The sequence below is a fragment of the Gymnoscopelus microlampas genome, assembly GCF_963454915.1.
Source record: "Gymnoscopelus microlampas genome assembly, chromosome: 15".
Classification (NCBI taxonomy): Eukaryota; Metazoa; Chordata; class Actinopteri; order Myctophiformes; family Myctophidae; genus Gymnoscopelus; species Gymnoscopelus microlampas.
Window position 1 is genome coordinate 45,633,207 of NC_139952.1, and position 125,000 is coordinate 45,758,206.

General features: G+C 42.2%; 3 protein-coding genes and 1 long non-coding RNA gene across 4 annotated transcripts; 3 read left to right on the top strand and 1 right to left on the bottom strand.

Moving 5' to 3' along the window:
• Positions 1–18,231: 18,231 nt before the first annotated feature.
• Positions 18,232–34,707, top strand: LOC311062477. Its single transcript, XR_014602502.1, has 4 exons — positions 18,232–18,442; positions 28,082–28,150; positions 34,161–34,218; positions 34,541–34,707. It is a non-coding gene; the product is annotated as an uncharacterized lncRNA (long non-coding RNA).
• Positions 34,708–44,287: 9,580 nt separating this feature from the next.
• LOC311061815 (uncharacterized protein) lies at positions 44,288–50,364 on the top strand (the record flags this gene model as incomplete). The annotated part of the gene is made up of 9 exons (XM_084080512.1): positions 44,288–44,378; positions 45,998–46,058; positions 46,187–46,332; positions 46,432–46,519; positions 46,874–47,004; positions 47,930–48,052; positions 48,388–49,150; positions 50,020–50,163; positions 50,333–50,364. The coding sequence occupies exons 1-9, from the start codon at positions 44,310–44,312 to the stop codon at positions 50,362–50,364; spliced, it is 1,557 nt and encodes a 518-aa protein (XP_083936638.1). The 5' UTR covers positions 44,288–44,309.
• A 49-nt stretch (positions 50,365–50,413) lies between these two features.
• Positions 50,414–76,133, top strand: LOC311062463 (uncharacterized protein). The gene is made up of 30 exons (XM_084081519.1): positions 50,414–50,966; positions 51,545–51,653; positions 51,744–51,830; positions 52,052–52,089; positions 52,218–52,286; positions 52,424–52,451; positions 52,558–52,581; positions 52,719–52,790; positions 53,532–53,671; positions 54,776–54,889; positions 55,480–55,534; positions 56,080–56,127; positions 56,811–56,867; positions 57,199–57,332; positions 58,097–58,207; positions 58,393–58,435; positions 58,999–59,079; positions 59,601–60,176; positions 61,662–62,375; positions 62,909–63,033; positions 63,131–63,229; positions 63,541–63,598; positions 63,984–64,076; positions 65,738–66,175; positions 66,462–66,536; positions 69,319–69,464; positions 71,896–72,015; positions 72,633–72,690; positions 72,844–72,909; positions 73,671–76,133. The coding sequence occupies exons 1-30, from the start codon at positions 50,421–50,423 to the stop codon at positions 75,026–75,028; spliced, it is 5,682 nt and encodes a 1,893-aa protein (XP_083937645.1). The 5' UTR covers positions 50,414–50,420; the 3' UTR covers positions 75,029–76,133.
• A 1,147-nt stretch (positions 76,134–77,280) lies between these two features.
• Positions 77,281–112,658, bottom strand: LOC311061816 (uncharacterized protein; the record flags this gene model as incomplete). Its single annotated transcript, XM_084080513.1, has 17 exons — positions 77,281–78,025; positions 78,120–78,173; positions 82,420–82,738; positions 83,185–84,114; positions 87,110–87,172; positions 88,680–88,808; positions 90,257–90,404; positions 91,161–91,387; positions 92,719–92,811; positions 93,008–93,068; positions 100,073–100,171; positions 100,261–100,382; positions 100,614–102,243; positions 103,428–103,550; positions 111,268–111,410; positions 112,097–112,486; positions 112,646–112,658. The coding sequence occupies 17 exons, from the start codon at positions 112,656–112,658 to the stop codon at positions 77,281–77,283; spliced, it is 5,289 nt and encodes a 1,762-aa protein (XP_083936639.1).
• Positions 112,659–125,000: the final 12,342 nt, after the last annotated feature.

Sequence of the window (125,000 nt, forward strand, 5' to 3'; positions counted from 1 at the left end):
GGGAACGCATCTGTGTGTCATTTTAAGATTTCTTTGGCTATTCAAAAAATATCAGATATACAAGCTCATAGCCCGGCAGCGAGTGAGCTTGTAGATCTGCTATTTATTTATTTTTAATCGTGGAAAATGGGTGCAAATCTTTGAATATATATATTTTAAAGCGAACATTTTTAACTCTGTTAACTCTGTTGTTCTGGGTCCCTGGAACAAATTGGATCAAACGATTAGTCACCCCATGGAGACTTGAATTCATGGATATATTTTAGTTTTTGTCTCATTCCTAGGCCAATAATTTGACGACCAGCGGACCAGTAGGCAGCGGTTCCGGTAGGAGCCACAAAGGAGATTCTTTGTGTCTCCTACCTTCCGGTATAGGAGCCGTAGAAAGTACTCATGATGCAGTTCCAAAAGTCGTTTTGGGGGTGAACTATACCTTTAACGCTTATCATCACAACCCCTATCATAACTCTATCCATAATTGAACAACCTGTGCTGTGTGTTAAGGGTGTGTGTAGAGACCTGGCCTCTCGTATACAGAGGGTTCATTCCACAAACACACAGTAGCTCTCCTGTTTAATAAGGAAAGGGACCAGAGAGTTCTAACCTGGCTGGGTGGCATCCAGAAGCAGCTCCAAGAACAACCTCTGTCCCCCCCCCCCCCCCCCCCCCGACCCTCTCTCTCTCTCTCTTAGATCTACTGTATACATACGACCTTATACCTGGAGAAGTGTGAGCACAGCTAATCAGTGGTGCAAAAGCATACTCAAATGTTTTTACTTAAGTAAAAACTGCAATATAGAAATATACTCTGTTACAAGTAAAAGTCCGGAATTTACTTGAGCAAAAGTACAAAAGTGTTGGTATCAAAATGCACTTACAGTACCAAAAGTAGAAAGTACTCATTATGCAGAATGTCCCGTTTCACAAGTTTTCAAATTTCTAAAATATTGTTTCAAATGCATTTTAAACAAATGCTATTTGAAAATAGCAGATCTACAGGCTCACAATGCGACGCATTGTGAGCCTGTAGATGGGCTGTACATTTTTAATTCTGGACTTTTATTTGTAACAGAGTATTTCTTTACTGCAGTATTGATACTTTTTACTTAAGTAAAACATGTGTGTTGTTTCTTCACTGCCTGATCGTCCATGCATTGTGTGATCCATATCTTTCAGCTCACGTCGTATCCTCTGTGCTTTTGTTGTTTTTTTTACAGACGTCCCGTGCGGTGACCCCCCGTCCTTCCCTAACACCCGCCTGCAGGGCCACTCGGGGTTCCAGATGGGGGACGAGCTGCTGTACGCGTGTGTGCCAGGCTACCTGATGCCCAGCGGGCACAGCGCCTTCAGCCTGCTGTGTGACAGCTGTGGAGAGTGGTACGGACTGGTGCAGCTCTGCGTCAGAGGTATACGAGGGGCATTAAAGGGTGTATGTGCGGGGGAGGAAGCATACAGAGTACATGTGTCCTCTCTTCAGAACTGGTGCGATAAAAGCTCCTTAGGGATCAATGTGACCAAAACAAAAGAACTTGTCCTTTATGAAAAGGAACCTGTGCAGTCCATTACAATTGGTGCACAAATAGTGGAGGTAGTAGACAATGTTAAATACTTAGGCACATATATTGACAGCAAACTCAATTTCAGTGAAAATACTGACCAGTTTTTTAAAACTTGTAACCAACGCCTCCACCTACTACGCAAGCTCAACTCCTTTAGAGTGAGCAAGCATATCATGGAAACAATCTATAAAAACCTGATAGAGGGAATCTTGACTTTTAACATGGCAATGTGGTATGGCAATCTTAATGTAAAAGGGAGAGGAAAGCTGCAGCGAATAGTGAACCTAGCCTCAAAAATCTTTGGGAAGAGACAGAAACATTTAAGCTGTATCTATAAGGAGGTACTTCGTAAAAAAGCTGTCAAGATAGCAAACAACCCCTCTCATCCACTCTGCAGGGAGTTCGAACTACTTCCCTCTGGTAGACGGTACAAAGTACCAAAAACTAACCGTAACATCTTTAAAAATTCCTTCATCCCTAATGCCATTAAGGCACTAAATGATAGATTTGTTGATTTGTTGTTGTTTTTTCCTGCCACTGTTGTACTGCACTTTATTTTTTTGCCATGAGAACATAATTGTGTGTTGTTGCTGTTGTTGTAACTGTTTGTTTTTTACTGTTGTTGAGACCGAAGACAAATTTCCACACGTGGACAATAAATGAACTAACTAACTAACTAACTAACTAACTAACTAACGTGTGTGCGTGTGTGTGTGTGTGTGTGTGCGTGTGTGTAGGTTATAATAGTTAATATAGTTAATATATAGAAAACAAAATAACAAAATAACTAAAACTAAGATTAAACGCCTATACCTGGGTCGGGTATAGGCATTCGCAGCGCGAGGCGTTGTATGCTTGTAGATCTGCTATTTTAGGCTAATGTTCCCCCATCACACAAAGATTTGGCGGACCCCCTGTGGTTACTCTGAGGATCCCCTAGGGGTCACGGACCCCCCGTCGAAGACCCCTGCTTATTAGGCAGGATGCCATAGTGAGGTCAGCCCCGAGGTCACTTCCTTGCTTGCTAAGCTGTCTGTGTAGTTTGGCCTTAATTCCTGGCTTTAGCAAAACAGTCTTTGGTTGTAAAGCTGGGATAAAAATGGCTGCCATGACACCTCCGTGCAACATGCCATGGTTGGCCCACTTCATGGGGGGGGGGGGGGGGTTGGGGTAACTTAAGCTCTTGTGGAACTCGTTTGTTTCTGCTACTGTGGCGGTCAGCGTATATTAATTCACATATTTCAAGTGTGGTCATTATCACAAAGTGACAAATCTTCCTGCGCAGACACAAACAACAAGATATCAAAGAGATTCCAGTCACAACAGAATGTGCATCGTCACGCTATGAGCTTGTAGATCTGCTATTTTTGGTGCGCGACACCGGCGTGCAACTACGTTCAGGGACGTCACGGGCTCTCAGAAGCTGGGGGGGATGGACTTTCGGTGGACTATACCCCTTACTTTACACTTTGGCTATTCAAAAATAGCAGATATACAAGCTCATGGCGCGGCACCGAGTGCCGCGCTATGAGCTTGTAGATCTGCTATTTTTGAAAAAGCGTGAAAAACATTTGTAACTGTCAAATGTAAACAAATTCTGTGTTTTCAAAATGTTGCGTTTTTTGGGCGGATTTTGTTCGTTTTTTTCGTGTTTTGGTTACTTTATTTTGGTTTTTAGGGTTAGGTTATTTAATTCTTATTTTTGCCTGATTTTACCGATTTATTATCAAAAAATATTTTATTTTTATTCATCATACGCACAGTAAATGGCCGTGACGCCCCTGACTACATTTAAGTCAGGTTTAACTATCAAGATATTATTATTAATATTATAACTGATCAAATGTCTTGCTGCGCCTCCACACAGATGAGACTGAGACTCACGTGGACTATGAGGACAAGTTCACCGACACATACGGCGAGGAGGAGGGGCCAGAGGAGGCTCAGGGCGAGGTGTACGAGGAGGCGCAAGGGGGAGCAGCCGACCCGGAGGAGCCCAGGGCTGAGGAGCAGCAGCAGGAGGAGGCCGTCTTCCACGTGGTGAAAGGAGAAGAGGAGGAGGAGGAGGATGCAGAGGAGTCACTGGCGGAGGAGGAGGAGGAGGGCATGGTGGCAGAAGGAGAGACGGCGGAGGGGGAGCAGGAGGTGGAGGAGGTGGCAGGGACTGCTCCTGCGGCGGTGACAGATCAGCCCGTCTCGCTGCTCTCCCAGAAACACCTCTTCTGGTTCCCCTCCGAAGCCTTCCAGGAGGAGGGGCATCCTGGCCCCACCCAGCCTCCGGCCACGCCCACCACCACCGCCACCACGCCCCCTGAGGGCGAGAACCGCGTCAGGGCGTCAGGCGGCCAATCGGAGGAGAGTAAAGAGTACGACCAAGACCACGGAGGCCAATACCAGCACCCCGCCGAGCTGGACGACCGCGATGCCGGGCGAGAGCGACACGACGACGACGACCGCGACGACAGCCGCCCCGACGACCTGGACGAGCACAACGACAACGACAGCCACTACGACGACCGGGACGTCTACGGCGACAGTCGCCGTGACGACGACGACCGCGCGGCCGGCGGCCGGGACAGCGAGCACGACGACACGAGTCGCCACGAGGACGACGAGCGGGACGACGATCACGACGTGAAACACTACGTCGTCCCGTCTCAGCGCGAAGAAGAGGAGGAGCCGCCTCGCCGACGCTACGAAGACGGCGACGAAGGCCACGACGACCACTACGACATGGGCGAGCACGAGGACGAGCGGCGGCGCGATCGCGAACGCGACGATCGAGACGGAGGTAGGCCTGTCACAATTATTACATAATCGTCTAATCCAGGGGTCTTCAACGTTTTCAGGCCAAGGACCCCCTAGCTGAGAGAGAGATGAAGCAGGGACCCCCTACTCTATATTGTATAAAATTGTGTTTCAGATAAAAGTTTTTTTTTTACATAGTCTGCTATTTTTTCCCTCTACACCTATAGCCTCTTTGCCAAAAATAGCAGATCTACAAGCTCTCAACGCCTCGCAGCGCGAGGCGTTGAGAGCTTGTAGATCTGCTATTTTCGGCTAATGTTCCCCTCAGAAAAGGAATTTTAGGGTTCAAGTGGTTAATGTAAAAAAAACGAAATCCTATCACACAAAGATTTGGCGGACCCCCTATAGTAGCTCTGAGGACCCCCTATGGGTCCCGGACCCCCTGTTGAAGACCCCTGGTCTAATCGATATTATTTGAGATAATCGCAATTATTTTTGCATAATTGTCACAATCGTTTCCATGTTGAAACATTTTCATACATTTTCGGCCTCATCGATTTATGCTATTTTCTGCTATTTTTACACAAAATTATTAAATATGTCGATAATTCATATTTGTATATTTAATTATTTGTCATATCTACCCTGTACATTTTTTGATTACGAGGCCTACAAGTTAATCGCAATTATTTGTTAGACAATTAATCATCAACTTGTAATGGTGACAGGCCTAGACGGAGGTCACGACGACCACGACCACGACAGCCACGACCACGACGATGCCGCCGAAGACCAGAGCGAGCAGGTGGTCCACGAGGAGCGTCCCGCCGGTCCAGAGGAGCGTCCAGACCACGACGGCGACCGCCACGGCGGCGAAGAGCATTACGACGAGGACGAACACCACGACGACCGACACAGCCACGACCACGACGACCACGACGACCACGATGACCACGATGACCGCGACGACGTGGACGACCACGATGACCGTCGCCACCGCGTGGTCCTCCCTACGGCCACCGACCAACCCCAGAACGTGACCCGTGACGCGGGGCAGACCGCGGCCACCACGGACGACACCTGGCTGGACGGTTACCCCGTCATCACGGACGAGGCCGAGAAAGGCGGCTCTACGGAGGAGGAGGAGGAGGAGGGGGAGGGGCCGACGGCGGAGGACCACCAGGAGGAAGGGGGCGTGCTCGTGGTCGTCAGGGGGACGACGGACAGCCCCAACGAGGTGGAGGTGAGCCGCCCCGCCCCCTACACCACCAGCCTCCCGGACATCGCCCCCGCATTATCGTCCACCCCGGGACCAATCACGGAACAGGAGGAGGCATGGCCCGGCCTTATTTTGCCCACCGCCGGCCCAGAGTCGACCTCCGAGTCGCCCTCGTACCCCGACGACACGGGCGACTACGACGTGTACCCCGCCGCACCCTCCACCCGCTCCTGGGAGGAGGACGACCCGACCGAGCGGCCCTTTATCCTGGACCGCCACGGCCACGCCCCCACCGCTGCCCCCACGGCCGAGTACGACCCCGCCGACGTCGTCATGACGTGGGGAGGCAGCGGCGCCGCCGCCGATGGTCAGCACAACCTGACCGGGCTGGCGGGGGAGAGGGGCGAGGTGGAGGGGGAGCAGGGGGAGGCTCCTCCCCCGCCCACCGCCTCGGGCCGCGGGCCCACGGTGGCGGCGGTCATCGTGGCGGTGTGCGCGGTGGCCGCAGCGGCCGCTGTGGGCGCCTGGTGCTACCGGCGGAGGCAGCAGAAGAGCTCCGTGTACGAGATGAACGGGAAGGGCGGCGGCCAGCAGAGTCAGAGTAGACATGGTGGCCAGCAGATAGAGATGCAGCAGAAAGTGTAAAGAGACGTCGGACGAGAGAGCATGAGAGAGAGTGAGAGAGAGTGAGAGAGAGTGAGAGAGAGAGAGAGAGAGAGAGAGAGAGAGAGAGAGAGAGAGAGATGGACAATGAAAGGCTGCAGAGACACTGGGGTTGACCACAGGATGGAGATGAGGGATGTGGATTTTGAAAGAACTTTGATGAACGGGGGGGCATAGCGAAGCCCCTCATGATCTCACCGGACACTTATACAGATCTGAAGACTTTGGATAGGTATGAACAGATGTGCCCGTGAAGACTTAGCATAGCATGTAGCATAGGTACGTACGTACATACACGTCTAACACCTTTGACAAGATGGCCGCCGGCCGCGGTTCCCCGCCCACTGAGGTTGCGTTTTGAGGCGATCTCGCCTGTTTTTTCTTCTACCTGTCCTATCCAAACAATTGTTTCATATCTCCAATACTATCTGGGTGGGAAGGTCATGTGATGTGATCATTTGGTGAACTATAGGCTCACATCCACGACGAGGGGGGGAAGGGGGGGGGCAGGGGGGGGGGGGGGGGGTTGGACATACTGTACGGGATAACCACAGCAGAAGATAATTTCTGCCTAAAAACAAGTGGAGACTTAAGCCTCTAAAAGCCCTAGCTGGGACATGGTGATATAGATTCTTTTGTTATTTCGTCTTTGTTTTTGTTACGATGTTGTCCAGTGCTCTGTTGGTTGAGTTATTCTGTGTTGTGGTTGCTGTTGTTGTGTTTTCGAGATTTATGTAGATTTTTTTTTTTCTTTTCTTTTTGTTTTAACTCCATGACAAAGAGTGCTGAAGTTTTCAGAACACTTCCGATTATTATCACAGTTACATTCCGGGCCTGTTGCCCAGGAAACCAACGACCCGGCTTCTTCTGTCAAACTAGCACGAGAGAGAGAGAGAGAGAGAGAGAGAGAGAGAGAGAGAGAGAGAGAGAGAGATGGGGGGGGGGAATAGGGAAAGATGCAAGCGAGAGAGAGAGGGGTGAGGGATGGCGAGGGAGCCATTTTAAGACTTCCTGACTGTAACCATGGGTTGTGTTGGTTTTGACAGTTGGCTGGTGAGATGAGGAGGGGGGGCTGGGTCCAGACTGCAGACTCAGCCCCTGTGTGCACGAGCATGTGTGTGTGTGTGTGTGTGTGTGTGTGTGTGTGTGTGTGTGTGTGTGTGTGTGTGTGTGTGTGTGTGTGTGTGCGCGCGTGCATGCGTAGGTGTGTGTGTGCATGTGTGTGTGTGTGTGTGTGTGTGTGTGTGTGTGTGTGTGCGTGCGTTTGTGTGTGTGTGTGTGTGTGTGTCTCATGCCAGTGTGAGCTGCCAGTCAGCGGTGGGACGTTGTTTGAAGGTTTGTGGTGAGGAGTCAGGAGTCTGCACTGAGCTGAGCGATGCCCATGGCACTCACACTCAGCACAGATCAAACCATCCAACGCTGCCTCGGCAACCCAGGGAAAGATAGCGTTAGATCTAGATGTTACGGACAGACACACGCCCACAGTTTGACTCATAATCTGAACAAGCGGTGTACATACTGTACAGTACAGTAGGAACTGCTGTCGCGTCAACTTGAGCCATATTGTGTTCAGGTCGTTTCCAATTCAGTTTTTAGTGATACTGATTTGGACTTTAACCCATTAATACTGGGAACGCATCTGTGTCATTTTAGATTTCTTTGGGCTATTCAAAAATAGCAGATCTACAAGCTCGTAGATCTGCTCTTTTTGAAAAATCGTTTTTTTGTTTTTGCAAATCTACGAATGTTTTCTAAATCTGTTTTTTTTCAAAAGATTTATGTTGCTATAATATCAGTGGTCCTCAAAACTTTTTTCAAGTCAAGGACCCCCAAAATTATATGTATTTGGCCGAGGACCCCCATCTCAAAACATATTGTTCCAGGGACTTCCCAGAAGCAAAGATTTGAGTTACAAATGTTCGCTTTAAAAAATATATGTATTCAAAGATTTGCACTCATTTTCACCATTTTTCAAAAGATTGCAGATCTACAAGCTCAAAGTGCCACGCTATGAGCTTGCTTGTAGATCTGCTATTTTTGAATAGCCAAAGAAATCTTAAAATGACACAGATGCGTTCCCGGTCTTAATGAGTTCAGCACATCAAAGGTTTAGTGGTTTAGCTTTGATTTGAATGAGAGATGCTGTGTGTATGTAGGTCTGTATTAATATCTGGTGGTGTTTCCATAGCATCCTCGACTGTTTTCATTCTAATGTACACAAACAGATATTTGACAAGTACGGTCACTTATCTAAACTGAGAATCAAATGCAATAACAGCATCTAGTGAAGGTAAGTATTTCCATATGGCCTGTTGTTCTCACAGGTTGAAGTTACAGTACTGTATAAAGATGACGTAATGCCAAAACTTTTGCAGATTCAACGGTTACTAACATTTCTTCCCTTAAAAGTGGGTGATGGCTGGAAGACAAGGACAAACTGTGCCAGACTGGTGTTTGTTTGCTTCTCTTATACATTTCCTACTGACACCATAGCATAAACATTGAGGTTTTTTTTCTGTGTTGTTTTGAAAATCCGTTTTAGCATTGTATATTTCATAGCATCACGTTTCAAGGTTTTAGTGGGATTTTTCTTTTCTTTTCTTGTTTTGTTGTTGAAGGGGTGGGAGCAGTAAGCTTCGGTCAATGCTGTTTCCAGCGTTATATTCAAAATAACAAAGCAATAGAAAACAATGATATCATGAACAAGAACAGAAAAACAATATCCACCAAACCAATTGCAGTTTTACTGTACATCCCTGTCTGTTCAAACTCATAGTAGTGAAGACTTTAATAATTGTTCATTTAATAATTGGTATAATTTAAACTTACATTTCTTTTTTTTGTTTTTGTCTCATTCCTAAGCCAATTATAATAATGACCACCGGACCGGAAGGCAGTGGTTTCCGGTAGGAGACACAAAGGAGACTCTTTGTGTCTCCTACCGGAACCGCTGCCGGTCATCAAATTATTGGCTTAGGAATGAGACAAAAAAATATCCATGAATTCAAGTCTCCATGGGGTGACTAATCGATAACAAAAAAAGGTTTTTTTGGGGGTGAATTATCCCTTTAAGTGCTTTGTGAAGTCACAGTGACATTGACTTTTGACCACCAGATTCTAATCAGTTCATCCTGGTGTCTAAGTGGACTGGTTTGTGCCAGATGCCATGACTTTGCCTCCAGGCGTTAATTTCACAAGATATGAGATATGAGACTACTGGGGGCAGATGTGAGGTCATATTGACCCTTGACCTTTTGACCACCAAAATCTGCATTTTATCATTTTATTTGGCAAAACCAAACAAAACAATGTGGTTTGTGAGGTCACAGACCGTCACACTGATCTTTCCTTCAAGGTGTTGGTGAGATCTCACCTTCACAAAGCACGAGAAGGACAGACGGACGGACAATTACCTTCTCTGAACTGAAACCGAATTGACCCGAACTCTGCACATGTATGTGGGGGGGGGGGGGGGGGGAATCGCTCAAATTTGGTTGAACTTTGTCTGTAAATATGAATCTCTGAGAATGTATTAACCAGTTGTAAATATCATAACCAGTGGATGAGCAACAGAACAAAACTCCATTTCTCTTTTAGCAGTCGGTCGCTCTTGGGACGATATCAGACGATATACCTCTCCAGGTATCACACAGGATCAGCAGATCTATTCGACATATATTTCCCCCCCATATCATGATTAACACACTTATAGCTTTCTGCTTGACTGGGATGAAGCCATGAAAGACGCTATTGTCGAGGAGTGAACGATTTTGGCCTCATGCACCACTATGCCAGCTTTGATGTAGCACTGCAGCGGTGTAGGGAAACATCTCAAACTAGGGCATGATGGTTGGAACTTGGAAAGACTTGGGTTTGGAAAAAAAAAAGAAAAACCCTTGCAGACACGTTGGTGTTTGCAGGTAAACTGGGCTGCTGCCACGCAAACACACTGGAATATCTCACTGTCTGGTTCACCACCGTCTCAAGCAACGTGCTGTGTGTGTGATGTTAGGATGAAAGTGTGTATTGTATGTGTTTCCTCCAGGTCATAATAAACTCCTAAAAATCTGTGCCGCCGTGTCGCTTATTGTGCCAGATCTTATCGATGCAGATCATGGACCGCTGTGGCTAGCGCTGTTGCTGCCTCACAGCAAGAGGTTCCTGGGTTTGACCCTGTCACTGTGTGGACTTTAGATGTTCTCACTGCATTCATGTGGGTTAGGGACAATCTGACCTTGTGTACCTACCAATGCATTGTCTGGTGACATCTAAAATGCAATCTAGAGGCTAGAACAGTGGAAAAAGCCTCTGTTGACAAGTCTATGCCTACTGCTTTGAAAACCAATACTGATACCTTCCCAAAATGAAAGATTGCTCTACATCTCTTGTTTCCAGCCGGTTCAAACCCTTACATTGAATTTAGATGTCACCAGACGTATTGGTAGGCAGAGATCTCCAATACTGTATGTCTGGCTACGCAAGACTAGGGACATTATGCCCTTTCCCCCAATTGTTATTACTCCACATGTTGCCCCATATAAGTAAACTACGGCCACCGTCACTGCTGTCAAACCCATTCTGCGTAATGACTACTTTCTACTTTAAGTACATTTTGATACCAATACTTTTGTACTTTTACTCAAGCAACTTTTGAATACTGGACTTTCGCTTGTAACAGAGTACTTCTACACTGCAGTATTGATACTTTTACTTAAGCAAAAAATGTGAGTACTTTTCCGTTTTCCCACCATTGCCTGTGTGAGAAAAAGACAGTATAGACAAAGAGAAAGTGACTGACTGACTTTTGTCACGTTGTGACTTTGACCTACGACCTCCACACTTCTGACAATCAGCACTTTACCCCAAAAAAACCTGGTGAACTTTGACCCCCTGAGGTCACCAGCCCTTTTGTCAATGAAGTTCTCAAACAAACAAACAATGTTCTGAAAGGTCAACCAGTTTCAGCCCGGCATCCCTATTTTGGGCATGGCATTATAGGGGAACACCCCCCCCCCCAAAAAAAAAAGTGAATAGCCGATCCACAAGCGCACAACGTGTAGCATTGTGAGCTTGTAGATCAGCTATATTACCTATTTGTTAGACAACAAAGTACTTAAGGACATTAAGACCTGGAACGCATCTGTGTCACTTTAGATTTCTTTGGCTATTTTAGAAAAATCGTGAAAATGAAATCTCAGTATTTCTTTCCGAAAAATTGTTAGGATTTAGAAAATGTTTAGAAGCGGCCTCAGGTCTTAATGGGTTAAGTGGCTAACTAACTAACTAACTAACTAACTAACTAACTAACTAACGAGAGATGGAAAAGAAAGGAAGGGAAGAACAGAAAAAAGTTTGAGGACAGACGAGAGAGGAACCAGGGCATCGGAGACGGAGAGAGAGAGAGAGAGAGCGCGCGTATGAGAGAGTGAGCATGCCTTTAGACAATGTTCCCCTGTGGGTTTTTGACACGGCGGTGTGACAAACTGCACAGACACTCAATGTTCAAACATTATTAAATGAGCCAGTGTTTTCTCTGGCTGCGCTCAGCACCGATCCAGGCCCGCTTCAGGTTTCACCAGACGGACCCACCAGGCCAAACCCCCCCGCCCCCCCCCCCCGCCCCCTCCCTCTCTAGGATAGATTTATAAACCACTGAAGGTTTTATAAATCAATAGCTGTGGACCGAAATGAATTCATTCCTGCTGAGTAGCTTTCACTGATACCATACATGCTAATAGACTGTAATGGACCGTACTGGAGAGACAGCCATCTCATCACAACATCCTCTTGTCTCTCCTACACCGTCTCACTCTCAGCTTTCTACCTGTCTGTCTCTCCTACACTGTCTCCCTCTCAGCTTTCTACCTGTCTGTCTGTCTCTCCTACACTGTCTCCCTCTCAGCTTTCTGTCTGTCTGTCTTTCCTACACTGTCTCCCTCTCAGCTTTCTGTCTGTCTGTCTCTCCTACACCGTCTCACTCTCAGCTTTCTGTCTGTCTGTCTCTCCTACACCGTCTCCCTCTCAGCTTTCTGTCTGTCTGTCTCTCCTACACTGTCTCCCTCTCAGCTTTCTGTCTGTCTGTCTCTCCTACACCGTCTCACTCTCAGCTTTCTGTCTGTCTGTCTCTCCTACACCGTCTCCCTCTCAGCTTTCTTTCTGTCTGTCTGTCTCTCCTACACTGTCTCCCTCTCAGCTTTCTTTCTGTCTGTCTGTCTCTCCTACACTGTCTCCCTCTCAGCTTTCTGTCTGTCTGTCTCTACTACACCGTCTCCCTCTCAGCTTTCTTTCTGTCTGTCTGTCTGTCTGTCTGTCTCTCCTACTGTAGGAGAGACAGACAGTAGGAAAGCTGTGAGCTGAGACAGACAGACAGACAGACAGACAGACAGACAGACAGACAGACAGACAGACAGACAGACAGACAGTAGGAAAGATGTGAGCTGAGACAGTGTAGGAGAGACAGACAGTGTAGGAGAGACAGACAGTAGGAAAGCTGAGAGGGAGACAGTGTAGGAGAGACAGACAGTGTAGGAGAGACAGACAGTAGGAAAGCTGAGAGGGAGACAGTGTAGGAGAGACAGACAGTGTAGGACAGACAGACAGTGTAGGAGAGACAGACAGTAGGAAAGCTGAGAGACAGACAGTGTAGGAGAGACAGACAGTAGGAAAGCTGAGAGGTAGACAGTGTAGGAGAGACAGACAGACAGAAAGCTGTGAGCTGAGACAGTGTAGGAGAGACAGACAGTGGGTAAAATCTTTAACAGTTATTTATTTATTGATGATGTCATGGCATACAGGTTATGGATTTGATGTGGTGGATTGATGGAAACAGTGATTTTAAGGTCAAATAATACATCAAGGGGAACTCAGGTATAACTAAACTAAACTAAACAGGGAAACAAATAGACTCTGTGTAACACAGAAGTCCTGCTTTTTAAAGGCCCCACTGGAATCAAGTGCGGGTGGGGCTGATCACTATAACATTCAGGTGTGTAGGGTAATTCAATCTTCAGCCCAGAGCAGAGCTCCTCTCACCTAGGACTGGGCAGGAGGGGATTTTTTACAAACAGCATGGGGTAAAACATTGATCTAAATCCATTGAACTATTACAGTGTTATAAATATTAGTGTGTTCATGTTTATATCACATTACAGTGTGATAAATGTAATAGTGTGTATTAGTGTATTAATGTGTATTAATAATGTAATAGTGTATTCAGTGGTGGAAAAAGTACTCAAATGTTTTACTTAAGTAAAAGTATCAATACTGCATTATAGAAATACTTTGTCACAAGTAAAAGTCCAGAATTCAAAATTTACTTGAGTAAAAGTACAAAAGTATTGGCATCAAAATGTACTTAAAGTACCAAAAGTAAAAGCACTCAAATATTTGAAAATGGCAGATCTACAAGCTTACAATGCGTGGCATCGCGACGCGTTGTGAGCTTGTTCCAAATAGCCTAGGTATAAAAGTTTTCAAATAGCCTAGGTATAAAATAGGGCTAAAGTGATAAAAGTATGTTTCATAACATAATAATTTATATATGAAAAGTAACTACTAACTAAAGTTCTCAAATAATTGTAGTGGAGTAAAAGTACAATATTTGTCTCTGAGATGTAGTGGAGTAGAAGTAAAAGTATTGGAAATTGGATATACTCAAATAAAGTACAAATACCTCATGTTACTTAAGTACAGAACTTAAGTAAATGTACTTAGTTACTTTCCACCACTCAGTGTGTTCATGTTTACATCACAGCAGCACTTGCAAAGACCTGACTTCGTGCGTCTGTTTTTATTCAACGGCCTTTGTCGCCCTCGTGTGGACAAAAGTGGAAGTCGTCAATAAATCCCAGTGTTCACTCAGTTAAATAAAACTAGACCATACCAGGTCGACGCATCCGTGGGGGGATATGCGCACATGATCTGGCAACCCGGGAGGAAGTTCGTCCCATAGCTGGACAGCCCCGTAATCATGACGACATTCTTTGACACAAAAGCGCTAATAAGAAGCTGAGATTTGATGAAATTGAAAAACGGGCTTCACAGTTAAGTTCAGATGGTAATGGTCAATGGCTGTGTGCAAAATCAGAGCAATTGGTCCAGCCACGGAGGAGAACCGGGTAGCTTCACCACTACAAACGCACAGAGGTTAGACAGCGCATGCGCAGTGCTTCTCAAACCTTTTCATCAAGGACCCCCCAACATGATATGTATTTGGCCGCGGACCCCCATATCAAAATATGCTGTTCCAGGGACCCCCCAGAGGCAAAGGTTTGAGTTACAAATGTTCGCTTTAGAAATATATATATATATATATTCAAAGATTTGCACAAATGTTCACGATTTAAAACAAATAGCAGATATACAAGCTCATAGTGCCGCGCTATGAGCTTGTATATCTGCTATTTTTCAAGTATAAAATGTGGTTAAAGTGATTGTGAAGCTAACTAATTTAGGGGACCCCCTGCATCCTCCCAAGGACCCCTGGTGGTGGTCCCCGGAGGCTCGGACCCCACTTTGAGAACCAGTGGTCTATACAATATAAGCTTTTACAATCTACAAGCTCACAATGAGATGCATTGCGAGCTTTTAGATCTGCTATTTTCGGCACACCGTCGAAAACGGAGCATAAAATAAACAATACAACCATTTATTTTGAAAAACAGCCGGAGCGCTCGCGCTGCGTTCAGTGTGAAGCGCGATACTATATTAACTTTTATTTTGAAGAGAAAGCGGAAGTGCTCACGTAATTGACCACGTGTCACTTGATGCCTCTATTTCTATTCTATGCTCTTTGTCGCCCTCAGGTGGACACAATCAGCAACAGGCCTACAACCACACAACTTCTAACTGGTGATAAAGTTGTTTTGTTTGTTTTGACTTACAATTACTTTCATTTGAGGGTTAAAGAAAGTTATATTTTAAAACAGGGTTAGCTTTAAAATATCTATAAAATGTAATGACAGCCCACTCAATGTACCCATTGAACTAACTTTAAAGGGCCAATATATAATCCATGAATGATTATTTAATTATTTCATTCCATAGGGTTATAGTTCATAGATTATAGCCCACCCAGTGCAATGTACCTGTTGAAATATCTTTAAAGCCACTATAACACATTTTTCCACCTTCCACCAGTTTCTGCCTCAAAATGACTTGATTTCATTCTTGAGGGTTATATTTGACAACATTATAAGCACCAAACATAGCTGTAAATCAATAGGGTTTAAGAAGTTAATACCTTTACTTACTTAACCTAAGTATTATTATTTTTTAAAGCAAATACTCCAGTGGCCTACTTTATCAGAAGTACAAATTTGACAGACCAACTTTCATATAGTTGAGTAATATTTGACCAGGAGTATCCATACTTTGACTCAAGTATACAGTAGGCCTACTGGGTTGAGTATAGCCTACTTTCCAGTTCCATCACTTTCTAAGCAAATGAAAATTAAAGTGTTTAATTGATTTGGGGTGAGATTTGGGAGGCAGGCACCCTGGCAGCGAGTGCTGCAGCTATGAGCTTGTAGATCTGCTATTTTTTTTTTAAATCATGAAAATGTGTGCAAATCTTTGAATATATATATTTTTTAAGCTTAAAATGTTTTCTAAATCCTAACAGTATGTTGCTATATCAGTGGTGCTCCAACTTTTTCATGTCAAGGACCCCCAAAATTATATGTATTTGTCCGTGGACCCCCTTTCTCAAAATATTTTGTTAAAGGGACCCCTAGAAGCAAATATTGGAATAAAAAAAAACAGATTTGTACAAATTGTCACGATTAAAAAAAAAATAGTAGATCTACATCTGCTATGTTTGAATAGCCAAAGAAATCTTAAATGGCACATATTGAATGGGTTAATGACCCTGGCAACTGTATTCTGGGTCATTTCTTGTACTGAACCATGAGGTCACACCTCTCTGCTCCTGTTATTAATTGTGATGATTATAAAGATACAGTATATAAACCAACACAAGGGTTTCTGCAACACAAACGGTGACATTTATACCGTATCCTACTGTATATTGGTATAAGTGAAATCGCTGTTGGTTCCACTTAAAGCCGGCATTTTAAGAGAAGTTAAGGCCTGGGCGCTTGTTGGTGGGTTGTCAAGTTCCCTCGCAACATGTAGGGCTTATTGGAACTCTCTGGGTGTTTGAACACTAGGACAACGCTCCGCTTCTCCAAGGTGCAGGCGGCACTGAAATGCCGTGTAGTGGCAGAAAACCTGTACAGAAGAGAAAGTGTGGGTGCAGATGAGCACAGGGAACCCCGGGCCCTACAGAAGATACTGAAAAGAATAATCTGTGTCGTTTCAAGGAAAGATGAAAAGTCTGAAAGATATCAGACCAATGAACCTTTATGTCACATATCATGTCAGAGCAAACTCTGAGATTCTCGAAAATGAAGCAATTCAGATGTTGTTGTCGGACTGGTAGGGTGAAGGGTGGCCAGACATGATCAGGAAGGAGGGAGCCGACCAAAGGGAATTAAAACACATTAACCAGGGTATAAATTGTTGGTGGGTTGTCAAGTTCCCTTGCAACAAAGGGCTTATTATTGGAACTCTCTGGGTGTGTGAGTGTTGTTCTTCAGGTATTAAATTATTTGTGTTTGAACACTAGGACAACACTCCGCTTCTACATGGTTCAGGCTGCACTGAAATGCTGCTAAACGGTAAGCAAATATAATTCCTTTTGGGCACACCTGCTTTAATACATCATGACAGTTGCAGACAGTTCGTTCTGTGGTTAAACCACACAGTCACATTGTGAACGAGTGAGTCTGGGTATTTTTTAGAACATTACATTTCTGTAACTGCAGCTGCCGAAATGAGAACTGTCTCTAAATGTGTTGTTCAGGTTCATTTTCAGGTCGGGATACTGTGGAAGCTGAGTGATTTAATGAGTAATTTAGCCATAAGATATATAACCAAGTGTGCCTTATATGTATTATTATTATTATGTATTATTTCTCTATATCTACATGTATGTAAGCATGCACTAGGCTTTGAAGCATTAGCTGAGCTGATTAATGTGGTTTGAGCACATGGTCTAGCATAGTTATGTGCATCCAAAGAGCAGACTTGTGGATCTATGTATTTGTCTGATGTTATCAGGTGTATGGGTTTTACACATCTAGACTTTTCCAAAAATAGGTAATTATTAGAATCTGCACTACACCCAATGACATGCTTTATGAGGGTGGGTCAGGAAACAATCTCTGCTCTAAGGGCAAGGCCTCCCTAAGGTGTTGGAGCCAGTGTTGAAAACCATGACGAAAAATATTCATCGACTACCTTTTTTCACTGACGAAAACTAAATACAACCTACGCTATGATGACTAAAACTATGACTAAATATATTGACAATTTCGTCAACACATAAAAACTAGACTAAAATGTCAGGGAGGGACGAGTGGAGAACAGATCCAGTAGAACTAAAAGACATTTTGTGCTTGGTTGCAGATCTACCAGTTCACCACGCGTTGTGAGCTTGTAGATCGGCTATTTTCAGCATGCAACCAGTGTAAAATAAGCCATTATGACGCCATCAAGGCACCGCCAAAATACATTTCAGTCGACTAAATCAACAGTAGATTTAGTCGACTAAAATCTTATGATATTTAGTCGACTAAAACTAGACAAAAACTAAAACATTTCAGGTGACATGGACAGGAAACATGACTAAAACTAAATAGAATTTTGTTCAAAAGACCATGACTAAAACGAAATCAGAATTTGCTGTCAAAATCAACACTGGCTGGAGGGAGGTACCATAGTTAGCAGGATGAGTACGAGACCTGTACCATCCTATTGTAATTTGTCCATTCTTCAGCTCCCCATAATTAGGAGGATGTGGAGTTCAATGGGTTACAGAGCATACTCTGTGCTGAATAGACAAGACGTGTTGACAAGTCTGTAATGTCAAGGCCCATTTCTTGTGTTTCAAATATGACGCAGTATGATGCTCAAAGGGCGTATTATAAAGGCATGTACTTCCTGATGTGGAACTCACTTTGATGCAACGTCTGTACCTTGAATCAACTCACTGCAGCCACTTTAATGAACCCATGCCTCAGCGAGGATCCTTGTCTCTGTACTGGTTTCCTGAAATCACTTCTCTTCAATATTTGGTGAACCCGATCTGCTCGCCTGTAACAGAAAGGATCATCTTTCCCATTGCTGCTTCTGGGGCATGTGAACCTGGCTGGACTGAATCAACCCAGTGGTACCCATAGCAGAGAGAGAGGTAAGCGAAGCCTTTTTCATTACGAATCTGCTGTGACTTAATGTGAATGATCTGTCTGTTTAGGTTTGTGGTGACGAGCAGACTGTGGTGGAAAGTGACTAAGTACATGTACTCAATACTGTACTTAAGTAAAATTTTGAGGTATTTGTAGTTTAATTGAGTATTTCCAATTTCCAGAACTTTTACTTCTACTCCACTACATCTCAGAGGCAAATATTGTACTTTTACTCCAATACAATTATTTGAAAACTTTAGTTACTAGTTACTTTGCAGATATAAATGATTATATTATAAAACATAACCACTTTAGCCCTGTTTAATATATAGGCTATTTGAAAATAGCAGATCTACAAGCTCACAACGCGTCGCATCCCGACGTGTTGTGAGCTTGTAGGTCAGCTATTTTCAAACATTTCAGTACTTTTACTTTTGGTACTTTAAGTACATGTCGTGTAATTTAGGTACCATGATGCGGCTCACCAGGCCTAGCTGCTTAAAAGAAGTGTAGAGGAGAAGAGAGACGTCCGGACTATGTTCCATGTTCATTCATTTATTCCATAATGAACAAACAGCATCATAGCAACAGCAGAATGAGCCGAAGCTCCCCCCAGCCTCACGGCGTGTGAGACAGTACTTTTATTTTCAAGGCTTTGTCAAATATCGTATATTGGACCCTAAGCTGCTTATTTATTGACCATTACAAACAAATCTGAACCATATACTAAGAATGTTAGGATTGCTTCATTAAGTTTAAGTTTGTTTACAGTTAGATTTGTTGCAGACAGGCAGTCTGCACTCTGCATAGGCTAAATCAAGTACACTCTGCCTGGTGGGAATTGCAATTGACATTGCCTTTCCCCTTAACCTGAAAGACACAGGGTCTCTAGGCCATTGTCTCCACTCCCTTCCTTCCTGCACATGCACTTGCAAATCAAATCAACAGATGTTCCCTGATCTTCGTCTAGGTGGGGGTCTCACCTCCACACATACATGGAACCTCCAATGTGAGCTACAGACTAGTGTATAAAAAGTGGACTGAAAAATGTAACTCTGTCCCACTACCCACGCCGTGAGGCTGAGGGAGAGGGTCCCTGGAAACTTCGCTGTGCTGTTTGTTACTGAATAAATGGTGATTCTGAACGAGTCCGGACGTCTTCTCCACTTTATTACAACCAGTGGGCCTGGTAACTTTCCACATTTCTATGCTTCAATATACCACATACATTTTGATACCAATGCTTTTGTACTTTTACTCAAGTACATTTTGAACACCAGACTTTGGCCAACTCACACTGGTATTTTCCCCTGCAGGGCCTCACACACACACACACACGCACACGCACGCACACACGCTCACACGCACGTATGCACACACATTCTCACGCACACTTATGCACGCACGCACGCATGCTCACTTATTGTACTGCCCACATCGGCCATCTCTCCCTCTCTCACACACACACACACACACACACACACACACACACACACACACACACACACACACACACACCTGCCCTGGGGTTCTTTCCCTCCTCCCTTCTCTTCACCTCCGTGCCACAGTCCATACGTTACCCTTCACCCTGCTGACTGGTAGGGTGAAGGGTGGCCAGACATGATCAGGAAGGAGGGGGCTCGACCAAAGGGACTTAAAACACATAACGAGGAGATATTATATTTAACCAGTATTGAACGGAGCTTGTGAGCACTGCCTGCAAAAAAATACTGAACTGTAAGTTCCTATGCTGTTTGTAACCTGCCTGCACGATCTACATGGACTGGTGTCTTTCCAGCGATACACCTGGTGAAACAGGATCCTATGTCTACAGGTATCCACTTCAGGATGCATCTAAACGGTAAGCACACACCGTGACTTGGCTCTCACACAGTGGCATTGTGAAAGAGTGACTCTGGGTATTTTTTTATAACGTTTCCTTTCTGTAGCTGCAGCTGCAGAAATGACAGAGTATTTCCATATTGCAGTATTGATACTTTTAAAAATGTGGTTTCTTTTCCCACCACTGCGTGTCAGTGTAGTCTGTCTTACAGTAGCCAAACCTCTCACAGCTGTTATGTCTCTTCTGCCTGCTATGCAGGATGAGATGGGACACTGAGAGAGACGATATTATGATGTCACTGTTGCAACACCCAACAGAGATTCATGTGCACAAACACACACACACACACACACACACACACACACACACACACACACACACACACACACACACACACATTATAGCCCAAGTATGACTTTGCACACACAAGGCGGTTTCTCTCATCATGCTCACATTATTGTTTCAAACAATGTGAGCATGATGATAGAGAAACCGCGTGTGTGTGTGTGTGTGTGTGTGTGTGTGTGTGTGTGTGTGTGTGTGTGTGTGTGTGTGTGTGTGTGTGTGTGTGTGTGTGTGTGTGTGTGTGTGTGTGTGTGTGTGTGTGTGTGTGTGTGTGTGTGTGTGTGTGTGTGTGTGAGAGTGAACATGAGTGGGAGGACCGTTTTGGTATTTGCATTCCAAGGTTGTTGTCTTTATCTCGTCACAGACACTCAACTCATTGAACCTTAAATGACCCCATGCCTGTTGCCCCTCTTCAAGCCCCTACAGATGCTATAGAACTCTACTCTTTAGATTGATCACTGGCCTAATCTCAATGAAAACAAGGCCTGCTGGTCCTCTCTCTGTGGAACCAGACCAACACTGTTCTTGATTCAGAACAATATTCCTAAAATGTCCTGATGATACGAGGAAGTCTACATGTGAAGTGCATTGTAGATGATTTATTCCATGAATGTGGGGCACAAACAACTAAAAGCGATCTTTATTCAGAGTTGGAAGTTGACCAGCGGATGAACTCTGATCTGTTTATTTTAGCCACGGTCCTGCGGCTCCTGACTTAATGCACTGTCACTTGACTTCCTGTTCTTGTGAAGTAGTACTATACGTCAGGGGTGGGCAACTTTGTTGATGTAGAGGGCCATTATATTTCCACACTCACTCCAGAGGGCCACATTGCATAATACTGTCGGGCAGACACCTCTTATCTCCATATTTTAACTGTTTTATCGTAATTAATGCTGTACTTCACCATTCTATGTCACACAAAAATAGCATATCTACAAGCTCAAAACGCGTCGCAGTGCGACGCGTTTTGAGCTTGTAGATCTGCTATTTTTGCTCTTTTTGAACCAAGTACAGTACAAGTTTTCTAAGTATTGAGGGTTTACTGTGGTTAACTGTGTTAAGATGAATCCAACACAACGCTACACAAGTCTATGAGAAGTTAACTATTACGAAATCTATGAAAAAGTTTAATCATGCAGCACGATTAATATTTATACAATATGTAGTGGGGGTCCCTGCTTCATCTCTATCAGCTATGGGGGTCCCTAGTTGGCCTGAAAAACGTTGAAGACCCCTGCTGTAAGCAAAGAGAGTTGGGGGGTGGGCAGTGGTGTAAAGTAACTAAGTACATAATACTCAAGTAGGCTACTGTACTTAAGAACACATTTTAGGTATTTTAGCTTTCTTCAGTATTTACAATGTTCAATAGTTTTACTTCTACTCCACTACATCTCTGAGGGATATATTGTGCTTTTACTCCACTACAATTACATGAAAACGTTAGTTACTAGTTACTTGATTAACACATTTAAACCACTTCAGCCCAATTTATATCCCGGCCATTTGAAAATAGCAGATCTACAAGCTCACAATGAGTGGTGATGCTACCATTGTGAGCTTGTAGATCAGCTTTTTTCAAAATATTTTTAATACATTTTGAACCTCTACATTCTGCACAATGTAGTACTTTCTACTTTTGGTAGGATACTTTAAGTACCTTTTGATACCAAGTAGACTCTCTTACATAATCCTCAAAAAATAATATACATATAGATAATACAAAAGTAAAAACTGCCTTGTTGACTATCTATTTTGTACTTTTACTGAGGTAAATTTTGAATTCCGGACTTTTACTTGCAACAGAGTAGCTATTTCTACATTGTGGTATTGATACTTTTAAGTAGAACAAAAAAGTTAATACTTTTTCCAACACTAGGAGGTGTGTGTGTGTGTGTGTGTGTGTGTGTGTGTGTGTGTGTGCGTGCGTGCGTGCGTGTGGGGGGGGGGGGGGGGGTTGGTGGGGGGTGGGCACAGCCAGGCTCCTCCTCGGTCGATCGATCCCTCTTCCTCCTCAAGTCACAGAAAACAGTCAAACCGTTACGTTTGTTTACACAGTGATGTATTCTGGATACATGATGGAGATGGTCCGTTTGAATTAATAGAGAGCAAAAGGAACGAGCAGTATTATGGTATTAGTTTGATCAGTGAACATCGTTTAAAAGAGTTTCCTCTGATGATCATCTTCGGATCTTCCTGTCGGATCCTTTAAGAAAGTAGCCTATACTTTGTCCTCCGGATCACTTTGGTTGGATTTCTGCAGCATGTCTTTTCCAGGGCTGTTATCAGGTAGGCCAACAGATAAGATATATACAAAATAATAAGATAACATCTGGAGAGAGAGGGAGACTCCTGTTATTGAACAAACACTCTATATCAGTGGTTCTCAAACGTTTTCATGTCAAGGACCCCCCACAATGTTATGTATTTGGCCGTGGACCCCCATCTCAAAATGTTTTGTTCCAGGGACCCCCAGAAGCAAAGATTTGTTCGCTTTAAACAAACATATATAGACCAATTATTTGTTTTACTAACATTGAGACTGGCCGCACAGGTGATTGTTTCACGCAATCAATTCTCAACCTGTTGTGTTTTGCACCCTGAGGCAAGACCTGGGATGTTGGTTGTCTAGGGCAGGGGTTCTCAAACTTTTTCATGTCAAGGACCCCCAAATTGACACTTAGCCCGCGGACCCCCATTTCAAAAGATATGCCAGGGACCCCCATAATAGAACCCCCCAGTTTGATGCATTAGGGCTACGGACCCCCATCTAATGGCATTTCTATCACTTGAACCCCAATTTATATTGTAAAACCTATGTCAATTTAACTCTGAGAGTGTACAAATGGTACCAAGTGGACCCGTCAGGGTCCATTTGGTTCCATTTGTACACTCTCAGAGTTACAGACCAATAGGGTCCATTTGGTGCCTAATCTACCATTTAGCTGGGGACCCCCTGGAACTCCCTCAAGGACCCCTGGGGGTCCCCGGACCCCACTTTGAGAATCAATGGTCTAGGAAGTTGACAACCGCAAATGGTTGAATTTGGCGGAAGTACCGCCCAAGGAAATGACGTTGATGCTTTACAAATCTGTTTAACATTCTCCGTGAATGAAACGAGTGTTGTGATTGGTCAAACAGTATCGTTTCCGGGGGAAACGGAAATCCTGTCCACTCAGGACTTCCTAGACACTCGCTGCTTGACTTTAGGTCCTGACCAGGCTCTTCTTTTCACAGATGAGTGAGGCTGCATGGGACCGAGGTTAGTTGTTTTGGGGTTTCGCTGATTTCAGCACACCCCAACCCCCTCTTGTGTGTTGGCTATAGCTGTAGTATACAACTCTCGTAGACGTATTTATGATTCTGGCCGAACGCCATTTTTTCACCCTCGTTTACTTTCTGTTTACATTTAGTGTAATTCCGGGTTTCACCGGATGCGCCCCCTCACTACCCGTCACTACCGCCCATTGGGAACTTCCGACAGAATCGGCCACAAACGGCATTAAAACACTTCTTTATTGAAAGATATGGATTATTACATTACACTACTACCGCGTAGAAGTAGTTAACATTCGGGGCTTTGGGGTAAGTATTGGTTATTTTCAACAGCTTGTAGAAAAAGATCGATGAACTCGGAATCAGAGGATTAAAGTTGATGAGTAGTTGCTTAGTTTTATTTAGCTTCCATCATTGTTACTTTCAAGAAGGAGACAGTCCGTGGTCAAAACTTGGAAGATCTTCAGGGTGTGTCTGTCTCTCGAAGACAGCTCGTAGTCTGCTTATATACTGTTTAGATCTAATCTAATAACCTGCATAATGCAATTGTATGTATGTTATACAAGGGATGATCTCATGGCTACTGCCTTGCACATGTTTAGGTAATCTAATAACCTGCATAATGCAATTGTATGTATGTTATACAAGGGATGATCTCATGGCTACTGCCTTGCACATGTTTAGGTCACATGTTGAAAGTGGGAGACATACATTGTATTCTATATATCCTGACTAGCTTTATTTACACACAATTGGCTTTCTTCCAAGTGCCTTTCTCATAACATGCACTGTTGTAAAATATCCTATATAAGCACCTTTATTTTCAATGTGTACACGTTTGGAGTATCTGAGGGGCATAGTGCAGAAAGTCCATGTTGCCATGGGGCGTGAACCCTACAATTCTCGTAGATTGAAAACGTCAGAATCATAAATACGTCTACGAGAGTTGTATTCTACAGCTAAGCACACCCCAACCCCCTCTTGTGTGTTGGCTAGTGAGGCGCGTCCTAGCGAGACCTGACAGAATGGGTTTCATCATTGCGCGCATACTGGTTCTTATCAGTGTGACGTCGTCTGTTAATGGGTCTATATACAAAGATTTTCACAAATTTTCCACAATGTTTAGAACAATAGCAGATCTACAAGCTCTTGTATCTGCTATTCTTGAATAGACAAAGTATACAATAATGGTTGGTTAAAATGATTGTGACGCATTCACTTTTTGCAGGGGACCCCCTGGTACCCCGCCAAGGACCCCTGAGGGTCCCTGGACCCCCACTTTGAGAACATTACTGTCAGAATATCTTTATTTTAACCTTTTAACAAAAAAAAACATTTTGTTTTAAACAATACATATCACTTACATTTAATGCCCTGCTAAAGTAGCCAAAATAGCCAACGTTTTTTTGAGGTTGTAGATCTGCTATTTCTGAATTTTAATCCTTAAAAGTAATAGTTATGGACACATGAGGTTTCTATCTGACAGACATCAACATGATATGCATTGCATTAGAAAGGTTTCGCATCTCTGTTGGTTTGTGAGGAGATACTGCCACCCCATGGACATAATGAGTAATAGCAGGCACATCACATTACCTTTCATAGTAGTTAACAACTATCACTTTGTTCATATGATCCAAAACCAGTGGTGTAAAGTAACTTTAGTACTCAAGTACTGTACTTAAAGGTACATTTTGCTGATTTTGCATCAAACCCCTATTTTTATCTAGGTCTAGGACCCATAAACATGATCCTGGTGTGTTTTTTGTGTTTTATCTGTATTTTTAGATTTGTATCCATATCCTCAGAGACTGAGTCATTTGACTCATAGTCTCTTTATCTCACCTTATTTCCTGACTACAATGTAGACCACACCCCCACGCAGCCTCCCCTCCCCACAAGGAAGGGCAGTGCCCCAAAGCATTATGGTCAGTGTAGTAATGCAGCAGTCCAGTCAAACCCCAGTCAAACACACAGACTTCTATATTTTTCTGGCCATAGGGTGCAAATTTCAAATTTTCCTACTGTTATCTACTACAAATATTATTAACATTGAGTTTTCAATTTTCGGGTATTTTTTTTATACTTTACTCGAGTATTTCCAATTTTCACTACTTTCACGCCACAACATCTCAAAGGAAAATATTGTACTTTTTACTCCACTACAATTATTTGAAAACGTTACTAGTGTAGGAGCAAGTAAGGTTTGAAACATGGTTTAATATATGGTAGAAACAGTAGAGACAGAGAAACATCTGGATATTCTGTTAGGGAGGAGGACCACAGATGTGTGAGGAAGACAGATAGAGAGAGAGAGAGAGAGAGAAGGAAGAGAGGACAGATGATCATTCCAAAGTAGGCGCCTAGGCGGAGAGATCACACTAATTATTCCCAGGGTTGTGAAGGAAAGAGGGGGCTAGGATGAGGACAATTGAAAAGCCCATACTAGCATGAATGAAATAATAGCAGAAGTGGGGGTAAAACTAGGGGAGAGGTGGGTTCGATGTCAAGCGAAGCCGTCCAAAATGTCAAGGAGAGATTAGCCAAAAGATTGAGATAAATATTTTTCAATAAGAGAGAGATCGAGTTGTTGTAAATGAGAATTTTATTGAATAAAACATTTGGGCGATTAGACTCCGTTAACATTTATCGTACATATGCAACGTACATACATGTATAAGATATGCTTGATAGGGAGAAACCCCCCCCATACATAAGTATGAGATATGTTTTTAATAGGGAGAATCCCCGGAGTCTAGACGCTGGTGGTGGCAGTGCAGGGAACCTCCTTCCTTCTTAACTCTAGACGATTGAGACATGGTGGAGTTTGGGGATGGAGGTGGGTTGCTTATTGCATGCTGGAAAGAGACTGACCAGTGTCAGAGTAACCTCGCATCACCAGTCTTTCCACCTCGGAGGAAAGCCTGGTCTGCGTTACTAAAGACCCATATGATCCGGTCTAGGCCACGCCTACTGAAAGAAAAAAAAAATCCTCTTTCCGGATTCTGCCCATCCGGTTTTGCGGTGCCGCTTTGTTTTGGTTCCCCAATCCCTATTTAAATGGAATAGAATTTCCCCGTGGGATAATACGGATAATACAGACGCTAAATAGTCTCCGGAAAGTACACTCACATTTATATTTAAAAAATAAGCTAAACTACGCCGCATCAAGGATTTCATAGGACGGACCTATTTTGGGGTGAGACGTCTTTCCGGTTTGTCGCGATCCGGTCCGCTCCCGACCGGATCATATACCCGAAAAGGAACGCTGCCCAGGCTAGTGTCAGAGGCAGTGATATTTAAAGGCGGAGTCCAACTGCCTGATTGGCTGACTGCAGATTGGCAGATTGACTGCAGATTGGCTAGAAGTGCACGCACGCTTAGCTGTAAATGACAACTCTGTGATCTTCTTTCTTGAATTTGCGCTTAGAGCTACATTTGTGTGCTTTCTGTGTTCCTCTCAGAGTTAGGAAAGAACAAATGTTGTGTGATAATGACACATGACCCCTCAGAGAAGTGGGGAGACAGGGAGGTGCCCCAAGTCAGGAAGGAGGGGGACATAGATTCTGGGGGCCCCTGAAACGATATATAAGGGGCACGCAGAGGAGAGAGGAGAAGGAATTCGGACCACATAATAGCTGCTTATGCTGCCTGCTTATCTTCTGATGCTGTGAACTTTTCTTCTATAATAAACCTTTGTATGATGTAACTTTCACGACTGGACGTACGTTCTTATACCAACACACCTGAAGTGATGATGATGGAGGACCTCTAATTACCTACACTAGTTAATTTGCAGATTTTGATTATTTTTACAAAACCAATTCAGACCTACATATTCTTTGGCAATTTAAAAAAAGCAGATCTGCAAGCTCACAACGCATCACAAAGCGACACATTGTGAGCTTGTAGATCGGCTATTTTCAAAAGATTTGTATACATTTGAAAACTTACTTGAAACGGGACCTTCTGCAAAATGAGTACTTTCACTTTTGGTACTTTAAGTACATTTTGATATCATACTTTTACTCAAGTACATTTTGAATTCCGGACTTTTACTTGTAACAAGAGTGTTTCTACATTTCAATATTGATACTTTTTCCACCACTGGTTTTAAATGTCACTGACTGTCAGTCACACGTGCGTGTTTTTTTTGTCTTTGCAGGTCCCCGTTCTGCAGGTCTGCTGTGTAGAGCGACACCATGTCAGTGATTTCAAGCGACATCTGATCTGTCAGAAACATCACCTGGTATGTAACAACAACTATTAATACAGGACATTATATCTATATGATCTGTCAGAGACATCATCGGGTATGTATGTAATAATAACAATTAATAGAGGACATCATTATCTGGAGACAAACTGCGTTTGTAAGTTTTTAGCAAAGGGTTCTGCTGAGTGAACTGAAGCTCTATTCTGGAGCATGCCCGTTGGATACAGCACTGTAAAATGCAAGGTCTATTTGAATAAAATGCTGTATCTAACTATATAAGTAATATGTAGTGTAGTTTATTTAGTGTATTTTGCATCCTATGAACACACATCTATGTAGAGCAGTGGTTTTCAACCACTTCAGGCCACGACCCCCCAAAATAATCATATTTGAACTGGGGACCCCACAAAATAATCACATTTGAACTGGGGACCCACAAAATAATCACATTTGAACTGGGGACCCCACAAAATAATCACATTTGAACTGGGGTCCCCACATTATAATCACATTTGAACTGGGGACCCCCCAAAATAATCACATTTGAACTGGGGACCCCACAAAATAATCACATTTGAACTGGGGACCCCACCCCACCCTGACAAGCACTTGGAATTCTAGGAGTTCAGGCATTACATTTAGTTTGACTCGGTTCCACTGATAAATATGCGAGGCGTTGTGAGCTTGTAGATCAGCTTTTTTCAAAAATGTTGCCTCTTTCTTTGAGGTATTAGATGTCCTTAAATTGTCACTTTACTGTCATCTTGGGACCCCCAAAGAAATCATGTGGGGATCCCCCTGGGGGTCCCGACCCACAGGTTGAGAACCACTGATGTAGAGAAGTGTAGTTAGCATCCATTTGAACGCATGTGATCAGGAGGTTTTAGACTTAGGTCATTGGAATGCTATTGCTTAGTACAAAAATAGCAATGCAACATCATACATGTGACATAAATGCAGAATATACACAGACACCAAAGATGGAAACTTTGAAGAGGAACAGACTGTGTGTGTGTGTGTGTGTGTGTGTGTGTGGGGGGGGGTAATTTAGTGATTAATTATCATTAAATGTCATGAATATCAATGAAATTATATATCACCAGTTTACCTGTCAGGTATCAGTCTCATAAACTCTGAAGGATTTTGAATTCTTGGCCGAGGCAGGGTCATAGATCATCCAACAATATACAAAAGACAAACATGTTTTATTTCTAATCAAGGAAGTTTATTAACGCAAAGGCATAAGCCATAGGCAATATTAATGTTCCAATACAGCCATACAAGATGTCATTTCTGCTGTGGTCCCTGATTAGAACTTTATGTGCTAAAAATGGTATACTAATTGTTGTGAGCTCCTAGACAGAAAGAGATAGAAAGAGGGGAAGGTAGGTGAGAGGGCTGAAAATAAATAGAGACAGTAGTTAAAGAGCCCTGTCAATAAGTCAATAAGCCTAATACACATACACTCCTATTGCCGTTGCACATCCATCAGATGATGGGAACAGACCTGTGATTGACAGGGGTCACTTCTCAAGTAGCGTTCTGGGGCTGTTGGTATTTGTCGCCTGCCTCACTGCCTGCCTGCCTGGCTTTCTTCGACACTCCTTAAGTGCCAGCAAATCTTCACTGTTAACAACAGTCGACTTTATGCTGGGTAGACCAACTTTTCTTCGACACTCCTCAAGTGCCAGCAAGTCTTCACTGTTAACAACAGCCGTCTTTTATTCTTCTTTAGAGTCTATATTCTTCACGAAAGAGAGATTGTAGGTGATACTTTCTCTCTTGACTTTTGACTTTCCACTTTCCACTTTCAACTTTCCACTGTCCACTTTTGACTTTCCACTGTTGTGGTGAAAGGCACAGCTTTGATTCCTTTGCAGTAGATGAATGCAATATTTAATGACTTGAAAATGTCAATGAATCTTGTAGTTCCCATTCAAATTGAACAAAACAAGAATACACCTAACTGGCACTAAGACAAGAGAAGGGGAGGATTTTGGCATACAAACATAGATAAAACCAGACAAGACGAGACCTAGACTAGACTTTTATTCTCATGTGAAATACCATGTGAAACTCAATCCTCTCCCTGTCATTGGCTGAAACACAGGAAGGTATGTTTAGAAAGAAAGGGGGGGAAGAAGAGAAATCTGAGCCCACAACAACAACTAATTAACTCAACCTAAAGTGTATTCTCTTACAAGGATTTATTCATTATATTATCGATATTCTCCCATTGTAACTTAGTGTCACGCATCTGGTTCCTATTTAAAAAGAATATTGGAAATTATTGGAAGTATAATGAATAATGAATAATAATAATCAGATGATAATATAAATGTACCTTCATGCATAAGTGAAAATATGATAAACAGTTGTACTTAATCATACTTGAATGTTACAAATATAACAGCACGCTTACACAGTAGGACACGTAATAACCACTTGTTTAACACATTGAGTGCCAGGGGTTTTTCAAAACAGGGTACCTCCAGTGCCTGGAATTTTAACCATTTTTGGACCTTTTTCAAGTAGTCACAAAACATTTTCAGTGATCACCGTCCTCACGGTGATCCCCTCATTACACACATAGAGGTCTCGTACAATCCGGGGAAAAAGATTAAAAACATTCGGTAATCCGTTCCATAGTTGCAGCCAGTTGAAAATAGTCGAAAATACATCGTAAAAACAAAAAGTACACAGGAGCCGAGATACAGGCTTTTGAAGTCATAACTCAACCAGGAGGTGGATTGGAGTCTAAATCTTTGTAAAATGATATCTCCTGGTGCTGTGAAGGAAAAAAAATTTTTTTTTTTTTTTTTCTTCATATTTTCCCCCAAAAACGGCCATAACCGTTTTTGACACACCATGTTAGGATTATGAAAAACGGTCCGGACCGTTTTGGGCACTCAATTTGTTAATATGGATTCATAACTATGAACGTATGAAAAGAACTCTGCCTCCAATCTTTGAGGAGTGCTTGAGGATCGATGATCTCAAGGTCATAGGTCGCAGGCCATTTGTTTGGAAGCGGAGCTCTCCCTGTGACAGCCAACTGTTACAGACTGCAAATTATGGCATTATTTCCAGTCAAATTTGTCCCAAGTTTGTGTCCTGATATCATGGTTCCATGTCAGCAACATTGTCAATCCTAGCCAGTGGGTCTAGGAAACTTTGTGTGTGTGTGTGTGCACATCAGTATATCTGTGCGTGTGGGTGTGCGTGCGGCGCACGTAGACTGCAGGATGTGTGTAAACAGAGCTGTTTGGGGCATTTGACCTCTGGGGTCAACGGCTCCTTCTTCATGCTTGTAGAGTTGTGTTCATATGCATCAGCAAAAATTAAGATCCAGTTTGGATCGGTGAATGGTTTGATCATAGTGGAATATTCAATTGATAAACCCCCCTCCCAAAAGTTTGTGTGTGTGTGACTTTTACTTGCAACAGAGTAGCTATTTCTACATTGTGGTATTGATACTTTTAAGTAAAACAAAAAAGTTAATACTTTTTCCAACACTAGGAGGTGTGTGTGTGTGTGTGTGTGTGTGTGTGCGCTCACGCTCCAACATAATTCGAGCCTCTGCCTTGGGTCGCACTCAATATCGAACGCAGTGGGGGTAACATGCATCTCGTCTACCCTTTTCAGTGGTGGAGAACGCTGGATTTAAACATTTTATCAGCGTTCTAGAACCATGTTACAAAGTGCCATGCAGATGCGTATTTGAGCACAAGTGTGTTGCCTGCGATGTATGAGAAATGAAGGCAAGAGAAGAGTTACTGAAGGGCTGAGCCATGTAGAATTGATTGTTTGCCTAGAACGGTGTCTAGCCAGGGCCCGCAAACTTTGGGAAACAAATCAGAACCTGTTTGTTAACTAACCTTCTTAAAGAAGAAACTGAAAATGTCAATGACAGTTGATGAAACCCAAAGTTTATATTATTTGTATTAATATGTGTGGTATCTTGAGTCTGGCCTTGGAGAGGATGGTGGCTATGAAAATGAGCGAGTCAGTCAGGCAAAAGTGAGGTTACAATAAAAATAGGGTTTATTGAAGAAAAAGGTTACATGGTCAGTCTAACGGGTTGTCTCTCACTAGTACATCCTAGCAAGGTTCTCGTGGTAAGGCTCTGGGGCTATTGTCCTGTCTGAGGTACTTATATGTTGTTCATGTATGTGTATATATGTGCTCTCACTGTCCACATGTGTGGGGGGTAAGATGTCCGTGCGTGAGGAAGAGGCGCATACATGTGTGCGTGAGTGTGTGTGTATTAGACAAACGTGCATGGATGGAGATAGCAGTATTTGTCCCTATAGACCCCTTAACAGACGACGTCATACTGGCTGCGTGCAGCCAGTATGCGCGCAACGAAACCCATTATATCAGGTCTCGTTAGGACGCGTCTCACTAGCCAACGCACACAAGAGGGGGTTGGGGTGTGCTGAAACCAGTGCACCCCGAAACAGGTTGGGAATTGATTGCGTGAAACAATCACCTGTGCGTCCAGGCTCAATGTTAGTAAACAAATAATTGGTCTATAAGGCCTTGGAGTGAGCCTGTGCGTGCATACATGTGTCGTGCATGTACGTACTCTTAATGTAAATCATGTAGTGTTGTCTGCTTTATGGGTAGATGTGTGTGTGTGTGTCCTAACTTATATAAGATACTGTGTGTGTGTGTGTATATGTGGGTGCGTGATACGTGCGTGTGGGTGTGTGTGTATGTTAATGTTTGGGGGGTCATCAATCTGTCTAGGAATGTGTATCTGCATGTGTGTGCTTGGGAGTGGGTCTGTGTGTGTGTGTGTGTGTGTGTGTGTATGTGAGGGGCCTGAAATGAGTATGTGTGTGTGTGTGTGTGTGTGTGTGTGTGTGTGTGTTGTATGTGTGTCCTCAGATACGACAATGTTAAATGTTTTATTATTCTATATTCTCATTTGTTATCTATAATTATTATTCAAATAAGTTATTTATTGAGAAACAAATGTTTTTCTTTACAAATTAAGAGTCAATAGCCTTGTAAGAGCCGTTTGGGCCATTTCTATGATTGTTGTTAATTGATGTTGTCACCGCAGGGCTTGGTCAAGGCCAAGTTGCCTAGGTACTTAACAGGGCTGTAATCAGCAGCAGGTGTTGACAGTGGCAGAGGCAAACAGTTTTCGACTGTTACATGAGAGCTAGAGGTCTGTGTGCGACTGTTTATTGATTTATGTATTTGTTTAACGTATGCTAAAGTGATTGGCACGACTACGCTACCAAGAATAAATATATCTTGTTTATGAACTCAATGGACACTTGTGGACATCAGTTTGTATGGAGCCAACGTCAGAACTCCCTCGGCAACCAGTATAGTGCCAAAAGTATAGGACTCTTGACACTACACTCAGTAGCACCCACGTATAGGACTTGGGCGCTACAAGCCTAATCATTTATATTAAATTAAACCTGTCCTACTGTATGTCTCTCCTACACTGTCTTCCTGTTAGCTGTCCTACTGTCTGTCTCCTACATTGTCTTCCTGTTAGCTGTCCTACTGTCTGTCTCTCCTACACTGTCTCCCTGTTAGCTGTCCTACTGTCTGTCTCTCCTACACTGTCTCCCTGTTAGCTGTCCTACTGTCTGTCTCTCCTACACTGTCTCCTTCTCCTTGAGAAAGAGAGCAAAAAGGATAAAACATTTTTGACTCCCTGTACAGATTGTTCAAACCGATATTGCACAATGTACTGTATACTACAAGGTCTGCACATTATGACTTATTGTATGTTTTATTATTATGTTGATGTTTCTATTGCTGCTATAGTATTTAGCGATGCTGTCGGGCAAAAACCTCATATCTCCATATTTCAACTTTTAAATGATTTTTCGTAAATGAATGCCCTACTTCATCATACTCCAGTGTCACACAACAATAGCAAAACAGACCAAACTACAACACACAAAGCGTCACATCGTGACATTGTGTTTAAATGTGTATTTCAGTACAGTATAGTTTAAATGTCTAATTTGTATTTCTGTCTTCCTCCCTCCTATCTCTGTTGTTCTCTTAGGTGGTTAAAGCTCGCCATCTAGTGGACAATTTGTGGAATCTCAGACTGTAAATCACAGGTATGTTCTTATGCTACATTTAGATATTTGTACAAATCTTCTTCAAACAAGCCTGATTAGTTGATGTGTGTGTGTGTTCTATCTAATGTAATATTATGGATACAGTACCAGTATGTAATGAGTGTGGATTTTCTTTCATTGACCTATGTGTCTGCTAATCCAAAACAAATCCTGACATCCATATTTTGGGCCTGTCATTATAGGTGCAAACGTTGGTGCGTAACTTAACTAATTATTAACTAAAGCTTGTGTTTAGTCTCTTCACACCCAAAGCTTTAAGAGAATCAAGCTGAGATGTAATAACACCCTCTGTTTGGACCAGGTATCAGCCATGGGGAAAGGAGGAAAGATAAGGAAACTTATATTGCGTACTCTGGAGGACCTGCCTAAAGATGAGTTCAGTAGGTTCAAGTGGTATCTGCAACAGCCTAGTAACGTTGAAGAAGGCCTCCCGCTGATCCCAAGGAGCCACCTGGGCGCTGACAGGAGGAAGACTGTTGATCTCATCATCCAGTTCTACAACAGTAGAAAAGGAGCTCAGATCGTGGTGAATGTTCTGAAGAAGATCGACAGGAAAGATCTACTGAAGAGGTTTTTAAATATACCCAACGTCCTACATGAGGTACTGTGCACTGTCCATAAAATGAACACAATGGTTGTTGTGTCTGAAAGTATAGTCACTAGTTCAGTAAACACACTGATGTACGCGAGCACAACTCTGCGTCACACACGCACAACTCTGCCACACACACACACACACACACACACACACACACACACACACACACACACACACACACACACACATGCTAAAGCACACACACGCTAAAGCAGATAAAAGGTTAAAAGTATGCAAATGGTGAAGAAGTGCATAAAAATACCAACACACAATTATAGGGGTGTGACAACTTCTTGGTATAAGGCAATAAACACTATGACGGGCTGGCATAGAACATAACAAAGTAAAGTTTTTAGTGAAGCTAAATAATGCCCAAGACAAGAATAGAACAAAAATAAAACAACTGCACCAACAATAAAACTAAACAGCAGTGGCAGTTAGTGCAAGTAAGTAAGTAAATAAGTGTACATTATATAATCAAACATTAAGGAAGGCTCAACACCTGGAATCGGGGGTCACTATAGAATAGGACATAAAGTACATCAAACAGAGTTTCAGACACACAGCAGATATGTCCTCAACTTAAAATCTAAAATGAACACCCACTAGAGCAGTGGTTCTCAAACTTTTTCATGTCAAGGACCCCCAAATTGACACTTATTAGCCCAAGGACCCCCATTTGAAAAGATAAGCCAGGGACCCCAATAAGAGAAGGTTTATACAGCTTTCTAGCAGTGATTCTCAAACATTTTAATGTCAAGGACCCCCAGTTTGACATGTATTAGGCTACGGACCCCCATTTAATGGCATTTATACCTCTGGGACCCGAATTTATATCATACAATCAATGTTAATTTAACTCTGAGAGTGTACAAATGGAACCAAATGGACCCATTTAGTTCCATTTGTACACTCTCTGGCCCTCTGTTACAGACCCATAAGGGTCAATTTGGTTCCTAATCTATCATTTAGCTGGGGCCCCCCTGGAACTCCCTCAAGGACCCCTGGGGGTCCCCGGACCCCACTTTGAGAACCAATGCACTAGAGCATAACAGTTACAACCTGTCGTACCAGAGACCAGAGGATAAGCTGCATGTTAAATTAAGCTTTTATAGTGAACCGTACAATTTGGAAACAAGGAAGTGGGAGGTGCTATAATAGCCTGTCTAGCCATACTCACAAGGGACATTTTCCTTACTGGCTGACAAAGTAATGGAGCTCAGGTAATGGTTAATGTTCTGAGCTCATCTAATCCCCTCCCATCTGGGGAATTGTGTTTTTGGCATTGAACATTGGAACATATGAATAAAAACGTAATTTCTGTTCTTCGCAATGAAAAATTGCACTGAGCAAATATGACAGATCACTTAAATATACAAAGAAATTACTGACATTTAATAATTTTATACTTTCAAAAAATGCTGAAATAGCTGATCTACAAGCTTGTTAAGCTGCTATTTTTGGAAAATGTTTGAAAATATATGATAATTCTTCAACACAGAAACGATTATGACGATTATACAAAATGATTGCGATTATCTCAAATCATTTTGATTAGACAGCAGTGACAACACATAGCACTGACAACACACATACATGTGTGTGTGGGGAGGAAATAATTGTCATAAATAATGACTAAATTGGCAAGAAAAAGGGGGTAAAAAAGCATGGTGTCTGTACGTTTCAATAATTGTATGGCCTTCTGTTATAGCAACTGATCCAGGGACCTGCTTTGTCCTCATCAGTGGACGGTTCTTCCTACTACGGTAAGTTTTTTAATTTTAGAGTCAGAAACACTATTCCCATATTGGGCACATTGAGGCACATCCCAGGCAACTCAGCGTATAAGTAAGGGAGGCAAGGCAAGTGCATTGTATAGTACATTTCAACAACAAGGCAATTCATTGTGCTTTACACAACAACATGGTTTGGTTACCTAAGACCTGCAATAATAGTCAGGGGATATTAAAAACATCTTGGAATAAATTCCTTACCAAAAAAAATCTTCACCAATGTGTTTGTAAAAGTGTCTAGTAACACATCTCACAAAGACTGAAATGCAGTTTCCCTAGGATAATTTTTGACAGCTCCTGAAAGTTGGGGTACCCACCATAACCTTATGTGGGGGAAAAAAAAATCAAAATTTAATTCTGTTTTAAGTAGCATGTGAGGGGTCAAACTAGGGTGTTTTTATGATTCTGAATCCATTGCAAGCATTTGTTTTGCACCAAAACCACTCCTTGGGCTAAAAACGGCCATAGCCATCCTTTTCCAGGTATACTTTTTGTGTAAAAAGCCCATTGAGATTGGGCCGTTTTCAAAAATTCTGTTGATAGTGCCAACAAATCCTTGCTCGTTGGTTTTTACCTTCAACTTGGCTTCCTAGCATAAGGGAGGGGGGATTGTTCCTGGAACTTTCCTAATCATAAACTTGGAACCTCCATAATGGATATAATGGATATGTACATTCTGTGTGCAGGAAGTTAAACATCTTCTGGGAAAATAACTCATTATATTATTTACCATAAATATTGTGTAGCTGTAGACGGTCTTGATTAGACTGTCTAGGTTTAGCGCTAACCTGGAGTGAAAAGACCAGAACAAGAGCTGTTCGGTGAACCTCCATGTGTGGAGGGTGGAGCAGGGAGTAACATAGTGGAACAGATCTCAACAGTCTCTCAAAGCATTTCCTGACAATAGGGGTGAGAGCGACACGTCTCCCTGGTTCCCAGCTGGGGAAGCCTGTGGGGACCACAGCCTGGGAAACGATAGGTTGAAAATCTGCAAAACCTCTATAGAAGCTGGTCCGCACGGGCGTTGAGAATGCAGCTTTGGATGCCTTGGTTCTGGTGACTACCGGCCCCCTAATACGCGAGGGGGCCGTGTTTTTTCAATTACTTTTTTCATTAATTTGTAATATTTTTTGGGGAAAATGAAAAAAATAAAATACAATAAAAAAATAAAATAAAATAAATGAAAAAATGTATCGAAAAAACACGCCCCTCACGTATTAGGAGGGCAGGGTGAGTCACCAGATCCAAGGACGGGTGTTTTTGATGAATCTAACATGGTTAAAATGGAGTTTGAAGTTACAATGGGTTTGTATAGGAAGGGGGCGTGTCTGATAAAATTAATATCAGAGATGTAAATACTGAATCGAGCAACTTAAAAACTGTCTGGGGGGCTCATAAAGGCCTGAGTAGACGATAAAATGACCAAAAGATTTTTTGAAAGTGAAATATCCCTTTAAGGAAAGAGAAAGAGCTCGTTGCTGAACAGGAAACGTTGCATGGACCCTAACCAAAATCTCCTCCTCAACCTGCAGATGCCCTGGCTTTTTCTGAGGTGAACAACTACTTCCAAGTCAGCCCCACGCATCCATCCACATCTGGCGGTCAAGCCCGGGCAAGTGCACTCATCTCTGATGCCCTGGACAAGCCATTTAATGCTAATCTCCATCCGTCCCAAATTGAGCCACCAACTAACCAACCGTGTCACCCGCAGGTCACTCCAAAGGACATGTACCTCACAGTTACAAACAAAGTTGTGAGGCGCTACCTTAAACGTGAAGGAAGAGAGCCAGTCATTGGTCAGCATACTCTCTCATTTAACTTTGTCTTGAAATATCTGGTTTATAACGACAACCACAGTTCTATAGGCCTGTCCCCGACTAAGGATTTCTATAGCTGAATCTGATTGGCCAAATGTTGCCAATAGTCGACTAATAGTCGATTAATGCAACACCAAATATATATATATATATATTATTATTTCCACCTTTTTTTTTCTTTTCTTTTTTTGGCATGATTCGACTGAGATTGGCAGTCGAATCAGTCTGATTCTACTGCCAATCTCTCAGTCGAATCATGCAAAAAAGATGTTATGCACAGGGTCCCCACGGTCATGAAATTCCTGGAAATATTTTGAAAAAAAAAATAAAAAAATCCAGTACTGGAAAAGGTTTGAAATTGATCAAACATCATCAAAGGTCCTGGAATTTATCAAGGGTCCTGGAAAAATATTTGGCTATGCATTGTTTTTGGCTATTGATTTTGTTAAAACAAAACATTTTCATAAACATGAATAATATTACACGAAATATGTAACATAAGTAGTTTTTCGCCGAACGGGCTTTGTGACGGCAGCCTAATGTATGTCTCAAACTTTATTTTTGCTACACTGCCTATCTTTGGGCATTCTGCATAGGAGTAAGAGACACATTATTGCGCCGAATGATTGTTATATAGGCCTGGAAATTGGGCTAAATATTCTGGAAAAGTTTTGGAAAAGTTTTGGAAATTCATTGCTAAAAATGTGTGGGGACCCTGTATGCAATAGAGGGCTTTAGGGGGCTTAATGTCTGATTTAACATATACTTGCTTGGTTTCTCTCAATAAATCATGATGTATATCCTATTTTTGGCAAACTATTAGTTAATTAATATAACAAATTAGGCCAATCTCTCAGTCGAATAATGGAAAAAAAACAAAACGTGTTATATATATATATATATATATATATATATATATATATATATATATATATATATATATATATATAATATATATATATATTTTTTTTTTTAAATGTATAATTCGAATAAGAGGCAGCTCTACTCAGACTCCCCTCGACTCACAGCTAGAAGGTCCTGCATGTTCTCCCCGTGTCTCCTAGGGTAGGTACCCTCACAAAAACATGCAGTAATCCTGGTCACAATACTGCCTCCCCCTGGTCAGCCGGGGCGCCTGATGGAGGGGAAGGAACTGGTTGGAATAACGTGTTCCTTCCACACGCTATACGTCCAACCAGGGAAACTCTCCCCTGTCAGGTGATAAGAAGGTCAGTTGGCTCTCATGCTTTGTCGGCCCTGCCCTCCCTAGGTTGTTACATAGACAATTGGCACTGAGTGTAAAAAATTGGGATTACAAAATCGTGGGGGGAAAAAAAGAAAAAAATACTCCCCTCGACTGATTAGTCGACTATTCGAATAATCAAGGTCAGGCCTCCAGTTCTAATACCACTAAATATATACACCGGCCTATGCATACAGTATGACCATTAGGCTTGTATGCCCCCACAAATGTAGACCAATTAGAGCAAACTACACAGCTAAGCTGAAGCTGCTACACCAATCACAGCTTTCGTTCACAAACTGCACCTAGCAAACTTAAGCCACGTGCCGCTGCGTTCTCAGTTTTTATTCTGTTTACACAGAGACGACAAAGTGATTGAAAACGCCTTAGTGAGCGTGCCAGGTGGCTAGGTGGCGGTTAGCTCTGGTCCATAGCGTTAGAGGGAGTTTTTCTTAACGCTATGGTACTTTCGATTCTTTCCCCTCGCACCGCGGTAGCGCAGCCTCTCGTCTGTAGCAAAAATAAAAAATACACTTTTGCTACTCACCAAAACAAAGACAGTTTTATGGAGTTGAAAGCCTACTCTACTTAGTGGGAATACTCTGAGCCCGTTATTTGCCTGATGAAGACCTAGAAGGTCGACACGTTGCATAAATAAAAAGTGAGTTTTTTTGAGCTTGAGAACAGTGTGCAGACTTTCTTGTTCTTCTCCTTAACACTCTGAGCCCCCCACCTCACGTCTAAAATACACTTTTTGGCCAGAAAAGAAAATATTTCGCCGGAAGGAAAATACATTTTTGGTTACTCCACAGTGCCCTCCACAGATCTGGTCAATGGAATTTCCCTATTGACCAGATTCTTCCTTCCTGTGAAATATTTTCTTTTCTGGCCAAAAAGTGTATTTTAGACGTGAGGTGGGGGCTTAGCGTATTCCCACTCAGTAGAGTAGGCTTTCAACTCCATAAAACCGTCTTTGTTTTGGTGAGTAGCAAAAGCGTATTTTTAATTTTTGCTACAGACGAGAGGCTGCGCTACCGCGGTGCGAGGGGAAAGAATCAAAAGTACCATAGCGTTAAGGAGAACTCCTTCAAACGCTATGGACCAGTGCTAGGTGGCGTGAGACGGCGCTGCCAGATAACCAGTCACGCATGCGTAGAACCACTTCCGTTCTTCTTCCTATCACAGCTGTTTGTTAGCACTGATGTCATGGCATACGTGGTGTGTGAGCCGACGTGAGTCATGACATCACATGTTTTGAGGTATCCCTGTATCCCCCGTTGCATGTTTACATGGAGACGCAAGGCGGAGCGTTTTCAAAGATTTCCGCTCTGGAAGGGGGTTTCACTTTGTTGCGGTTTTCAACCCCCCCAAAAAATGCCGTTGCCATCTAAACATTTGATATTTTATTTTGCCGTTTTCTCTAGAGACCAGAGAAGTCACACTGTTGTCACAGTTATTAGACCCTGTGTCTTGTTTTGGTTCAGTTAACATGTGATGAGCATTCACTATCATCTACTTCTTGCCGTTGTTGTGTTCACTGTGTGACATGTTCTGTGACACTGTCTGTCGTCCAGGTTTGAGTATGATTACAGAGTACCGGTCACCAGACAACCGCAACCTCAACTATTTCAATTGTCGTTGCTGTTCGCAAGACATCAGCACTGCCCAATACATGTGTCCCTGTCACATCACGTCCGCCAGTCATCGCTACGAATACATAGTGAGTATGGGAGCCTGTGGTGTCAGCACAGGAAACGCTTTCTAATGCTTAACTCAGGGGTCTTCAACAGGGGGTCCGGGACCCCGGGGGTGTCCTCAGAGATACTGCAGGGGGGGCCGCCAAATCTTTGTGTGATAGGAACTTTGTTTTTTTATTTTTTACATTAATCATCTGAACCCTCACATCCCTATTCTGGGGGGAACATTAGACTCGTTGTGAGCTTGTAGATCAGCTATTTTCGGCGAAAAGGTTTGGTGTAGAGTCTAGACTGTAGAGGGGGAAAAAGAGCGGACCACGTACTCAGCCAAAGGTCAAGTTTACGATGCATATTGAGTTTTAAGTGGTTAAATGAAAACACACATTTAACATGAATCCAGTAATATGTAGTGGGGGTCTCTGCTTCATCTCTCTCTCTCAGCTAAGGAGTCTTTGGCCTGAAAAAAACGTTGAAGACCCCTGGCTTTACTTATACAGCAGAGCAGTGTCTCGATCTACAAGCTCACAATATGTCACAATGCCATGCTTTGGACCAGTGTTTAGTTCGTCGACTAAAACTATGACTACGACTACGTTTTTTTCACTGACGAAAACTAAATAAAAACTAAGCTATGATGACTAAAACTAAGACTAAATATATTGACAATTTCGTCAAAAAATACAAAAAATAGACTAAAATGTTAGGGAGGGACTAGTGGAGAAGAGATCCAGTAGAACTAAAAGACAAGTCATTTTATGCTCGGTTGTGCTCAGGTGTTGCACTCTGAAAATAGCCGATCTACAAGCTCACAACGCGTCGCAGCGGGACGCGTTGTAGATCGGCTATTTTTAGCATGTGTGGGGGCAGATTAGCACAGTGAACCCTGGGCCCTACAGGAGATACTGAAACATATCAGCAGATCTACAGGCTAGTGAGCTGTCCCGGTCTTAAAGGGTAAAACATAACAAACAATAAAACATGACAATCACAATGTTTGCGTATGCCCAGAATTAGGAAGAATGTTTGCGTACGCCCAGAATTAGGAAGAATGTTTGCGTATGCCCAGAAGTTAGTTGACGGATAGAGCCTTATAAGTGACGGATAGAGCCTGACAAATTAAGGGAAGTAAAGGAGGCAGAATTTGACAGGAGAGCATAAATAATATCAGATAAGTTAAGTGCAGCCAGAGAACAGCAGTGCCCTAGTAACCCCGGACCATAGAAACAGTGAAGGAAAGCACCTGATGATATCATGATGTTTGCTCCTCTATGGTCTCAGGAGGGACACAGAGAAGAACTGGCAAGTCCCTCCTGATGTCATACTGAGATTAGGAGACAAGGAAACAATGAGATAATGCCTGATAATCCTTGTTGTTCTGGTCAAGAGATGGGAGGAGAGGGATAAGAAGATATATATGGTTTGAGAGAAAGAGGGGGGTCAGAGATATTAGGGAGAGCAGTCTGTTCACATCGATCGTTTGTAACGCTTATGCTTGCTGAACCTTGCTATAATAAACACTTTGTTGATATAACTAACTTCAAGTCTGATAGTGCCTCATTATACCAATCCATCTTAATTGAAGACCAAAGGATCCCTCAAGGAAGATTTTCCATCACATGCAAGTGTAAAATCAGCCATTATGACATTTTAGTAAACTAAAATCTTATGATATTTAGTCGACTAAAACTAGACTAACAGTAAAACATTTCAGATGACTAAAACAAAATGGAATTTGATTCAAAAGACTATGACTAAAACTAAATCAAAATTTGCTGTCAAAATCAATTTGGACCATAATGGAAATAACCTCATCAATAATAACTTTATTGTGTTTTACCCTATTGATGGATATGTAGAAATATATATGTCTACAGGTGCGCCGATTTATATGCGTGGCCGTGGGGGCTCAACTCGAACCCCACTAACCCCGCCCCCCTGCCGCGACTGAAAAAAAAATCACTTTCTCTGTCTGGGCTATTGTTCTAGGTGTTAACGGCGCGTTAAAGGGATTCTAGGTAACTTGAAGCCATTTAAAAACATATATTTATATATATATATTTTGCATTTTGTCCCCTCTATCAGCCACTATATAATGATGCTGGGGTATTTTCCTGCATTGAAACACAGTCCTCTTTCTGAAATCCGTATTTCACTTGTTTAATCTGTATCCTGTCTGAGTTCTCTATCCTGATTGGATAAAATTGGTATCCTGACCTGAGAATGAATCTTCTGTTTATCAAAGAGCTGGAGAGACACGGAGACTCCTGTTACTGAACATACACTCTTTAGCAATGAGTACTAAAAGAATATAGAGCAATTTAACACTTATTTTAACCAAAGAGAAATAACTTACCCTACCTTTTAACACATCGGGTGCCAAACACGGTAAAAAACATGTTTTCAGAGAGTAGCACTTAGGTGCCGAACTTTTTGTTTATTTTCGTCTTTTTCCACAAGGGGGGGGGGGGGGGGGAGCTCTGCTCTGAAATCACCCACGGTGACCCTGAAAAAGAAGGGACAGATGGATGAACATGGCTCCCCATGAAGCCTTTCTGCCTGTTTAGTACCTCCATTGAGGCCAGCCTAGACCTCTCCATTAACAATACTATATACATGTCTTTTGATGTTACACCTACTTACTGTAACTGTACTGTGTTATTACATGGTACAGTATGCTTTCTGAATATAAACGGATGAGCATTTTCTCATTCAGCCTGATACTCTGTTTGAGGTTGATTTGTGCCCACTTACAACTGTGTCTGAATGAGTAACAAGAAAAACATTAATTTGTATATAGATATGATTGATTCAAACCTCTAAACAGTGACGTACTCCACATGTTTGTTTGTTTGTTTGTTTGTTTTGCAGAAAATGCAGCATCCTCATAAAGTGCATGATTGGCCAAGCAGTGTGAACCCTAATATGTACATTAGAGAGCTGAGAGACCTGGCCGATGAGGTGGAGAAAGAAGAGGGATGGGGAAGATTGACGGTAATTGTTTTTGACCTTAAATGTTTTACCAGCATCTTTTAATAAATCTCAGATTAACCGCTTAAAGCCAGGGCAACAGATAATTTGAAATGCTGGCTATTCAAATAATGACCCAAAAAAAACCAATACTATATTACTATTTGGCATTCTCATAAACAATACATATGTTTTATAAATGTTGTCTTCGCATCCCCTGACCACCAGACTGAGTAGCTTTACTCTGTGAAGCAAGCATGACACATGTGTGGCACAAGGGCTTTGCACAGTGGTCCCTGGTGCTCTGCACAGTGGTCCCTGGTGCTCTGCACAGTGGTCCCTGGTGCTCTGCATGTACGTGACCATGGGTCATAAGGGCCACCTGGGCATTGTGAAGCTTAAGCCTGGTGTGCTGTAGGAATGGGACGATATGAAAATGTCATGTCACGATTAGTGTGACCAAAATAATTGCGATTCACGATATTATCGCGATAATCAAAAATTATGCTTAAAACTCTTAAAATGTCACTTTTGTTAACCACTTGAACCCCAGCATCCATATTCTGGAGTGGAACATTTGCCAAAAATAGCAGATCTACAAGCTCACAACGCGTTGTGGGATTGTAGATTGGCTATTATTGGCAAAGAGATTTGGTAGAGAGATTGAAAAAAAGACTGTAACAAGACAAGTACGTTCTTTACAGGTGCATTTGACCAATTCTAGAGGGTTTAAGTGGTACCGGATATGCAGCTCTGCAAAGGTGAATTGATCCCAGTGTATGACGGAGGACAATTTCACGATAAATTTAAATTTCTGCGATAGGATTATTGTGAGCGTTTTTTTTATCACGATAAACGATAATAACGATTTTCGTCCCATCCCTAGTGTGGTGTCTGGGGATAGACCGTAGACATTGAGGCCCTGTTCAAGGACTGCTATGCCTGTCTAACATGATGCTGTGATATTGTCGCGCCAAGCACAGGCTCTTGAGTTTTGAAATGGAGCCGTTGTTTGAATAGAGGAGACATTATCATTAAATCGATCATTTTAATGTTTCACTTTTGGCGTCCCATAATAACCCATAATATTCCCACATTTTTCTTTGACACTTAAAGATCATCTATGCTGGCATTCATTTCACTGAACCCCCTGTAAAAGACAATGGAAGCTTATTCAGTCCAATAAGGGTCTTTTATTTAACTCAGTAACAGGTTAACACAGGTCTCAAATACATCTCTCCATCTCTGCAAGCGACAGGTCCAACTCTTGTCTCAAAACCGATTTTATTATGCTCAAAGTCATTATATGAACACATATATATATCATATTTAGAAGTAGGAACCATGCACAAAGCACCTTCAAGCACCTCTAAAGTGATATACTTTGCTCTTTTTCTCACTATCGTTGCTATTCTTTATTATTGCTTTGTTATTGTCGTTAGTGCCGCTACAATAATCTTACTTTTGTGTACTTGTATAAGAAGTACCAATAGAAATATTGAATCTTCTAAGCAGAATTCTGAAAAGCTAGGAACAGTATTGGAAATGGAGGGGAATAGTTATAATCTTCTAACTTGTGCGTGGCCATTTGAAAGGTATTAAATGAGAAGTCAGTTGCATAATAATGTGTGCTAATTTTAAAGGTGGAGGCGATGGATGGTGTTTCCAAAGGCAACTCTGTCACAGCCACATCACACACTGATGGTAAAACTACGACAACCTCTGATGCGCCTGCAAAGAAAATCTCTCCTATGCACATTTTGTTTTCCACAAATGTATGTAAGCAGTCAGTTCAGTTGAACTTCTCCATTATGCTCTGTGTGTGTTGACAGACTTTAGGAAAGAGAAAGAGCTCGTTGCTGAACAGGAAACGTTGCATGGACTCGAACCAAAAGCTCCTCCTCAACCTGTTTCTGAGGTGAACAACAACATCCAAGTCAGCCCCACGTATCCATCCACATCTGGCGGTCAAGCCCGGGCAAGTGCACTCATCTCTGATGCCCTGGACAAGCCATTTAATGCTAATCTCCATCCGTCCCAAATTGAGTCACCAACTAACCAACCGTGTCACCCGCAGGTCACTCCAGATGCCTCCATGGACCTCACAGTTACAAACACATTCTTGGGGCACTACCTTAACCTTGAAAGAAGAGAGCCAGTCATTGGTCAGCATACTCTCTCATTTAACTTTGTCTTGAAATATCTGGTTTATAACGACAACCACAGTTCTAATAACACTAAATATATACACCGGCCTATGCATACAGTATGCCCATTAGGCTTGTATGCCCCCACAAATGTAGACCAATTAGAGCAAACTACTACTACTACACCAATCACAACGACAAATATTTTGCCGTTTTCTCTAGAGACCAGAGAAGTCGCACTGTTGTTACAGTTATTAGACCCTGTGTCTTGTTTTGGTTCAGTTAACGTGTGATGAGCATTCACTATCATCTACTTCTTGCCGTTGTTGTGTTCACTGTGTGACATGTTCTGTGACACTGTCTGTCGTCCAGGTTTGAGTATGATGACAGAGTACCGGCCGCCAGACGGCCTCAACTATTCATTTTGTGATTGCTGTTCGGTAGTCATCAACACTCAGTTTCGCTGTCACCTCACATCCGCCAGTCACCGCTACAACTACATAGTGAGTATGGGAGCCTGTGGTGCATTGTTGATTTCGTCGACTAAAACTATGACGAAAAATGTTCGTCAACTACCTTTTTTCACTGACGAAAACGAAATAAAAACTAAGCTATGATGATGAAACTAGACTAAAATGCTAGGGAGGGACTAGTGGAGAAGACATCCAGTAACAAAAGTCATTTATGTTTGGTTGCGCTCGGGTGTTGCACTAAAAATAGCAGACCTACAAGCTGAGATCGACAATGCGTCGCACTGCGACACCCAATGTGACCCTGGGGGGGGGGGATACTGCAGAGATACTGCAGGGGGGCCGCCAAATCTTTGTGTGATAGGACCTTTTGTTTTTCTATTTTTACATTAACCACCTGAACCCTTCACATCCCTATTCTGGGGGGAACATTAGACGCGCTGTGAGCTTGGAGATCGGCTATTTTTGGCGAAAAGGTTTGGTGTAGAGTCTATCTAGACTGTAGAGGGGAAAAAAAGAGCGGACCAAGTACCGAGCCAAAGGTCAAGTTTACAATGTATATTGACTTTTAAGTGGTTAAATGAAAACACACATTTAACATGAATCCAGTAATATGTAGTGGGGGTCCCTGCTTCATCTCTCTCTCTCAGCTAAGGAGTCCTTGGCCTGAAAAAACGTTGAAAACCCCTGACTTAACTTATACTTTGTCGTTCAGCAGAGCAGTGTCTCGATCTACAAGCTCACAACATGTCACAATGCCATGCTTTGGACCAGTGTTTATTTATTGTAGCATTTTCTCATTCAGCCTGCTACTGTCTGAGGTTGATTTGTGCCCACTTACAACTGTGTCTGAATGAGTAACAAGAAAAACACTCATTCGTATATAAGTATGATTGATTCAAACCTCTAAACAGTGACTTCACATGTTTGTTTGTTTGTTTGTTTGTTTGTTTTGCAGAAAATGGAGCATCCTCATATAGTCCATAATTGGCCAAGCAGTGTGAACCCTAATATGTACATTAGAGAGCTGAGAGACCTGGCCCAACAGGTGGAGAAAGAAGAGGGATGTGGAAGATTGAAGGTAATTGTTTTTAACCTTAAATGTTTTACCAGCATATTTTAATAAATCTCGGATTAACCACTTAAAGCCAGGGCAACACATACTTTGAAATGCTAGCTATAGGGCATAGCAGTGGCGGCCATTTTCTGGTTCCACTTCAAAATAGTCAATGCATTTTTCTGCTGTGATATTGTCACATCAAGCACATGCTGTTGAGTTTTGAAATGGAGCCGTTGTTTGATTAGAGCAGACATTATCATTAAATCAATAATTTTAATGTTTCACTTTTGGCGTCTGTGTAAAAACCCATACTATTCCCAAACACAAGAGGTTCTGTTTTTCTTTGATACTTACAGATCGTCTATGAAGATGGTAAAACTACGACATGCTCTGATGCGCCTGCAACCAACGCAGAACTTGCCATCAGGTCCAAAACTACTGCAACCACATCCGGACCTGTAGACCCACGTCGTGCTGCGTCCAAATCCACCGCAACCACTTACATGACCGCAATGCCACCAGTTCGCTACATGACCGCAATGGCACCAGTCCGCTTCATGACCGCTCCAAACCTGCCGAGCCTACGCACATCATCCCACCAATACAGAGGCTCCAACTACAGTCTCCAAGCCTACTACTCGAAACCGACTCCAGCCATCTCCAAATCCATCGCAACCATCTCCAAACCTGCTACGTCTACGATCCCCTCCAAACCAAATACATGTCCAGCCACCTCCGAATCTCAGTTAGATCTCTGGGAAGATCTGGACGCTGCCTTAGAAAGCGGAGCTGCTTTTGAAGCCACGAGGGTTTCGGGTAAAGCTACCGCCACAAGCCAGTCATCCACAAGCCAGTCCCCGAAAGCTAACGCCAATTCCCCTTTGAATGCAGACGACACAAGCAACACAACAGATGTTTCTGGTAAAAGGAATGGAGACCTCAAAATGACTGTCATGTGCCAGACTCGTGCTGAATCAACCGAACTGTCCAAATCTACTGGAGCCAAGTCACACCTGACCCAGACATTTAAACCAAGTACAAATCCATCCGTCTCTGAAGCTCCCTGGGAGGCTCGCCGGGAAGAATCTGAGCCTGCCGTCGAAGCTACGAGCGATTCAGGTGAGTTGCTGCAATTTCAGCCAATCAGGGGAGAGCACCTATTTATCAGCTTCAATTTGATAGTGTTCCAAGTTCCAGTTAGTTGCTCATTTCGTTGTCTCATGACTGAGTGTGCGAGTTCTCTCTCCTGATTGGATAAAATTGGTATCCCGACCTGCAAATGCATTTTCTGTTTACTAAAGAGCTGGAGAGACAGGAAGGCCCCTGTTACTAAACAACCATTCTATAGCAATTAGTACTATCAGAATAAAAAACTATGGCCCGGGCACCTAGGCTCCAATGTAGGCTGACAGCGTGTCGCTGGTTCGAGTCCTGATCCCGACGGCCTTTGCTACGTGTCACTCCCCATCTCTCTCTGGTCGTTTCCTGTCTAAACTTCACTTCACTATCAATAAAGGCATAAAAAGCTAAAAAATAAATCTAAAAAAAGGAATACAAAACTATTTAAAACACTTATTTTAACAAAAAATGTCACTTACTTTACCTTTAATCATCTTACTTTTGAAATTGTCTTGACAAATCCTTCAGACTAAGCTGAGTATCAGTGTTGGGCTTGTTACTCTTTTATTAATTTAGTTATTACTCCTTGCCAACAGTAACTAGTTACACTACATGCACACGCATACGTGCACACACACACACACACACACACACACACACACACACACACACACACACACACACACACACACACACACACACACACACACACACACACACACACACACACACACACACACACACACACACACACACACACACAGAGAGCCATGTAAAATATCTTTGTATACAAATGTGATTCAGCAAGTTAATAGGGCATCGTACCTGATATTGATGCCTGGTTGACACTTCATACCTTTTTGTTTTAGGAGGAATGTCCGACACAAGGGATTCTTTGATTGAGCTGAGAAATTGTGCTGTGGCTACGAGGGTTTCGGGCAAAGCTACCGCCACAAGCCAGTCATCCACAAGCCAGTCCCCGAAAGCTACTGCCAATTCCCCTTTGAAAGCAGGTGAATTAACCGAACTGTCCAAATCCATCTCCAATTCACCAGTCCGCTACATGACCGCTACAATCATGCCCGAGCATATTACAATCTCCTCGAAACCGACTCCAGCCATCTCCGAATACATCGCAACCATCTCCAAACCTACTGCGTCTATGATCCCCCCCAAACCAAGTACATGTCCAGCCATCCCCAAATCTCAGTTAGAAGAACTCTGGAAAGATCTGGATGCTGCCTTAGAAACTGGAGCTGCTTCTGAAGCCATGAGGGTTTCGGGTAAAGCTACCGCCACAAGCCAGTCATCCACAAGCCAGTCCCCGAAAGCTACTGCCAATTCCCCTTTGAAAGCAGGTGAATTAACCGAACTGTCCAAATCCACTGGAGCCATGTCACACCTGAGTCCGACTACCTCGGTTGCAAATCCAGCCACGTCTGAATCCACCGCAACCGTCTCCAAATGTACTACACCTACGACCACCTCTAAACCAAGTACAACGGTCTGCCATTCCACTGCAGTCATGTACATGCATACAACTCCAGACATCTCCAAATCCTCCAAATCCTTCGTAACCATCTCCAAACCCTCTTTATCTACGAGCAACTCTAAACCAAGTACAACGGTCTGCCATTCCACTACAGTCATGTCCAAGCCTACTGCGACCTCCACAAATACAACTCCAGACATCTCCGAATCCTCAAAATCCATCGCAACCATCTCCAAACCCTCTTCATCTACAACTACCTCTAAACCAAGAACAAATCCAGCTGGGAAGAATCTGAGCCTGCCGTCAAAGCTACGAGTGTTTCAGGTGAGTTGCTGCAATTTCAGCCAATCAGTGGAGAGTAGGCCTACCTATTTATCAGCTTAAATTTTATAGTGTTCTAGTTGGTTGCTGATTGAGTTGAAATTGAGCTCAGAAATGGTGCTGGGGCCCGGGACCCCTAGGGAATCCTCAGAGTTTCTACAGTGGGCTGCCAAATCTTTGTGTGATAGGATACTTTTTTTGCATGAACCACTTGAACCCTAGTATCCCTATTCTGAGGAGAACTTTAGCGCGAGGCGTTGTGAGCTTGTAGATCTGCTATTTTTGGCAAAGAGGTTTGGTATAGAGAGTGAAAGGTCTGAAAATACACATTAACATGAATCCTACACAACACTGATGACAGTGCTGTCAAACAAGGCTATGAAGTGTTCTATGAAACATATGAAAAAGTTAAATCTGCAACACAATTTTATACAAATATGTAATGGGGGGGGTCCCTGATTCATCTTTCTCTCAGCTAAGGGGTCCTTGGCCTGAAAACGTTGAAGACCTCTGCAGTAGTGGCAGCCATCATCGTCACGCGACTAACCGCTTTATTGTTTTTGATGGATTGTTTCCTTCAGCCCAGGGTCGTTCTCAGACGCTTGCGGTCACAGACGCCACCAGCCACTCGGGGACCCTCGCAGTCGCCCACGCCCCACCACCAGTCTGCGTCCAGCACAGCCACACATGGTAGGCTTGCAGGCGAACAGGTACGAATCAAGAATCAAGCTATTTGTGGGGTATTTTCTCAATCTCGATTGTTTTTCTGTCGTTTTAAAGCTACTGCTGAGCCCCCTGGTGGTGAAATGACAGCACATCATCCCACCAATACTGAGGCTCCAACTACAGTCTCCAAGCTGAAAGAAGGTGTGTGTGTGTGTGTGTGTGTGTGTGTGTGTGTGTGTGTGTGTGTGTGTGTGTGTGTGTGTGTGTGTGTGTGTGTGTGTGTGTGTGTGTGTGTGTGTGTGTGTGTGTGTGTGTGTGTGTGTGTGTGTGTGTGTGTGTGTGGTTAAACATCTCTAAATGTCCATGTCTTAAGTTTATACATCTGCATACAGTACCATTTTTTTCTTTCTTTCTTTTGACAGCAAAGCATCCAGTCACGTCTTGCGTACTGAGCTGCCAGGTGAATATGAATTCTATTCTCACCACCATAATCTTGGCATCATTGCCACACTGTCCTTGCTTCTCTTCTCTATGAAGTATATCTAAGGTAATATTGTACAGATGACACTTATTTTGACTCTCGATCAGGTCTGCGGTGTCATATTCAATACTACATTACAATATTTTGCTCACGCGAAAGAAGGGAAACACCAGCAGGTGAGCCATATTTTCATATGTTCACAAATTAGAATATTAATGAATTGACCTGACCAGAACCTGCTGAAATGTGTCACAATAAAACGTCTGTCTGTCTGTCTGTCTGTCTGTCTGTCTGTCTGTCTGTCCGTCCACAGAAAATGAAGACGATCTTTGTGACAGAAGGTACTACAGTAAACCCTGTTATCTCATGGTCTGTTGTTGTCCACATGTACTGTATGTGACATTAATGCATCTTGTTTATTCTTAACCCTCTGTTCTACAATCACAGCAGATGAACTGGAGTATGAACCAGGTATGATTTATCATTATTCTACTTGTTTAATATGTTGGGTTATCAGAGATGCTGTGGAGAGGAATTCCAAATGAGATCTTGTAAACTATCAGACAATGGTGTTGTAAAGCTTAATTGAAGGTTTCTTTCATTTTTAGGGTCCTTCAGTAATATATTGATGAATGAATGCCAGTACATCAAGAAAAAGCAGCGGACTGAACCAGTTATCGGTGAGTCTGGCACCGAGTGCCGCGCTACGAGCTTGTAGATCTGCTATTTTTGAAAATTCGTGAAAATGTGTGCAAATCTTTGAATATATATATTTTTAAAGCGAACATTTTTAACTCAAATCTTTGCGTCTGGGGGGGTCCCTGGAACAAAATATTTTGATGGGGGTCCGCGGCCAAATACATATAATTTTGGGGGTCCTTGACATTAAAAAGATTGAGCACCACTGATATAGAAACGTACGTTTTTGAGAATACTGTTGAGATTTAGGAGACATGTAGAATCGGCTTCAGGTCTCAATGGGTTAAAAGGTAGGTTTTTAACAGGTTTGTGTAACAGAAGGCCTTCTGTTACACACCATGGTCGCCCATGGTGCGGAGGTTGGTGTCAGGGACAACGAGAAGGTTGGTGTTGTTGGAGCGGTTGTTGCAGGAGTTCTTTGAGGTAGGGGGGGGGGGGGCGTTGCCGTAAATGCACTGATGGGTGTCTTGTATTCGGTCCTGAAGGAGATGGGGAGCCAGTGAAGTGAGCGGAGGATGGGTGTGATATGATCATATTTTCGCACTCTGGTCAGGACCCTAGCAGCGCTGTTTTAGATGTATTGGAGCCTTTGGATGCTCTTGCTACTAGGGATCCCGATGAGTAGTGCATTGCAGTAATCCAGCCTGGAGGAGATGAAGGCGTATCTGCAAATGACTCTTGTCCGTCAATAATAATGAATGGAGCATTTTCTTTTGGAACAGGTCTCCTTCATATTGTGACGTGTGTCTGCACCCGAGCTAGCAGGATGCCTCGGTACATGTGCCTGGTTTGTAAGTGTACGTTCCCTGCCTCCAAGTTCAGAGCCCATCTGTGTGACCCAACACACATCAAACAGACTCTGGTGAGTCATTTTTGTTTCTGCTCATTTTTGGTTGCACTTGTGCGATGCCTATCACAAAGCATGCCTCTTCGGAACGGGCAGGTTCTAGAGAACCACCCATCATCCGATCCGACTTCTCACTCTACACTGCATTTCCTTGGTTACATCCTCAGAAATATACCCGGCCAAGAGTTTAAGGGCTTAAATCCACCACAGTGGATCCGGTTTGGCCCACCGTCTATCTATACCAGTGTTGATTTTGACAGCAGATTTAGCTTTAGTCATAGTCTTTTGAATAAAATTCCATTTAGTTGTAATCATATTTTAGTCATCTGAAATGTTTTAGTTTTCGTCTAGTTTTAGTCAACTAAATATCATAAGATTATAGGCGACTAAATCTACAGTTGATTGATGGTGCCTTGATGGCGTCTTAATGGCTGATTTTACACTTGGTTGCGTGCTGAAAATAGCCGATCTACAAGCTCACCAGGCGAGATATGCTATTTTCAGAGCGCAACACCCGTGCGCAACCAAACCTAAAATTACTTGTCTTTTAGTTCTACTGGATCTCTTCTCCACTAGTCCCTCACTAACATTTTAGTCTAGTTTTTATTTGTTGACAAAATTGTCAATATATTTAGTCTTAGTTTTAGTAATCGTATCTTAGTTTTTTCTTTCGTTTTTCTTTTTTTTCCGTCAGTGAAATTAAAGGTAGTCGACGAACATTTTTCCTCCGCCCTCTTGTTAGCCGCGTTGCTTGTTTTACGCACTACTTGCATCTCCAGGGTCTCTCCTAACAATTAAGGGAATGCTTAAATCCCTTAATCCATTGCGCAGTTTTATTGAGCAGTGCATGTACATATATACAGTATTATATACAGTATATATCCTCCTATATTAAAATTGCGGTGGGTCGCCCATGTACAGTGGACGTCACAACAGGAGTCGCAAATTCTACAAATACTTCACTGTTTTTAATTGGACCACAGTCATAGACAATGTCATTCAACGGTTCAATGCTTACTCTATAGGTTACAGAGCCTCATACCACAAACCGAGCATGGATTTATCAGTGGTAAAATAATACCATAATATTTGTTCTATTTCATTGGGTTTGTGCTGTAGATGCACCAGAATCCTGCACGACTGCCATTTGCCTGGAAGCTGAACAAGTGTGATTGGGAATCTTTGGCCTGGCAGGAGGAGAATGCTCAAGGACCTGGACACATGGTGATCAAGGTACAATGGCAAACAAAGTACATTGAAAGTCATTGATCCTAATGTAAGGTTGTGCTATAAGGAGTGTGATGTATTGCAGCCTGTGCTGTAAAACGTATTATTATTATTACTATTATTATTATGAACTAGCCTACTCGGGAACAATGCATGTCGGGAACGAAGCAAGCGCAAATGCATCCCCACTCAGTTATGCAACGGGTATGCAGTTATGCATACCCGTTGTACCCGTCTGTCTGTCTGTGCCCATATATGGAGATTTCTGTACCTGTCTGACTGTGCTCCTTGAAGTTGTGTGTCAGGCAGGCATGCCCAAATATGGAGTCCAGTCCATCATATTGATGACGTCAGGCAGGGTACTCCATATATGGGCATTTGCTTATTATTCGATATTTTTTAGACAACTGTCAATGCGACTGACTTCCCACTCGGCACATCACTCCCTCGGGTCCTTGGCAACACGCATGCCGAGTGTGAAGTCGCTCGCTAGGGCGGATCTCGAGATAATGCTGGTGACATTCACACGCACACGCAGAGATGTTATGATTCATAGAAGGATCATTTCATTTATTGATTTACTTGTTTATTTTCAGATAATTGATCTCCCGAGCAGGATCTTTTGCCTGTTCAGTGACAACTATGAGCATGGTGAGTACTGGATTGTCATCATATGCCACTGTCCACTGAACCAGTGGTTCTAGACCTGTGGGCCGTGACAGTATTTCAAGTGGGCTCCAAATAATTGGCAAAACACAAAGATTTTAATGATAATATAACATTAATATTACAAACAAATGTGTTTAAAAAAATGGAGAAAAAAAACCTTGATAAAATATTTTTCATTGTGATTTGGCACAATCATGGGGATGAATTCATTCTACTATTATGCCACCAAAATGTGGAACGTCCTACTAGCAGCCATCAAAAAGTCTGACTCCCTACCTTCCTTCAAAACCACCATAAAAGAGCACCTGTCTGCAATTTACAACTTGACCTAGACGAGTCTTCTAGCAAGGCATTACCCCCCAACAGTTTTTTTATACTTGCCTTTTACTGCTCTTAGTATTGAGGATTTCTGGTATTGGCTGCTGTGTTTAAATGGGTGTTCCACGGAAATCCAGAAAAGGTTGAGAACCACTGTCTCTGTCACTGTAATAGAATATGACTAATGGTTTCTAATGATTTGTTGACAGCGTGCAAGGTTCTTGAGGAGTACTTCTGCAAAGACTGGCAACATGAAGGTTAGTTCATTTACACACTTCAGCTCATAACCATTTATTAACCATTTACCATTTATTGCAATGATATTGCATTCAGTTTGGCGGTGTGACTCTTTTCATGTGATATTACAGATTACCTGCGCAAGCATGACACAGATCTGAAATCACAAACCCCGAGCAGAGCATGAAATACAGTTATTACATGAACATAACATTGAACCTTCAATGCATAATTAAATACCACATATCATGGTCATAGCACAATCCATAGAATCATCCTATTAACAATATGAACTAAATGCCACAGGGAGGAGGCCGGGGAGATGGAGGGAACTGACAGCTGAACAACCGCTTTGACAGCAAAGCACGTAGAATGAACAGTGAACAGAGGCTGCTTAAATGAACCGCCTCTGTGAGAGTTGCTCTGTGGGAATGAGGGCGTGAGTGAGTTGGCTTGTAGTGAATGAGAATGAAGTGAGGTTGAACGTACTGACTTGTGGGAGACTGGGAGTACGCATGAATTAGCTTGTTAACGTATTAATGGGGGGGTCCGGGGAAAATGAGATAGCATGTAAACCTCCTGCCTTCCGTGCCTATATGAACTATCGATACACTGAATTTATTTCAATATAACAGTTCATTAGCTTAGTAAGGTTTGTGTTTCATTATTATCACATGTTCTGTTTTTGTGTGTATGCATATAGTTCCAAACATCATCACACTTGATGAGCTGCAGGACAGACACACATCTCCTCAGCTGGGTGAGTATTACCGCCACTTAACGGGATGTCCACACCAAGCACGATCAATATAATTATACCCATAACTATAATCATAACTATTGCTATTACTATAACTAGAAAACTTTTAAATTCATCACAATAAATCATGATTCATCACCATTCGTACTATGCCCAAATCAATATGCCCAATTTCTCTGTATACTGTATATGTTTTGGGAATGGAAAGATACATTTCTCTCTCTCTCTCACTCAGACATTATATTAGACGTACTGTATTTCTAACCTCTGGTGGACTTGTCTAAATGATTTTGTGTAAATTGTGTTTGTGGGTGTCTTCTTTCCTTACCAGGTCTGCAGTTCATGGTTCATTACAAAACCGACAGAGGGCCGCCGGGATCCTTATGTTTACTCTGTGAGAGGATGCTGAATGAACTTGAGTTCTCCTCCCACGTATTCAGCTTTGAACACATCAAAGTGTTTCTGGTGAGTGCAATAACGTCCTCAAATGGCCACGTCTCTCCTTTTGTGACAAGCGGTGATAGAGATGAATTCCACGACGATGAAATCCGTTGTCAAAGGTTTTGACTTGGCCTCGCTTATCCTGTGATCAGCTGCAACAAACATGAACAAGTGCAATGCCTGTGTCTTGTTATTGGCTAGCCCCCCCAACCCCACTGTTCACCAAATAACATCTTCATGTGTCTGTTAGAAGGATTTCAAGCAGACACATAGTTATATTATAAATGATTATGTTATGTTATATTATAATATAAAGCACTGGTCCGAGAAGTCTATCTGACTGTAACATGCCAATAAACTGTATAAATTCACTCCACGTCAGATAAGGGTCAACATTAATTGCACAAATTCATCCCTGAGATTGTACCACACGCACACGCACACACACACACACACACACACACACACACACACACACACACACACACACACACACACACACACACACACACACACACACACACACACACACACACACACAGTATGTAACTGCAGTTCACCATCAGTCAACTTTATTATATGACACTTTATTTGACTGTTTATTAGATGTTGGTGATTATGGTTTTAAAACACTTTATCGTGTGTGTGTGTGTGTGTGTGTGTGTGTGTGTGTGTGTGTGTGTGTGTGTGTGTGTGTGTGTGTGTGTGTGTGTGTGTGTGTGTGTGTGTGTGTGTGTGTGTGTGTGTGTGTGTGTGTGTGTGTGTGTGTGTGTGTGTGTGTGTTGCAGCAAAAAGCCCACCCTGGCTCCCTGGACTCTGAAGCAAAGAAAACCCCCGTTTGGAAGTTGCTGGACTTGGCAAAGCAGGCAGCAGAGATCCACTCCACTGGCTGTATTCAGGTACATTCTACACATCACAAAATCTCTTCCAACCTAATTGTGTACAGTAGTTAGTGGGACAGAGTCTGGCTCACGAGGCTACCCTCGTGAGCCAGATATTAAATATCATGAATTAAGTTCAGAAATCTGTTCCATTTCAACATACTGTACTGGACACAAACATCTCTCTATTTTCTGTCTTACAGAAAGTGACATATCACAGCCCCATATGGCCACCGTATGGAAATGGTGAGTTAATCACTTCTTCCTGCATGGGTCCACAATAAAAGTGTTGTAGGTTTCAGGTTCGGAAGTTCTGAATAGTTTCTGTGACAGGCCATGCCCTCTGGCCCAGGGCCACAAATATGCGTAATTTGAATGCAACTAATTTTACATTTGGGATTTAAGTGGAAATGCACTGAAGTTACTTTGTAGACTGATTTAAATCAGATCACAAAAATCACTTCCAGTGGTGGTATTATTATTATTATTATTATTATTATTATTATTATTATTATATAAGTGAATGCAACTAGCAGATGGTGTAGGTTTCCCTCCCTATGTCTCTCATGGTGTACAGCACTGGTTCTCAAAGTGGGGTCCGTCGAGGGGTGCCAGGGGGTCCCCAGCAAAATTAGTTAATATAGTGTCACAATCAGTTTAACCATTATTTTATAGTTTGGCTATTCAAAAATAGCAGATATACAAGCTCAATGCTATTTTTTGAAAGTTTGAGAACCACTGGTGTACAGTACTGTCTATATATCATTTATGATGGACGTTGGTGTCTTACACATACGTATGTGTTCCAGCTGTCAAGACGCTGAAAGGGATAAAGAAGAGAGAGGGACATGGGCAGCTTGTTCCTGTTTTACTGGTGGGAGAGAAACTGGGTAAGACAAGTCAAAGGTTTTGGTCTGGTAAATATTATATACTGTAGCGCCTTTATTCAAGGCACTTTACAATGTGTTTACCAACCTGCTCATCGGGAGCAGTTAGGGGTTCGGAGCAAGATCTACCTACTGAGCCTCTGAGTTTGGACAAAGTCTGTATGAGGAGCAGCAAAACGTTTGTTTTAAAGCAGTGTTCATTTCGTTGACTAAGACTAAACAATTTCAGATGACTAAAATATGACTAAAACTAAATGATGTGTTATTCAAAAGATCAGAATTTGCTGTCAAAATTAACACTGTTTTAAAGAAAATGCAAAATGGTGGAAAATCTACTTGGGCAAAGGGTTATGAGCCAAAATGTAAAGCCTTCTAGTATAGTGATAGGTGACAGACAGACAGGGGCAAAAACATAGTGTGTATCCCAGGGATGGAAGATAAAAACAGGACTTAAGCTAATCAGAACCCTGATTTTATTATGCCTTATTTACATTATTTTTTTTGTACCTCATGTTGTTTCTCAGTCCCTACAGAATCTCAGAAAGAGATTGACAAAGACTTTGGAAATCGCACTCCACGGCCCATTGCAGTGCGTGAGAAAGATTCCCGTTTCCATATACACGACGGGAAGTGTCCCGCTCAGAACACCTCAGATACAGGCATGAGTGTGGACATAGAGACTCTGAAGCAAAGTCCTGAAAAGAAAAAGAAAAGGGCAAAGAAACATGTCCAGAGTGGGTCAAGAGTAGGCCAGGTGCCGACAAATACCAGGAAATGGGGGCGGCTGCCAAGTCGACTGGGAGAAGACAGCATTCTGAGAGACAGGAGGACAAGGCCTGGTAAAGGACCGGTGACGCGGCAGAAGAGGCCGAAGCGGAAAGGCGCAGGACTAGCGAGGACGCCACGTCAAGGGTCGGGAGAGACCTCGGGTCTGAAACGGAGACGCAAGAGGAGAGGCAAGAGGAGGAGGGCAAAAAGACGACCACGGTCCAAAGAAGGAGACGTAGCAGGAGACATAAGCGGTGTTAACCAAACAGCGGAGGCTTTGAGTGATGTGGCAGCGGAGACAAACGCACGTGATCAATGTGTAAAGCATAAAGGTGCGAATCTGCAGAGTTATTTTAACAAGTAACATGATTAATGGTTCTACAATTATCTTTACTGATAGTTCATATAGTTCATTACACAAAATGATCAATACAACACATTTCTTGCACTCCCACAGATTAGGGGTTCAACAGTTGATCGAACTTATTGATTTAATCGATATATATATATATATATATATATATATATATATATATATATATATATATATATATATATATATATATATATATATATATATATATATATATATATATATATATATATATATATATATATATATATAATATATATATTTTTTTTTAAATAAAATAATAGATTTTGGGGTGAGGACATGTCAATATAGCTTACAGTTGTCAGGACAACCTCCTCTTAACCCAGTAATTCCGGGAACGCATGTCTGTCATTTTAGATTTTTCTTTGGGCCATTCAAAAATAGCAGATCTACAAGCTATATGAGCTTGTAGATCTGCTAAATCTTTGAGTATATATATATTTAAAGCGAACATTTGTAAAATATTTTTGTTCCAGGAACGCCGAGAAGCAAATATTTGAGTTACAAATGTTCGCTTAAAAAAAATATGTACTGAAAGATTTGCACAGCTTTTCACGATTTTTCTAAAATAGCAGATCTACAAGGTCATAGCACGGCACTCGGAGCCACCACGCTATGAGCTTGTATCTGCTATTCTTCAATAGCCAAAGAAATCTAAAAATGACTTGGATTTGATTAGATTTTCGAAGGTGGAGATGGATGAGAGAAAAACATCTACCTCAAAACTATGCTCTGAGACATCACAGTGCTCACTGCTCAGCTCACTTAGATTTTCTTTTTACAAATCAAATGTCTGAAATTGAACCATAAAAACTGTATACTATACTATACTATCGCTTGAGGAACCGAATTATAGAACGGGGCGCCACTTCTCCGTTGAACTGGACACGGTCGCCCTGTTCTATTCTATCACTATACTATACTATACTATCGCTATATCCCTATTACTTTGAATGGTGTCCTCAAGCTGGATAAAGACTTTACCATGGCCGCCCGGTTGCCATAGTGCCACGTCGTCGTCTGATTTACAAACACAACCATAACATTTTTTTTTAAGAAAACAAAAAACAGGACATAAAGCTAATCTGATGAAGTCTGCTTCTAACCCATTAAGACCGGGAACGCATCTGTGTAACCACTTTAACCATTATTTTATACTTTGGCTATTCAAAAATAGAAGATATACGCTCGATATACGTTCGCTTTCAAAAAAAAAATATTGAAACATTTGCACAAATTTTCATGATTTTTCAAAAATAGCAGATCTACAAGCTCATAGCACTCAGTGCCGCGCTATGAGCTTGTATATCTGCTATTTTTTAATAGCCAAAGTAGAAGATAATGGTTAAAATGACAGATGCTTTCCCGGTCTTTTTTGTTCAGTTGCCTGTATCATGTATGTTTGCCTTGTGTTGTTTCTCAGGGGGTGCGACCAGCAAGGACGCCATGCCACGGGTCAGGAGAGACCGTGATGCCGAAACGCAGAGCCGTACCGCCAGAAAAAGGCAGAGGAGTGAACACACCAGGCCAGAGGCGGGGGGGAAACGCAGACGCAGACAGTCCCTGAAAGCTACGGCCAAATCCCCTTTGAGAGCAGACGGCACAAGCAAAACTACAGCCAACTCCAAAACTACAGCCAACTCCAAAACTACAGCCAACTCCAAAACTGCAGCCAACTCCAAAACTACAGCCAACTCCAAAGCCACTGCACACATCCCCGTTTCAACCCCACCCATGTTCAAATCCACCACAACCATCTCTAAACCCACTACGTCTACGACCACCTCTAAACCAAATGCGACTTCAGCCTTCTCCCAATCTATGAACGCTCTCTTGAAAAGTCTGGACTCTGCCCTCGTAACTGAAGCTGCTTCTGATCCTACGAGCGATTCGGGTGAAGCTGCCACCACCTCCAGCAGCCCGACTGTCACAGAGCCAGAGGCCTGTGATACTGCAGCGCCCCCTACAGACCAAGTCACTGTCACAGAGTCAGAGGCCTGTGATACTGCAGCTGCCCCTACAGACGAAGTCGCCTTCAAAACGCCAACCCATCCTGCATCTACCTGTGAGAGCAGCCCAGTGGAAACATCAGAATCCACCAGGCGATCCGAATCCACAACAAATAGACCTACAGTGGGTGCGTATAACCTTTTTTATCCTTGGCATCCATATATTGGGCAGGTCATTATAGGCAAAATTGTTAATAAATATTAAAATTGCCCATCTACAAGCCCACAACGCATCACAATGAGAGACTTTGGGCTTAAAGGGATAGTTCACCCCCAAAATTACTTTTTTCCTATCGCTTAGTCACCCCATGGAGACTTGAATTCATGGATTTTTTTTTTTTTTTTGTCGCATTCCTAAGCCAATAATTTGATCAATGGCAGCGGTTGCGGTAGGAGACACAAAGAGTCTCCTTTGTGTCTCCTACCGGAACCGCTGCCTACTGGTCCGTTGGTTATCAAATTATTAGCCTAGGAATGCGACAAAAACAAACAAAATATCCATTCACTCAAGTCTCCATGGGGTGACTAATCGATGGAAAGATTTTTTTGGGGGTGAACTATCCAATTTAAGTTGTTAAATTGTCACCTGGCAATTTTGTTGCTACAGTATTCTTGCCTTACCGTTCCTTTAATCAGACCACTGGCTTGTGAACCTTTCCAGGTGTAAAGCGCATGGTTTCAGCCCAGCATGAGGAAAGGTCTACATGGTTCTGTCTATCGTGCAAGACCAAGCCGCTTTGCTACAGACAACACATGTCTGATCCCACACACGAGTTAAACTACGTGGTGAGTGATGAAATCATCTATATATGCTGCAGTGTTTTAGGAAGCTGGTTGGTTTTCTTCATGTTAACTGTATGTTCTTCTGAATGATGCATTTTAGAGGATCATGTGCCCAGAGTTGACCTCAGATCTATCAGAAACGGAGTTCCAGAAGATTGTCACTGACTTGGCCAAGAGAGAGACAGGCAACGTGCCACAGGTGATTGATATAGCTACATGACTTATTATTATGAATTTGGCCTCAGGTCTAAATGGGTTAAATAAACTAAACTAAAATTGTACACAGGCACACACACACAGGCACACACACACACACACACACACACACACACACACACACACACACACACACACACACACACACACACACACACACACACACACACACACACACACACACACACACACACACACACACACACACACACACACACACACACAATGTATAACTTCAGCCAGTATGAATGGGCCGTGTTTTTTTAAATGTGATTGTCTCTTATCTTTGCATAGATTGTGGAATTGAGTTATGAAGAATACGAAGAGATGTCTACTGCAAATACACCAACAGGTAAAACCCTGAGCACTTGCTGTGTACTTTGTCTGCCCAACAGGACCAACCTTAAAGGCAGGGAAAGCATAATAATGTGGAAAACAGTTATAATTTGGCATTCACTGAAACAATGATTCAGTCCTATAACTCATTCATAAATTATTATTTTGTATGTATAATTGTGTGAATACTACATTAGATTTGTGGCATTCAGGCTTAGCTATATATAACTCCCTGCTCAGCACATTAGAAGACAACCATTAAAGAGAAGGGAGCAAAGTATTCTCTTTTGTTTTCCTTTTAGTCTTAGATATCGGTAACTATAATAACCTTGGTCTACAACGGTGTTTAACACATTGCTGTGCTTTTTGATTTGGAAGTTATTGTGCTCTTTCTCCTTTAGCCCTCCTTTATCCCCTCCTGAGACAGCAGAGAAGGTCACAGGCTTTACCTTCTGCAACTCATCCTCAACATGAACCTTCACATCACCCTGATGGTAAATACATGTACCAACCTGTCTGTAAAACACTGTTAAAACATCAGCTGAATTCAGCCTTGAACAAACCAAGACAACAACTTTGTATGCAGGCAAACAGCTAGAAGACCTCTCAGAGGACCTGCGGCCATAAGGGGTGTAAGCAGGGCCCAACATGTTACCTTAAGTAAAATACATTTCCACTTGTCCAAAAGAATACAAATAAATCATCCCTATGGAAAACTACACATAAATCAAGAATGTAAGATGTGATGGAAATTTTGTAAACAAATTACAGACCAATCATATTACTGTACATGTGAAAGACAATCTAAAATGGCTTTCGCAGCCATTATCGAAAAGTAACTCCTTGTGAAACAGAGGCTGGCTGTTTTTCAGCCAATGTGGGGTTCACTGAGTGAATCAGCATGAATGCAACACGTTTAGCTCTGTACCAGCTAAGGTGTGTGTGTGGCACTAAGGTCTTTAAGGAATAGGCTAATGGGTGCAAACTGCAAAGCCTTTTTTTAAAAACGTTTTTTGGTTGTCAGCAGTGTTGATTTTGACAGCAAATTTTGATTTAGTTTTAGTCATAGTCTTTTGAATACAATTCTGTCTAGTTTTAGTCATATTTTAGGCCCCTGAAATGTTTTATCGAAATGATTTTCACTTAGCTGCATGCCGAAAATAGCCGATCACTGTGAGCTTGTAGATCGGCTATTTTCGGCCTGTGACACTCACGCACACCCATGATGACTTGTCTTATAGTCAGGGGATATTAAAAAAGTCTTGGAATAAATTCCTTACCAAAAAAAATCTTCACCAATGTGTTTGCAAAGGTGTCTAGTAACACATCTCACAAAGACTGAAATTCAGTATCCCTAGGAGGATTTTTGACAGCTCCTTAAAGTTGGGGTACCCACCATAACCTTGGTTAAAAAAAAATCCCCCCCAAAAAAAATCTAAATTTAATTCTGTTTTAAGTAGCATGTTAGGTGTCAAACTAGGGTGTTTTTATGATTCTGAATCCATTGCAATCATTTGTTTTGCACCAAAACCACTCCTTGGGCTAAAAACGGACCAATCTCAATGGGCTTTTTACACAGAAAGTATACATGGCTATGGCCGTTTTTAGCCCAAGGAGTGGTTTTGGTGCAAAACAAATGATTGCAATGGATTCAGAATCATAAAAACACCATAGTTGGACCCCTCACATGCTACTTAAAACAGAATTAAATTTGGGGGGATTTTTTTTTAAACAAGGTTATGGTGGGTACCCCAACTTTAAGGAGCTGTCAAAAAATCTCCTAGGGATACTGAATTTCAGTCTTTGTGAGATGTGTTACTAGACACCTTTACAAACACATTGGTGAAGATTTTTTTTGGTAAGGAATTTATTCCAAGATTGGAAAATATTCTGCTAATATCCCCTGACTATTAGTTCTACTGGATCTCTTCTCCACTATAGTCCCTCCCAAACATTTTAGTCTAGTTTTTAGTCTATATTTAGCCTTAGTTTTAGTCATCATAGCTTTGTTTTTATTTAGTTTGTCAGTGAAAAAAGGTAGCCGACCAACTTGTCATGTCAGCCCGTATTATCATGTTATCAGTTTCTCCATCTCCATCCGTTTCTGACCATGTTTATTAGCATTCAACCCACCAACCATCACTTCCCTCCATAGGTAATGCAACTCATCAAAGCCCAGATAGTTTGGCCACTGACTCCGAATCCTCACCAATGCACATCTTACCCACTGACACCCAGCCAGAGGGTCCACAGAGCTGTGACGTTAAGCTAGAGGCCTCTGTCAAGCAGGAGAACCTTCAGGATTCCAAGGAATGGCAGCAGACTCCTCATGACCCTGGTAATGGTGCATGGCAGCAGACTCCTCAGGACTGTGGCACACGACCCTGGGCTCCTCAGTACTCTGGTACAAGTCAGAAAGCACCTCTGGACCCTGGAATTCAACCACAGGACCTAGAACCGATGGAGAGAAGAAGCATCAAACTAGAGGAAACACAGAAGCCACTGGAACATCCAGATAGACAGCCGTTCTTGGACCCAGACAGTGGACACCAGCAGCCTGTGGTGCAACTGGTGCACCGAAGCCATTCATCAGGTATGTGTGGATTGAGTCATTGCCAGTGGTGGGAAAAGCACTGAAACGGCTATAGTCCTTGGGAAACCATAAACCTACGTAGGCCTACATCTAAATGAGTTGCCATATTTACGGCTATGTGTCGATAATGTCCTTGAGCAAGACACTTATAACCCCAAACATCCCCAGAGCGCTCATCATAACTAGGCTATCTGAGCAGCCATCAGCTGGGTAAAGCTGAAACAGATTGTTTTCTCCCCCTGTGGGACTAACAGAGATCTCCCTGTCCCTTGCCTGTCACTTAAAGGGGAAAGGATTGCCAGCCGTGTGTCCTGTTACCTTGATGTGAAGCTGTCAAAAGCTGAGAGAACGCAAGTCGTAGGTGAGTGTACTGTATGTTTGCCCTTATGCACATTATGCACAAATGAACATCCTTTGTTGTGTTGACATTTGGTTGCAGGGATGTCAAAAAGGATTTGCAAGTATAAACAAGTCCAAGGGCCTTATCTTCCATCCTGCACTGTCCCTCGGCACTAGCTGCTACCCGCTAATTACGCACAAGGCAGCTGGCGCTGTCCTAGTGTTGATTTCGTCGTCTAAAACGATGACGAAAAATGTTGGTCGACTACCTTTTTTCACAGACGAAAACTAAATAAAAACGAAATAAAAACTAAGCTATGATGACTAAAACTAAGACTAAATATATTGACATTTGATGATTTCATCAACAAATAAAAACTAGACTAAAATGTTAGTGAGGGACCTAGTGGAGAAGAGATCCAGTAGAACTAAAAGACTCATTTTATGCTTGGTTGCGCTCGGGTGTTGCGCTCTGAAAATAGCAGATCTACTAGCCCACAACGTGTCGCGCTGCGACGCGTTGTGGGCTTGTAGATCAGCTATTTTCAGCATGCAACCAAGTGTAAAATCAGCCATAACGACGCCATCAAGGCACCGCCAAAATACATTTTAGATATCTAAAATCAACTGTAGTTTTAGTCGACTATATCTTATGATATTAGTCGACTAAAATATGACTACAACTAAATGGAATTTTATTCAAAAGACTATGACTAAAACAAAATCAAAATTTGCTGTTAAAATCAACACTGCGCTGTCCCCAAACGGTATTCTGTGTATGAAATAGAATTTTATTCCAATGCAATGTCGCTCTTCCATGGGCAGAGATGGGAAGATTGCATCGGGGATAATGGCGCAAGCCATTGCCCTCTCATAAAGGCAATGGCATCTGGCACATGATTGTTACGCCCAAATCACACCTATGCATAATATAAGGTGTTTTAGGGATAAGGCTGGTGTCGGAAGATAGCAACTTGGCCACGGAAACGCCCCTTGCACCATGCTAAATCCCCAAATAGTGGGTACGGTGTCTTGGGCGCAAAATAGGGCTCCATGTATTTTAGCCTCAAGTATCAACTAGACGCGTCGCAATTCCGGGGAAATTGCAGAGTGTGGTTGCGCCGACGCGGTCGGGACTCCAGTAATACGCCGGGAGGAATACCGTCGGAGACTGCGCCAATTACATCGTCACGTCACTCCTGAGATCGCCTGCGTTTCATTTTGAGAGGATTGATCCCCCAAAAATCATGTTTTTGCATCAAACGGTTACGTTTCGAGCATTCGTGGCGCCCCCTATGGGTCTAAGTGGAAATGCTTTTGGGGATTGGTTTAGTATACCACCCTCGACATGTGATTCAAATTTGGGATTGACCGGACGTTTTGTTCGTGATTTATGGCATTTTTGGTCAAACGGGCCCCTCCCGCTAACTTTGGAAGCCATTTACGGACGGACGGTACGGACTATCAAAATTCCGCTTGGATAGGTTTATCGCATGGGTCCATAGATCACGTGTACCGATTTGTGTGAGATTTGGAAAAAAATTGAAGGAAAAGGAGCAAAAAGTGTGTTTTGAAGAAAATTCAAAATGGCGGAAAATCTATCCTGACGCAAATGGGCGTAGCCTATATGGGAAGATGCGTCGTGACCCAAGGAATCCAGGGAAAAATAAATTTTGATTTTACGACCTACGGTTCAAGAGTTATAGGCCAAAAGGTAAAGGGGGCTGTTATAGCGCCACCATGTGGCCGACTGGTGTGATTATTTTCTTAATAATTTTTCAAAAAACTATTAACCTCCCCTCCAAATCTTGTAACTGTAGCCCTTACGGTTTCCGAGAAAAAAATACTTGAATGGGAGTTTTTGCAATTCCCATTAAAGTGGATGGGGAAATTTAATGCAGAAATAAATCAATATCAAAAAATCTATCCTGACGCAAATGGGCGTGGGCTATATGGGGAGATGCGTAGTGACCCAAGGAATCCAGGTGAAAAGAAATTTTGATTTTCGGACCTACGGTTCAAGAGTTACAGGCCAAAACGTAAAGGGGGCTGTTATAGCGCCACCATGAGGCCGAATGGTGTGATATTTTTTTTAATAATTTGGGACTTAATTATGAATTATCCCTCCAAATCTGATAACTCTAGCTGTTAAGGTTTCTGAGAAAAAAATACTTGAATTTGAGTTTTTTCACTTTTACATTAAAGTGGATGGGGACATTTAATGGCACTAATAAATTAATATCAATTAAAGTATTCAACCAATCTCTTAGCAAAATACAAGCGCACGATTCCCGTTCAAGACGGTCATTTTGATATATGGCACAACATTAGGGTATAAAAACTGTGGGAGGAGATGCGGTTCGAAAATTGTTAATCTATAAATAAATAAAGTGTATAGAGTACTATAGTCTGGTTGCCCTGTTGGGCAACCACACTAATTATGTATTGCATCACAAGTCTCATCAAGTAAGTCCAAGTCAATGAGCCAAAGTCAAGTGTTTTTTTTTACCCTGTCAATCAAGTCACACACCCACAAATGAATTGAAGTCATCATAAAGGCTGATGTCAATGTTAATATATTGTGAAACTTACTTTGGCAATTGTTGATTATATATAAAATATCCTGTTTCCATGTCAGTATGAAACATTACCAATAGATTAACGGCTTTCAATGCAAGGGAGAAAGGGTCTTTAGTCACTTAAGACTAGAGTCCTTACCTCAAACTTTGGTTGTGTAGCTAAGAAGCATCCATCTGTGTGTGTGTGTGTGTGTGTGTGTGTGTGTGTGCGCGTGCATACACAAGGTCTGCGGTCGGTGTTGGAGTGCCAGTGTGGAGACATATTGGAGAGACTGGTCCCATTCTACTTGTGTCGTAGCTGTAGATGTGTTGTCCAACAACAACACATCTGTTCACACATCATCAACACCGATCACCAGCACAAGTACATGGTCAGTGTCCTCTCCGGTACTTCTCACATATGACCATTTTTACTACAGTAACACATTTTTAGCTGACCTTATATTAGAAGAAAGCCTATGCACCTGCTTGGTGTAATATTTGGTTTTAATGTATATATTTTAAACCTTGTTTATTTTGTTATGTTTATGTGTACCTTGTTGTCTATGTCATGTCTGTATAACCATTGTTGTAAATGTTCCTTTTGTGCACAGGGCGCCATTGAAAAAGAGACCCTGGTCTCAATGGATTTCCCTGAAATAAATGTTTCAATCAATCAATCAGTATGTCTTGATAACCGTTAACAGAACTTGCTCTAAACAGCACTTTTCTAAACTTTCACTGACCCACAACCTTTCAGAAGCTATAGCTACTACCATGTTAGCCTGGTAAACCCTCCCTCCGGAAATCTCATTTCAATTCGATTTCAGAAAGGAGTCTGGTCTGAAACGCCTTTCTGCAATAATCGCTGTGGGCTGGAGTTGGGCGGGAGTAATACCGTTGACTGACAACCCCTTCAACCAATGATCGTTTTTCCCCTTCAGCCAATGAGCAGTTCAATTTGACGAGCTCCAGACTATGTGACGCAACGGGACTTTTGGGACGGCCATGCCGAAAATAGGTTGCCTTATTGGGATACATGCGTGTCACTCCCCGCCCCTGCCGGTTCTCTAAATTTATATTTTTAAATAGGCTCTGTCATGATTAATTGACCACATATATGAAGTTAAACAACTAAATTCTATCCAAACGATATCTTATAAGTAAATTCCGTGCCTCAAAAAAGAAGTTTGAAAGCGTTATAAAACTGAAAGTAAGAAGTGAAGGCACTCGCACAAACAACAATGGCTGCCGTTCGTCTTTTTTCGGCGGCTCTCAGGCTGCACTCGGGTTCATTCGGGCTCACTCGAACTCGCCACCTGATTGGCCAACTGTCGCTGTCAATCACAGAACAATGAGCGACGACGCTGATAGGCTCGTCGGCTCGGCGAGCAGAGCGATTATTGGAGAAAGGCGTTTCAGACCAGACTCCTTTCTGAAATCGAATTGAAATGAGATTTCCGGAGGGAGGGTTTACCAGGCTACTACCATGTCAGGCCTGACCACAGACAGTTTCACATCCTCTCCTGTCGGTGAAGAGCAACTAGCAGTTAGGGGCCCCGTCACAGTTTCCTGCTTACAGTCTCCTACTTATATACAGGTGTTTCATGCTTTGATAGAAGATGTCTGTGGTCAGATATGTGTTTGTTGTGGTTCTCAACCTTTTCTGGTTCATGGCCGAGGAACTCAAAATCTTAAAAGCATTCGCGGCCTGGACTCCTTATTTGAGCATGCCAAACACACAACTCCACACATGGGCATAAAAGGGACACAGACAGACAGACAAATAAATACCCATATATGGGCATAAAAAGGACACAGACAGACAGACAAATATATACCCATATATGGGCATAAAAGGGACACAGGTAGACAGACGGGTACGACAGGTATTGAATAACCCGGTGGGACATGCATTTAGTGCTGTCAAACAAGTCTAATGAAGCTATTTATGACATTTTTGAAAACTTCTAATATGCAAATAATGTGCATACTTGTATTCAATATGGGGGGTCCCTGCTTTGTCTCTCTCTCATCTAAGGGGGTGCTTGAACTGACAAAATGTTCAAGACCCCTTTTTTTTTCACCTTTTATAATGCTTTGCAACTTTGTCTGTGATTCAAGTCTCTTGTCTTGGTCATGTCTAAACTCACCAAGAGGTTGGTTAAATATATTTACATAACATTGTCAGAAAAAGAAAATCTAGGGGGCACGGTGGCGCAGTCGGTAGCACTGTCGCCTCACAGCTAGAAGGTCCTGGGTTCGATTCCCGCCGGGGACGCTGTGTGCGCCGGGGCCGTGTCTTCTCCTCCGCGTCATCAGCGCCCATACCCTAGGTGGGGTTGGCGAAAGGGCCTACTCTGTGTGGAGTTTGCATGTTCTCCCAGGGTAGTTAATACCCTCACAAAAACATGTAGTAATCCTGGTTGCTATACTGCCTCCCCCTGGTCAGCCGGGGCGCCTGATGGAGGGGAAAGGAACTGGTTGGAATAACGTGTTCCCTACCGGGGAAACTCCCCCCTGTCAAGTGACAAGAAGGTCAGTTGGCTCTCATGCATTGAAGGCTCGGCCCTGGGCTCCTTAGGGTGGTGGGGGGAGTGTAGCGCCCAGGATCACTTAGATAATTGGCACCGGGTGAAAAAAAGGGGTTACAAAATCGTGGGATAAAAAAAAAGAAAGAAAAAGAAAATCTTAAAATGTATTCATTATTATGCAAATTAACCAACAAGGCGATAAGCATATTGGATTTTTTTTTTATTATTCAAATAATGCAGTGGCTGTGTTGCTACAGTCTGAAATGTCTGCTGTTATGTTTGTGTTTAGTGGGAGACGCGCCCCGGTTTAATGTCTGGAATCAGGGATCAGTTGGATGAGAAACAGAAGATGGATGGCTTTCATATGGCCGTCAACATCGTCGCCAAACTGGAACAATGGGATGCTGAGGTAACCAGTCTGATTGTCATGGTATAGGCTACCATGAAGTTAATCTCTGCTCTGGGTTCTCCGTTGTGCTACAGGTGGTGGTGAAACTGTAATAGAACTATACAGATTCAAATGGCAAAAATGCCACCCGAGATTTAAAATGTCCCTGAAATCAGAAGAGAGGCAAATGTTTTTGTTTTTTTCTAAATTTCACACAGAACCAGGAGATAACGCGATCCAAAGATTTACTGCTCCATTCACTTCCTGGTTAAAATATTAGGGAAATATTCTGACTCTATTATTAGTATTTTTTTCTAGTATTTTTGAGCGAAACATGCTATTTTCAACTGGGTATAACAAGCAAACGGGAATCGCGATGACATTTTTTTTTTCACGGAAGCATAGTGAAACCCTCCGTGATTAGCAACCATCAGGGGATCGATCATACTGGAGATAAATATTCTGTGACTATTTGAAAAGGTAAGAAAATGGTGAAATCCTGGCACTCTGGGCCTTTTGGTTGTTTTTTTTGGTAGTGAATGAGTTAATAAACATTGTCATAAATACAACTATATACTATACTATATGCTTTAATATTTTTGTTTGACTTACCTATTGTAATGTTTTCTCTTGTAAAGGTTAGAGTGCTTGACAAGAACTCATATCATCGAGTCCGAGTGGCTCCTTTCAGTGAAGGTACAGAAGTTCTTCATCTGTTTTTGTGTCCTCAGCCACTTTCTTTCTTCTTTTTTTTTTAATGAACCATATCGGTGTCATTACATCTATTGTCTATTCACAGCTATGGTCCTTGAATGTCTGTAACTGTAGTGGATTGATTGTTGTCTGCAGGCATCCACATACTGGAGGACATCTTGAAACGGCAGAATCTGACCTCCTCCTGTCCACAACCACCAGGTGAGAACCTCTCCCATCTAACAGACAAGCTTTATGTTCCTCTAAAACAATGTTAGAATGAGATGAACAGCATGTCGTCGTTCTGCCTTCTGTTGAACAGACCAGCAGAGTTCACAAGACCCTCCTCACACAGAGGAGTTATCCTCTGTATCCAATCCGGGAACGCATCTGTGTCATTTTAGATTTCTTTGCCTATTAAAAAATAGCAGATATACAAGCTCATAGAATGCCATGCTATGGACCCGAATGGAAACAAGACCACAAGGACTTTTTTGGACGGACCTTTTAGACAAAGTATTATAAATATAATTGTGCTGTTTACATTTTTTGCCTAATAAAATATTCAATCAATCAATCAAACTATGAGCTTGTAGATCTGCTATTTTCGAAAAGAAATTGCATTTTTTTGCAGATCTTTGAATATATATATATCTATTTTTTACCGAGTGCCGTGCTATGAGCTTGTATATCTGCTATTTTTGTAAATCTTTAAAATGTGTGCAAATCTTTGAATATATATATATATTTTAACATTTGTAACTTAAATCTTTGCTTCTGGGGGGTCCCTGGAACAAAACTTATTTTTTGTATTTATACAGTGGCAGAAATTTGTAACAGATCATGTAACTGTCCTCTGCATTCGTAGCTGTATCGAATGAATGTTTGACATGCTTGTGAATTACATTTTGTCTCTGGGTGTGAGACAGTATTGTATGTACTGTAACTTATGTATCCTAATATATTTGTCCCCATCCCTCCAGAAATGGCAAAAGCAGTTAAACGTGGTTTGGATGACGTGACATCGAATGGAGATTCAGAGACGGTCAAACGGAGAAGAATTACAACGTCTCCCGATGGCAGTGGCACGTGTGATGGCCGCTCGGGTCCTTATTTGAACGTCTCATCGACTGCCAGTCAGTGTCCCTCTCTCCTAAACCAAGTGAAAGTAGAACCCAGTCTGTGTCCCTCTCTCCTAAACCAAGTGAAAGTAGAACCCAGTCCGTGTCCCTCTCTCCTAAACCAAGTGACCAGAGTGAAAGTAGAACCCACACTAGTTTCTCATGTGCCGCACGGTGAGCCCTCACAAATGCAGCCTGAGACAGAATTAGAGCTGAACCTTGAAGCCTCAGCTGTATCTTCTGAGCCGTCAACCACTCCTTGGTTCACAGGTTCTTCCCTGGCACGTGAGTCACAGCCCGACCTTCAGGCCACCCTGTCTGGTGCCGAACAAGCCCAAGAACCGCCCTCTAGTGAACCGATAACACCCATCTCATCGACTGCCAGTCAGTGTCCCACTCCCCTAAACCAAGTGGACACAGTGAAAGTAGAAACCAGTCAGTGTCCCACTCCCCTAAACAAAGTGGACACAGTGAACGTAGAAATCAGTCAGTGTCTCTCTCCCCTAAACCAAGTGAAAGTAGAACCCAACCAAGTGGCCATAGTGAAAGTAGAACCCACACTAGTTTCTCATGTGCCGCACTGTGAGCCCTCACAAATGCAGCGTGAGACAGAATTAGAGCTGAACCTTCCCACAAATCCGGCCTCAGCTGTATCTACTGAGCCGTCAACCACTCCTTGGTTCACAGGTTCTTCCCTGGCCCAACGTGAGTCACCTGACCTTCACGCCACCCTGTCTGGTGCCGAACAACCCCAAGAACTGCCCTCTAGTGAACCGATAACAACACCCATCGACATGGACAAGTTAAGACAATTAATATCTTTGGTGCGATTCAAGCAATCAGAGAGGGCTATCTATCCCGCTAGCCAGCAACGTTCCGATTACGGCATCAACGTATCGTCGGTGAGCCCCTGTAACCCCCTGACAGATGCAGGCCATTATGGCGCCCCAGTTGATCCTTACGGTCAAGTCACCGAGAACTCTTATTTCACACGTGGATATTCGTCCGGGACTGGGCCTGCAGGTATTCACCAAGCTCCAGACCAGCACTCTGTGTTCTCACAGAATGTAAACTACACGGATGGCTCTACTGGAGGATTGTACCCAAACCAGACCCCCCTCCCTCAGCAGGGGACGGGACAGGATGTGATTCCTGTAACAGAATTGACTGTTCACCAGCCACAGTCTAATCATGCCCTGCTGTATAGTAACCTTCTGTAGTTTACTTTACTCTCCTCTCGTCTCAACATTTGGTACTTATTCCACTTCCTCTGAACCTAACCTCTGTAGAACTTTACATATAATGTCAGCCTGAGTGTCCACATTCAGACTCATTTTTTCTGTCGCCTCGCCTCCCGTCCTCCAGCCGTGAGTGACCCCGGAAATCGATTGCATAACGAGTCGTAATTTAGCTTTTCAAAGGAGCCAGGAGAGAGGAGGCTCTGCAATGGCTCTTAATTTGTTATTGGAGTGGTAATGGAGTACAGACATGTTGTTTTAATCCATTAAGACAGGGAATGCATCTGTGTCACTATAGATTTATTTGGCTATTAAAAAATTGCAGATCTATCAGCTGCGCTATGAGCTTGTAAATCTTCATTTTTTTAAAGAATTGTGAATCCTCGAATATATATATATTTTTTTAAAGTGAACTCCAATATTTGCTTCTGGGGGGGTCCCTGGAATAAGATATTTTGAGATGGGGTGCACGGCCAAATACATATAATTTTGGGGGTCCTTGACATGGAAAAGTTGGAGCACCACTGATATAGCAACATACTGTTAGGATTTAGAAAACATTAAAGATGTTCGCTTTAAAAATACGTATATTTTCAAAGATTTGCACACATGTTCACGATTTTTCCAAAATAGCAGATCTACAAGCTCGGCACTCGGTGCCGCGCTATGAGCTTGTAGATCTGCTATTTTTGAATAGCCAAAGAAATCTTAAAATGACACAGATGCGTTCCCCGGATTGAGTGGGTTAAGCAACGACCCACTTGCTGGTTATGTTTGGGGTCATGTCCTGTTATTGTGTTTGTGTTACGCTAATGTGTTTTAATGTGGTTTACATTGAGGACGTGTTACATTGAGGAAGCTGAAAAAAAGGTATTATTTGTTTATTTTTCAAATAGGGACATAACTACTTTGTTTTATGTTATACTGAGCCTGAGTTACTGAGTTATTATCACAGAATATGTGATTATGTTTAATATTGTGTATACTTTTTTATACTTTATATACTTTATATCTCAGAACTACTTCATTTTTCTATATTTTTTTGTATTTTCATACCTTTCTTTCCTTAATAAAAATGGGCGCTACACGTGACTATTGCTGGTATTCAGGCAGTACTACTCTAGTTGATGAGTGTGTGTGCTGGTGTTCACATAGTAGTATATTGTTGCTGTCGGGCAAAAAAAAATTATCACCATATTCTAACTTTTTGTATTTTGTATTTTTTTGTAAATTAACACCCTGCTTGATCAGTGTCACACAAAAGCATCAAAAGTAAGAGATCTACTTGTAGATCTGCTACTTTTGACACGAAATCCTGAAAAGTAACAGTTTTGGACATGTACGATATTTGATGAGTGTGTGTGCTGGTACTCAGGGCAACAGGATTATGGTTCTGAATTTTGACATCGAAGTTTTAGAATATTTTTTATTGTCCCCTTTTAAATGAAATGTTATAATTGGCTTGCCATGCTTTAGTCCAAGGCAAACTATCGTTTCACATCAAACTAATTGTAACCGATTTTTTTTCACCATACATTATTTCTATGATGTGTCCAAAACATTTGACATCATTGTACTTGCCCTGTTTTTTGCAATAAGTAGAGGACATTTCAGGTCTGTGTCCTAGCACTTGCTCACGGTCATATTCTGTCTCAGGAGTATTACTGTCTGACTCAAAAGTACAGTGTGAATGAAGGCGATATCCACCATTTAAGAAGTAGTTACATGCTCCTATAAAGATAATTCACATTTAATTTTAGCCGATTGGGGGGAGGGAGGGAGAGAGGGAGAGAGGGAGAGAGGGAGAGAGGGAGGGAGGGAGGGAGGGAGAGAGGGAGAGAGGGAGAGAGGGAGAGAGGGAGAGAGGGAGAGAGGGAGAGAGAGAGAGAGAGAGAGAGAGAGAGAGAGAGAGAGAGAGAGAGAGAGAGAGAGAGAGAGAGAGAGAGAGAGAGAGAGAGGGAGGGGGAGAGAGGGGGAGAGAGGGAGAGAGAGGGGGAGAGAGGGAGAGAGGGAGAGAGAGAGAATAATAAGCCCCATTTAAGAATTATATATATAGCTGCAGGGGCGTAAGTGGGGCTGAGTTACTTGGGCCCCAGGTAAGGGGGGGGCTAAAAATAAATAATTCATAAATAATAATAATTTAAAAAATCATAGGGGGGGCCACAGTGAATCTTTGTCCCCAGGGCCCAGGATTTGGTGCTACGCCCCTGCTTCATTTCTTTCTTTCATTTTTTTCATTCCTCTTTCTCTTTCTCATACATTTTAATTCTTTTTTCATTGTAGCCTCCGCACCAGCTTTTGTTAGTCATGGCTGCTAGTTCCCACCTGATGTCATGTGGCAGTTCTGACTTCTCCAGATCGTACCGAATAACTGCTAGCTTGCATAACATCCTGAGACCAGGACTAAAGTCTAACATGTACAGGTCATCGGCAATGTGACCTCTGCTTCCTCCAAAGAGGAAGATACGATCTCCCACCACGCCACTGTGCAACCCGTTTGCACACGGGGCTTTAACTTCTTCCCTGGGCTTTAACTTCTTCCAGGAGCAGGTCTCTGAATTTAATTTCCACAGATCATTGTAGTAACCAAGTATGTGCAGCTCTCCATTGTAGGCAAAGAATGAAAAACGTTCTAGATGTGTGTAAAGATTTGTTGAGGTTACGCGCTGCCAGCAGCTGGTCTCTTTGTCAAACACGCTGATGGTGTTTAAGTGGGAGTCGTCCGTACCCAAGCCCCCAAATACAAACATCTTTGTCCCGATGACGGTGGCAGAGTGAGAGCGAATAACACGTGGCAGAGTGCCATTGGTGTTCAGTAAAGACCAGATCATTGTGCTGGTGTCGAACTTGTACATGTCATTGGTGAGCAGTTGATGCCAGGTCTCTCCTCCAAATACATACATGACCTTCCCCCAGACACAGACTGAGTGTCCCCACCTGGCCTCTGGAACAGTGCCACAAACCTTGGGCTTGAACCATCTGTGGGTGTCAACATCAAATGCGGCATGGCACCGCCCACCCAAGACATAGATAATATGGTCTATCAGCACAGCTGTGTGGTCATCTGTCATACTGTGTGGAGCAGGTCCAGTTGTCTCTGGGTGCAACGTTTTCCAGCTCAAAGACTCTGTGTTTAAGATGTGCACAAGCATCACGTCATAAAGGTCTTCATATGGGTCCTCTTCCGAACTGTCGCCAAGGAGACACACTGATCCAAAGCAGTACAACTTGAGCCCTACTGTTGCAACAGCGCCATATCGTCTTATATTTGTTTTATTTACGTTTTCCAGATGCAAAGTCCAGCAAAACATTTCAAACACAACCACCGACGGTAAAATACAGTTAACAATACACGTCTTGGGGTTCTTGAAGATGGGGTCTTGGTTGTGGAAAATTCAATAATTGATATTTTATACAATTCAGCTGTGTCATCATGATGAGGTCATAAGTCAGCCATGCCCAAACATAGATTTTACGGGTCAGCTATGCCCCAATATGGAGTCTCTAATGTTAGCCTGGGATCCAGACTGATTGTTACGTCCAGTGTTTTTTTTTTTCTCACTTCGCTTCACAGTCTGAAAAGCCTCCTACTGTATCTCCATGAACACACGGCCTGTGGACACGCACACACACATGCACATGCACATGCACACGCACACGCAGACACACACACACACACACACACACACACACACACACACACACACACACACACACACACACACACACACACACACACACACGTGAATAAAAACAGGGGCTCTGTCTCTCTCTCTCTTGTCTGTTAATAGGACTGATATGAACAACAAATGCATTCTGCATACCGTCCATGGCCCCAGTGCTCACAGACCATCCAACCTCTCCTCTGTTCCTCATAGGAGATGTCGTCTGTCTGCCTGTACATGTAGTTAAAGTTCAGTTTTTTATTGCGTCTTGTGGATACATGAGTAAAAAGTACTTTTGTTCGACTCTCACAATTGTGATTGGTCAATCACAGGCTCACAGCAGACTGTTATTTTGTGATAGCAGACGGCTGCTATGAATGATACAGTGGTTCTCAAAGAGTGTTTAGGGGACCACCTGGAGTCCAAAGTTGATAAAATGAAACATCTCCAGGTATTGATATAGGGCATACTGTAGCAGTGGCGCCCATTTTATGGTTCCATTGTTCCAGACCACATTATTTTTTCCCAAAGATATTTCCAAAAATATTTATATCAATTAATTTAATAATAATAATTATAATAATCGTGACCATAAAACATTTGATTCTGTGAAAAAAATAATTTTAATATTTAATTATATGATATACTATATTTAATAAATACCCTTTGTTTTGCGTTTTTCATTCTTTTTTTTTCTCACAGAATCAAATGTTTTATGGTCATGAATCACCAGGATCCTGGATGGCTTGATTCTAGGCTTAACAAAGAAAAATGAAGAAAAACTCCAGTGAAGGTAAAACACAGGTATAATGTTTTGTTTTCTGTGTGAACACATTTGTGAGAAAAGCTTTTGGTAAGCATTATTGAACTTTAGTTACTATTATATATACATTTCACTATTGTAAAACATGCATTAAACACTTTCCCCTATTTTTACCTAGGATATTTAGTTACCTACTACTTTGCTGGTATAAATGATAACATTATAGAACATTGCATTGCACACATGCATTGTTTGAGAACTTTAGTTTTTAGAAATATTACTTTTGGTACATTTTGATGCCTTACTCTTCTCTTTGTGTGTGTGTGTGTGTGTGTGTGTGTGTGTGTGTGTGTGTGTGTGTGTGTGTGTGTGTGTGTGTGTGTGTGTGTGTGTGTGTGTGTGTGTGTGTGTGTGTCTGTGTCTGCGTGTCTGATTCAATGTGTTTCCTCCATTTTCATGACTACAATAATCAGGCCTTCATGATCAAATATCTGCTTGGAAATCTCTGCTTAGGAGAGGCAACAAGCAGAAAATATTTTTTGGGCCAAGAAACAAGGAATGGAAATTAAAACTGTATAAAAAGCTGCCTGATGTCTGATTTTTGGTTCTAAACTTCAAAGACAGAATTTAATCCAGTATGGATTAAACGTGTCTCATTATGAAAGCATTCTGTGAAAAAGGAAAGCTCACAAGCCGGTAGATGTGCCTTTTTTAAACATACAGACTTGGTGTAGAGGGGAAAGGTTAAACCCACCCACAAAACAAAAACTCACTGTACATTACACCATTGAGTTTTTCTGGGTGAGTTTTCCTACCCCCGGGGTGAGTGTTCCTACCCCCGGGGTGAGTGTTCCGAGGTGAGTTTTCTCAGGTCCTGAGGTGAGTTTACCCACCCCCCGGGGTGACTGTTCCTACCCCCGAGGTGAGTATTCCTTTTTCAGTTGAGGTGAGTTTGTCTTGAGGTGAGTCTTCTTGTATTCCAACTAAACAACTGCATTTACTCAGAAAAACTACACATTTAAAATGGGTAAAGAAACAAACACAATGTCATTGTGAGGCTGACAGAATGCAAGGCTCCACAATGAGAAGTAGCAGAGCTACACACATACAGTAGGGACTCCCTCATCAATGCCTTCTGATATTGTGAGAAACTTAGAAAGACTTGGGAGAATATTGAGAGATTATTCACTTTGTAAATTGTAATTGCATAGTTGCGTCACCACTATAAGCTAATTGCGCACTGCACTGAGAAACAAACCCCTTGTCCCTCCTTGGTTTTTGTATGATGACTATGCCTATGGTTTTGTCAAGTGTCAAGAAGCATGTTGTACCTTATGTACTTATTCACTCATTCACAGACCACGCCTTAATTCACAAGCACAGACCACGCCTTCATTCACTAGCACAGACCACGCCTTAAAACCATACATCGTTTAAGATTTTTTTTATTTTGAAAAGAAGGCGATGAACCTGAAGAGAGAGGCATCCATCTTGACAGTAGTTTGTGGAAACACTAATCACTCCGAGACCCCCGTCTGCAACATGAAAACTAGGATAGATCAGAGAGTACTGATGAGGAGGAGGAGGAGAAGGAGGAGTTGACTCGGCTACCATGGCGATTGATTGAAGGTGTGTTACCTGAGGAGCGAACCAGGAATGGAGAATAGAGCATGGGAGTAGAGTGAGGAGAAGCAGGGTAAATAACCATTATTGTTTGAAGGCGTAGTCTTCCTCCTGAACATACGTTGTACAGACTCTATATAAAGATATATATTTTAATTAAAAAAAGGAGTATTGTACCAGTGTGAGACAAGAGGAGAATTAACCCATTCAAACCTGGAAGGCATCTGTGTAACCACTTTATCCACATTTAATACTTTGGCTATTCAAAAATAGCAGCTCTACGAGCTTGTATATCTGCTATTTTTGAAAAATCTTGACCATTTGTGGAAATAACTGAATATATATATTTTTTTAAATGGAACATTTGTAACCCTGGAACAAAATATTTTGAGACGGGTGTCGGCGGCCAAATACATATCATTTTGTCTGGTTCTTGACATGAAAAAGTTTGAGAACCACTGATATAATAGCAACATACGTTTTTCAGAAAACTGGATTTAGAAGACATTTGTAGAATCCCCCAGAAGCAAAGATTTGTGTTACAAATGTTTGCTTTAAAAATCTACAGATCTACAAGCTTGTAGCGCGGCACTCGGTGCCACGCTATGAGCTTGTAGATCTGCTATTTTTGAATAGCCAAAGAAATCTTAAAATGACACAGATGCGTTCCCGGTCTTAATGGGTTAATTTGAACAACAAAAAGTATCTACAGTAGAGCATACGATGGCTGGTGAACAGTAAATGCCAAAGTACCTGGGAATGCACTGCCCAAAACACTCAGAGATGCCCCCACCCTCCCAACCTTCAAAACCACCCTCAAAATCCACGTTGCATGTCCTCCCCATGTTCCCTAGGATTACAGTTTAGGCATTGGCACTGGGTGAAAAAAATGGGTTACAAAATCATGGGATAAAAATGTGGATAAAAAAAACCTTCTATATCGTTTTAGCCCAGCTAACCCCCCCCCCCCCCCCCCCCCCCCCTTCATTCCACTGTTTTTATTGATTTTATTCCTTAGTCTTAGCATTTGCTAGTGTTCCCCCCCCCCTAATAATGTTGTTTTTCTTTGTTGTTTTCTCATGAAAAGTGCTATATAAATTCAAGATTTTATTATTAAAGCACCAGCGGGTGTTAAAAGAGACACTGTTTCTCAGAACATTATAGCGGCTGCTGTTGACTTTGCACGTTAAGCCAGGCTTCTGCAGGTGTATTGGTGGTATAGGTGGTGTAGGGGCCTCCAAACATCACATCCTGTCCTGTCCCCTGCTGAGGGGGGTCTGGACTGGGTATAATCCTCCAGTAGAACCATCAGTGTAGTTTACATTCTGTGAGAACACAGGGTGCTGCTCTGGAGCTTGGTGAATACCTGCAGGTCCAGTTCAGTACGGATATCCACGTGTGAAATAAGAGTTCTGGGTGATTTGACCGTGAACTGGGGTGCCATAGCAGCCTGCAGCTGGCAGGGAGCCACTGGGCTTATAATTGATACGGTGGGTTGGTTGACTGTGTAATCAGAACCAGTAAACTGCTGGCTAGTGGGGTTTGGGTTCACCACGGTGACGGGACCGCCCATGTATGGACCGACCCCGATGTTAAAACTAGCCTGCAGAGCTTGAGCAGTGTTTGGATTAATGACTGTGACTGATGCCCAGATTACAGGACAGCTGAGTAGTCTGGTCAGTGGCGTGCACAGACATTTTGAGGGGCAGGTGCTCAAGTAAATTATACTTTTTTTTGTTTACTTGGTCTGCTCTTTTTTCCCTCTACACGATACCTCTTTGCCAAAAATAGCCGATCTACAAGCCCACAACGCCTCGCAGCGCGAGGCGTTGTGGGCTTGTAGATCTGCTATTTTTGGCTAAAGTTCTCCTCAGAAAAGGGATGCTAGGTTTCGAGTGGTTATGGTAAAAAGAAAAATCATATCACATAAAGATTTGGCGGACCCCCTGTAGTAACTCTGAGGACCCCCTGTTGAAGACCCCTGCTGTGAACTGAAAAAAAAAAAAACGTTTTTTTTCAAAAGGGCACTTCTGGTCAAGAGGGCAAAGGGCAGGTGCTCTAGCACCACCTAGAGTCTATCTGTGCACGTCCCTGAGTCTGGTCTCCCCGGGGCTGTAGCTCAGTGGAGCTGACGGCCCTGGCTGCAGGTGGGTTGGAGGTAACGGGACTGTCTGGGTCGGCTGCTCTGTGGTGGCTTTCCAGAGACTGGTCATCATCATCGACGACATCGGTAGCTCTGGGTCCTGGCGTGAACTGCCGGTTCTCGTAGTTCCAGACGTCATCGTCCGCAGGCTTCGGGGCCGCCCGTTTGCACGAGTCCCATCTCGTATCATATCGTATCCCGATGCCGTCCCATCGCATACCGGGCTTCACGCGACCTACAGAGCTTTGGCCGGATGTTGACCTCATGGTCACAATCTCAATGGCATTTTCAGGGCTTTCTCGACTGGGCGAGACATCCTTCCCTGATTGCTTGGCTCGCACCAAAGATGCTTTGTTCATGTCAACGATGGATGTTATGGGTTCACGAGAGGGCAGGTCTTTGTTGGCTGGAGGGGACAGGGGCACAGCGGTCACAGAGGTCATCAGCGGTGGCGAGGCTGGTTTAGCATTGGACGGGGTGGACTGAAGGTCGGGCTGTGACTCACGTTTAGCCAGTGAAGAATCAGCTGAGGCTGGTTTGGTTGGACGGTATTCAAGGTTGAAGTTAGAGGATGCTAAGGTTTTAAGTGAGTTCAAGACCAGCTCTAATTTTCGCTCAGCCTGCATTTGTAAAGCCTCACAGCGCTGCACTAAATGAGAAACCACAGCTGTAGGGACTGATGTGGTTTCTACTTTCACTCTGGCCTCTTGGTTTCGGGGAGAGGGGCACTGGCATTCAGGGGACGAGTCTTTTGAACACAGACTTGAAGGGCCGTCACACGTGGGAGACTTTGAAAATCTTCTCCGTTTGACCGTCCCTGCATCTCCAATCGATGACACGCAATCCACACCATGTTTCAACGGTTTTCTCATTTCTGAAAAAAACAAATAAGAAAAGACAAATATGTTAGGATACATTTTAAAATGAAAGGAGGAAGCAGCTGCTTGATGAAGACCTGAGAGGTCGAAGAGCGCTGGTCAATCTGATTGTCTCTAAATAAGAGAATACTATTTTCATTGAAGACGGAGTGCCTAGGATTTCCTTTTAGTCTGCAGTCTGTAGTACCACTGCATGGGAAACAAAGCAGCACTTCTTGGACTTTTAGGCCACATCCACACGGAGACGTTTTAAAAAATGTCACAGAGTCGTTTTCAAAAAGAAGCGTATTGTGGACCTAAAACGCCGGCTCCGTGTGGACGAAAGGTCAAAACGATTAAAAACGTATGCGGATTCACCTAAAAACGTCTCTGTGTGGATGTGGCCTTAGTGTCATGTTAGGCTACATACCAGACTGTCACACACACACCCAGAGACATATTCATTACACAAGCCTGTTAAACATTAGTCAACCAGGCTAGTATATACTGTAGATCATTGGAGACAAACAACTGCAACTTCAGGACACATACAACCGCTATATTAACCAAAAGGGCAATTCAGGTTTACAATGATCTACCCACCCTCTTCGCCATCCCCCCTCATTCCCTCTCTCCCGCGTGTGCACGTGACACATGCACACACCTGCACGGGTCCATTTGGTAACATTTGTACTCGCATAGTTAACAAAAAAGTGCCATAACTATTCTTTCTTCCTTTCTTTTTCCTTTATTTATTCAGGGGAACCCATTGAGAGCAAAGCTCTCTTTTTCAGGGACGCCCTGATAACAGCATCTAAAACAAATGAAACACACACATAATGAAAAACCATAACAAACATTTGAATCAAATGACGATCATCACAGATACAAATAAATAAATATAGTGTTACATGAAACAGGTGCAGTTACTATGCGTTCGACACAGTGAACCATCAGATCCTCCTCTCCACCCTCGAGGGGATGGGTGTCTCAGGCTCTGCACTCTCCCTGTTTGCATCCTACCTGACGGGTCGCTCCTACCAGGTGATGCTGGGAGGGTCTGTGTCAGAACCACACAGGCTCACTACTGGGGTTCCCCAAGGCTCGGTTTTGGGTCCTCTTCTCTTCTCCCTCTACACTACATCTCTTGGTGCTGTCATCCGCTCCCATGGCTTTTCCTACCACTGCTATGCCGATGACACCCAGCTGATCCTCTCATTCCCCCCCTCTGACACACAAGTGGAGGCACGCATTGCTGCTTGTCTGGCCGACATCTCGGAGTGGATGTCGACGAACCACCTGAAGCTCAACCTGGACAAGACCGAGCTGATGTTCATCCCGGGGAAGGGCTGTCCTCACCGAGACATGGCCATCACCATTGAGAACGCTGTGGTGACATCAACTCGGACTACGAAGAAACTGGGTGTGACCCTGGACGATTAACTGTCGTTCTCGGCTAACATCGCATCAGTGACACAGTCCTGCAGATTCCTCCTCTACAACATCAGGAGGATTCGCCCCTTCCTCACGGAGAAGACAGCCCAGGTGCTCATCCAGGCCCTTGTCATCTCCCGCCTGGACTACTGCAACTCCCTCCTGGCTGGTGCTCCGGCATCTGCCATCAGACCTCTGGAGCTTGTCCAGAAAGCTGCGGCTCGTCTGGTGTTCAACCGCCCCAAGTTCTCTCACACAACTATCCTTCTCCGTTCCCTGCACTGGCTCCCCGTAGCGGCTCGCATTCAGTTTAAAACCCTGGTGCTAGCCTATAGGGCAGTGAAAGGAACAGCTCCCTCTTACCTCCGGGGATTGGTCAATGCCCACAACCCTGCCCGACCACTCCGGTCTGCCACCTCGGGGCGACTGACTCCCCCGCCACTCAACGGTCCTTCTGGTCGATCGACACGGTCACGACTTTTTTCTGTTCTGGCCCCACAGTGGTGGAATGAACTTCCCACTGATGTCAGGACAGCAGAGTCACTGCCCATCTTTCGCCGCAGGCTGAAAACCCACCTCTTCAGGAAACACTACCCTTCCTCTTTGCCTGGCCTACTTGTTGTTAACTAGTTGTACGAATGCTTGTTTTATTGTTGAATTGTTTATTGGATCTTGTTTAGTCAATACAATTATTTGTTTTAGCTCCTGCTCATTTGATTTAGCTATTTTGTCTCATCTGTTTAAGGAAATAGGTAGTTGATATATTGCACTTTTACCTTAGCGCTAGCTATGCTCTTGGTTGCTTGTTATTGCAGAAAATGCACTTATAACCTCTGGTGATTAGTAGCTTTCGTTCCCTACCTTTGTTGATTGCACTTATTGTAAGTCGCTTTGGATAAAAGCGTCTGCTAAATGACTGTAATGTAATGTAATGTAATGTACTATGCAATGTGTCCTCAAGAAGTGCCCAAAGGCCAAATGCTTCTATTGAGACCAATCGCTCCAGTTTCAGAGAGTCCTGAAGTTTGTTCCATTTGTGTGGAGCATAATACATGAAAGCAGTCTTTCCTTGTTCACTGCTCTTCCGTGGACTGGTATATCTAATGTGTGATTGTGAACGTGCATGTCCAGTAACCTTTGGCTCTAAAAGCGAAGATAGGTACAGAGGAAGCTTACCACACAAGGCCTTATAAATAAATAACATACAATGCTGCTCTCTACGTACTGCGAGAGAAGGCCAACCCACTTTATCATATAAAATACAGCGATGGGTGAGATAATCACCAGTGATAAAACGTAGTATAGGGCACTGTGGTAGACTGCATCCAGAGGCTCAAGTGTGGAGATTGAAGCATGCGTGTACAGCACATCACCACAGTCAAACACAGACATTATGACAGATTGAATAACATTTTTTTCTGCTGGTAAAGGAAAAGCAGGACCTGTTTCTGTAGAGATTTTAACTGCAAGTCTTTTGCCACCTTGGGAAATCACTATAATAGTAAAGTTGGTCAAAAACAGCAGCGTTTTCAGGAAAATAAAACAAGTTGTGTTCCTCCAGAAAGCGTCAGTATTTACCAGTATGTCCAGAGAAACAGCTGTGGGCGTGTTCTTCCTCTTTCACCTCCTGTTCAATGGCGACTGGAAACAGCAGAGAGACAATTAGACGTGGTTTTATATTCAACATTCTTGTGTTAAGTCAACAGTGGTTGTCAACCAGTGGTCCGGGGACCACCGGTGGTCCTTGGGGGGGATACCAGGGGGTCCCCAGCAAAACTAGTTAACATAGCGTCACAATCATGAGCTTGTAGATCTGCTATTTTTGAAAAATCTTGAAAATGTGTGAAAATCTTTGAACATGTATATTTTTTAAAGCGAACATTTTTAACTCAAATCTTTGCTTCTGGGGGTCCCTGACACAACATTTTCAGATGGGGGTCCACGGCCAAATGTATATCAATTTAGTCCTTGGCATGAAAAAGGTTGAAAACCACTGTGTTAGTTTAAAGGCATTGTAGGGAACATTAAGCCTAAATTTAAAAAATATTTATATATATATTTTTTGCATTTTTTCCCCTCTATCAGCCACTATATAATGATGCTGGGGTGTTTTGAAACACAGTACTCTTTCTGAAAACCCTATTTTCCCTCATTGTTATTGTTTGTGCAGTTCGTTTCCCGGCCACCAGGGGGTGATGCCTCCATAGACTTCCATAGACTTCCTTACGTACCGGACAAATATAACAACAACAACAACAATAGGGAAAATAGGGTTTTCAGAAAGAGGCCTGTGTTTCAGTGCAAGAAAACACCCCAGCATCATTATATAGTGGCTGATAGAGGGGAAAAAATGCAAAAAAAAAAATATATAAATATTTCTTAAATTTAGGCTTAATGTTCCCTACAATGCCTTTAAACCTCTTAAATGGACAAACAGCAAGATGTTTTAAAGGGATAGTTCGCCCCCAAAATTACTTTTATATCTATCAATTACTCACCCCATGAGTAGACTAGAGAGACTAGAATTCATGGATATTGTTTTGTTTTTGTCGCATTCCTAAGCCAATAATTTGATGACAAGCAGCAGGTCCCGGTAGGAGACACAAAGAGTCTCCTTTAACCACTTCAGCCCTATATACATTCCGGCCATTTGAAAATAGCAGATCTACAATCTCACAATGCGTCGCGATGAGACGCATTGTAAGTTTGTATCTGCTATTTTCAAAAGATTTTAATACATTTTATACATTTACAAACTTGTGAAATGGGACATTCTGCGTAAGGAGTACTTTAACTTTTGGTACTTTAGTACATTTTGATGCTAATACTTCTGTACTTTTACTCAAGTCAATTTTGAATACCGGACTTTTACTGTCTTCTTTAACTTCTTAAAAAAAGCCTTTCATCAAAAGGCTTTTCCGTTGATTTGAAATGTGTTTGATACTTCAGCGTTTCATACTACATGTAATGCTTACATTTCTTACAACATTTCTATTCTAACTACCTGTATTAACATCCTCATTATGTCTGATGACAGATAGTCATTTAATAACCACTTAAACCCTATATATGCTTAGTTGACGGGAGTACCCCAGGGGTCTATACAAAGCACCCTCCTGTTCTCTGGAGTAACGTTGACCTCACACACCTGTTATGTTAGAGTCGTGAGCGTTCAGGGCTGTGAGAGGCTCTGGGACCGGCTCAGTCTTCACGATGGACAAATCGATGGGAGTCGTCTCAGTCAGACTCTTTTTTGAATGTTTGTTGTCTGTCGCTTCTAAATTTGAAAAAAAAAAAAACAATAATATCATGAACTTCAACATTGATCACTAACTGGGACATGCAGTATCTGTATCTGTATTTTGTGTGTGATGTTTGGTCCTATAGTATACCTTCATCTCTGGGTGGGCGGGTGTGGAGAGAGTCAGCGCACTGAAGTCAAGGCACAGACTACTGTGTTGCTGACGGACAACGGATGCACACTTATGAGAAACAACAAAAATAAAACCTGGCAAAACAGTTGCGTGCATTAGATAAAGGAAACATTCAGTCTAAATGTGAGATGTGAAAATGTGAAGTGAAGTCGGACTGAATAATGACTTCACTGTAGCCTATAGTTATAGTAGCCTTTTCATAAATGATATTTGTACTTAGGCTGTCCTGAAAGTTTATAATATTTAGAGAAATTTAAAGTTTCAAATACAAAAGTAGTAGTAGTAGGCGAGAATTAGCAAGCTGGACATTCAGACTGAATGTTTCCTTTATCCTCATCTTGCGCTAATGCACACAACTGTTTTACCAGATTTTATTTTTGTTGTTTCTCATAAGCGTGCATCCGTTGTCCGTCAACAACACAGCAGTCTGTGCCTTGACTTCAGTGCGCTGACTCTCTCCCCACCCGCCCCCCCCCCCCCCTGCCCCCTTGCGCTTCAACAATATGGGATAAGGCATTTCGCCTACCAACCATAGGGACTCAGAATCCCCCCGGTCCGCACATAAACAGCAGATCCAAAACGACAGGTGGTAGCTGGGGTGGTGGTGGAGGGTGAGCAGCATTTTTAGCAAGACAGCAGCATCAGCAGCAGCATGAGCAGCAGCAAAAAGCAAGCAGGGATGAGAAGTGCAAACTTCCAGCTTAACCCTTCAAGCCCGGGAACGCATCTGTGTAAGCACTTTTACCATTATTTTACACTTTGGCTATTCAAAAATAGCAGATATACAAGCTCATAGCGCGGCTTGTAGATCTGCTATTTTTAGAAAAATCCTGAAAATGTGTGCAAATCTTTTATATACATTTTAAACTCAAATACATATTATTTTGGGGGTCCTGGACATAAAAAAATGTTTGAAAACCATTGATAATATAGCCATATAAGTAAAAAAAAAATGGATTTAGAAGACATTTCTAAAATCCCCAGAAGCAAAGATTTGAGTTAAAAACGTTCGCATCGCGATGGATGCGTTGTGAGCTTGTAGATCGGCTATTTTCAAATAGCCTATCTTCGCTTAAAAAAAATATATATTCAAAGATTTTCACACATTATCAAGATTTTTCTAAAATATCTGTCTAGATCTATATCTGTCTGTAGATTCTACAAGCTCAAAGCCGCGCTATGAGCTTATATCTGCTATTTTTTAATAGCTAAAGTATAAAATGACACAGACGCGTTCCCGGTCTTACTGGATTAAAAGATGCCGACTCAATCCACACATACTGTACAGTACCTGCTGAGTTGCTTCGGGGCAGCGGTTGGTCAACAGGCGGTCGGTGTCCACTGTCTGGGTCCAAGAACGTCCGTCTGTCTGGACGTTCCGGTGGATTCTGTGTTTCCTCTACTTGGATGCTTCTTCTCTCCCTCTGTTCTTCTGGGTCCTGTGCAGTGATGGAAGAAGTACTCACTTTTTTGAGGCCTGAGGTTCCGATTCTACAGAATGTCTTCTAAATCCTAACAGTTCTTTTTTTTAAACTTATGTTGCTATGTCAGTGGTTCTCAAACTTTTTCATGTCAAGGACCCCCAAATGTATATGTATTTGGCCGCAGACCCCCATCTCAAAATGTTTTGTTCCAGGGACCCCCCCAGAAGCAAAGAATAGAGTTAAAAATGTTCGCTTTAAACAATATATATTCAAAGATTTGCACACATTTTCTCGATTTTTCAAAAATAGCAGATCTATAAGCTCGTAGCGCGGCACTCTGTGCCACGCTATGAGCTTGTATATCTGCTATTTTTTAATAGCCAAGGTGTAAAATAATGCTTTTTAGCTCAAATCAAAAAATGACACAGATGCGTCCCAGGTCTTAATGGGTTAAAGTAAAAGCATTAATACCCTATTGTAGAAATACAAGTTACAGGTGCAAGTTTGATTAAATTAAATTAAATTTAGAAGAAGGTCCCATTTCACAAGTTTTCAACTGTATAAAAATCTTCAATTCGCCAAAGTAGGCCTATAGGTCTGAAGTGGTTTGGCAGTAATGATCAAAATCTACAAAGTAACAAATAATAAATAATCAATTTATCATCAAATAATTATGGTGGAGTAAAAGTACTAATAATACACCTTTGAGAAGTAGTGGAGTAGAAAGTAAAAGTCATGTAGTATTAAAAGTTTAAAAAAAACAAAAAATACCTTGAAATTGTCCTTAAGTACTTGAGTACTTGAGTACCAGTTCCACCACTGGTCCGGATCCTGAGGAGTCTGCTGCCATTCCCTGGAACCCAGAAGACCCAGAAGGTGTGGACCTTCTGGCTGCAGGGTGTCAGGACCTTCTGGCCGGGTGACAGGAGGTAAGGTGTGCACCGGTGACGATTGTGAGCCAGCGGCCAAAGGATCTGGGATATGATGTGTTTCATTACCTATGGACAGTGGTGGAAAAAATACTCAAATATTTTACTTAAGTAAAAGTACCAATACTGCAATGTATAAAGAAATACTCGTTACATCTGATACATGCTATATCATGGATAATACAAAGGATAACATCATAATGCATGATAATAATCTAAATCTGCAAAGTAACTACAGTAGTAACTAAAGTTTTCAAATAACATTTGCCTCTAAAATGTAGTGGAGTAGAAGGAAAAGTATTGAAAAATTGGAAATACTCAATTAAATGTATGTCAAAATTGTACTGAAGTACAGTACTTGAGTTTACATGGGGTGACCAACTGATAGGAAAAAAGATTTTGGGTGAACTATCCCTTAAAGGCGCTGTGCGGACCTTCTACTTCTCTACAATGTTATCTATTCTGATCTTTTTTTGTGTTCTTTTTTTTTCTTTAACCTTTATTTAACCAGTAAAATCACATTGAGACCATGGTCTCTTTTACGAGTGTGCACTGGCTAAGGGAAGAGGCAAATAAATTGCTCTGCCAGTAACAACAAATACAGTACATGATGACAAACATATGACATCCGTAATACCAAAAACCTACTACCAGGGAGACTCCGAGAGAGTCTAAATAGCTCACCAATAACAGACTAATAAGAACAATATATCATGAAACTACTAAGCTAATATAAAACTGAGATCACAGCGTTTTGCTACTCGTCAAAGCAGGAGCAATGGCTGGAGAGTGTGCCCATGGCAATCCTCTTAACCCATTGAGACCTGGAACTGTCTCATTTTTAGATTTGAGCTAAAAAGCATTATTTTACACTTTGGGCTATTCAAAAATAGCAGATCTACAAGCTCATAGCGCGGCACCGAGTGCCGCACTACGAGCTTGTAGATCTGCTATTTTTGAAAAATCGTGAAAATGTGTGCAAATCTTTGAATATATATATATTTTTAAAGCGAACATTTTTAACTCAAATCTTTGCTTCTGGGGGTCCCTGGAACAAAATATTTTGATGGGGGTCCGCGGCCAAATACATATAATTTTGGGGGTCCTTGACATGAAAAAGATTGAGCACCACTGATATAGAAACATACGTTTTTCTGAATACTGTTGAGATTTAGGAGACATGTAGAATCGGCTTCAGGCCTCAAAGTCACTAGGGGGATCAAAGAAGCCAGTTTTAATCTGGTCTGTAGACCAGGGCCCAAAAAACGAAAAAAGGCTTTTTCTCCCCTCTCTCAGATTTGGTATTGGGTACGACTGGGTACGATCTACAGTAGCACCCGTCGAAAATAGCCGACTTGTGGGTGTGAGCGGACCTCTGGACCACGGTTGGTGCGTTTTACCATCAGGGTGATGTGAAGGTTCATATAAACCAGTCGACTGCTGCTTGACAGAGTGTCTCTGCTGTCTCAGGATGGCTTGTATTTTAGCCAGGGCTAAAGGAGAAAGACATGATCATGTGATTAGTATAGTTATGCTACAACTAAGACTAAAACTAAAAGGAAACAAATAATAGTTTTGTTGACTGAAACATTTTTTTTTTGGTTTGGCTTCATGTCATTCGGCTTGTCGAAATTGATTGAAAAATGTCAGATCAACATCAATATCTGATGATCACCATGCAGGATTTACCTTCTGGTACTTCTGCTTTAGTCAGCTCTTTATACTCTCTTTCACTGTTCATTGTCACCGTCTATGCAAAGAAAAGATCACATTAAAAGCAAAACAAAAATAAGAAAAACATCTCTCTCTCTCTCTCTCTCTCTCTCTCTCTCTCTCTCTCTCTCTCTCTCTCTCTCTCTCTCTCTCTCTCTCTCTCTCTCTCTGTGTGCGTGCGTGCGTGTGTGCGTTCGTCTGTCCGTGTACAGCTTTGGGTTCAAGATGGCTGACAGTGCTGCTGTGCTGTGAAAACTGTCTGTCTATCTGTCTAAAAAATCTAAGAAATCCTTAGTATTTCTCTAACCAATAGGTTACCAGTGGATTTTAGGTTCTTTATTTAGTTACTCTTCTTTAAAATTGCAACCAAAAGTGAAATTGCTGATTGAAAGGGGAGCGTGCTGCAGGTCAGCAAACACCAGGCCAACTACCACAAGCCAGGCCTGGTTCCATTGCAGAAGTGGATGCCCAGCTACCCAGCTACCCAGGGCAGCTAGACACCACCCTGGCCAGGCCCAGGCCTCTGAAGCAGGCCTCTGAAGCAGCTCAGCTAACCAGCCAAGGGATCTCCACTCCAGCTATAGTACCATCCTAGCCAGGCCCAGGCCTATGGAGCAGTTCAGCTAACCAGCCAAGCTACCTCCACTTCAGCTACAGTACCATCCAAGCCAGGCCCAGGCCTCTGGAGCAGCCCAGCTAAATCAGCAAAGCTACCTCCACTCCAGCTACCACCCAAGCAGGCCTGGACCTTTGGAGAAGCCCAGCTGACCAGCCAAGCTACCTCCACTACAGCTACCATCCAAAGGCCAAGGCCTGTTCAGCTGGAGGTCACCACCAGATAAGCTATACTTAACTTTTAAGATTGCTTTGCTCAGTGTGGCTCGTTTTTAGCCTAGATCTGAGTAGGCTGGTTGTGGATTTCTAACCCTCTGCTGTTATATAAGTACCATATACAGTAGATCTGCTACAATGACTCTGAAACAACTCCATGTGGAGGTGAATGAATTGAAGGAGACTATTAGTCTACTTTCAAATACTATGGATAAATTATCTAATCAACAAGAGGTCATAAATAGCTTGGTTAAAGAGATGGCAAAACTGAAAGCCCAGAATGCTGAACAAAATGACAGGATTGACACACTGGAAAATAGGGTTGATGAGCTAGAACAGTACTCGAGACTTAATTATATTATTGTCTCAGGACTGAACATTAAACCAAAGACCTATGCCAAGGCTGCTGCCCAGGCCATGGGACATGAAATGGAGCCTAGTGAGGAGGAGAGAGTCACAGTGGAGGAGGAGGTGGTGGCGTTTCTCCACTCTAGGAACATTATCATTGACAAAAATAAGATTGAGGCTTGTCATCCCCTGCCTCGTAGGAAGCAAACAGATGTGGAAGGGAATTCCAGACGAGTCAACCAAATGGATAATCCATCTGTCATCCTGAGGTTCTTCAGCAGGAAGCACAAGATGGAACTGTTACGACAGGGAAAAAACCTTAAAGGATCCCAGGTATACCTGAATGAGCACCTGACAAAGAAAAATGGTGAGATTGCTAGGAAAGCCAGATTCCTCAAAAAGAAAGGCAGGATCCAGGGAACCTGGACTGCAAATTGCAAAGTATTTATTAAATTGAATGGCCAGTCCCCAGAGCAAGCCAAGGTGGTAGTAGTTCGGAACCTGGATGAACTGAAAAAGTTTGAGTAAGGGAATACATTTCCTGGTTTTAATTCACTAATCACTTCTATACCCTTTCATGGATTTCATATTCCCATATCATGATATTGATGATGTTGACTTGGTTGAGGATATAAAATGCAAGTTTAGGTTAACAACTGACTCAAATCTTATGCATTTTAATCCCTTTGATTTGAGCCTACGACTCTAAATTTATGGGGTCTTTTGATCCTGATTCAAATTTCTTTAACTCTTTAACTCCTGAGTCACTATCCTGTGACTACTTTAGTATTGATCAATTTCATAGTCTACTACTTGATATTCCAAAGCCCCAACCAAAGCTATTTTCTACTTTTCATTTAAACATCCGTAGTTTCTCAAAGAATTATGAGACACTTAATCATTTTTTGTCTTTGTTAAATCATGAATTTTCAGTCTTAGCATTTTCTGAAACTTGGTTGACTGATGGGGTTGACATCTCTTTTTGACATCCCAAATTATAACACTATACACCATTGTAGAATGGCAAGATCTGGTGGAGGTGTATCTATATACCTGCACAATGAATATCAATTCAAACGTAGAGATGATCTTGCTCTAAACTCTGAGTGTTATGATGTTGAATCACTGTTCCTTGAAATACCCTCTTGTGACATTGTTAATGGTAAATGTGTTGTCATAGGATGCATCTACAGGCCCCCAGACTCAAACATTGAACATTTCAATGCTAGTCTCGCTTGTGTCTTGGAAAAAAATAACCGAGAAGGTAAAGTATGTTTCCTCTTGGGTGACTATAACATCAATCTATTTAACAGTGAGTCCTCTTCACTCACAGCAGAATTTTTGAATACTCTGTATGCAAATTCCATATACCCCTTAATTACTAAACCTACTCGAGTGACTGCCTCATCTGCAACCCTTATTGACAACATATTTACCAACTCTCTCAATAATGTATGGAAATCTGGTGTCTTTCACTCTGATATATCTGATCATTATCCTGTATTTCACTTCACATCAATAACCTCAGCTAACCATCAGGAGACTGACAAAGTTATAAGGTTTAGAGTGTTTAACAAAAGAAATATTGACCGGTTTGAGGAGCTGATTGATGACATTGATGACATTTAAAGTCCTTTAACTCTGTATTCAACAGGTGCTTTCCTCTTGTTAGTAAGCAAGCAAATAAGATCAGTGCATTCAGAAAACCCTGGTTTACACCAGATCTCAATAAATCTTTGAAAGCTAAGAATAGGTTGTATAAGAAATATATCGGTAATCCAACCCCAATTAATATAGCAAATTATAAGAAATATCGTAATAAATACAATCATCTTATTAGAATTGCTAAGAAAAAGTACTTTTCAGACAAGTTCAATGAGGCTTCAAATAACATCAAAACCACCTGGGGAGTCATCAACCAGCTTCTAAATAGGAAAAAGGCTTCAGCCACTCTTCCATCCCAATTTATCGATGAAAATAGAGTTTACTCTGATCCATCTGACATTGCATGTGCTTTTAACAATTATTTTGTCAATATTGGTTCAGTTCTATCAGAGAAGATAAGTCCTATGGCCGGGTCTCCATCTGAGTTTCTGACAGATTGCCATCCTTCTGTGCAGACCTTCAAGCCTCCTACTGAGAAGGAAATCATAGATATAATGATGTGTCTGAAAGATTCAGCTGCTGGTCATGATGAGGTCAGGTCTAACCTAATCATCAAAACTAGTCATTCAATTATTAAACCTTTAACCCACATCTTCACCAAATCATAAGAAACTGGAATAATACCCAATGACCTTAAAATTGCTAAAGTAGTTCCTGTTTACAAATCTGGAGACCGTAGTGTATTTAGCAACTACCGCCCTATTTCTGTTCTCCCATGTTTCTCCAAGATTCTGGAGAAGTTGGTCTATAACAGAATGATGGAACATCTGCAGGAGTGTAACATTCTGTATGAACACCAATATGGATTTAGGAAAAAACATTCTACAGAAATGGCCATACTTCAATTGGTTGATAAAATTCATACTGCATTCAATAATAATGAATATGCTTTGGGAATTTTTCTTGACTTATCCAAAGCATTCGACACTGTTAATTATGACATCTTACTTCAAAAGCTGTTACATTATGGATTTGCTGGAATCACTCATACATGGTTTTACAATTATATTCATAATTGACAACAATTTGTTATCATTAATGGAAGGTCATCAGATAGTGCCACTTTAACATGTGGGGTCCCACAGGGATCTATACTAGGCCCACTCTTATTCCTTATTTATATCAATGACTTGGCTTCAGCTTTGTCCTCCTTGTTTCCTGTACTTTTTGCAGATGATACAAATTTATTTATTTCACATACTGATTTTTCTGTTCTTATGGCAAAAGCTAATCACGATTTAGAAAATATTTCAAAATGGTTCAAATTAAACAAATTATCTCTCAATATAAAAAAATCAAATTTTATTATATTTACAATAAAAAATATTGTAAATCTAACACCTTTCTGTCTATAGGAGATAACCCAATCACTCAGGTTTCATCAACAACTTTCGTTGGAGTAATTATCCATGAAAGACTAAGCTGGAAAAGCCACATTAGCCATGTCTGTAAAAAAATATCTAAATCTGTCGGCATTATTGGCAAATTCCGTAGTTGTGTTCATCATAAGTGTCTCCTAACCCTTTATTATAGTTTAATTTATCCTTATCTTATATATTGCAATATCATTTGGGGAGCTACTTATCCTTCACATCTAAACAAACTCCATATGTTGCAAAAAAGATTCTGCAGGATTACTACATGTAGTGATTGGTCTGCTCATTCTGCTCCACTTTTCAAACAACTTAATATTTTATCAATTTCTAATTTACATAAATACCAAACCTGTAACTTTATTTTCAAAATACTGCTTCAGCCAGATTCATTTTCTTTGCCCTGTAAAGCCTTCTTCCAGTTCAACAGTGATGTGCATCATTTTAATACAAGACAGGCAAATCATTTACATATCCCAAAGTTCCGTACTGGTGTCAATTTTCCATCAGGTATAGGGGGGCTCAGCTATGGAACAGCTATATTAATATCTCATCGAAGGCTGCTTTGCCAAATCATTTTAAATATAAGCTAAAAACCCATTTGATTAATCAAATTTAACAACTCCCAGAGACATCCACTTTTACACCCACCCACACACACTTGCACCTACACCATTTTATACTAAAATAAACTATTATCTCTAATAGTATGAATACTATTTAATCTAGTATTCATACTGTGTATCTATTATTGTATTTGTATTTTTGAATAATTGTATGTATGTTGCCAAATAATTATTTTTTGGTTTCTATTACTTTGTATTTCTCTCTTGTATTTCGTAAGTGAGGTGAGATTAACCTTATAAACCCGAAAGGGTTTTCTAAATCTCACCTGCACATCCAACACAATATTATACTGTTGCTAAAAATGTGTTGTTTTTAAATGTGCAAATAAATAATAATAATTAAAAAAAAAAAGCTAATCACTGGCACTCATGGTGGCGCAATAACAGGCCGATTCATGTTCTCATCTATAACTGCCGATTCATGTTCTCATCTATAACTGGACCGATCTGTGTGAAACACACTCCCTAGCCTAGAGCATTAATGGGCAACTGGTGGCCCGGGGGCCACATGCGGCCCCCACCTTCACTTAATGCGGCCCGCAGGTTATCGGAATACTGATATATTATTGATTTCAGCTACAATTGCAAACATGACCCGCTTTAATTACTTCAGTCTATATTATAGTGGCTTAATGACTAGTATTTAAATATTATTGTCTTTTTAGGTACAATGTATTTGTATTTAAGTTCATAAAGTTAACATAAGTATAACTAAATGCATCTGAAATTAAATAAAAATGTTACTTTTCAGGATTCAAATAAAAAAAATAGCTAAAACAAATATCAGGATTCCAATTCAAAAGTAGCAAAAATAGCAGATCTACAAGCTCAAAATGTGTCGCGCTGCGACACGTTTTGAGCTTGTAGATCGGCTATTTGTGTGTCATAGAATGGCCCCACAGTACATGCATTGTGGCCCTCTGGAGTGAGTGTGGAAAAATAGTGGCCCTCTCCATCATCAAAGTTGCATCACCTCTGGCCTAGAGGCCAAGGAAAAACCTCTGCTCTGCATTTTTCACATTGCCCTGTTATAGGGCCACCAGGCAGGAGGCCCTGCAAAACACATGTTTGATAGTACTCCTACAGATTTTGTCCAAACATCACGCAAATCGGCATTGGTGTAAAGTCACTAAGTACATTTACTCAAGTACTGTACTTAAGTAAAATCTTTAGGTACTTTTACATTACTGGAGTATTTCCAATTGTCTGTACTTTTACTTCTACTCCACTACATCTCAGAAGCAAATATTGTACTTTTACTCCACTACAATTATTTGAACACTTTAGTTACTAACTACTTTTCAGGTATAAATGATTACATTATAAACCTTACATGAACCACTTCAGCCCTATTGTATACATAGGCTATTTGAAAATAGCCTATCTACAAGCTCACAACGCGTCGCACCGCGACGCGTTGTGAGCTTGTAGATCTGCTATTCAAACATTTCACTACTTTTACTTCAGGCACTTTAAGTACATTTTGATACCAATACTTTTGTACTTTCAATCAAGAACATTTTGAATTCCGGACTTCTACTTGTAACAGAGTATTTCTACATTGCAGTATTGATACTTTTACTTAAGTAAAACATTTGAGTACTTTTTCCACCACTGCAAATCGGTGCACATTATCTCTCATTATCAAGAGGACTAATAGAGAGGTCATGTAATCAAGACGGATCTGTCCGTGTCCACACACACAGTCACGGACGGATGGGGAGAAAATATAGTCTCAGCCACACCCTCGGCCTGGCGGAGACAATAATCACGCAAACATGTATGAGTGACTATTCTAGCAATATTTTTCAATACCACCACTATGAATATATTCCTCATGTTTACAATTATAACATTTAGATATGTTTTGTTTAGTTTATTTAAACCAAATCATCTTTTCATATCAGGATATCCAAGACATAATCATTTTAATGGGGGTCCGTGGAGTGGACTAATGGTTGTAGGGTTATGGGGTTTTGCGTGTGACTGATGCAGCACCGCCGCCTACTGGGCTGAATGTAGAAATGACCTGATCTACCTGTATTGTGTCAGTTGAATAAAGCCATTGCGTGGAATAGCAAGTGTAGTCCCAGAGCTATCATTAACACTACTACAAGGTATTAAGCCAGCAAAACATAACAAGTATAATCCATTTGAGGGACATGGAAAAAGTTCGGAAAACATCTGGTGTGAGTCACCTGTGGCATGTGGACCGTGTCTTGCTTAGCCAAGTCGGTGACAATGTCCAGGAGCTCCGAGTCCGTTAGAGGAGCGGTCAACTCTGGGCACTTGAACCTCTAAATGCATCAGAACATACAGTTAACATATATAAAACCAGCCCGTTTCCTAAAGCTTTGCACAGCATATAGACGTTTTAATCACTCACCATGTAGTTTGATCGGTGTTGGGTGGTGAACCTGTGGTTCCTGGTTCCCGCCTTAATCTTGCACAGTTGACAGTAGACTGCAAGCTTTTTTCCACACTCAACGCGAACCACAAAGTTCAAGCCTGCAAAGGTCCACAAGCAAGCAGTTGTTCTGATTAGATAACGGCAAGACAAGTATCAACATAATTAACAGGTTGTGATGTGACACGTTGTGCGCTTGTAGATCAATTTTTTAGATTAAAAAAAAACATTAAAAGGGAAAAGATTTTAACATTTGAGAAAAATCTTGCCAATAATGACATGCACAAAAGATGGATGCCAGTGTTAAAGTGGTTAAAAATAGTAATACAGACCCACTGCAGGTCCATATGTTTTGGATTCCAGAGAGAGAAGCATCTTCTGGGTCGTATCATCACTATTTGACCTCACACAGGTCTGTATGTGGCCAATGTTGGAGCGATCTTCATTGGTTTGACAGGTAGTTGAGGTTGTATGGGTTTTGGTGGCAGTCACAGATGACTCTGTAACTCGTTGGTTGTTTGCCATTTTCTGAGTGTTTTCAGAAGTTTTGGGGGCGACTTTGTTTTTAGGGGTAGCAGCAGTATCACAGCTGCGTGCAACAGTTGGACTGAAGGTGGTGGCTCCTTTACCTGAAGCCGTCGTAGATTTAGAAGCAGCTCCAGTTACAGTAAAGTAAGGGAGCGTCCAGAATTTCCCAGAGAGCTTCATGAGCTGGAGCTGCACTGGGTTTAGAGTTGCTGTTGCAGTTTTCGAAGTGGATTCGGACGTTTTGGAGGCGACTTCTTTTTTGGGGGTAGCTGTAGTACCACAGGCCCCTGCGACAGTCGGCCTGGAAGTGGTGGTGGAGGCAGGTTCATCTGAAGCTTTAGATGCAACTCCTATAGATGTAGTATGTGTGGAGATGGTTGCGGTGGATTTTGAGGATTCGGATATGTCTTGAGTTGTATTTGAGAAGGTTGCAGTAGGCTTGGACATGACTGTAGCGGAATGGCAGACCGTTGTACTTGCTTTAGAGGTGGTCAGGGATGTAGTACATTTGGAGGTAGTTGCGGTGGATTGTGACATGGCTCCAGTAGATTTGGACAGTTCGGTTAATTCAGCCATAGACTTGGATATTATATTAATTTTCTGTCCTCCTTTCGTTTTAAGACAAACATCCGTAGTTTTGCTTGTGCCGTCTTCGACGGCAGCCTCAAAATCTTGCCAGAGAGTTTCCCAGATAGCTTCAGAGAAGGCTGGATTTGTACTTGGTTTAGAGGTGGTTGTGGATGAAGAGGGTTCGGAGATGTCTGGAGTTGTATTTGAGGAGGTTGCGGTAGGCTTGGACATGACTGTAGCGGAATGGCAGACTGTTGTACTTGCTTTAGAGGTTGTTGTGGATGTAGATTTGGAGATGGTTGTGGTGGATTCAGACATGGCTGGAGTTGTAGTAGAGTCGTGTGCAGTGGGTTTTGAGTTGGCTGTAGTGCTTGAGATGGTAGGAGTTGCACTGGAAGTAGTCTGGGTCAGGTGTGACTTGGCTCCAGTAGATGTGGAGAAGGCAAATGTTGCACTCGAGATGGTTGTTTTGGAGCAGAGTTCAAGTTTTAAGTTGGTTGCAAGCACAAGCAACCAACTCGGTAACCAACCAACTTGGTAACCCCCAAACACTTCGGTTTTGGGGGTAGCTGCGGTATCACAAGCCTGTGCGACGGTCGGGCTGGAGGTGGTGGTGGCAGGTTCATCTGAAGCGCCCATAGCTTTAAAGGCAACTCCCATGGATGTAAAAGGTTTGTAGATGGTTGCAGTGGATTCGGAGCCGAGTTCAAGTTTTGAGTTGGTTGCAAGCACGTTGGCAGTTGTCGTAGTTCTATCATCAGTGTGTGACGTAACAACAGTTCTGGCTGTATCTCCAGTTAGGCAGCTGTTGGACTGTTCAGCCACAGTCAGGGATTGGCTTGTGGACGACCCCACCACGGTCACCTTTAAAATAGTACACAATATTATGTTAAGCAGTGGCGTGTACAGACATTTTGAGGGGCAGGTGCTCAAGTAAATTATACTTTTTTTTTTTTACTTGGTCTGCTCTTTTTTCCCTCTACACCTATACCTCTTGCTATTTTTGGCTAAAGTTCTCCTCAGAAAAGGGATGCTAGGTTTCGAGTGGTTATGGTAAAAAGAAAAATCGTATCACATAAAGATTTGGCGGACCCCCTGTAGTAACTCTGAGGACCCCCTAGGGGTCCCAGACCCCCTGTTGAAGACCCCTGCTGTAAACTATTTTTTTCAAAGGGGCACTTCTGGTCAAGAGGGCAAAGGGCAGGTGCTCTAGCACCACCTAGAGTCTATCTGTGCACGTCCCTGATGTTAAGTGACTATTTATTTTACATGTTTCAAATGGCTAAGCACAAGTTAGAACATGATAACTATTCCCCTCCATTTCCAAAACTGTCACAGCACTTTCAGAATACTACATTACATTTCATATTAATCTCCATATTCAGCATGTACATAAAAGAGCCACACACAGACAGATACAGAGATCTCTATATAAGACAGATACAGAGATCTATGATATGAGCATAAAAGGGACGCAGACAGAGAGATTTATAAATATTTCAGAATCAGAATCAACTGAATTGTAACATCTCAGGTTTACAGGTTTTTGTTATTTTCATAAAAAAGAAAGGGAAGAAGAAGAAGGGAGCAATGGGGGAAGAGAGATCAATCAATAAAAAAACAAACAAATGATCTACATATTTACACATACAGTAGTACCTGAGGTAATAAGACATAAGGCGCATGAGCATAATTTAGCAGATATCTACTGTGTGTGCAAGGACTCAGAGGGCATTTTAGAACCAAAGGGGACGCATGCACTCGCACACAGCGGGTTTGTTACTTTCATTTAGTTAATTTGGGTAGATGTCCGAGGATTTTTATATTTCTTTTTTCTTCATCCCAAAAGTGGGGGGATCCCCCCCCCCCCCTCCCCCAATGGAACCCCGCCCCCCCCCCCCCATGGAACTGAGTATGTTCAACCCCCCCCCCCCCCCCCCCGCGTCCCTGTGTGTGTGCATGATATGCTATGGAGAGATCCTGTGATATGCAGAGATCCCGTGCAAATGGTTAATCCAAGAAGATGAATGATGAAGGCAAGACATTACCTTCAATCTTCCCCATCCCTCATCTCTCTCCACCTGTTTGGCCAGCTCTCTCAGCTCTCTAGAACGCGCATTAGGTTCCACACTGCATGGCCAATCATGGACCACATGAGGATGCACCTTTTTCTGCAAAAAAAAACACAAACAAACAATTCATCAGAACCATATGAGTGTGTCTCTCTTGTTATTCTTTCAAACACACTTGCAAACACAAACCAACTCCGCCAGAGTCTCTCTGGCTATATGAGCACATTTTCTGCACAGTTAAATATGTGGTAACTTCGTATTGGACAGGTCTATGTCGGGTCAAATCCAGCCAAATTGTTTTCTAATCACTGCCACAAGTAGAATACAATGAACAATGGTGTCGCTTGCTGCTTATAAGTAGAATACAATGGAAAAAAAGGCCACTCTGTCTCTATATGAGAGATCATGCATAACTGAATTACATGTGTAAAAGAGAGTACATACATGAGCGTAAGTACACATTGACCACACAAGGATTATACTTTTAATATAAGTAACATGATCATATGAATATGATGATCAAACCTATATGATAAGCCTCAACCTTCCACAGGATGTTTAGGGGTTTCACTGCTCAATTGCTTTGTGTTCTTATTATTTCTCTAATCAGTTAACTGCACCTTATCTACACTTACGTAAATGACCGTATAGTGTTGTTGTTAACGTATACAATGCATGCTATTGTTGACTCTTCCACTGAGCCTATTAACTCATTGAGTGCCATTAACGTGTTTCACGTGTTTTACCGCTATGGTCCAACGTGCCATTAACAATTGTTTTTTTTCCAGAACCCAAGAAATCATTATTTGAAGATTTGCAGCTCCATCCACTCCTTGTTTAACTTATAACTGAAAAAGGCTGTATCTCGCTTCCTAAGCACTTTTTTTTTTACTTTGAAAAAAACAAAAAACAAAATTGTACTGGCCAGAAATAGCCAGAAATAATGCGGGCACTCAATGACTTCAGACCTGAGGCCGATTCTACAATTGTCTTCTAAATCCCAACAGTTTTCTGAAAAAAACGTATGTTTCTATATCAGTGGTGCTCAAACATTTTCATGTCAAGGACCCCCAAAATTATATATATTTGTCCGCCAACCCCATCTCAAAATGTAGAGTTATAGAGTTAAAAAAATGTTCACTTTAAACAATATATATTCAAAAATGAATATCTGCTATTTTTGAATAGCCAACGTGTAAAATAATCCTTTTTGGTAGCACTTTACAATAATGACCCGTTATAAAGCATTTATAAACGTTTATAAGTAGTTTGTAGACTATTAACAAATCATTAACAACCTGTTTGTTGACATTCGTAAATGATTACTAAAACCTTTATAACTACAGTTACAAATCATTTGTAAAGTATTAGTAAGTAGTGAACTATTCATGAATAAGCCATTTATATACATCTGTAAAAGATTATTAAATCATTTGTAACGACCCATTCTAAAGCATTTATAAACGTTTATAAGCAGTTTGTAGACCATTAACAAATCATTAACAACCTGTTTATTGACATTCGTAAATGATTACTAAAACCTTTATAACTACGGTTACAAATCATAAAGGTATTAGTAACTATTCATGAATAAGCCATGTATAATACATCTGTAAATGATTATTAAATCATTTGTAACTGATGTTACATAATATATACAAGCTATTGGTAGCTTGTTCATGTTTAACATATGCTTTGTTAAACATTCCTAAAGTATCTATAAATCCTTAGTACATGTTATTATGTGCCCTATAGTAAAGTGAAGACAGTTCATCATTTACAACTGTCTGTTAATGTGTTTGTTCATGTTTAACATGCTTTGTAAAACATTCCTAAAATATCTATAAATCCTTTGTACATGTTATTATGTGCCCTACAGTAAAGTGAAGACAGTTCATCATTTATGACTGTCTGTTAATGTGGACTTTCTCCTTACCTGTTGCAAACTACCTGGCTTTCATGAATGCAGACACCAAACAATTACTAGAATTATCATTCATGTTAAGCAAATGATGCGTAAGACATTCGTAAAGAGTATGTAAACCATTTGTGGTGTTAGGGACCAAAAAAGTCACTACAAAGTACTACCAATCAACTCTAAATTGCCTGAAACGTACTCCTAACAGGTTTTTGGGGGGACGATTTTGGCCTCCACACTTAGTGATTATTTCGGATTTAACTTTCGTTTCGGTGGTGACCAACTTTCGTTTCGGTAGTTTGATTACAAAATGTAAGTTGTGTAAAAAATAATCTGACTATACTAAGTTGTTATTTGTTTGTTTAAGTCAGGCTATACTCTACTCAGAGTCATAAGTTTACAAAATGTACTAAAGTACAGTGAACGTCTGTGCGGTTTGTCTTCATCACTGAAAATAACATACATGTAAACTGATGTCATGTGCAGTTGGGGTGAAGAAACACAACCATTTCACTCCTAATAATACCTATTTGATTTGACATCCTGACTTGCTGCTGTAGCTGAGGCTTGAACCTGTTACCTGCGGCTCACTAGTCAGTGACTCTATCCATTCACCTACAGCTGTTTCCTTGGAATCTGCGGTTCTGAAATGTTTTGTTGTCAACCCCCCAAATTGACATGTATTTGGGCAGTGGACCCCAATGTGAAAAGATGTAGTGTCAGGGCCCCCCATGAAAAAGATTTATATTTATGCTGAAACACATTTTTTTAAAGTTATTTGTCTTGTTTGTTGTTCAAGTCAAAGCACCAGGAAGGCTGTACTTGTCAGCCATCTGTTAGCTCAATGGGTTGAGACGCAGTATTCATGATCCAGAGGCCATGAGTTCAAATCCCATTGATGTCTTTCCTATGATTCTTTCCTTTGCAGACTGGCTTCCAGAAGATCAACTGAAAAGTACCAGGAAGGCTATATTTGTCATCCAACTGTTAGCTCAATGGGTTGAGACGCAGTATACATGATCCAGAGGCCATGAGTTCAAATCCCATTGATGTCTTTCCTATGATTCTTTCCTTTGCAGACTGGCTTCCAGAAGATCAACTGAAAACTACCAGGAAGGCTGTACTTGTCAGCCATCTGTTAGCTCAATGGGTTGAGACGCAGTATTCATGATCCAGAGGCCATGAGTTCAAATCCCATTGATGTCTTTCCTATGATTCTTTCCTTTGCAGACTGGCTTCCAGAAGATCAACTGAAAACTACCAGGAAGGCTATATTTGTCATCCAACTGTTAGCTCAATGGGTTGAGACGCAGTATACATGATCCAGAGGCCATGAGTTCAAATCCCATTGATGTCTTTCCTATGATTCTTTCCTTTGCAGACTGGCTTCCAGAAGATCAACTGAAAACTACCAGGAAGGCTATATTTGTCATCCAACTGTTAGCTCAATGGGTTGAGACGCAGTATACATGATCCAGAGGCCATGAGTTCAAATCCCATTGATGTCTTTCCTATGATTCTTTCCTTTGCAGACTGGCTTCCAGAAGATCAACTGAAAACTACCAGGAAGGCTGTACTTGTCAGCCATCTGTTAGCTCAATGGGTTGAGACGCAGTATTCATGATCCAGAGGCCATGAGTTCAAATCCCATTGATGTCTTTCCTATGATTCTTTCCTTTGCAGACTGGCTTCCAGAAGATCAACTGAAAACTACCAGGAAGGCTGTACTTGTCAGCCATCTGTTAGCTCAATGGGTTGAGACGCAGTATTCATGATCCAGAGGCCATGAGTTCAAATCCCATTGATGTCTTTCCTATGATTCTTTCCTTTGCAGACTGGCTTCCAGAAGATCAACTGACAACTACCAGGAAGGCTGTACTTGTCAGCCATCTGTTAGCTCAATGGGTTGAGACGCAGTATTCATGATCCAGAGGCCATGAGTTCAAATCCCATTGATGTCTTTCCTATGATTCTTTCCTTTGCAGACTGGCTTCCAGAAGATCAACTGAAAAGTGCCAGTAAGGCTATATTTGTCATCCAACTGTTAGCTCAATGGGTTGAGACGCAGTATACATGATCCAGAGGCCATGAGTTCAAATCCCATTGATGTCTTTCCTATGATTCTTTCCTTTGCAGACTGGCTTCCAGAAGATCAACTGAAAAGTACCAGGAAGGCTGTACTTGTCAGCCATCTGTTAGCTCAATGGGTTGAGACGCAGTATTCATGATCCAGAGGCCATGAGTTCAAATCCCATTGATGTCTTTCCTATGATTCTTTCCTTTGCAGACTGGCTTCCAGAAGATCAACTGAAAACTACCACGAAGGCTGTACTTGTCAGCCATCTGTTAGCTCAATGGGTTGAGACGCAGTATTCATGATCCAGAGGCCATGAGTTCAAATCCCATTGATGTCTTTCCTATGATTATATCCTTTGCAGACTGGCTTCCAGAAGATCAACTGAAAACTACCAGGAAGGCTGTACTTGTCAGCCATCTGTTAGCTCAATGGGTTGAGACGCAGTATACATGATCCAGAGGCCATGAGTTCAAATCCCACTGGTGTCTTTACTGTGATGCTTCCCTTTGCAGACTAACTTCTAGAAAAACAAGTTAAAACCACCAGAAAACCTCTAACTCTCAGCCAACAGCTTAGCTCAACTGGTAGAGCGTCTGTCCAATAACATGACTTGACTTGAGTGGGTTCGATTCCCACTCGAGTCAAGTGTCCCCGGTAACTTGGGGCAACGGATTAATTGATTGGTATCCTTAGTGATGCTTCCCTTTGCAGACTAACTTCTAGAAAAACAAGTTAAAACCACCAGGAAACCTGAAACTCTCAGCCTACAGCGTAGCTCAACTGGTAGAGCGTCTGTCCAATAACATGACTTGACTTGACTTGAGTGGGTTCGATTCCCACTTGAGTCAAGTGTCCCCGGTATCTTGGGGCAACGGATAAATTGACTGATATCCTTAGTGATGCTTCCCTTTGCAGACTAACTTCTAGAAAACAAGTTAAAATCACCAGGAAACCTGTAACTCTCAGCCAACAGCATAGCTCGACTGGTAGAGCGTCTGTCCAATAACAAGACTTGACTTGAGTGGGTTCGAGGGCCCACTCAAGTCAAGTCAAGTCATGTTATTGGACCAGGAAACCTGTAACTCTCAGCCTAGCAGAGCAGTGCAGCAAAGGGAAGCATCACTAAGGATATCAGTCAATTTATCCGTTGCCCCAAGATACCGTGGACACTTGACTCAAGTGGGAATCTAACCCACTCAAGTCAAGTCAAGTCAAGTCATGTTATTGGACAGACGTTACAGGTTTCCTGGTGGTTTTAACTTGTTTTTCTAGAAGTTAGTCTGCAAAGGGAAGCATCACTAAGGATACCAGTCAATTAATCCGTTTCCCCAAGTTACCGGGGACACTTGACTCAAGTGGGAATCGAACCCACTCAAGTCAAGTCATGTTATTGGACAGACGCTCTACCAGTTGAGCTAAGCTGTTGGCTGAGAGTTAGAGGTTTTCTGGTGGTTTTAACTTGTTTTTCTAGAAGTTAGTCTGCAAAGGGAAGCATCACAGTAAAGACACCAGTGGGATTTGAACTCATGGCCTCTGGATCATGTATACTGCGTCTCAACCCATTGAGCTAACAGATGGCTGACAAGTACAGCCTTCCTGGTAGTTTTCAGTTGATCTTCTGGAAGCCAGTCTGCAAAGGAAATAATCATAGGAAAGACATCGATGGGATTTGAACTCATGGCCTCTGGATCATGAATACTGCGTCTCAACCCATTGAGCTAACAGATGGCTGACAAGTACAGCCTTCCTGGTAGTTTTCAGTTGATCTTCTGGAAGCCAGTCTGCAAAGGAAAGAATCATAGGAAAGACATCAATGGGATTTGAACTCATGGCCTCTGGATCATGAATACTGCGTCTCAACCCATTGAGCTAACAGATGGCTGACAAGTACAGCCTTCCTGGTACTTTTCAGTTGATCTTCTGGAAGCCAGTCTGCAAAGGAAAGAATCATAGGAAAGACATCAATGGGATTTGAACTTATGGCCTCTGGATCATGTATACTGCGTCTCAACCCATTGAGCTAACAGTTGGATGACAAATATAGCCTTCCTGGTACTTTTCAGTTGATCTTCTGGAAGCCAGTCTGCAAAGGAAAGAATCATAGGAAAGACATCAATGGGATTTGAACTCATGGCCTCTGGATCATGAATACTGCGTCTCAACCCATTGAGCTAACAGATGGCTGACAAGTACAGCCTTCCTGGTGCTTTGACTTGAACAACAAACAAGACAAATAACTTTAAAAAAATGTGTTACAGCATAAATATAAATCTTTTTCATGGGGGGCCCTGACACTACATCTTTTCACATTGGGGTCCACTGCCCAAATACATGTCAATTTGGGGGGTTGACAACAAAACATTTCAGAACCGCAGATTCCAAGGAAACAGCTGTAGGTGAATGGATAGAGTCACTGACTAGTGAGCCGCAGGGAACAGGTTCAAGCCTCAGCTACAGCAGCAAGTCAGGATGTCAAATCAAATAGGTATTATTAGGAGTGAAATGGTTGTGTTTCTTCACCCCAACTGCACATGACATCAGTTTACATGTACGTTATTTTCAGTGATGAAGACAAACCGCACAGACGTTCACTGTACTTTAGTACATTTTGTAAACTTATGACTCTGAGTAGAGTATAGCCTGACTTAAACAAACAAATAACAACTTAGTATAGTCAGATTATTTTTTACACAACTTACATTTTGTAATCAAACTACCGAAACGAAAGTTGGTCACCACCGAAACGAAAGTTAAATCCGAAATAATCACTAAGTGTGGAGGCCAAAATCGTCCCCCCAAAAACCTGTTAGGAGTACGTTTCAGGCAATTTAGAGTTGATTGGTAGTACTTTGTAGTGACTTTTTTGGTCCCTAACACCACAAATGGTTTACATACTCTTTACGAATGTCTTACGCATCATTTGCTTAACATGAATGATAATTCTAGTAATTGTTTGGTGTCTGCATTCATGAAAGCCAGGTAGTTTGCAACAGGTAAGGAGAAAGTCCACATTAACAGACAGTCATAAATGATGAACTGTCTTCACTTTACTGTAGGGCACATAATAACATGTACAAAGGATTTATAGATGTTTTAGGAATGTTTTACAAAGCATGTTAAACATGAACAAACACATTAACAGACAGTTGTAAATGATAAACTGTCTTCACTTCACTATAGGGCACATAATAAAATGTACTAAGGATTTATAGATACTTTACGAATGTTTAACAAAGCATATGTTAAACATGAACAAGCTACCAATAGCTTGTATATATTATGTAACATCAGTTACATAATGATTTAATAATCATTTACAGATCTATTATACATGGCTTATTCATGAATAATTACTAATACCTTTATAGATGATTTGTAACCGTAGTTATAAAGGTTTTAGTAATCATTTACGAATGTCAATAAACAGGTTGTTAATGATTTGTTAATGGTCTACAAACTGCTTATAAACGTTTATAAATGCTTTAGAATGGGTCGTTACAAATGATTTAATAATCTTTTACAGATGTATATAAATGGCTTATTCATGAATAGTTCACTACTTACTAATACTTTACAAATGATTTGTAACTGTAGTTATAAAGGTTTTAGTAATCATTTACGAATGTCAACAAACAGGTTGTTAATGATTTGTTAATAGTTTACAAACTACTTATAAACGTTTATAAATGCTTTATAACGGATCATTATTGTAAAGTGCTACCTGATTTTTTTTAGCTCAAATGAAAAAGTGACACAGATGTGTTCCAGGTCTTAATGGGTTAGATAAGGTTTCCTTTGCCACCGCATGCTCACATACTCACTATGTAGCTGTAGCGGTGTTTGGCAGATATGATGTGACACATGTATTGGGAACGGAAGAGGTCTTTGGAACAGCAGCCACAATGGAAATAGTTGCGGCTGCTGTGCTTCTTCGGCCACTGGAACTCTGTCATCATGCTCAGACCTGCATGACCACAGTGTCACAGAGAACAGTCACATAGTGAACACATAGTCCTGTCACAATTATTACATAATAGTCTAATCGCAATTATTTTATATAATCGCAATTATGTTTGCATAATCGCCATAATCAATTCCATGTTCAAAAATGACATATATTTTCAAAAAATGTAAAAAATAGTGGAAATAGCCGATCTATAAGCTCAAAACGCGTTTTGAGCTTATAGATCGGCTATTTCCACTTTTAATGATTATTTTTAAGTAAAAAGTAATTAAATATGTGTTATAATTGTCATATCTGCCTTGTGCAGCTTTTGTTAACGAAGGCTAAAAGCTAAACAGAAATGTAATTTTCATTCATAATGTTCCATTCATTTTCAACGACAGAAACACAATTAAATCGTTAATCGCAATTATTTGAGTGATAATTAATCGTCAACTTAAATTTGTAATCGTGACAGGCCTATGGACACACTGGAACTCTGTCATCATGCTCAGACACATAGTGAACGCAACGGAAAAGTAGAAGATGACAGTGAATGCTCATCACACGTTATCGAACCAAAACCATAAAGGGGTCTTATAACGTTGTGGCATCTCTGTGTGTAGCTATGTTAGCAATGTTAGCAAGTTGGTAACAAAGTTAGTAGGAACATTTAAGAAAATACAAACATCTGAGTATATGCTGACCAATGACTGGCTCTGTTCTCTCAGCGTTGTTGAGGTAGTGCCACAGGGCTTTGTTTGTAACTGTGGGGTCCATGACGTCCTCTGGAGTGACCTGGGGGTGACAGGGACACCCCCAGGTCAGGAACCAGCTGGTTGGTTCCTGAACTTGAGGCTGCTGCAGATCAGCACCGAATGGCTCGTCCTGGACGTCAGAGATGAGTGTACTTGGCCGGGGTTGACAGTCAGATGTGGACGGAGGGGTTCGAAGGCCCCGGGGAGGCGCGGGGCTGACCTGGACGTTGTGGGTCACCTGAGAAACAGCCGGGGCGTCTGCAGGTTGTGGAGGAGCTTTTGGTTGGAGTCCATGCAAAGTTTCTTGTTCAGCAACGAGCTCCTTCTCTTTCCTTAAGTCTGTCAACGCACACAGAACATAATGGACAAGTTCAAACACCTGACCTGACTGGTTACAACCGTTAGTGGAAAATAGACTGTCTTAGCAGATGTTCTGAACAGTGGAGAGGTTGTAACTTGCTTTGAAACAACAGTAAATGTCTGGTTAATATGACATACCCCAGTGAGCCATAGTCGTCTATTAGACCTCCGTCTAAAACTGGGTTATAATTGGTCTAAAAGTGAAAGTTTTTTCAACGTCTAGTCTTAGCCTAGACGTTGATTAGCTGTTTTTTAAGCGCCTATATTTAGACTGTCTATAATATAGACGTCATTTCAACAGCAATGATATAGACAGTCTATATATAGACGCTTAAGAAACAGCTAATCGACCTAGGCTAAGAATAGACGTTGAAAAAACGTTCACTTTTAGACCAATTATAACCCGGTTTTAGCCTAGCCCTTAGACGTATTTTAGACGTCTAATAGCCCGAAAAATGCTCGGTGGGACAGTACTGTACATAGCGCCTTCACAAACTACACAAAGCCATACCATTAACCACATGAACTCTAGCATCCCTATTCTGGGGGCAAACATTGGGCCATTTTTGGCAAAGAGATTTACTGCCATGCAGACTGAATCACATTTCAAACCACTTAGGGATGTGATTCAAATCTGGAAATCTTAGAAAAAAAATCAGTTTCCATGTGTTGTTGTTTTTTTGCCATTCAGACTTGATAAAAGCCAATCTGATTTTTTTTTTAAAACTGTCTTTGGTCTGCTAGTGTGAATATAGCCTAAACCAGTGGTTCTCAAAGTGGATTCCAGGGACTCTCTGGGTTCCTTTAGGGGAGTCTAAATGGATCCTTGCAAGTCTGTAACTCTGACAGCATACAAATGGAACCAAATGGACCCTAACGGGTCCATTTGGTTCCATTTGTACACTGTCAGAGTTAAGGGGAGACCTTGAAATGTAAAAATGTGAGAACCATTGGCCTAAAAGAATACAACAGGAGCCTACAGCAAGGGCGGCCATAGCTGAGTGGTTAGTGAGCCCGCCTAGGGAGCCAGAGGCCCTGGTTGCCCCAGGTTCGATTCCAGGCCAGGCCAGCATATGTGTCCATGAAATGAAATTTGTCCCTGAGCAAGACTCTTAACCCCTAATTGCTCACAGGTTCTCATTGGAAACAAGACCGCAAGGACTTTCATGAACGACCTGTTAAAAATAATTATCCTTACAGTACCTGTCCCATGCAGCACAGAGGGGTCCAGCAGCTCCATCATGTACTCGATGTCACTGTCCAGCTGGGGCGTGTCAGGAGGAAGGAGGAAGTCATGGGTCCCGTTCCTCTTCCCTGTGGTGACAGGAAACACACAACAACCAGGTGAGGAGGATGATACGTTCATTAACCTATAACCTATACAGTAGTTTTGTTTCATCTGACTCATAAAGTAAGTCATTTGGAAACTGCTGGGCAATTCATGCCCAGCAGACCATGAGACCTGCCAGGTCCTGAACTAACTCTCTATAGAAAGGAAAAACTCCCCCAAGAGTTTTAAACATCTGATGAAGAATTGGCTGATTGGGCATGTTAGGATTGAGTCAGGGGCCCCTGGTTGGTCTGACTCTGCACTGGACCTTGTTGGTAAGGCTGTTATTGGGTGTTTTTAAATGTAATGTTCTATTCATTTGTCTCTTGTACACTGGTTTTATGATGTCTATGTTGTTGAATACTATTACTACAGTGATTTGTATTTAGTTATAATAGAATAACACATGTGTTTTCAGTTAGATACTATACCAATTATTTATTCTGGGGCCGCAATGGAATTAAGTCTTTCAACTTTCTGTGAAAAGTGACTTTTCTATGCACCTCGGTGAATTGTATCATGAATTGATCAAATAAATCTAATCAAATCAAAAAGAGGAGTATAATATAGTTCAGTGGTTTTCAACCTTTTTTGCGTCAAGGACCCCCAAATTTACACATATTAGCCCAGGGACCCCCATTAGGGACTTAACCATTTTGATTACTCGGGGGTCCCAATCTACACAATCTGTAGTATCATCATCAGTGTTCATTGAGCTCGGAGAGTGTACAAATGGAACCAAATGGACCCTAACGGATCCATTTGGTTCCATTTGTACACTCTCAGAGTTACAGACACACAAGGGTCAATTTGGTTCCTAACTATTAATTTGTCTGGGGATCTCCTGGAACCCCCTCAAGGACCGCTGGTGGTCCCCGGACCACTGGTTGAAAACCACTGATATAGTTCACACTTAGAACTGAAAAAAAGAGACACACAAACCAGCCATAATATAACTAATTTGTCCCCTCGTCTATGAGAGAATGAAATCTGAAGCGTTTCACAGTAGGGTAGCACTCACAAAATGTACTTTTCCCATCAACCTTGACATTGGGCGCCTCTGTTGAGAGTATGGTCTTGTTTATCATTCCACTGCCTTATCTGGGTTGTTACAACAGGGCCAAATATCTCCCCCGTGGCCTTGTAATACAGAGTGAACTGAGCTGAATAAGAACAGTATGACAGAACACTGACTGACTGCAGGCCCTCCATTTCATCCTGTTGAGACACTTCTGTACACCAGATCAGTGGTGTAAAGTAACTAAGTACATTTACATAAGTACTGTACTTAAGTACTATTTTGAGGTACTTTTACTTTACCGGAGTATATCAGTACTTTTACTTCTACTTCACTACATCTCAGAGGCAAATATTGTACTTTTACTCCACTACAATTATTTGAACACTTTAGTTACTAGTTACTTTGCAGATATAAATTATTACATTATTAAACATACATTAACCACTTTAGCCCTATTTTATGCCTAGGCTATTTGAAAATAGCAGATCTACAAGCTCACAACGCGTCGCATCGCGACGCGTTGTGAGCTTGTAGATCGGCTATTTTCAAACATTTTAGTACTTTTACTTTTGGTACTTTAAGTACATTTTGATACCAATACTTTTGTACTTTTACTCAAGTAAATTTTGAATTTCTACTTCTACATTGCAGTATTGATACTTTCACTTAAGTAAAACATTTGAGTACTTTTTCCATCACTACACCAGATGCTTAAATGGGGGAAAAAAAAAGAAACACCACCACCAGAGTAGACCAAATGATGAAAGAATAAAATAACTCAGATATACACACCTTCATGATTTACACATCGATCGCAGGTTTTTGTCTCCACCGCCACATCGCTCAAAGCCTCCGCTGTTTGGCTAACGCCGCTAATGTCTCCTGCTTTGTCTTGTTCTTCTTCTTTGGATGACTTCTTCTGGGTCTTCTCACAGGCTGAACTTTCCTCCTCCTCATCATCGCCGAGTCGTTGTCGTTTACCCGCCACCTCCGGCCTGGCAAGTTCGCACCTCCGCCTTTTCTCGGGTGTCCTGCCTGTCTCCGTTTCGGCTTCACCGTCTTCCCTGACCCTTGACGTGGCGTCCTCCTTGCCGGTCGCCCCCCTTCTTGTTCCGGGCTCTTCCCCCACGTCGCCCTGTCGCGTTTCTTTCCCCTTTTCAGTCTTTGGTTCTTCTGCACTTTGTTTCTCATCAGGTTTATGGACACGGGAATCTTTCTCTGACACGACGGCCTCCTTTTCCACCGGAATGGGCCTGCTCTCCGTTTCGGTGTCTCTCCCGACCATTGAGGAGGCATCCGGGCAAGTCGCACCCGTTTCTGTTCCGGCCTCTTCTCCTGCGTCAGCCTCTCTTTTCAGGGCCGTCTTCTGACTTCTTCTGTCCCGTAACCACGCAAACTTCCACCTAAAAGTCCCCCCCGCCCGGCCCGTCGCTTGGACTTTTTCAGTCTTTTGTTCTTCTGCACTTTGTGTCAGAGTCTCTGTGTCTGCTCTACGTTCCACAGAGGTGTTCTGAGTGGGACACTTCTTCTCCTCCTCAGGTTTATGGACACGGGAATCTTTCTCAGGCGCTGCTTCCTTTTCCACTGGAATGGGCTTGTCCTTCACATCTGGACACTGTAGGGTGTGATCCTTCACATCTGGAGGCCGTGGAGTGCGGTCCTTCACATCTGCATGCAGTGGAGTGGGATTATTCACATCTGGATGCAGTGGAGTGCGGTCCTTCACATCTGGATGCAGTGGAGTGCGGTCCTTCACATCTGCATGCAGTGGAGTGCGGTCCTTCACATCTGGATGTAGTGGAGTGGGATTATTCACATCTGGATGCAGTGGAGTGCGGTCCTTCACATCTGGATGCAGTGGAGTGCGGTCCTTCACATCTGGATGCAGTGGAGTGCAGTCCTTCACATCTGGATGCAGTGGGGTGCGGTCCTTGACATCTGGATGCAGTGGAGTGCGGTCCTTCACATCTGGATGCAGTGGGATGCGGTCCTTGACATCTGGAGTCCGTGGAGTGGGATCCTTCACATCTGGAGGCCGTGGAGTGGGATTCTTCACATCTGGAGCCCGTGGAGTGGGATTCTTCACATCTGGAGGCCGTGGAGTGCGATCCTTCACATCTGGAGGCTGTGGAGTGGGATTCTTCACATCTGGAGGCCGTGGAGGGGGATTCTTCACGTCTGGAGGCCGTGGAGGGGGATTCTTCACATCTGGAGGCCGTGGAGGGGGATTCTTCACATCTGGAGGCCGTGGAGTGGGATTCTTCACATCTGGAGGCCGTGCAGTGGGATCCTTCACATCTGGAGGCCGTGCAGTGGGATTCTTCACATCTGGAGGCCGTGGAGTGGGATTCTTCACATCTGGACGTTCTTTGCCAGCATCTCTCTCAGGCTTCTTGGTCATTTCAGGACTTGTGTCGCTCCCAAAGACATTATCAATCTGCTTCAGAGTTTCTGTAGGGACTGAGAAACAACGTGAGGCGATATAGACAACTGACAAAAAGGCAAAAAGAGGTTATAAACCCATTAAGGCCTGAGTCCGATTCTTAAAATGTTTTCTAAATCCTAACGTTTTTTTGAAAAAAATATAAAATATATTTTTTCACAATTTTTCAAAAATAGCAGATCTACAAGCTCATAGCGCGGCACTCTACAAGCTTGTAGATCTGCTATTTTTGAATAGCCAAAGAAATCTAAAGTGACACAGATGCGTTCCAGGTCTTAATGGGTTAAAAGGGTTAAAAAGCAACAAAAGTTGGTGAATATTAGCACTAGTGTAGTGCTCTGTACATAGAACACAAGAGCATTTCAATCGATATGTACATGTGGACCAACACATTTGACTTGTCTTACCCAATTTCTCTCCCACTGGTAGAACAGGAATAAGCTGTCCTTTACCCTCAAACTTCTTTTTCCTTTGCAGGGCGATGACAGCTGGAACAGACATGTGGAACTAAATTATATAATTATCGTACACCATGAGAGACCCTCTAGGCCAGTGGTTCTCAAACCTTTTTTGTGCCAAGGACCCCCAAATTGATATACATTTACATCGCGGACCCCCCCCCCCCCCCCCCCCCCATCTGAAAACATGTTGTGCCAGGACCTCCAGCAGCAAAGATTTCCATTTAAAATGTTTCACTAATGTTGGTGCTAGAAGGTCTGCAACTTTTTATAGACAAGGTGCCACCTAGTTGGAGGTCTGTGATCTATTGAGAATATTTTTTTGGTTAAAGGTAGGGTAAGTTATATTTTTGGGTTAAAACAAAAAGGTTTTTGTTAAAAGCTTAAAGCACTATATTCTGATAGTACTCATTGCTATAGAGTGCTTGTTCAGTGACAGGAGTCTCCATGTCTTTCCAGCTCTTTAATAAACAGAAAATAAATGTTCAGGTAGGTGGCAAGACTTCAGCCAATCGGGAGAGAGTAGGCTACCAATTCATCAGCTTCATTTTTATAGTGTTCCAGATTCGAATTCTGTCTGCTCATTTCTTTGTGTCATCACTTCCAATTGCACTTGTTTAATCTGTATCCTGTCTGAGTTCTCTATCCTGATTGGATAAAATTTGTATCCTGACCTGAAAATGTATTTTCTGTTTAATAAAGAGCAGGAGAGACATGGAGACTCCTGTTACTGAACAAACACTCTATAGCAATGAGTACTATCAGACTATAGAACTATTTAACACTTATTTTAACCAAAGAAAATCACTTGCCCTACCTTTAAGCCATGTTTTGAATACAAAAAGCACGGGTCAATCTGACAACTTTCTCTCCCTATGCCCATAAACCAGTGTTTATCAACCTTTTTGGTGCCAAGGCACACCTGGCATAGCCAAAATATCCCAGGGCACACCTAGAATTTAGCGTCTTCTGGCCCTGGGTGCATCTCTTCTTTGCTGGTGGAGCTCTCATCATCTTGTAGTAATAATACTGGGTGCCAAAGCATGTACCCTGTGCCCCTTTTATACAGTACCAGATAGGACAACATATTTGCATTCCTATGGGTGATGGTCGCTACACTGAATGGACTCGGGCGTGGCTGTGTGTGAAACGGATGATGGCCGTATCGATTGACGGACGATCACCGATATTGTTCTCGAGGGGCTGGGTTCACACTTTCTTCAAACGGCGCGGCACACCTCAGTAGTACTCGCGGCCCAAAATTGGGCCCTTTGCCAGGGTTGATAAACACTGCCCTAAACCACACTCACCGTTTCTATATGTATATGGAAAGATGGGGATGCTCAGTGTCACTTTCTGTAAGATAGAAAATAGAGAGATTAAGTGTATGTTGAAATAGAACAGATTGATGCATTTAATTAGTGATATTTACAAGAGTGTACCTGATGTGTAGAGTGTACTTAATGGGTAGAGTAGGTGTAGAGTGTACTTGATGTATAGAGTGTACTTATTGGGTAGAGTATACTTGGTGTAGAGTGTACAGCATTGAGTGTACTTGAGGTGTAGAGTGTACCTGTATACAACCAGTGGAGTGGATTTCCGCTGCCTGCCTTGCCAAGTCCAGCAACTTGTCAGGGTTTTTATTTACTTTACAATCCAGGGAGCCGGGGTGGTTTTTTGTCCAATCCAGGGAGCCTGGGTGGGCTTTTGTCTGTGCGTGGCAACACACACACACACACACACACACACACACACACACACACACACACACACACACACACACACACACACACACACACACACACACACGTTCCAATTAAAACCGTTTTTAATAACAATTTCACTGCAAAGTAGTCCCTGTGACAGCCAGCCACAAACCAGGATGTTGTTGTGCAAATTAATGTATAATTTGTCTCCGCCAGGAGACTATGTTTTCGTTCTCGTCCTTCCGTGTGTCCACCAAGCTAACATTGGTCAAGCTTCACGTGACACGTGACAAGTTGTCAGTGACATGTTGAAGGGGTGTGCTTTGATTGGCTAGCGAGACGCATGATGAAATAGAGATCTATAAATAGATGTGTCACTTCAAAAGATCATTTATATCTTTTGAAGTGAGTGAAGACAGGATTAATCAGGAACAGTACTGGCGGAGACCTGTGCTCCGAGGAGCACATTTTCTAGTTTTATATATGGATTAATGTATATTTTTGAATAGCCAAAGACATCTAAAGTGACACAGATCCAGGTCTTAATGGGTTAATATAGCAGCAGAGAAGAGCGACGCATCGGGAACACACCGAAGTCCAAACAAGCGCCTGAGTTCAATACGTTCTGGTTTATTCAGAGACAGACAGAGTATACATCTTGCATTTGAGACGTCCCAGTGGCAGTCACGTGGGCGTAGTAATTACACAGAAAAATAGTTCATAAATGAATTGTAGATGAGATGAACTGTGGGTTCGCGCAAGTTCATGGAGGTGCGATACCAGAGGCCCCTTCCTGAGCCTCTCTCTTTTGGTATCTCCAGACAGCAGCTCGATGGAAACTCCCAGGAAGTCATGGTCGCAGATGAGCCTGTTGAGCTGTTTGCAGTGCAACACACCATAAATGGTATGGGGCCCCTCAGAGATTGCAAGATAAGCCTCCAACAATCCTGCAGATAAAAGTTGACTAATATGCGAGACATTATGAAATTGGAAACAAGACGAGACACTAAAGATAAACAGATGCAACACCTCGGCCATTCTGTCGACCACAGAGTTCCCCCCTTTAATAAGGAAAGTCAGTTCTGTGGGGCATGTGGCGCAGTCGGCAGCGCTGAAGGTCCTGGGACGCTGTGGGCACTGGGGGTGTGGAGTTTGCATGTTCTCCCCGTGTCTCCTAGGGTAGGTACCCTCAGAAAAAACATGCAGTAATCCTGGTCCTGGTCTCCTGGAACTGCTTGGAATAACGTGTTCCTTCCATGCGCTACGTCCTACTGGGGAAACTCCCCCCTGTCAGGTGATAAGAAGCGGCCTGCTCACTCCTCATGCATTGAAGGAAGCATGAGCTCAGTGCGGGGCTCTCCCCAGGCTGGCAGAGGGAGAGTAGCGCTCAGGCAATTGGCACTGGGTGAAAAAATGGGTAACAAAATTTGTGGGCAAAAGAAAAAGAAAAAAGGTGTAATTGGGGCACTGTTAAATGGCATAACTCCAAACTGGGAGGAAACAAGGGTAAAAAACGATTGCCTACTCTAAATCAATCAAGCAATCAATAAAAGCATTGAGGAAATACCTCTTGGACTAATTGTTACAAAAGGAGAAATGTGGCCCTTAGAGGATGTTATTTTTATGTTCTTCTCACCAGAAAGTTTGTGACGTGTTCAAAACTGTATACGTGGGAGGAGAATTCACGTTCTTCCAGGTTCATCTCACAGAGTAAACATAAGGATCTCCACGGTCCCAAGCCAGATTTGTGTTGAACTAGAAACTGCACACCTGGCAGGGAAAGAAGACATGTACCGAGACAATTGGACAAAAATAATCAAGATCAGTGTTCCTTAAAAGTGTGGTCCAGGCGTCCTAGAGGGTGGCGGAGATCTGCACACTTTCTAGTTATGGTTATGATTATATTTATGTTTATAGTGCTTGATACTCACCCAGCTGAGGATATTTGAGGCTGCCCTGCAGCTCATCAAGTGTCATGATCTTTGGAACTATATGCATACACACAAAAACAGAACAACAACGCAAACATTTTTTAGATCAGGGATGTCAAACTTGTGATCCGCTGCCATTTTGCGGCCAGCGGAAAGGTCCAATGCAAAATTTTAGATAATGAACGGGAGGCAAGCGCACAAACTCTGCTATATCTGCTAATCACAAGATTTCTCGTCATAATTTGCTACGGTGTAGTCTGCTAATGACGAGCATTTTGTGTTTTCAGTCTACAGGAGATAAATATTCTATGGTGTGCCCATATGCCCCGAAGGTTAGCGACTTGAAAATTGAAAATCACTTGAAAATCGCTGGCAGTGGTGTAGCAAATTATGTTTTATTTCTTGCAGTCAAAAAGTTAAAATCACTAACCTTCATACCAGTCAAAGCAGAAGTTGTCCAGAATCCTGCAGACTGTCAAAGAGTCATTAGAAACCATTAAGACAGTTTAAGACAGTGGGGTGGAGGTTGTTCCTCAGACAGACGCTCTCTGACACGCTCCAATATGTTTGAGGACATGATTGATTGATTGATGTACTTTATTTAGTAAGACATGAGAACAACAGTACATGGAAGTACAAATTCACAATACGAGGTCTACTAAACTGGAAGACTCATAAAAGCACTGAGCTTGCTTCAAATGAGTTCCCCATGCACACAAATCATGGTGACATATAAGAGACAGACAGTTATACACAACTACTATAGAATGTCGTACAATCAGTTTACAGGTTACTGGTATAAAGAGTGAGAAATATGTACAAAAGAAGAAGGAGAGGGGGGGGGGGGGGGGTAGGGGTGGCCAGTATACTCACCATGCTGATAGTCATCACTGAACATGCTAAAAACCCTGCTCGGGAGATCAATTATCTGTAAAAAAAAAAAAAGAAGAACATTTTACAGATTTACTGCAGTACACCACAGTCCTTAAAGCCCATTGAAAGTCATTGATCCTCATGTAAGGCCGCGGCTATATTCGCCATTTTTACCTTGAGCCTCATGTGTTCAGGTCCCTGAGCATTCTCCTCCTCCCAGGCCAACGATTTGAGGTCCTTGGTAACCGCAGCCCTCCAGGCAAATGGTAAACGAGCAGGATTCTGGTGCATCTAGAGAAGGGAACAAACAGAAAGCCCCATGGTGACGTGTTACTTATTATCCCACTATAATGGCAATGACTGAAAAAGCTATTCCATGCTCCGTTAGTGGTGCAGTATGTTGACCATTAAATAGAAGGAACCCTGGCCAGGAAGAATTATACGTAATTTGTATACTGCCAAGATTAAAGGGATATCCCACCGCGCCTCAAGCCGAAATCAGGCTGAGCTCAGGAGCGGACACTATAGCTGAATAAAGAAGGCACTGGAGCAACTCGCAAAATGTTGGACTAAAAAGTGATGATACTGTACAAGTGGTCTCTTTGATGCTTAGTATAGATTTCAAATCAGAATTTTACCCAAAAACTGAACAGAATCAACGGGCTTACCAGAGTCTGTTTGATGTGTCCTGGATGAGTCAGGTGGCGTCTGAGCTGGGAGACAGGGAACAACCACTGGCAAACCAGGCACATGCAAAGAGGCATGACTGTAGCTCGGCTGCAGACATACGTCACAATATGAAGAAGACCTTGCCAAAAGAAAATGCTACATTCATTACCATTTAAGGACAATAGACATTTGTATAGTAGAGTCCGAAACTGCACTTCTCTGGCTCAGATGTTTTGGTGATTGATTTGATAACTATCGACTTTTAAAAAAAAGATTTAGCCCCCAGCTCCCTCGCAAAAATCCCGGCATTTTTTTTCCACAGGGCCAGGTGAGTGAAAATGTAACTTTTGAACCAGAGCACCTTCAATCAAGTATGTAGACGCTTTTTCATATAATTCATTCAAAGGTTTCCAATTCAACTTTATGTTTTGACATAATTTTGACCCATAAATCCATACAAGGCGACCCCTACTCCAGCATGGCCTGGGACATTATGGATTGAGTACACAATGAACAAAGGCAACACAACGAAGTCTAGCTGGCTCTCCATCCTCCAGAATGAGAAGCAGCTGCTGTTGCACTCCAGAGATGTTAACAACGTGGCTCGAAACACTCAGCTCACAACTCCTGGCCAACCGAAAATAAGCTAAGAAGAAGCACAGTGAATGTGGCCCAAAACGGATGTAAATGATGAGCAGTGTGCACGTGTGCTGAAACTGGTTGGAGTTTGAGTTTGACTCTTACCCATTTGACCCAGCCTCACCCACCCTCCACATGGCCCCCATCCATCCGACACATGGATCGGGGCCCATATTGGATTTTTTGGTCACAAAGACACAACCCAAGAATCACAACAATCACATCATTCATCGTTGTCATCACATCAAAATTTATGTCAGAATTGGAATACTTGTGGTTGAATTATATGAAAAAATGTGTTTTCATATATGATTCTGGTTCAAAAGTTACATTTTCACGCTGGCGCCAGCTATAGGGACCATTTTGGATTAGATGAAAATGGTGGGATTTCGCGAGGGACCTGGGGGCTAAATCTTTCTTAAAAAGTCAAATCAATCGTCAAAACATCTTACCCACTTCAGTCCTATAAACATTTCTTCCTGTCCTATATACGAATCTTTTGAAAATAGCAGATCTACAAGCTCACAATGCGTCGCATCGCAACGCATTGTGAGCTTGTAGATCTGCTATTTTCAAAAGATTTTAATACATTTTATACATTTCCAAACTTGTGAAATGGGACATTCTGCAAAATGAGTACTTTCTACCTTTGGTACATTGGTACATTTTGTTGCCAATGCTTTTGTACTTTTAATCAAGTACATTTTGAATTTCCAACAGAGTATTTCTATATTGCAGTATTGATACTTTTCCTTAAGTAAAAAAAGAGTAGGCCTACTTTTTCCACCACTGCAGAATGCATCCCAACTCACCGATGACTGGCTCAGCCCGCAGTGTTCTCCTGATGTATTGGAATTCAGTGGTGATATTTATGTTGTAGATATTGTTGCACACTAAGACATAAGCAAGCATCAATTAAGCGTTGCAATTTACAGTCAATGACAAAATAATTACATAATGATCGTCTGCTAGTTTAAGCAGCACTCCTCCACCATGACAGGATCTCATTTATTTTTTTTATACGTTTTTTTTATCCCACGATTTTGCAACCCTTTTTCACCCAGTGCCAATTGTCTAAGTAATCCTCCTGCCAGCCTAGGGAGCCCAGAGCCGAGCTCATTTCTCCTTCAATGCATAGAGCCAACTAGCCTTCTTATCACCTAACGGGGGAGTTTCCCCGGTAGGACGTAGCGCGTGGAAGGAACACGTTATTCCAACCAGTTCCTTTCCCCTCCATCAGGCGCCCCAGCAATCAAGCGGGAGGCGGTATACAGAAGCGCAGAAGCGACCAGGATTACTGCATGTTTTTGTGAAGGTACCTACCCTAGGAGACACGGGGAGAACATGCAAACTCCACACAGAAAGGCCCTTTCACCAACCCCACCTAGGGTATGGGCGCTGATGACGCGGAGGAGAGGACACG

Bases quoted from the DNA above. Each gene is read 5' to 3' on its own strand.
- LOC311062463 (XM_084081519.1), top strand. From the start codon at position 50,421: ATGAGGGTTTCGGGTAAAGCTACCGCCACAAGCCAGTCATCCACAAGC. The intron at 63,034-63,130 runs GTGAGTGATGAA...GATGCATTTTAG, and splicing joins CACACGAGTTAAACTACGTG to AGGATCATGTGCCCAGAGTT. The intron at 66,176-66,461 runs GTATGTGTGGAT...TGTCACTTAAAG, and splicing joins GCACCGAAGCCATTCATCAG to GGGAAAGGATTGCCAGCCGT.